Source organism: Anas acuta, chromosome 4, assembly GCF_963932015.1.
Source record: "Anas acuta chromosome 4, bAnaAcu1.1, whole genome shotgun sequence".
In the NCBI taxonomy this organism is placed as follows: domain Eukaryota; kingdom Metazoa; phylum Chordata; class Aves; order Anseriformes; family Anatidae; genus Anas; species Anas acuta.
Window position 1 is genome coordinate 21,417,198 of NC_088982.1, and position 144,179 is coordinate 21,561,376.

A 144,179-nucleotide genomic window follows, 5' to 3' on the forward strand; every position below is an offset into this window, starting at 1 on the left:
TTCTCGCTTAGAAATTATTTGGTTCATAACATTACTAAATTGTGGTCAGATTCACATCAGATCTAATTGCCTTTCATGATGTCTCTGCAGACTCTGTTAACATAGATGCTAAAAGAATGATATAGAAAAATAGGAGAAACATTTTAATGATTTGTAAAGTATACTCTCCCTCCCCCCCCCAAAAAAAAAATCTAACACCAACAAAAAACAACCACCACCACCAAAAAAACAACCAATCAACCAACCAAAAAATAAATAAATAAATAAATAAAAAAACACCAGAAAACCAATATTTATTTTAGTGCATAAGTTCTTATTTAGGAAACATGTCATTCCACATTTTCTATCTTTTCGTGTCTGTGTGTTTGTGTTTTGTTCATATGAATGCTCTGTATAAGATCCAAGTAATTATTAGAAGATAATCAGTGTCAGAAATATATGCCAATGCTTCTTTTAAACACCTGTTTCAAAAGTCTAGAAAAAAGTTTCATTCTTATTTTTATTATTTCTTAACGTGTCCATGTAAATGGTGTAACATAAAAAAAGAATTATGATGATGTTATCCTATTTTGGAATGTCAGCACCAATATTTAAAATTCTGTTTTAAGGAAGTTTAATTTTCGCATATGGTCATATCTAATTGCTTTACAAAACTCCATTAGGGATATTTTAGAATTAATTTTTAAACCATTTTTCTGATTTAATCTCATATATGGTTTCATTATCTTTAAAAATTTCAAAAGGAAACAAACTATATAAGAATCTGAGATTCTTGATCTTCTGTCCTTTTTTTTTCTCTCTTTTTTTTTCTCTCTCTCTCTCTTTTTTTTTTTTTTTTTTTTTTTTTTTTTTTTTTTATAAGTATATGTAATTTGCCATAGACATTGTTGTACCTACATTTCAACTTTTAGGGGCACACTTTACCTAATTTTCTTGTCTGAATCCAGTAAGTTATTTCCCAAACAACCAGAAACTGATATGAATAAATGCAAAAATTATAGATCTATCTCAACTAAAAATCGTCTACTCAGATTACAGTTTACTATACATAGGTACTAATACATCAAAACAATGTTGTTATTTCTTCAGCTGTTAATTAAGAGTCCAATTCACACATGGCAACAAAAAACAAGTGAATGATCCCATTATTTCATCTTTCCTCTTGTCATTTAAAACAGTTGATTTAAAGAGTTACTTTAGAAATCATGAGTAATAATAGTACAATTTAGATTCAGGAGTGCAAACCATTAAAACAAATAGAAGACCTAAGTAATTTCTAAGCAAACACAATCTTCCTCTAATATTGAAACATGGGGAGTTATATATTGCAGGTAACATTAGATGCACAAGTCTGCGTGCATGTGTATATACACAAAATGACCTGTAAAGAGGCTTAGATCTGTAAGTATAGATCTATACTTACACTTATAAGTATGACATAGCTGGCATAAGAAAACTTAAAATCCCATGTTGCAGGAATCACCTAGAATTCTAGGGCACTATAGTATAGCAGGTACTGCTTTAGTCTGATTTGGATTACAAGACAGAGAGAAATGGAATGAAGTATGACCATGGGAAGAGCGCTGTAATCATGGAGGAGTGCTGTAATCATCTGGATAAGTTTGGGAACTTATTATTGCAGAAAGAGATTACTTTTTCTTTCTGATTCTTGAGAACGCAAGCTATCAGATGACTTTTTTCTACTACAGTAGTAGCAGTGAAACTAGACTATAAATCTTGCAGACTGTCTACTAATGATAATCTAAGCAAGCCTTAGATGTCTTAAGGTCATTACATTTCCAACAGCCAAAATAGGGGGGAGGCAGGAGGGAGCTGTAAGCAGATTTCTAACTAAATCTAAATACCAAACTTAACAGGTACTTAACAGGTCAAATGAGAAAAGGAAAATATGATGGAGGTTGAAGCAATTTCTAAAATGGGCTCCATAGTTTGAAATATCAGGTATTCTCTGCATACTGACAAATATTGCCCTGACTCATTCAACTCAGTGACATTAATAAAATTACAGAGTGTCTATGCTAGTATTCTGACACTTTTTTTTTTTTTTTTCCTTTACCAAAAAACCACAATGGGTACATATGGGCATAATAAGATTTCAGTAACACTGAAAGTACATACTTTATACTAAGGTACATTTATGGTACATTTTAGAGAACAGCACTGAGACCTGGGCACTGTTCCAGTGCTGACATTGCAGTGCAATTGAAAGACATTGAAATGTCATTTCTTTTCTGCTAGTGATTGAATCTACATTAAAAGATCTACATCTTAACTGCCAGGGAACCTTTTGTAGTGTTAGGTGTACTAATAATATTCCTTCTCTTAAAGCAGATTGTTGTAGTGTTTCAAGGCATATGTGGGCTATTGCTGAACATTTAATGACTCTATAAAACTATATAAGAAGAAAATTTGTGGATGTGGTCTACCTTGACTTCAGCAAGGCTTTTGACACCGTTTCCCACAGCATTCTCCTCAAGAAACTGGCTGCTCTTGGCTTAGACTGGTATACGCTTCATTGGGTTAGAAACTGGCTGGATAGCCAGGCCCAAAGAGTTGTGGTGAATGGAGTCAAATCCAGTTGGAGGCCGGTCACTAGTGGCGTTCCCCAGGGCTCAGTGCTGGGGCCGGTCCTCTTACATATTTTCATCGATGATCTGGATGAGGGCATTGAGTGCACCCTCAGTAAGTTTGCAGATGACACCAAGTTAGGTGCGTGTGTCGACCTGCTCAAAGGTAAGAAGGCTCTGCAGGAGGATCTGGATAGGCTGGACCGATGGGCTGAGGTCAACTGCATGAAGTTCAACAAGGCCAAGTGCCGGGTCCTGCACCTGGGGCGCAATAACCCCAAGCAGAGCAACAGACTGGGAGAGGAGTGGCTGGAAAGCTGCCTGGCAGAGAAGGACCTGGGAGTATTTGTTGATAGTCAGCTGAATATGAGCCAGCAGTGTGCTCAGGTGGCCAAGAAGGCCAACACCATCCTGGCTTGTATAAGAAGCAGTGTGGCCAGCAGGGCTAGGGAAGTGATTGTCCCCCTGTACTCGGCTCTGGTGAGTACAGAAGAAGGACATCGAGGTGCTCGAGCGAGTCCAGAGAAGGGCGACCAAGCTGGTTAGGGATCTGGAGAACAAGTCCTACAAGGAGCAGCAGAGGGAGCTGGGTTTGTTCAGCCTGGAGAAAAGGAGACTCAGGGGCGACCTTAGACATTGGAACAGGCTGCCCAGGGAAGTGGTGGAGTCACCATCCCTGGAAGTCTTTAAAAGACATTTAGATGTAGAGCTTAGGGATATGGTTTCGTGAGGACTGCATTAGGTCAGAGGTTGGACTCGATGATCTTGAGGTCTCTTCCAACCTAGAAATTCTGTGATTCTGTGACCTTATTGCTCTCTACAGGTACCTTAAAAGAGGCTGTAGTGAGGTGGGGGTTGGTCTATTCTCCCACATGCCTGGAGACAGGATGAGGGGGAATGGGCTAAAGTTGCACCAGGGGAGTTTTAGGTTGGATGTTAGGAGGAACTTCTTTACCGAAAGGGTTGTTAGACATTGTAACGGGCTGCCCAGGGAAGTGGTGGAGTCACCATCCCTGGAGGTCTTTAAAAGACGTTTAGATGTAGAGCTTAGGGATATGGTTTAGTGGAGGACTGTTAGTGTTAGGTCAGAGGTTGGACTCGATGATCTTGAGGTCTCTTCCAACCTAGAAATTCTGTGATTCTGTGAAAAACAAAACGAAAACCAAAATGCAATAGTTTATTTGATGGATCTATGAGAAAAAAATAAAAAAAGAAAAAAAGAATTACAAGTTCTAAAAGCATGTGTATAAACTTTCAGTAAACTATCATAGGTTTCCTTTTCCTTGTAATGTATCTCAGATGTGATAATGTTAACACTGGCTTAACAACTGCTGAAAAAGATATATAAACATAAAAAGCGAGTCACTTATATATGATTTACTGGTTTTGTTCTATTAATATTTAGACGATACTAATATTCATGACAATACTTGAAAATTCCAACTGTCTCAAGTGTGTTTAATACAAGTTTAATGGAAGTGCTAAAAATACTCATGGTCTGCCATCATTTGGAATTTATTTTCCAACATATAGAACTTTGGTTTGTCCTACCTGGCTCAGTGCTATAGATAATGATGAACTGTTACATGAATTGAAGACTTTGCATAATTTGCTCTGAAAATTAGTATGTTAAATCATTCACCAGTCTTTATAAATAATAAACACACAGAAAATCAGAAACACATAGTAAAGGACCGTTAAGACTTTTATTTTGATTTTTTTTTTTTTTGTCAGATAAATATCTACCTGATATACTGACTTGCATATCTGTTCTTCATTGAGGGAAAAGAAAGATGAGAAATATTACAATGCTAAATGTAGCCATATTAACTACAGTATAGAATGTAGACAAGCATAAAAGTTTTGACAGAATGGTTACCCAACTGCTAAATAAAGGAAGATTATAAATTGGACCTGGTCCAGTGACTTGACCAAAAGCAGCTTCCATAAGCAGGGTGTTGGTCCTAGCAAAAGCCTCCCAACAGCATGCTAAGGGTGTCTTCTCCCAGTGGCCACCAGCCTGCCCTCAGCCATTCTGTCACTGGGCTGGCCCCAGCTCTGGTAACCAAAATCCTGTGGGGTATGTGCTTAGAGACCTATTTGGGAGTTTCACCATGCACATTCCTGGAAAAGTATATTAACCTTCAGTATAGTATTCAGTTACATGTATTATATTATCTCATGTATCATCACTTTGATTTCCTCCCCTGAATCATACACACATTTAAGAATTCGGTGATCAAATATATTCGGAATTAGAAATTTTGTAATCAGAATACAATGATTAATTATATCTGAAAAATATTTGCAATCAGAATACAATAATGATATCTGTTAAATTTTAAAATGAAAATATCTATTGGGTGTATGTTTCTCAATGTAAACTTTCTGTAATTTCTATTTATAAAGAAATGGTAATATTCAATTTTTGTTGTTGTTATTTTTCTTCTTATCTCTGCTGTTTATTTTGCATTTAAAAACTTACCCTTTATCAGATATCTTATAGGCATTGTTGATACCATGTACTTTAAAATACCTTATAGCCATTTTAATTTACTTGGTTATGATGTGTAATTTCCTAATACAAAGCTCTATACAGATGCTTGAATTGCATTTTATTTCATGGCCACTACAAAACCGCAGTCTAAAAGCTCCATCATTAACAGTCAGTAGTGTCATTAGAGAGCAAGAACCAAGCTGCAGGAAATATTCTAACAAAATAATATCATATGGTTTCCAGAAAACATTTTCCAAAATATATTGTTTACTCCATCTCCTCTGGACTGGTAGTTATCCAGAGAAAGCTCTATAATCTGTATGGTGTTAGTGATTCACCTTGCACTATCTATGCCTCAATTTATCAGGTATTGTCTTTGGTATATTTTGTTAAGAGATTCTTGTGCTATTTTTATCTGCTTTCAGCTATATAAAAAGGTGGTAATAGGTGGGAAAGATCTTATTTCTAGCTCATGTAGATTTAAGAGTAAGATGCATGACTTACAATGTTTTGTGCAAATCATGACTTAGGTAATGAGAGAGTTGCCTCAAGATTTAAAGTGGTGTTACTTCAATCTCTGACTGCTTGAATAGTAGGAAACAATATCAGAGAAAAGATTTAAAGAGATGAGATGGAGAAAAAGATTAACTGGGAAAAAAGATTAAAATAGCACCAGTTGTAATTATGAAATGAGATAGAGCTTGAATGATTGCAAGAAAGTGCTGGGATCCCAAACTCATTCTGATTTTAAGAGATACCAGATTCTATAAGCCTTACTGCACATCCTTTACTTGGCACATATAAATAGACAGTTAGAAGACAGACCTTCATATAACTGTTACTTTTATTTTGGACATCTTTGTCATTGAGAATGACCATTTTTATCTAAATGATGACTCAGGAATAAAAGTTGCATATTTAAAATCATTAACTTTATGGCAATCAAAATAATAGCTTTCTACTGGAACTGCATCAGAAGTAAATTGCTCTCCTGATTCTCTCTGAACGAAATCCAAGAACAAATTCATTTTCTGTTGTGTTCCAAAAAATCAGGTCCTCTGCAAGGTACAGTACAGTGTGTAAAATTGCAGAGTGAGTCTTGAACATTTTCTTTTTTTTCAGACGGTTATTCAGAAAAATGATTTTTTCTTCATTCTCTCTTCTTATCTCATATGTTGTCTTCTAATTTCTCAAGTTGTTCATTCTTTGCTTTTTTTCATATTACAGACCAAAGGATTTTTTGATCATTGAAAAAAGCAACATATTTCATAGTCTTCTATAATTTTATTGGTTTTATAAGTTATATGAAAGTTTTATAAGTAACATATTTGCCACTGATTCTGAAATTAGTTTAAAGAACAAGACTCAGTGTATGGACACTTGTCTTGGGCTTATTTGGCAAGAACTTCGTAGCAGGGAGGTTGTGAGGGCATACTCTCTGAGAAGAGTCCAGAAGAAGCTGCCCCATGTTAGATAAGGGTCACTTTTAGACTGCTCCAAAAGGGACCCACTACTGGTCAGAGCTGAGCCAATAAGCAACATTGGTTGTGCCTCTGTGAGAGCAGATTTAATAAAGGGAAAAAACCTTCTGTACAACAGCAGCTGAGAGAGCAAGGAGTGAGAAACAGTCCTGCACATGCCAAGGTCAGTTCAGAAGGAGGGCAGGAGGTGCTCCAGGCGCTGGAGCTGAAGTTCCCTGTGGCCTGTGGAGAGGCCCCTGGTGGAGCAGGCTGTCCCCCTGCAGCCCATGGGTTCCACGGCAAAGCAGATCTCCACGCTGCAGCCCATTGAGGAGCCCCCAGTGGAGCAGGCGGATGTGGCCTGGAGGAGGCTGTGGCCCACGGAGAGCCCCCGCAGTACCAGGCCCTGGGCCAGAGCTGCAGACCGTGGAGAGGAACCCATGCAGGAGCATGGGGTCTAGGGGGAGCTGCTGCCCGTGGGGGACCCCTGCTGGAGAAGTTTGCTTCTGACAGATGGACCCCAAGGTATGGACACATATTGGAGCAGTTCTTGAAAACCTTGGGAAAATATATTTAAGAAAGGGTAAAATGCTGCCCAGCAGTGACAACTAAAGAAGACAAGTGTGAGAAACAGCCCTGTGAACACAAAGGTCAGAAGGGGAAGGAAGAGATTTTCCAGCTGCTGGAGCAAAATTTCCCCTTCCTGTGGAAGAGAACATAGTAGAGTGCGTATTTTCCTTCATTCCATGGACAGGACTAAACCAGACTGGGTGGGTGCATGGTAGTTGGGTAGTTGATCAAGTTTGACCCACCACAATCCCAGATTGGAAGTACCACCAAAACTGCCACAAATTTGAAGTTTTGTCAGTTTCAGAAATTCTGTGTTTGTTTCTCTTAATCATAGAATGGCTTGGCTTGGAAGGGACCCTAAAGATTATCTATCTCCAACACCCCTGACATAGGCAGAGATGCCACCCACTATATCAGGTTGGCCAAGGCCCCATCCAACCCTGGATTTAAACACCTCCAGGGATGGAACATCCACAACTTCTCTGGACAGCCTGATCCAGTGCCTCACTACCCGTAAAGTGAAGATTTTCCTCCTAATGTCTAGTTTATATCTATCCTCCTTTACTTTAAGACTATCCCCCTTGTCCTATCATTATCTACCTGATTAAAGACTTCTACATCCTTCTCATAAGATGCCTTTCAGTAAAGGCTACAATGAAGTCTTCCTGAAACCTTCTTTTCTTTAGGCTGACTGTCTCCAGCTCTCTCAGCCTTTCTTCATAGCAGAGGTGCTCCAGCCCTCTGATCATCTTTGCGGCTCTCCTCTGGACCCACTCTAAAATGTCCACATCCTTGTTACATTGGGGGCCCCAAACCTGTAAAGTAGTACTTCACAAGGCCAGAGTACTTCACAAGGACGTAGACATCACAAGGACAGAGTAGAGATGGACAATCACCTCCCTCAACCTGCTGGTCATAGGTCTTTTGATGCAGCCCAGGATGTGGTTCTCCTTCTGGGCTGCAAGAACACACTGATGGCTCATGTTGAGCCCTTTGTCCACTAGAACTCCCAAGTCCTTCTCCACAGGGCTGCTCTCAATGAATTCTTCTCCCAGTCTGTACTCATGTCTGGGACTTGACCTGACCCAGGTACAGCACCTTGTACTTGGACATGTTGAACCTCGTACAGTTCATGTGGGCCCACTTCTCCAGCCTGTCCAGGTCCCTTTGAATGGCATCTCTTCCTTCTTTGATATCAACTCCTCCAGTCATCTCTGTGTCACTCACAAACTTGCTGAGGGTACACTCGCTCCCATCATCTACATGTATGTCATCGATGAAGATATTGAAAAACACTAGTCCAAAGTCAGACGCCTAAGGGACACTGCTCATGACCGGTCTCCATCTGGACATAGAACCATTGACCACTGCACTCTGGATGTGGCCATCAAGCCAATCACTTATCCACTGAATAGTTCACCCTTCAAATCCATATATTTCCAATTTAGAGATTGGGATGGCATGCGGACCGTGTCAAAAACCTTATAGAAGTCCAAGTAGATGACATCACTTGGTCTTCCCTTGTTGACTGATGCAGTCACTCCATCACAGGTCACCAGATTGGTCAGGTGTGATTTGACCTTGGTGAAGCCATGCTGGCTGTCCTGGATCACCTCTTTGTGCCTTAACATTGCCTCCAGGAGGATTCATTCCATCTTGGTAGTCACAGAGGTGAGGCTCACCAGTCAGTAGCTCCCTGGGTCTTCCTTTCTACCCTTTTTAAAAATGGGAGTGATGATTCCCTTTTTCCAGTCACCAAGGACTTCACTTGACTGCCATGATTTTTCAAATATGACAGAGAGTGGTTTGGTGACTACACCAGTGCAAATGCTATCAGAGGTCCATGTTACTTAGATAAACTTACTATATTTGCTCCTAGCTTGTTGCGGTTGCATGAGATCACTGGACATAAATGGGCATTGTTCACACCGGATTGCAATGATAATGTTGAATTGCTTGGTGTTGCAGCTAGAGCGGCATTGGCAGGTTTAGTGCCAGAAGTGGCCACTGTGGCCACACTTAACAACTTAGAAAAACTGGTATGCTGGGCTGAGAAGCAAGCCCATGCCACAACAGAGATACTTGATGAGATGTTACCAGATCAAAATAGTCTGCAACATGTACTCTTACAGGATCAAGCTGCTATTGACTTCTTGCTTTTGGCTCAAAGGCATGGGTGTGAGGACTTTGAAGGAATGTGCTGTTTAAACCTTTCTGATCATAATGAGTTAATTCACAAATCAATTACCTTCCTGAAAGAGCACATGAGAAAGATTCAATATGATATCAATCCTTTCAATCAGCGGCTCACTGATTTGTTTGAAACGATGCATAGATGGTTACTGGGATTAGTCAAAGAGGGATTAAGGATTCTGTTTGTTGTGGTGTTAATCATCGTGTGTTGTATTGTAATAAATGTGGTTAAAGGGTTACTTGCAAAACTGTTACATCGGGCTTGGTTTGCTCAAAAAGAAAAAGGGGTAATTGTTGAGGAATTTTTGAAACAGCAAAAATCCCATGGCTTGCTGCAGCTGAGCAAACCAAGCTACCAGGACAACTATGAGAAGTTCCCATGACAGTGTTCCCACATCACACAACTGAGCAATTTAGAAAAATATTGTTGCTAGTAGTTAGCTTCAAGGACAAGGTCTACGTGACTGCTAATCACAAGTGGGTTTTTTTCTTGCAGGTGGGGTTGTTTTCTTGTAGTTGTTTGTCTGAGTGCTTTTGACCAATAATCTTGTGTGAGACACTATCTGCCCCTGTTAAGTTCACTATAAAAGTAAGGCTATTCGGGTAATAAAATGGAGCATGACCTGACTATACTGTTGTCTGTCATGCTTTCAGCTGTTCTTCCTGCAACAGGGATAGAGTTCATTTTCCTCCTAGTAGATGGTAAGTGTACTGGGTCTGGTAGCTGCCCAGCATGGTAAAACCACCACAGTAAGGTGCTGTGCTTTGGATTAAGATGAGAAGAATGCTGATAACATGCTGATGTTTTAATTGTTGTAGAGCAGTGCTTACACCAAGCCAAGGACTTCTCAGCTTCTCACTCTGTCCTGTCAGCGGGGTGCAGCAGGAGCTGGGAGGGGACAGACCCAGGACAGCTGACCCAAACTGGCCAAAGGGCTATTCCATACCACCTGACATCATGCTAAATAATATATAGGGATGGCTAGCTGGGGTGGGGCCCCGGCTGCTCTGGGATAGGCTGGGCATCAGTCAGTGGGTGGTGAGCAATTGCACTGTGCATCACTTGTTTCATACACATTGTAATAGTAATAATAATTATTACCATTATTATAATAATGTAATAAACATATTGTTATTACTGTTTATTATTATTATTATTATTATTATTATTATTATTATTATTATTATTATTATTATTATTATTATGTCGTAATAAACTGTCTTTATATCAACTCACAGGCTTCACTTTTCTGTTTCTCTCTTCCATTCCAGAGAGGGAGGGGGAGGAGTGAGCGAATGGCTGTGTGGTATTTAGCTGCCGACCAGATTAAACCACATGAACCAGCCAATTCCCTCAGGACCCTGGGATGCCCTGGGATGCATGTCATCAGGCCCAATAGACTTGTAGTTGTTAAGTTGTGTCAGGAGGTCCTGAACTTGCTCTTTGCTTACAGTTGGAGGAACTCTGCTGCCCCAGCCTTTGCCTAGAGGTTTGGGGACTCAAGAGATGTGGGAAGCCCTAGTGAAGACCAAGGCAAAGAAGTTGTTAAGAACCTTAGCCTTGTCCATGTCTGTTGTTACCAGTTCTACATCTTTGTTTGTCAGAGGTGGTATGCTCTCCTTCTTTTGTGGCCAGTATACCTGTAGAACCACTTCTTGTTATTCTTTGCATCCCTCATCAAGTTTAATTCTGTCCGTACCTTGGCTTTCTTGATCCCATCCCTGCACATCTGAAAGCATTTCTGTACTCTTCCCAGGGCACATGGCCCTGTTTTCCACTGTGGAAACAGACTGCTAGAATGACCATTTTTACCTGATGCAAACTGTAGTCTCGTAAGATCTGCTAAATTTATTGCCACTGTGAAAAGGCAATATTTTCATCTATGAGTGAAATATAGCTTATATATCAACTCTTCTTGATGTTCATCAGATATAAAAATGAAATCTTTATCTGTTTTACACCTGCTTTCACTTGTTTTGCTCATATATGTATCATTACATAACATGCAAGAAAGTTCAAAGCACAATCTTTTAATTTTATGAATCTATAAGGTTTAAACAAAGTGAAAATAATATCAAGACCTACTTTGATCAAGATCCTTACTTTGCAAAATTATTAAGGATCCATTAAAAATGGAAATATTAAATGGATCCGTGCAATTCTGAGCAGTTTAAAAAGGAAAATAAATAGAAGAGGAAAGTGGAGATGAGATCATATCTTTATTTTCTTTGATCAGTCTTCCATTCATGGTTACTATGAGAACCCTGAACTGGTAAAGAAGCCACTGGCAGCAAGAGTAATTAATAAATATTTCAGTATAGGGGTAATTATTCTTCCTCTTAAATGTGCAATAGGTTCTTCCTGACATGAATCTTCAAGAATGCATTGCCAATTAAATTTGTTCATCAACTATCTTGCATCCCACAGAGATGGTTAAGCTGAGTGAAAAACTGTGGTAGATCATACTCCTACGTAAAATTCATACTTCTGTAGATTAATAAAAGCATGAACTCTTTTAATAATCCATTAAATGCAATATCAGATAATGCATAGGCAGACAAATAAGCAACACTAAAATGGCAAATAGCTAGGGGTCTTGCCTCTGAAGATGTTTATTGCTCAAAGGAAAAGCTCTCAGGATATGTCAAGAGTTTCTTTCTGGTATTTTTACTGTCTAACATGATTTAATCAGTTTTCATCAGTTGCTCAGTGTTAGTGTAGTGTATTCAGATTTTCTGTTATCACATGCACAGCATTCATACTGAGTCATGGATGCTGAAAACGTCTAATGAAGGTGGCTACAGTTATTCAGTTTTAGACAGAATTTTGTCTTAATATTTAATTAGCTGTTCTACCCTGGAAATTCAGCTGTTTTCCTAGAAAAAAAGGCTTACTTCTTATCTTAGATGTTAAGCATTGCTATTAATTCCTGCTGCTCAAGAAGCTTTGGCTTTTCTTTTACACACTTGCTTTCCTGTTGAATTGTCTACTTGGCATTTCTTAAAGAAGCTTGCAGAAAGTTCATTGCAACCCCTGTAAAAATTATGTAAGATCTGAGAAGCTACATGAAAGACAAGAAAGTGACTGGAAAAAATAAACATGGTAAACCATGCTTGATCTGCTTGATTCCTTCTCTAATCTAACAATTTGTTCAAAGTTTGCTCATTTGTTTCTCAGTTCTCTAGCTTGTTAGTACTAGGTAACGCATTTCTCTGATCTCGCTATGCTGAATCTGTTTTGCCCATGATGATAATTATTGAGTGATCTTCCTGTCCTTATCTCAACCCTTGAGCCCTTTGCATTGTATTTTCTTCCCCTTTCCCTTTAGGGGAGTGAGAGACTCTTTGTGGTGGAGTTCAGCTGCCCAACTGGGTAAAGCCACCACAATGGCCCTGCATAATATGGTCTAGGGCCACGGTTTCAACAGATATTTTGATAAGATTACATCCATAAATCCTTTCCAGCCTAGATGTTTCTATGACTCTCTAATTTCTACTATCACAAAACAAAACAAAATAGTTACTGTTCTTTACTAACAATATTCTTACAGTATGTTAAAATTTAAAAAAATAACTACATTTCAGTTATATTCTTGATCTTTATATAGGCCTGGAGGTCCTAGCAAGAACAGGTCCATCCACTGCTCAGACATAGTAGTAGGCCTATTTCTATTCTCAGTTTCCTTAAATGCAATCTACTTTGTAGTCATAAACACTTTTATTTATTTATTTCTTTATTTTATTTTTTCCCCAGTGTTTAAATACGTGCAGACATCTATCACATTACATTTAATATGGATACATATACTTAAACAAATTAACCTCTCTTCATTTCCTTTCAATCAAATTTCAATCAAATCGATTCTTTTCTGAATGTCTTTCAGTTTCTCCAAGCCATTTGCATATTTGTGCTGCACTTTTTTTTTTTTGCTACTTTTACAATATTACTGTAAACAAACATAAATGTGGCAAAATACCTGTTGAATCAAATAAAAATGTATTTCATTCCAGTGTTTTAGGTAAAATGAGAATTGTATTTGTACTGCTATAAACACATACTTTCAAAAGCAAAGATTATTATGACCACAAATATTAGGATTGTTAGGAATATTAGGACCAGTGTTTCCTGATGGAAACATGTAGGAAGCTATCTTTCACCAACTATTAAAACTTGGGTATTTATTTAACATAAATTAAATTTGTAGTTGATATAAGAATGTAATGTTTTTGCTTCTATTGCCTCTGGAAATGGTGCCAATGTAGTTGTTACTGTTATACCAGTCTTTGTATTTTTGTATATTCTGAACCATTTGCAATCTGCTTCATGACATGTACTTAACCTTCTGAGATTTGAGAAGAGGGAGAGTAACTTGCCTGCAGCATTTTGTTTATGAAAGCATTATTCCAATGTTCTTGGTGTGTTAGAGAGGGAATATGATTATAATCATCCCCTGGAAACACATATCAAGTACTGTTGCCAATATATACTCTTTCCTTTTAAGCACTGCATTATTTCTAAAGTCTGTAGACAACACAAAAAACAGGCCTTCTGCCAAAGTCACTACACCGCTGTGTCTCACTGCTTTCAGATTCCTCTTTGCATTTGTTTAGACCTGATCTTTAATTGACAGCACCTGGCCTAACTTGTACCATCAACATTGCTCGTGAGAGAAATTGAAAGGTGATTAAGGTAGAGCTATCCTAAGTAATTAGTAAAATAGTAGTAGGAGAATTCCTGTCTAAAGCTTACTAACATATTTAGGTGGTGTATCATTGTTTTAAAAACTCCCAGACATCTAGTAACAAGGAAAATAATATTTTTATGTGTATAAAGTCTTCCATCTTCAAATATTTTAAAATATTTAATGGATTAAAATAATTATATACATCTTTACACAAATGTACAAATCTCTGGAAGAGAGATCTTTTCTTCCAGGGCAACAAGGGTTAACAATAAAGGGGGGCAGTGATGGGAACCAAGTCTGGTCAGTCACACTGATTTATGATATCATGCAAGAATGTAGGAATGTTTATTCCAGCAGGGTTATCTGATTGAGAACTTCTAAAGTGGAAGAAAATGACCAAAAAAGACATTAGTTATACCAATTGATAAGGAAAGGGATGGAATGTTGATTCAAGCAAGGTTGAATCAACAACCTTGATCCTTGAGTGAGGATCCCTGCATTGGGATAAGAAGTAAAGAAAGGATAATCAAAATTTCCCAGTCACAGTAGTTGATGAAATATCAAACTATAGGGAAAAATACAGCAGAGAGAGCAGTAGGAACAAAAATGGGGGATAGGTAGAAAAGGGACAGTTGTGAGTAAAATGACTGCTCAGTCTGCTTGTCTGGCTGAGCCTGGTGCCTGATCACTGGCAGAGGAGATAGCTGTGCCATTCACTTCACTTAACACAAAGGACTGAGGTCACTTGCATACTTGAATGATCTTGGTTCAAAGTCACTGCTGAACTGCTTGAATTGAATAAGAAAGATTTTCTCTTAGAAGCCAATAGAATTCTAATTTTATATGTACATAAATTTATTGAAATTTATCTGAATATATAGAATGTATTCTTGCATAAGTAAAATGCAAGAATTAGGTGTAAATTATTATCTTTTTTAACTAATAGTTGCACATAAGTTTAAAATGCCAGAAGTTTTCTTTGCTGCATATGATATGGGACACTGTATCCAGGTTCCTGATATTCATGGTAAATGTATTAACAAACAAGTCTACAAATTACAGCTCTCATATAAGAAAAGTTTAAATCAATATTTTGTTTCTCAGAAATTCATCACCCAGTATACTTTGAACACATGCATAGACATTACTGAAGTATGGCTTGCGTTAGGATACAGTTGAGATTAGGTAATCGTAATAATTTTGAATTTTAAAATTGTGAATGTTTGGGCTTTTGTACAAGGGATATAACATCCCTTTGCAAACATGCAAAGGAAAAATGTCACTCTCCATTGACTTCTAAGTTCCAAAGAATTCAAAGAATTCTAAACTGCTCCTAACATAATCAAAGGAACAATTTGCCACCAAATGTGCTGAGAGTGGGAACATGCACAATCAAACCTCTTCAGGAAAACAAAACCAAAACCAAACTAAACCAAACAACAAACACACACACACACACACACACACACACACAAAATAAATTAGAAAGAAACATCTGTATTACCAGAAAAACATCTCAAACTCTTCCTTTACACTTGGCCTGGATGCCTAGCTTTGATTTGTTTGGGTGGTTGTTAATTATCTGTATGTATTTGCCCGGGGGGTTAATTGCTGTTTTATTTACTAGTTAAACAAAACATTCTTTTAATCAATAAATGATAATTTTATTATCTCCTGTAAATCTCACAGTCCATTTGGAAATATATGGCTCCATTTCAAATTCTGTAGTTGGAAGTCTTGTAATTAGTGATGTTATCCAGGCGAATTTTCTTGTCCTGGGTACTGCTTGTCCAACACAAATGGTATCCAAGTATGGGGAAGAGAACAAATTTCAATATTTTTAAAAACAGTATTTTTAAAATCTAAGAATATTTTATATGCGTGAGAACATCCTTTTTCATGTTGTATTTTTTTTTTTTTTTATGTGAAATTTTCTGAGGCTGTTGAAAGGTTTTAAGGTTTGTAAAGGAAATCTATTTTAAATTTATATCTATGTACATATTGCTGTGTATTTAATTATTTTGATTAGGATGGAAATATCAGCATTGAAAGAAAAGGACAATATTAAAATACCAAACTATTATTAAAAGTCAACTTCATATTTTATTTTATTTTCTATTTTCTTTTCTCTACTGTCTATTGTTCTAAGGGGTGCACATTTAGGTTAAATTTTTCAGCTTTGCTTACATGGCAAAAATGATATTTTAGCAAAAGAAAGGTGTAGAAGTAGGATGTTAAAAAAAAGCTAAAAAAATAAAGAAAGCAGCTTTTCTGAACTTTTAAAGAGTTCTGGCAGTATTCACACATTAATCTAGATTTTAGTGTCTTTTTACAGGTCAGAGGTTAAGAGAAATATTGTTAGAAGGAAAGACATTTGAAGTAATCTGTGCATCAACAATAAATCTGTTTGAATAACTTATTTTTTCTTGAATCAAAAAGAAGAGTGAAAGCTATTTGAAGTTGTTGCTGAACCAAAATCAGAAATCAGCATAATGTAACATACAAACATGTCCAGTTACTGACTCAACTAAAAACTGGCATCTCCTGGCAGGATCTGAATCAGCATGAAGTCTCTGTGTGTACTAAAGCCTGCAGTGCAGCCTCATGTTACACCTGCCTTTTCATCTGAACATCATTCTCTCTGTTTCACTGTTAGATTTGCTGTCATATGCAGTGTGAGCCTGCTCTTTCTTTATCTCAACCTGGTATTTTATTGTATTTTTCCTAAGAAGATTTTTAAGTAAAATATTCCAACTGGGTTGTTACTCTTCTGTAGTGGACAGTGGACAGCTACATATGTTCTTGCCAGAACATCCTACAAGGGCCCTATCCATCGAAAGTGTGTCCTAGCACTCATAGTGGAGAACATCACTCTGTGCATGTATTACCATATTCCTGTATTGTAGAAGGTGCAGAGTGAGAAAAGATGTCTATGCCCTTGACCTCTTTACCTCTTTCTACATTGATTTTGTTGATCTTTACTATGGCACTGAAGACATGTAGCTCTGTGATAAACCAATAAAGCTGCGCTTTTTTTTTTTTTTAAATGGATTTGGCAAACTAGAGAGAGGCTTAAGATATTGTTCTGATAAACAGAGTCTTCCTGTTCTCCAGCACCTTTTGATGGGGCAAGACCCCCCAAGAGGCTTATCAAAGCAATTACAAAAAAAAAACAACAAAAGTTACTGACATGAAATACAACTCAGCCATACCAGCTTCATTAAGAAGGAACCCAAAGCAAAATTGAAATGAAAAAGCTGTAGCAGTTCAACTATTTGAAAGAAATGCCTACAGCTCACAAAAAGTGGAGAGGAAGTCTGTCTGAGAAAAGCACTTTGAATGCAAGTCCATTGTTTACATTGTCAGTAAATTATCTGGGCAACTTCTAGATATCAGAAAGAAAAGATGTCAGACATTTTACAGAATTCTCTAATTTCAAATCCGTTAGATAGATCTCTTAGATTTCTAGTTTCCAAGGTTTTTAGGTATCATATGCATTTGGAGCAGCTTGTTATTCAGACTAAATTTTCATTGCAGTATAGATTTAGACGGACAGCTGCTTAAATTCTATCTTTATATCAGATTTTTTTTTTTTTTAAATATGAGAAAATTAGAAAAAAAAACACATAAATTATATTTATTAATAGTTATTATTTTAAATAACATACATTATAGTTTTAATGAAAGTTTGACCAGGAAGTCAAGCATGCAGGGAGATGTAAATATATAGAAATACATACTCCAGGAAGATTTTTACTTGTCTGTCAGATTTAAGACTAAATTTTCTCCACTACTTTTCTTTTCCAGCATTTTTTATGACTTCTGCAAGTGATCATAGGTGATTTAGAGTGAATTAATCACATGTAGTTCCATTGCTTTCTGTTTGAAACTATTTCTTCTTTTTCCTTGACAGGTATTACTGGCAGATGAAGATGGTAACACGTATTGCCTAAAGAAATCTGAAAGTAATCATTTTAGGATGATTTCCTATCAGAAATGACCATAAGTTAGAATGAATTGTCTTAACTCATTTGTTCTTTTTTATTCCACATGAATAAGAAGTTAGCTATGGCCGATGTGGTATACTGACACGTGAAGAAAGGTTTGAAACATTCAGGAGATCTAAGACACCAGGAACAAAAATACTTCACCCTGAACAATTCAGGACAAAAAATTGTAGCATATTGATTTTTGTATCCACCATATAAACAATAAAATCTATATTGAATATGTCTGTGTCATTAAGGAATTCTGACAATACTGATAAATATATTTGTGAAATACTGTTTTCGTTATTAAACTTTGAAAGAATTTTTTTTTACACGAATCCTTATTTATTTTGATTGTGTTTCACAGATTTATTAATATTTTGATTGTGTTTCACAAAATTTGTCAGTTCACTTAATTTTAAATTTTAATTAAAAGTTTAAAACTTTTTTTAAGTTTTAAGTTTAAGTTTTTTTAAGGACGGTTTGGAAAGCAGTGACTCAAAATGACAAAATTCTGCTGTAAGATTAGTGGCAGAACTTGTGTAAAGTGAATTTTTTTTCCTTATGGTTTTCATTCTCCACCCACTGATATATGAATGTTTTTTGAGGGCAAATAGCCTGAAACAGTAGAAATATTTTGCTAAAAAAAAAAAAAGTTTATTTCTCATTCAGAGAGTTACTGTTCCAGATCCTCCCAACCCAGACCTAGCCTGAAATGACAGCACAGTCAAGTGCAACAAATGTTTCAAGGTTCAGGTAGATTACATGTGTAACAGCTGATGGCCTGTTGAAATATGTAACAAAACTGTATGAACACTACTATATATCTACATAGAAATGTGAAATAATTGTAACAAATATTAATTCTTAAAAAGTACTCAGAAAATAAATGTGTTAATATTAATTCATTAACATTATTATTTAATTTTATATTAATTTTATTTACTTCAATATTTAATCAAGGTATTAATTAATATTTGTATTTGGTGTAAACAAATGCACATGGATTAAAGACGCCTGTCTTTTGCAGTTGAGCCTACATCAGTATTGTACTGATGTAGGTGCTGTACTATTAGCCTGGTGGGTATAAGCTTGGAAAGCTACTTTGAACATTATTATCTTATGCGGGTTGGACCTAGATGATCTTTCCAACCCAAACCATTCTGTGACTCTATGATAAATATTCCCTTTATTCCATTTTCTTTTCATCCTTTAGGTTACCTTCTAAGAGATTTTCTCTTTGCCTGATTATTTTCCTTTGAGATCCTTTTTTTTTTTTTTTTTTTTTTTTTTTTTTTTTAATCTTTGTCAAATAGAACAGAAAGTTGAAAGTTGCCACAGTTTGAAGGAAATTCAAATAGATGCCAATTATAGCTTTCACTGAAACCACTACAGCACAATTCATTAATTTCTTTAGAATACAGTTTTGTTTTGTTTTGTTTTGTTTTTTAAAAAAATCACAAATGTGAACACATGTGGTTGAAATGCGTGGTCTATATTAACTAACAGCAAAAGTTTCAAAGAAGCTGTGATCACTGAACTAAGGAAGTTTGAGTATTCAGAAGATAATCCTTGTGGTGTGAGATCTGTGTGAAGGGAAAGGTAGGGAATAAAAGGGAAGCAGAAAAGACTGTCAGGTAAACATTTCTTAGATTCCCACGTGCCTTTTGCCATCTTCAATCTCCTTTTCACACTGCATGTAATAACAGTGAAGATTTGTATGTACTCTAAGCAAACACATTGACAGATTCTACAGGAAATGTCTTTTGATCAAACTTTACCCTAAGCAGGAAATTGGGTGTTTTACAAGAGCCTCATGATAATCATTACAATATCTTTGTTTCATGGTCCAGATTTAAAACAAACAAACAACAATAAATAAAATCTAAAAGCCTAGGGGTAGGAACAGAATTTCAAAACCACTCAGTACTCAGCAGGTACCTTACTTGTTCAAGAAAGGCCAGTTACACAGTGACATTAGTCTTGATGAAGAAGTTTCAGAACCGTTCCTGGAATTTGAAACCACTAATACCATCAAAAGTCAGTCAATAAAGAACACATCACGATCTTGATCATGAAAAATAAAATTGATCTTGAAGAAATAAAACTCAAAAATGGGATTACAGACCAGAAAAAGAGTGGTACATACTACTAACAATTCCAATTCATGGTGTAGTTTTTAATGACCATGATTGCATTAAGTTATTTTCTTTCTTGGTTTACTCCCTTCTATCTAACTCAACACTCTTATTCCAGAAGTTTGCTGTTGATGGAGTTTGATGTTAAACAGAATCAAAGAATGGTTAAGGTTGGAAAGGAACTCTGTAGGTCTTTTGTTCCAACATCACTGCTCAACAGTGACACCTAGAACAGGTTATCCAGGACCATGTCCAGGTGGCTTTTGAACATCTCCAATGAGGGACACTCCACAATCTCTCTGGGTAACCTGTGCCAGTGCTCTGTCATCCACACAGTAAAGTTCTTCCTGATACTTAGTTGGAACTTCCTGTGCTCCTAGTGCCTATTGCCTCTTGTCCTGGCGCCAGGCATCACTGATAATAGCTTGGGTCCGGCTTTGTTATTCAGTTATTTATAGACCAAGATCTCCCCTGAGCCTCCTCTTCTCCAGGCTGAACAGTCTCAGCTCTCTCAGCCTCTCCTTGTCTCCTTGTAGAAGTGCTCCAATCATTTGATCATTTTGGTGGTCCTCTGCTGGACTTGTACCAGTGTTTCCAAAGATTACACTTTTGTGCTGAAGTGAGAGTGTCAGATTTGGGATTGTACTGGCAAAATTATATTTGTGTGCTTATGGTATACTGGTTTTTGTATATATATATATATATATATATATATGTATATATATATATATATATATATATTTATTCATGTGTGGGCAATGCTTAATTAAATAAATCATATGCTAAGTACTATCAGTCCAAGGTCAAACGGACAGAGTTAACATAATTATGACAAAAGCAAGCAAAATGCAGTGGCTTCTCATTTCTGTTCTAGATAAACGGGGAACAGGTGCTCATCAAGTACATGAATGGTAAATGCAGGATTTAATTAAATGTGAGAGAGAAGTAGTAAGGGTCCATTTCCCACTCTCATCTTTGAGCATTTAACCAGTTCTAACAGTTTTACTAGGTTCTGAACATACAGTACCAGCTCATTTAGTGGGCAATCCTTTTTGGCTTATCTGGTTAATTGGCATGACTGACTCACATAATATAAGCTCTACAGAGAGTTTCTATCTTTAATTCTACAGGATGAATCGGTGAAATATTCAGAAAGACTAATGTTTTCACTTATTTTCTGTTGGGGTTTAGAGTCATTCCTATATAGTCACACACACACACGTTTTGTTTCCTCTTCATTTCATCCTTTTTTAAACTCTACAGAATATTTTTTTTTAAACTCTACCTCATAGCAAATAAACTGTTTTCTGCTAAAACTTTCTGAACTCCCAGATATCACTAGTGATTAGTTTTCTTTCTGACATGGTTTGGAATAAACTCTCAGATGGCTCATTAAACTATATACAATACAAAAATATACCAGATAAACAAAGGGAACGTTTGCTAATGATACTGTATCCGCATTCTTGATAAATTATCATTCTACTAAATCTTGCCTTTTAGAGATGTAAATAAAGAGGACTCTGTGAAATTAGATTTCTATTTCTCTCACAAATTTACAAAAATTAGTCACTTTCACACCATTTCTAATTCTTTCTTAAAATTATCTCCAGATATGATCTTCAAGTATACCAATGAATATCTGGGGATAGGCAAGATAATTCCAGAAGCTGGAATTAGGAAATGTTGTTTCAACTTCACCATTGTACTGAGTTGAAACATCTTAAAAGTTAACACCATCAGATGATCTTTGGTATCAGGCTTTTGGCAGGTTTTTAGAAGTGAGGGGACTTGCGTTAGAGACATTGGTTGTTCATCACCTGGTCAGAGACAGATGAGCTGGTCTTCAAATCATGCCATATATAATTGGTCTACAGAAGTTTTCTTTGCTAAACAATAAACTAGGAATTTTTATTGATTTTTAAGGGATAGCATTATTACTGGTTAAACTGTATCAAAAATTTACTTCATAAATTTGTTTATATGTTTATATGTTTATAAATGTGTTTAAGATTAAAAAATTGGCAAAGCACCTCTAAAGGTTAGCATATGCTCCTGTAACAGTTCAGTGACTATAGAATTATGAAATGAAGAAAAAAAATAAGCCTGAATATATTTTACTACATTATTATTATTATTATTATTATTATTATTATTATTATTATTAGGTATATTCTTAAAATCATCGTGGTTACACTGGTGTTTTTCCTCTGCCTTCAATTCACCTTTACCAAAAGACTTCACAATATGAAAGGAATTTCTTTTGGCCCTTTTTCACCACCCCTCAAAATAACTTCAAAGAAAAACTATGAAACAGAATATGTTAATGAGGTATTTGGTATCTTATTACCTGAAGAATTTTATCAGATTGAATTTGATGTGCATGAGAACAATATCTCTTTTATTTTCTCCTGAAATTTCCTATGTTCACATGTTATCAGGGAAGACTAAATCAGTATATATTCACTAGAATTGCATATAATTTACAGAAAGGTGTAATGGAACTCCAAACAAAACAGACAGATTGAACAAACATTGAAACATGAACACTGAAATATAAGATCTACCAAGAGACTGATATTTTTTCCTCCTATTGTCAGTGCTGAAAAGGAGACACTTAAACTGGTTGACAAGAATTTTGCATCATAAGAAAATCATGTTAATTTAACCTCTTAATATTTTATAAATATTATTTGATTGATATATTTACAAGAAAAACACGTGTCTAATATACCTATTGTGATATATAATTAGTAATAAAAGTATGATTGCTTTAAATTTACTCTGTAGTTTCATTTGGAAGGCAAATAAAGCTGATCTCATTCGAAGTGTTTTTATATATTATTATTATTATTAATAACAATAATCTCTAAATTTTTTATTACTATTAATAATAACAATAATAACAATAATAACAACAACAACAACAACAACAACAACAATAATAATAATAATAATAATAATAATAATAATAATAATAATAATAATAATAATTTGTCTTTCCTAAAACAGAAGAATTCAACAGGATAGAGATTTAAATTATGAATAATTTTTAGATAGCTCCTGCTGAGTACTGTTTCCTGTGTTACCTATGTTTCTGAATATCTGAGTGATACAATTCTGCTACACTAAAAATGTTCTGTCACAAATATTTTGGACTTAATTTCAGCAACTGGCCTCTAATTTTCTTAAAATAACCAATGGAATTTGTAATCCCTTGGCATCTTCTCATATGATACATATGTTTTTGTTTGTTTATTTGTTTGTTTTTCCTGGAATCCACTCTATTTAGGCTTGGTATGTTGCTCAGAGGATTCAGAATAATGATTTTATGTTGGTAGCATTTAATATGTTGTAAATGCTGTCAGAAGGACTCACAGGGAAGGACCAGGAACATTATCTATTAGCATTAGAATTCCTGACAGAATATTAAGAATTAAAATAAAAAATCCTCATACTGCTGTGCTATCTATAAATATTGTATGAGTACCCAAAAAGGAGTACTACCCATTTAAACATAATATACTTTTGGCACAGTGGAAAAATGAAGCTGCTCCTAGGCAAAGTTACAAGAGTTTACTCTGTGGATGAATTAAAAAAAAATCCCCCAATTGTATAACACCCACAACCCTGCATATTTCCTAAGGAATTAATGAGCAGCTTTGCCTCAAGCAACTAACTATCCCAAATGGCAATTAGTTCATTAATCCCAAGGAAATGCCCTGGGCAGCATTGTGTAGTGTATAAATATTTCTAACTGACATCAGGAGCAAAAAATAGTCTCACTTCAGAAAGTTAACATAATTCCTAGCATTGTTAATCTATGATTGCTTAAAATAAGTATGTACATAATCTTATTAAAATATTATTTCAAAATATTTCTATATTATAATAATTCCTACTTTTAATAAAAGCAAATGTCTATATTGCATAAAAAATAGAAAATAATTTAAACAAATAATAATGTTATTAACCCTTGTTTTACATCTTCAAAGTACTTTAGTATGATCTAAAGTCCTGGTGATACTGTTGATAGAAGAGAAGTGATTTAGTCAAAGGCAAATACCAGCTCACTTGAAAAATTAATACCAAAAAAATGAGAGTACCAACATATTTGGTTCTTTCATCAAAGAAATACCATGTGTGTCTCCAGAAATAACATTTATTTTTATTTTTTTTCAGAACACAAGGACAATTTCAAGGAAATACTATACTGTACTTTCACACTCTCTATTCTCATTGTTGCTTATTTGTAATTTAGGTCCAATATAATTATTTTTCTTAGAAAATCCCAGTGAGAAGTTTCCTGGATGGTCTGCCAGTTTCTACAGATCATTCAGAGTTTCTAAGCCCAAAGAGGGACTGGTAAACAGTTAATATATAGTCTCAATATCAACTTTATATAGAGAAATTTAACCTTCAGCACATACATGCACATTGTATATGTCTTCCTCCAGTATTTTTCTATTAGAAACTCAATTGAATTCATCAATAGGTGCAGTTTTAATATTTTATAATATAAAATTCCCTTTCTCTAATAATCTAACAGGGTTTTTGGTTCAAAGACATTCAGCTGAAGAGCTTTTATTTTTTCTTCTTCTTTTTTTTTTTCCCCTCTATTTCCAAGAAGAATGCTTTTACTCCTAGGGATTCCTTGTTCCTTGTTCAAATTCATTTTGTCAACCAAGGGAGAGCTATTATACATGAGTTTCCAGTCTATCTTCCTAACCAGACTAAGATAAGTAAGAGACATCTTAGACAATATTGGTTTTGAGGCATGGCAGTAATCATACTAGTGGGAATTTGGCCATGCAATTGTAAGAAACGAATTGATATGAAATATTCACCAAGTCTCATTTGGGGTTATCCAAAATATGCAGAATTTATTCCAATTCTATTTCTATGCAATTATTACATATGCTTCAAATCAGCAACAGATCTTTTCTTCTACCCCATGCTGATTATCCATTTCTGCATTTGTTTTCTCATTGGACTGTAAAACTTGTTTGATTGTTGGCCTATTAATCCCAGCATTTTTAAAGCCTGAAACTTTTGAACTTCTGCCAAATTGAAGCTCTATTCTCTTGATGACTTTTGCTAGCATAAAATAAATAAATAAATAAATAAAGACCTAATCTCCTTTCTGAAAGCTGGATTGAGAATACAGGCTTTCAAAAAATTAAAGATGACAAGCCAGAGGGGATTTTTCTCTGACCAACGCTGATGATACCCATGTTACAGGACTCAAAAGGTGAACTCATCTTGTTCTCTCGTTTAATAAAACAAGTTTAACAAAACATAATTTTTTTTTTTTTTTTTTTTTTTTTTTTTTTTTTTTGTGATATACAATATAAAATCATCACCCTGTGTTTTGATTTGAATTTAGTGTTAAGTTAAATCTAAACTCACCAATCTGTTCCATAAGGAAACACATGCACATACTTTTTTATACATATATTTTACCTATGCATACATATCTTTCCACTATCAACAGAACTAAGCAAGAATAGAAATAAAACTACTGATGAACTTAATACATCATTCTAAAAGAATTCAAAAACATACCATAGAATACGCACATAAGAGAAGCTGGCTAAAAACTGTCATTTTTAAACATTGTACTTTTTGAACAACTACTATTTAACAGTAAATTGCAATGAATCACAATGCTACTTAATCTCTTATGAGAATTTCAGATACACTTATTTATTTTTTCATAGACATTTAGACATAGACATTTTTTTTCCCAGTTCTTGAGTTAGCTGTTTGCTGTAAACTATTACATGAAATCCTTAGAATCCAAATTTTACAATGTAAAGGGTGAAAAGAACCAATTACACCAGTCAATTATTTTAGAATATATCCAGGGTAATTACAATATAACTTAAGGCAGAACTTCGTCTTGAAATACCATAGTTGTGAGTAGCATTTTCTTATTTTTTTGTGTAGGTGAATAGGTTTTACAAATATCTCTGAATTTTCAGAAATAACTACTTTTTTAAACAGATGCCAAATGACCAAGTCACTACCAACAAAACAGTATGAAATATAATGAATTATGATGTATTACCTAATGATGAATGTTCCCAAAAATGAAACTGTATGCTATAAAGTATTATAATAGAGTAAATAAAATCAGAGTGCTTGTATGTGTTCATTTCATTTCCTTGAGCCATTAACTATGCTATTATCTTCTCTGACAGACACCTGATGATGAAAGGTTTGCTTTTTCTGCTGCTGAGCCACACAGACAAATTTGAATGCCAACAAATTTCTTTTTTAGAGGGATAGAGCATTATTTTACTTTGCTTGTGAGTGCCTCTCAGCTGTGTCTAGAGAGTACAAATCTTCCCCTATGTACTACAGAGTGATCTAGTAAGCACTAGTAACTACTAGTACTAGTAGTAGAGTACTAGTAAGTACTCTAGAGAATACTCATCTTTCCAGTTGGAAGATTCAAAGGCACATACATTTCAAAATCAAACCTCAGTTCAACCAGTAACCTTTCATTCTTAGAAAAGTAGCAGTCACAAGAATAAAGAAAAATGTTAAAAATGGAAAAAACAAATAAAACTTTTTTTTTTCATTATATGCATAAAAAAAGAGATACAAAACTGTGAATGGCATTATTTGTGAATGGCATTTTAAATGCTGCAGGTTCATGACAATAGTACAATAAAAAAAAAAAAAAAGGAAAAAAAAAGGTTGCTATTGGGAACTTTCTATATTCATGTTATTTCTTTCTGGAAACAGAACAGATTTACTATCTGAATTCTTTATTTGTAACTGTTCTCAGAAGAAGCATGCAGCAATAAAAGCTTAGAGAGTATAGTTCACCTTTGTGGGGGAAAATAATCTGTGATTGTAAAAGACATATTATGATCCACTTGAGGAAGGCTCTTACATCTCACATGCTACTGACTGTGCTTTTTATACATATTTTGAGATTTTACAATGAATTACATCAAATTATCTGCATAAGTTTATAATTTATTACATAAAATTAAGGGAGAAAAGTTCATAAAAAAGTAACTGTTAAAAAGTTAATCTTTAATGATGTATGCTCCATATCAATTAGAACTGTTTGAGTATGGAAATACTTCTAACTTCAATTCAATATTTCTAACCCAATTCTTTTTTCATTCACTGAAGTTGTTCTCAATTTGACACCTTCAAAAAGATTATTCTGATTAAGTTAATTATTTGATATAATAATACCCTGAGACAGTATCTCTCCCAGAGCACCAGAGCCTGGCAGCCAGGACCCAGCCAGGGAAAGGTTAGGCTGGGGAGTAAATATGGCAAACCCAGCACAGGCATAAGGTACCTCTCTGAGAACTGTGAGGAGGCAAGGCAGGGCTGGGATATCAGTCCCCATGTTGTATTAGTGCTTAATCACCTGTGAAATCTGTATTATACTTAAGGTTCAAGTTAGCAGATAATTTCTTTAACTCTCCTATAATACATATATTTCATTTGTGTTATAAGTACATGAAATGAAACTGTCTGGTTAATTTTAGGCATTTAAAGTAATTGCATTTAGTGGTTGCTAAAAAAAAAGATACTTTATAGTGATGTTATAAGTAATTTGAGATATTAATATCATCAAAAGATCAGCCTTTTGGTTTCATTATGACCCAAATCCATACCTACAGTAGATTATCCAAAGTCCTGCTGAGTTAACAGAATTCTTTGTCTATCCTGGGACTGTGGGTTTCATGCTCCAGTTTCTATCACTTAGGGTTCTGTGTGATGCCTTGATCCAAAAGCACACATAATTAAAAAGTGTTACCCACCCCTGTCACAGATGCCATGCTAAATTTCATAATTCTGCAGTGCCCTTAGGCACACAGCAGGGATTATTCTTCAGAACCCCATGTCCTCTATGCCATTGCTTATCTAATAAGTAACATCAGTACTGAATTCTGCTCTGGGCTGCTTTACATCTGAGATCTGACATTTCAACACAAAGGCAAAGTGGCATATCTGGAGTTAACAATAATTGTTCATAAGTAAGGTAGCTATTTCCTTCATCCTTTCTCATGCAAGCACTAGGCATGATGTTGTGATGCTGTTATTAGAGATTTTTGTGGCACTGTAAAAATATGTAGATACTGAGGCAAGATTTATTGAAACATAAATAATACCAGAATAGTGCATTAACATTTTTCCATTTATCAGAACTTGAAGCCCTGTATCCCATGCTTCCCTCAACACCATTTTACTTAGTTTGCCAAAATCGTTTAGATAAGATGAGAATAAAAACTACGATTTTATAATTCTAATAGAGCAAAAGGTATTTTGATATTGAACACAAATAGACACAGTGATTGCAAAATTATGTTCTCAAAATTCACTGTGCACATTTTTGCACAGATTGAAATATTGGACTAGATTCTGAAAAATGTCAAAGGGAACAACAAGATAAATTCTTCCCTTGTTTATCACAGCTCTCCTTTAACCATATATTAGGACCATAATTTTTGGAATGCAATGAGTTTTGGAAAATTTTTCTATGATTAGAACTACAAGAGAATCTGTTTCTAGTTCTAAATTCCTTGATAATTTTACTTACTTTAAAAATGTAGATTTTATTAATATTAATCAATTAAGCACAGAGGGTTTTCACTACTGGGAAACCTGAGCTCAACTCTGAGTCACAAATAGAGTTCCAAAGCCTTACATGTGACAAGACACAAATGAAGTCTTTCTTATGAAAACACTATGAGCTTGCTTGGTTTGTAGTCAATTTACATACAAGATGTGCTGAATCTGTCTTAATGTAATTAACAGGATGATTGTTTTTCAAGGGGAAAAAAAAGTACAGAGTACCTCAGCCTTTTCCATTACCTTTATCACTAAGTCCCTTGTTCCACTAAGGACTGGGCCCACACCATCCCTAACCCTCCTTCTGATAAGGTATGCAAAGAATTGGTTCTCACTGTTCTTTACCTCCCTTGCTAGTATCAGCTTTAGCTGAGTTTTGGCTTTACTCACTCCATTCCTACATGAGTAGGCAATGCCATAGTATTCCTCCCATCTAGTCTGTCTACACTTCTATCATCTGTATACTTCCCTTCTGTGGTTGAGTTCATCTCAACAGCTCAGTGCTGACTTTTTTCCACACATCCTTGGGAAGAATGGACCATTCTTGTACCCTAAAGAGGTTTCTCTTGAATATAACCATAATTTACATTTGGAAACAATTCATCTAAAAGCTACATGATCAATTCAGAATCGCAATTTTATCATAATTTATTTATGGCTTTATTTTCTGTGACAATAGTCTGCTTTTTACTGGAAGCTTTATACCCAAATTTAGAAATTTAATTTAATTTTTCAGGTTGCCATTAGGTGTTAAATACTTACAGATCTAAAACCTTATCCTCAGCCTTCTGTTACATGGTACCTTATTCCTGCTTTTCCAGCATGGGAAGGAAAAATTGTAAGATTACTTTTTTTTTTTATTCTCTCTTTATTTATTTTTTTTTCAGTAAAAATGTACCTGTAAGTAATAAGAATGACAGACAGACTATACTGGCATTTAAATGTAGCTTCACACTGCAGACTGTACCACAGCTAACCCACAACTGGAGCACCATTCATTTGCCCCACAAATTCACAACCATAACTTTTCTGAAAATCTAGTAAAATTTGGATTTGACTATACTCCTGGATCCTGGCTTTGTATCTGAATTCCTTTTCTTATTAGAAAATCAGACTTCAAAATTTCATCCTCTTAAGAGAAAAACAAACAAAGATACAAATGAACAAAACAACAACAACAACAAAAAGAATTCCCTAAGATTAAAAGCCAGTTAAAACTTCTTGTCCTTCTAACATTATGAGAAAGTTAAGGACAGTTTTGGAATCACAACAGCAAGCTGTGAATGATATATGAAATTGAAACAGTCCTGCTGAGCACACTGCTGTGCTGTTTGCTATGTCCTATAGTAGGCACACAATATTCATACTGCAGTCAGAAGAAGAGCCATGGTAAATTTCAGAGCAAAATAAACCATATATTCATGGGAGGAAGGCTTAAGATTTCAATGTGTATTTGTGTGTATGTGTGTATTTTCTTTTTATCACTCTTTTCCTCAGATCATCATCCTGCTTCCAAAATACAGAGCAAAGAAAAGGGAATTACCCTTCAAAATACGCTCCTTGACATGTTAAAAATGCTCCTTATGGGTTAAAAATTCTTTCCCCTTCTCATCGCTAGTTGAGACTTAAAATTTTGTCTCATGAATAAAAATGAACTAAAACAGCTTCCAAAAAAGAACAATAAAGAAATGAGTTTACAAGTAGTTTTATTTGCTTAAGTTTAAAGGCTCTTTCCACGAGGATCGTATAGATACTATGAAACACACAACAGAGTTGCCTTGCTTTAGTCATTGTGCTGGGCTTTGGTGTTATGCTATGTGAACTAAGAGTTACTTCCTAGTTATGCTGTATCAATCAAAGAACTAAGGTTATGCAAGAGGTAAGATGCAAGGGTTATCAGTAAACATGTTATCTCTCACTAAAAAATGCCAAATACATGTTAATTCTACTTATGATACATGGTTATTAATAATTTGGAGTGAATTTTTATCTTTGTGCTTAGTGAATAACTTTGTAAATTATTTTAAAACTATATGTCTTCAGGTAAGGCTTTCCAGATGGTGCAAGCATTTAATTTAATAATAATTAAAAGGTAATAAAGGCAAATATTTCCTTAATCTCTGGATTCACAAAATTACTGTACTGTAATAAGCAATATTGCTTTTACTGGAAAGATAATTTTACTTTTGTGAGATATGCCATGATCTCTTAGAGTTCATAAAAAAGATAAAAGCAGGTGTTTCAGCCTGTTAAGACCTTTTATTCTGTTGCCAGGATATGCATGTGTTCTGACAGCAGTGTTGTGGCACAACCACTCCGACAGACAGTGCACAAAGTGCCATGCAGACCACGATGAATTACTGAAACTAAGGCAGTTAAGCAGCCGCCCACAGGGATTGCTGAGATTATTTCCAGTCCAGTGAAAATTTATGGATCTTCAGGAGGGATAAACTTTAAAATTGTAAGTGGGTAAAAAAAAAACAAACAGCTGGATTCAGAAACAAAACAAAACAAGACAAAATCCTACAAGATGTGAGAGGTTTTAAAACTGTGCTTTAATATGACCTTTTTATTGTTGCTATAAGCTAGGCATATGCATAATTCATTTGCTGCTTGGTAATGTCTTCATGGAGCTGTTTATTAAAAGAAAGTTCTCTTATCCCAGACATTTCTGCAAAAGATTATGTAATAATCTTCGAGACAGGTAATACAAGTAGCAAGAGGTACAAGAAGATTAAAGTGATTTTATGAATGGGGAAGCCTCTGGTTGAGTTTACGCTTTCCTTTAGGCATTCCCAAATCCTCTATAATTACAGTGGAGAATTTGGCCTCACTTTTACATAAAATTACAGAACAAGTCTCTATATGTACATTTTCAGCATGAGTAAAAAGAAAAAGGGGTTTCATGTAAGTGCAGAAATCTTTGAGAAGCAATGGCATATCTGTCTCAGTGTAAAGGTGCACTGTGGTCCAGCATGTCACTGGGGCTGGGGTGCTGGAAATACCTGAGCCTTCCACAAGGGCTGCCTTCCTGGCAGCCAGGCCTGTCCCACTGCTCTGAATGGGGAGTGGGGCAGGCTGGGCGGCAGCTGGGACAGTTCTGGGCATCATGCACCTCCCGGGGGACAGAGTTGTGCTGGACCATTAGCCCACAGGTAGGGGTCAAAATCAGGCCCAATGAGGGGAAACAAGATCACACACCTCCCTGAGATGGCCAGACAGGGCCATGGGGATGGGACGGGCTGAGGATGGGACAGGATGGCAGCCTGAAAGTTGTGCCTTGGAATGGATGTGCCTTGCCCAGGTGCAAGCACAGCTGTGATACTGTTGTAACTGCAGATCAGGCAAGGGCCCAGAATGAGAGCTGCAGCTTAAAATCACCTCCCAAGAGAATGAAGGGGCAGCCCTCCCTGAGGCCTTCCATCATAGCTGCCTGGCAGCCTCTCCCTAAGGGTACCAGCTGTACTACCTTGGCCATAAGCCCAGTCCTCCAAACCCCCAGGGTGCAGTGAGGATCTATTCAGGGCCTTGATTGTAATTTTCAAGGAAAATATTTCCTATAATTATTACATTGTTGCATTGCATTTTAGAAGCATATATAAGAAGCATGAAAGAGATATTTTAAATATACTGACCAAGTCTGCTTTTATTTACCATTTTGTTCATTTGCCATTTTTAGTAATGATATGTAATTTTTATTTTTTTTTTAATTTATTTTCTTTTTTTTTTACAGATGTCTAGAAAAAATTGCATTGAAAAGTGTTGTTCATGATCTTGGAATATGTAAATTCTGTTCAAAATTTTCAGATATAGTCAATGGAAACTTTTTTTCTGTGGAAGAAGGTAAGTTGGTTTTGGACGGTTTCTTTTTATCTAGTACTCAGTGGCTACTGTTCCTAATGTAGCAAAAAAAAATGTAATTTTGTTTTCTGTGACTTACAGATGCATAAAAATTATATGTTTCTTAAGTATATGTTTGTTAAGTTTTACATAGTTTTGCATCATTACCATTGTCCTAAACTCAAAATAGTGTTAAGATCTGGTAAAAATCTTATGATGTATCATTAAACCAAAGCTGTGTTTAGTTCTGGCCCAAAGACAGCATCCTTTATTGATGCTCTAGCCTGAGCAAGATACAAATCCACTTCACCAAGAAGAAACATAATACATATATGGTTTCTGTTCAAAGACCATCTATGTTTCTTTGACTTAGGAGCACAATATGTTCTCAGTCAGACTCATCACTAAAGCAGCTGTGAACTTTTGAAAGAGTCTGTGCTTTTACACAAGACTCACTGAAGAGTCTTTTAAGATTTGTCTCTTTGAAGGAACACCGTCTCCTGGGAAAACTCAAAGGTGTCTCTATATTAGATTTAATTTTGTTGAGAAGTGTGCTTTTGAAGTGACTTTTCTGATCATTTTTACATATAGAAATGATCTTACTTTCATTCCATCATGAAGCTGTTTCACCCCTTTAAGTATAAATGAAACTAAACGTGAAGATGCTCTCCAGGAGCACAGTGAATGTGCTCTGACTGCTGGTTAGTATAACTTTCAAGGAACCAAAGTGGAGTTAGTCCAAGTAAAATTTCCTTGTTTCTCAATATGAACTGTTTCTACTTCATGAAAAATCATGCTTCTTTTTTCTATGTACTACTTCTAATGCAGACATAGACTTACACTGTTCTTGGGTCCTGGGAATATGGTTCTCCTCTGATCAGTGTAGAGCACATGCAGCAAACTGAATCAAACTTTTTTTCATGTCACAAGTTTTGCCCTTAGTTTTTAACCGTGGCATTGCTGTTGAAAAACAAACAAAACAACAGCAAAAATAACAAAAGCAGATCAGATCTGGGTGTTTGCATTTTCCTTTAATAATGTGCTTTTGGTAGTTTTAGGATTATTTGTAAATCGTAGCCTGGTTTTGGTACTTTCAGACAAATACATTTTTAGGAGACCAGAGGGAAAGCATCAATTACTGTCAGAGATCTCATCTGCCTAACAATCTAACGTTCTATTTTCCCAGACAGATGTAAATGATCTGAAGTTTACTTCCATCTTTGACCAGGACTCTTTCCATTTATTTCAAGACAGCTTTTCATTGCATAGACTATAGTTTTAACTTTTACCTCTACTTTTCAGAGAAGTGTTTCAGCTACTATGAAACAAATTGTTCATTACAGACACAGATTGTTGCTAGCCAAGTGATGTAGTGCGATGTCGTGTCTGAGATAATAAATCCAGCCTCACTTTGTTGGTATGGCTGTATTGCTTTCTGTTCCACAGTTAGTTCAGGCATAGCTTTCTGTTTTCTTTGTTGGGCTTGTTTGCATTTATACTCATGTGTACTAGAGAACTTGAGGAGAGTAATACCGTGTTGCTGTATGCCATCAGAAGTACTTTCCATTTTCATGTCAAATAGTGTAAAAGTTAGGATTATTGTTTACCTAAACGATAAAATGACCTATGTCATACAGCCATAGAATCACTAAGGTTGGAGAAGACCTCCAAGATCATCTGGTCCAACCATCCCCCTACCACCAATGTCACTCACTAAACCATGTCCCTAAACACGAGGTCCCACCTTTCCTTAAACACCCCCAGGGACAGTGACTCCATCTCTCCCTGGGTAGCCCGTTTGAATGCCTAACTGCTCTTTCTGAGAATAAATTTCTCCTAATTTCCAACCTAAACCTCCCCTGGAACAACTTGAGGCCATTCCTTCTAGTCCTATTACTTGTTATCTGTGAGAAGAGGCCGACCCCCAGCTGCACAGAACTTTCTTTCAGGTAGTTGTAGAGAGCAATAAGGTCTCCCCTGAGCCTACTCTTCTGCAGACTAAACAACCCCTGTTGCCTCAGCCGCTCCTCATAGGACTTGTCTTCCAGATCCTGGCTGGCTACGCTATTCCTGATACAAGCCAGGATGCCATTGGCCTTCTTGGCTGCCTGGGCACACTGCTGGCTCATGTTCAGGCAAATATCAACCAGCATCCCCAGATCCTTTTCCTCTGCACAGATTTCCAGCCACTATTCCCCAAGCCTGTAGCATTGCATAGGCTGTTGCAACCAAAGTGCAGGACCTGGCACTTAGCCATGTTGAACCTCATCCCTTTGGCCTCTGCCCATCATCCCAATCTGTCCAGGTCCCTTTGCAGAGCCTTCCTACACTCTGGCAGATTGAAACCTCCACCCTGCAAACTTACCGAGGGAACACTCAATTCCCTCATCCAAATCATCAATAAAAATATTAAAGAGGATGGGCCCCAATACCGACCCCTGGGAAACACCACTCATGACTGGTCACCAGCTGGGTTTAACTCCATTTACCACCACCCTCTGCGCCCAGCTTTCCTGCCAGTTTTTAACCCCAAAAAAGAGTGTATGTGTCCAAGCCATGGGCTGTCAGACTCTCCAGGAGAATACTGTGGGAGACCATGTCAAAGGCCTTGCTGAAGTCTAGGTAGACTATATCAGCAGGCTTTCTCTCCTCCACTAGGTGGGTCACCCGGTCATAGAAGTAGATGAGGTTGGTTAGGCACGACTTGCCTTTCATGAACCTGTGCTGACTGGGCCTGATCCCCAGGTTGTCCCACTGTGGTGGTTTTACCTTGCTAGGCATCTGTACTCCACCACAACCACTCTCTCACTCCCCCTCCTTCTCAGAAGAGGGGAAGAAGTAAAGGCAAGAAACAACTCATGGGATGAGATAAGGATAATTTAATTAAAGGAAAAAATAATTATTAAGGAAAAAATGTTATTAATTAAACAATTTAACTACAGAGAAAAATGTGAAAGGTGAAAAGGGAGGGAAAAAAAAAAAAACACAAACAAAAGCAAGCAAACAACAAAAACTAAAAGCAAAGTCTTTGTGGAAGTGCAGAGGAAAGAAATTACTCTCTACTTCCCACAAATGAGAGATGCTCGACCACGTCCTTGAAACAGGGCCTCAATGCACGTAGCTGTTTTGAAAAACATAATTTTGCAATGAGAGCCCACCCCTCCCCTCTTCTTTTATTTCTGAGTGTGACATCATATGGTATGGAATATCCTTTTGGTTGGTTTAGGTCAGCTGCTGTGGTGATACTCCCTTATCACTTTTTGCCCACTCCCAGCCTGGTGATTCTGAGAGAGTCCTGATGCCATACCAGCACTGCTCAGCAGCAGACACAACACTGGTGTGATACCAGTGCTGTTCTAGCTACAAGTGCAGAGCACAGCACTGTATGGGCTGCTGCAGGGAAAGTTAACATCCCAGCCAGACCCACATCCACACATGCTGTGTGATTGCATTCAAGATGACATGTTCCATCACCTTTCCTGGCATTGAAATCAGGCTAACAGGCCTGTAGTTCCCCAGGTCATACTTACAACCCTTCTTTTAGACAGGTGTCTCCCGTCATCCAGGACCTCTCCAGATGACCATGATCACAGAAAGATGATAGAAAGCGGCTCAGCAATCACATCTGACAACTCCTTCAGGCCCCATGGACTTGTGACAGTCCAGGTGGAGCAGCAGGTCTTTAACTATTTCCACCTGAACTGTGGGAGGTTTCTTCTGCTCCCCATCCAGGTCTTCTGCTCCCCAGACTTCCAGGTTGGGAGGCTGAGTACCCTGAGGATAAGTGGTCTGACTAGTAAAGACAGATGTAAAGGCACTGTGGCCAGGCTGATCTTGTGCTGGGCTTTAGTATTCCTGTTTTTCTCTCTGCATAAGCTGGCATTTTCCTTGTACTCTCCTTGAGTTGTCTGTCCCTTCTTCCACTGGACATAAACTTTCTTTTTCTCCCAGAGACTTAACAGAAGTTCCCTGTTCAGACACACTGATCTTCTTCCTTGCTGGTTCATCTTACGGCATGTGGGGACAGCTTGTTCCTGCACGTTTAAGACCTCCTTCTGGAGGAGCATCCGTCTCTTCATCCTGGTTTGGTCTATAGCAGACCCCCACCAGGATGTCCACCTTCTTAGCCAATCCCCTGATCCTTATTATTCCCAACCCTAAGCTCAACAACATCAAAACACTCTCTAATACGGAGAGCCACACCACTGACCCATTTTTGTTGCCTGTCCCTTCCAAATAATTTATCGCCATTCATTGCAGTACTCCAGTTGTGGGACCGGTCCCACCATGTTTCAGTGATGGCAACTAGGTCATAGCTTGCCTGCTGCACAATGGCTTCCAGCTCCTCATGTTTGTTGCCCATGCTGCATGCGTTAATGTAGATGCACTTCAGTTGTGCCATTGCCCTCACCCCCAAGCCTTGCATCGCTCCCCCAGGCTCATCTCTGTCAAGCCTCATTTCATCCTCCATTCCCCTTCATACCTTGTTTAAAGCCCTTCCAGCTCCTGGGCTAGAATCCATTTACCTCTTTGAGATAGGTGGAACCCATCTTCAGCCATCAGGCCAGGTGCTGAGTAAACCTCCCCATGGTCAACCTCCCCACCCAATTTTAGGTTTACCTAAATGATAAAATGCCATCACCTATGTCCTCTGCAACTAACAGTAATAATGTCCACAGTGTGCTGACTCCTGTGGTGACATATATTATAGAAATATGCAAAATAAGTACCTGAAATGCTGAATGAATAGATTTCAGTTGACGACGATTACAAGATAAATACAGGAAGAAAAAAAACACTACTTACATGAAAGTACTTTGATCAAACTTTGTTCATACATATGACTGCATGACTATATGACTATATAAAATTAATTTCCAAAGTCCCTAATTAAACCTAGATCTAATTTACTTGTCCAACTTTGAACTTTTTTTTTTTTTAACGTACCATTGATTTGAGAATTCTTGGCTGATAAACCTAAAATGAATATACCAGTGAAGATAGATCACTGCATCTATTTCTGACTAAATATGTGTGAGTTTCATTGACAGAGGTAGAAGATCTTTCTTTTCAATGAATATGACAGATTTGCCTATTGTTTTTTTATTATATTGCTTACAGAATTGTGCATGGAACCTTAATTCTCATAGGAAATGAATGGCATTGCCAGTTATTTAAGCCAGAAAGACTTAGGACCTGGCACAGATGATGCTAATGTGAACAACGCCAGAAAGCATTACTTAAGTAACAAATACAGAGTCTCTAGCAGCTGGCAGACTTATATTTTTTCATTGTCTTACACCAGTGACAGAACCTTTCAAAGAGGCAAGACTTGGATTTTTTTAGTGATATGTGCTGCACATTTTCATGGATAACTTAAAAGATGCTGAAAAAAAGCAAAACCAAAAACAAACAAATAAACCCACATCAAACCTCTATGTAATTAGATATCAATTATATTAGACTGGAATACTGATGTAAAAGGATAAACACAGAAAGTAACAACATTTAATTTTAAGACAGAGTTTTGCGTTATTAGTCTGTGACCAAGACTTGGTTTACTGAATGGAAAAGTACATAAAAGGCTTAATATTAGCTGCTACAGTGTATTCATTCCTATTATCATATTTCTCTATGTAGTTCTTGACTACCATAGTCAGCTTAGAGGTGTGATTGCCCTATTTAAAAAATAATTAGGTTTATTTCATCTTCTACATATTTTTACTGTTCACAACAGTGTAAACAATTACTTTCATAATACAGCACAGAGAAATAGCTATTTTCAGTGATGACCTCTAAACAATTTTTGTGATCTATACAATGCTTTCCAGTTCTTTTTGCTAGTTTCATACAAGTCTTTATTACTAGAGCAACTGGTTATGTTGCTATTAATTATGAATTATATAAAACTGTGTGTAGAGAGGTAGCTTAGGTAAAAAGCTGAAAGGACTGTGAAAGAGTTCTGATTTTATCTTGAATTTTGCTTAACATCAATTGGTCAAGTAGAATTTTTTGGATAGTATTAACTATTGATATTCAACTCATCTTAATGTTTCTTTATATTTTAATTTGTTCTAGACTTGAAAATGCTAAAGCATCCACTTTTTAATGAATATAGTTGACAGCTTATTTTTCTGTAGCTTTTCAGAAAGTTCACCAACACATCCAAAATAACCTTATAGTGTCTTATTTAGGAATTAGAAAATTCCTTATTGGAAATCTTGTTTTGAGATGATAGCCTAAATCAAGTTCTCTACTCTACTCTACTCTACTCTACTCTACTCTACTCTACAAGAAATGATATTTTTAATATGATAAGTTATTTCACATTCAGGAAATAAGGCATCCATCTAAACTAATAATAAATTGTTTCTTCAGTATATTCCTCAATGGCTTATCCTAACTTATTATTAGTATAATAATATATTAGTATAAATAAGTCTAAATAATAATTACTATAATTATTATATATGTAAATATATATATACACACACATATATACTAATATAAATATTAGTATAATTAAATAAATATTAGTATAAATATGTATATAAATACGTATAAATAATATATATATATTATAATATATAAGTATAAAAAATAACCACAGCAGTGCCTGTGGTTATTTTTTTTTTTGTATTTTTTCTCTCTTATGATTATTATTAATTTATTTTGCTAATTACTTGTTTTTGAAGAGGGAAACATTATAGTCATAGAGTGGTGCACTTCACTAATGGTAAGGTTTACGTTTCAGTACCTAAGCAGCATGTTTCAGATTATCCCTTACTCAGACTGAAAGGAAAAAGGAAATATCATTTTATCTGATTTTGGAGAAGTACCAAATAGTAATTTTTTGCTTTTCATTTTAAATTTGTGGGATTTTTGAGGATTTCGGGACTCGGTCTGACACCGGAACTCTTGCTACTCATAGCAGACAAAACTGCATCTGCAAGGTCTTGAACTATTGCTATTTCTGCAGCAGTTCTTTTAAAAATGGTATGCTCTTCTGATTTGTCCTGCAAACGGGTGTAAGGATAGACTCACTTATGATTTGTTTCATTGAGAAGTATGCCTGATTTTCTAAGGTTAATAGCTGATATCCAAGGATGGCCCAATTTTGGAGGTGTTTTTAATGATATTCTGAACTTTCTCAAGATGAAATGGCTTAGCATCGGGCAGAGGCAGATAACACATTTTTAGAAGTGTTGAACTTTTCCCTTTGCTGGCTAAGAAGCTATTTTTTAAATCATTAGCAAAAACTAAGACATCTTGTTTTCCTCTTCCAGAAAAGGCCATAAAAATGTTTGTACATAGAGATAGCTGAACTATTTTAAAATGAGTCCCCATTGGATAATGGGGACAAGTTAACTATGGAGATTTGTGTCTGTTAATTTGTCCTTGCCTGCAAACTAGGAACAAAGGAGAAAAAAAAAAATCTTTCCAGATTTTAGTGGACAAGAAAATATATATTTCAATTTGTCACTTTAGAAATAAATCACAGAATTAAAATCTAAATATAATTTGTGTTTAACTTAGCAAAGGTTATTTTTAGATTTTCATCTTGGATATTGAGCTATAAAAGCAGGATCATGTGAAGAGTTCCATAAAATAGAATAGAATATATCTTTCACAATAAATTAGAAAATAACTTCATAGGAAACTTGAGAAAGTTTAATTGTTGTTGAAAAAATTTTCCAAATGAAAATGAACATTACCTCCACATAATAAGAAAAAGTAAGTGTGAAAATGTTTGTGAAAAAGGTTCAGATGGTTCAAAAGGTTCTCTTCCATACAGATGGAAGAGACCATGAGGTATCATCTACGTCTTGTTTAGACAAACCCTGTCTAAATCTTTTTTCTGACAAATGCTATTTATCCTGTATTTATTTTATTTTTTATTTTATTTTATATACATATATATACTTTTTTTTTTTTTATTACTATTGATTTTTTGACATGGAGATAAGGAAGGAAAGAGGGGAAAAAAGGTGTTTTGTTAAACTCCAATATCAGAGATTCATCAAAGTGATATTCCCTAGTTGTTAAGTAGATATGAAAACAAAAAGGAATTATGACAACTTTATGCTTCCATTTCAGTAAAAGAACCTTCTAAAGAAGCATCTTTCACCTTATAAAACCTGATCATTAAAGAAAACTTCATTTATCAAACAGAAAATTTGAACTATAGAATCGAAACAACAGCAACAGATTCTATTGCAGTTCAAACTCCTGTACTGTGGACTTTCAACTATTGGATAATGATGTAGTTATTTTTTATAGCTCTTCTGTGTATTTTTTAGATCTATGAACACATGGTCATATTTGTTTTAGCTCATACACTTTTTCAGATGTAGTTGTAGAAACCCAAATATCACCACAAAAACATAGAAATACATAATGATATAACTTTTTTTGATCAAAATCTCAAAACTGCCAATTTACAATAGCAAATTTTGTTTCTGTCTTTATGTTTGGTGTGTATGTCTGGACTATAAGAAATCTTAGTGATTTTTTAATTTTTGGTTCTTATTATTTAAAGCCCATAGTTCTCATAGACCCCTAAACAAATTACTTAAGAAATCATAAATAATAAACACATCTTTTAAAGTATCAAAGAAAATATAGTTATTTGGAATTCAAGCATATTCTTGAAATCAAATTAAATGTTAATGTACTTGAGTTTTGTAGCTTGCATTTTTTTCCAATTATTTAAAAATATGGGTATTCTTATGAAACTATACAATAACGAGACTGTAGCAATCCATTTATGCTTTATAAATATTTATAATATTTATAATATTTTAAAATGAGCCTTTAGTCAGGGTTACTTTCCTGTTTATAAAATTTCAGGCTATAGTGATGTATAAGAAAAGGTGTTTTTTTTTTTTTTGTTTGTTTTTCATATTTTTTTGGAAGAAATTATCACATTGGAAAGTGTTTTTTGTACTTTTTTTTTTTTCTTCTTTTTCTTGTCAATATTTATTTAATTTTCTTAATGATTCTGCATAAAAGAATAATTTCTCATTTTGAATTATGATTGAACCTGTTCAGTAATTTATGTCGCTACTTTTTTTTTTTTTTTTTTTTTTTCCAGTGAAAAAGATATTAAAAGTATTTCTAGGGGGGATTAAAATACTATAAAACCCAAAAGAGTGCCATCTTCCCATCTATGCAAGACAAAATGTGCTATAATGTAACTGAAAACCTCAATCCTTAAGTGGAGAGACAGGTATAAACTTTCTTCACAGTAATGAAGTGGAGCACTTGCGTAAATCTGCAAGATCATAGCCAAAAATGTTTGCTTTTGACTTCTGGAAGTAAATTTGGCTATTACAGAGTTAGGAACCCACATAACAGAGAAAAACTTCTATGTTTTTGTCAGAGAGGAAAAATAAATAAGCACTAAATGGAAACTTCTCAGTTTTGACATTGCTAGTGGATATGTCAGAAAAACCGCAGGCCTATGACAACAGATTGATGACATCATTGATAGGAAGGAATCAATTCACTAGAAAGCTGACATTTGTTAAAGGACTGGACGAGACAACAGAACTACAGATGGAGGATACCTTCAGTGTCATTAACTAAATTTTGAGTGGACCAAATGCTGTCATTGACAGTTCTTGTTTTTCTGCTCTTTTATTAAAAAGAATTTCTAAACATCTTTCAGATGTTTGGAAATCAAACGTTTTCCAAATATTCCATATTTGTTTGACCTCAGAAATTGTCAGACCAGGGTGACCCGGACAATACTATTTAGGGAATCTGAATTTATAATCAGGTTTATAAATTGCTGCATATTCAACATATCCAACCATGATACTATGTTTACTTGAAACAATATTTAATTGCAATTGTATTTGGAAAAAATGTAATAACCTCTTGAATAATGTATCTTCCCTTTAAAATGAAGCAGATTAAGCTTCAGTGGACCTTTACAGTTGTGAAGGGAAATACTAAGTAGGAAAGAGTGACTTTATATATTTTTTCTTACTACTAATTATATGTCAGGATTGATAGATCCTGATATATATTCATATATTCACATGCTGTGTCAGTTCTAATGCCACAGAAACTCCCCCTGATTTGACTGTTAGAAAAACCAAGAATCTCTTAGTACAAATAGTGAGGAAAGTGGTGTGAAATGAAGTCAGACAGCAGAAAAAAAAAAAAAAAAGTTAAAATATTTAAGAAAAGCAATTTCACATTCTTCTGTGTTTCTTACCTGCAAATATAGGCAGAAGAAGATGGATCATAGGATAAATTCTACTTCATCTCCTTTGTTTACATTTAAATTCAATAATAATAATAATAATAATGCGTGGAAATAGAGAGAAGTAATCCTTTTCAAATATAATTGTGATTATTCTGAAACAAAAAACGGGGAAGAAGGCACTGAAACAAACAGCAAAAACATAGAAAAGGAATATCGTGTGCAATATCTAACTAAGGAAAGGTTTCTGATTTTATATCAACACAACTGAAAATGTAAGCATAGAAATAACTACAAATTTAATCAACGTCACAGAAATAAAACCTGAGAGATTTCAATCCTAGTCTTACAGATACTACTAAAGAAGCAACTTAGGAAGAGCAAACTTGTTCACATTATTGTGAACAGTTCATTGCAGATAGTTTCATTTGTAAGAGAAAAAAAAAAAAAAAAAAAAGTAACCTATTCTCTTTGAACAAGAAATTCATATTGTCTCACAAAAAAAAAAAAAAAAAAAAAATTAGGAGCTTTTTGCTCCCAAAGAGCTAAATATCAAAAGTACAGATGAAAAATTCCCATCTCCACTTTGCTAAAAACAAATTATTAATGTTACAAAATCAAGTATTTTGGAATTTTTAGATAGTTCATTCAACTTGTGGGTATACAGTATGTTACAGTCTCCAGTTTCATGATTATTTACAATGTTTTCCATGTCGTCTGCCTTACTTATTGCATGGAATTGATGATGATCAACTGATGATAAATAAGCAGTATTTGAATATGTACTTCCTAGTTTGAATATGTCTTCCTAGTTCAATGTGTAGCTCTGGATCTTATTTATTATTTATTTATCAAAGACATTCTAGATAGACATTTCATAGCATTTAACAGCAATGTTGTTTCTGATTGTCTTGAAACATTAATTAATGCATTTTCATAATGGCCATAACATGGAAGACGGTAATGTTATCTTCTTTACGTCAAGATCTGAATCACAGATGGATAAGTATCTATAGCACATCTACTTACCTTGGATACTGAAACTGGAACCATAGAACCGAATTTTCCATTGTATCTTGCCTTATAAAATATTTCATAACTTCAAAGCACAGTGCCTACTGAGCAGCTGTTACTGCTTAGTACAGTTGTAAATGAGGCATTCAGAATCTGAGATCAGATGCCCAGAAAAACAGAAAAACAGAAAAGCAAATAACTGATGACTCAGAAAAAATCTGCTGAGTATCCTAGCAATTATGGACAGAACCAGGGAGATAAACCAGCTCATGAGGACAATTTTTCTTTGTTTTAACCCTGATGGTTTTTGTTTTCTTTTGTTGGGTGTTTTTTGTTGTTGTTGGTGGTTTTTTTTTTGTTTGCTTGTTTTTTAATTCTGTGTAATTTCTTTGAGAAGCCTTCTGCCTGAAGCATATAGTCCGTAGACAAAAAATTTCCTTTCTATAAACAGTGATTTTTCCCCAAAGAACTGCTTTGTACGCATTCAGATATAAAATTTTGATATAAAGTAATAAAATGCAATTAAAAAAATCAATTTAAAGTATTGAATTAATTAAATTAGAAGTTGGTTTGGCAGCTTTAATTTCCATTTTACAGATCTGAAGTGAATGTCTGCTTCTATGTATGCAATATTATATGAACAAAATCTGCTGCTTGTTCAGCTCTAAAACATAGAAAAATAATGGACACTTGGCTAAGGAGCTCTAGTGATATTGGATGTTGGAAGAGAAATGATGAGTTCCAGGAATCTTGTACTCTATTCTGGGCTATGAAAAGCAATAACCACAAATTTGGTGCACTAAATAGATCAATTCTTCCTTATCAAGGAGTCAGTATTCATCCCTTCTCTTTCCGCCTTACAAACACTGCACTCTTGTTTAAGAATGCTTGAACGGCTGTATGGTGCTTAGTCGCCTATTGGGTTAAACCACAACTAGAACCCATAGACCCCTTTTCATGGGGCTCTCCAGCCTCTCATCCTCTCATGCTGTTATCACGTATCTCCCCGGAAGAAAACCTTAACATGTTTGTTTTCTTTTATTTGTGTTACAGAGACTAAAAATGGGACTAGTCCTTACGTAGTCCTTGTAAAGGAACCTGCTCTGGGTGTCCCCACTTGGTCAGGAGGGTTGGAATAGATGGCCTCCAGAGGTCCCTTCCAATCTCAAACATTCTGCAATTCTGCAATTCTGTGCTTTTAGGTTATTATTATTTTTTTAATATTTATTTATTTTTTTTTCCCTAGTAAAACTGGCCAGACCTAAACTACAAGAAATTGTAGAAATTATATCGCTCTCTCAACCTTCACTAAGTAACAGCCTCAACTTCATCAGGATTTCTGAAATTCTTTGTAAAATGAAAACAAAGCAGAGTTGTTTATTTATTGGGGAAAAAAATGTTTGTATAAATGGCACTGAAGGAACAAAGCAATATTAAAATCTACATTTAGATTTTTCCTGAAGGAATAATGATGTAAAAATATAGACAATTTTTAAAAAATATATTATTTTTTTGATCATGAAACATATTTATTTCAAAATCTTCAAAAGTAAGAAATAAGATAAAGATAATCATTAAATAAATAAATAACGAACCCAAAGTAATTCACAGAATCACAAAATTGTCTAGGTTGGAAGAGACTCAAGATCATCGAGTCCAACCTCTGACCTAACACTAACAAGTCCTCCACTGAACCATATCCCTAAGCTGTACATCTAAACATCTCTTAAAGACCTCCAGGGATGGTGACTCAACCACTTCCCTGGGCAGCCCATTCCAATGCCTCACAACCCTCTCAGTAAAGAAGTACTTCCTAATATCCAACCTAAACCTCCCCTGGCGCAACTTAACCCATTCATCCTTGTCCTGTCGCCAGGCATGTGGGAGAATAGACCAAGACCCACCCCACTACAGCCTCCTTTAATGTACTATGTACTTACTTAATGATAAGGTCACCCCTGAACCTCCTTTTCTCCAGGCTGAACAACCTCAGCTCCCTCAGCTGCTCCTCATAGGACTTTTTATCCAGATCCCTCACCAGCTTTGTTGCCCTTCTCTGGACCCGCTCAAGCACCTCGATATCCTTCTTGTAGCAAGGGACCCAAAACTGAACACAGTACTCGAGGTGTGGCCTCACCAGAGCTGTGTACAGGGGGACAATCACTTCCCTAGCCCTGCTGGCCACACTGCTTCTTATACAAGCCAGGATGGTGTTGGCCTTCTTGGCCACCTGAGCACACTGCTGGCTCATATTCAGCTGACTATCAACAAATACTCCCAGGTCCTTCTCTGCCTGGCAGCTCTCCAACCACTCATCTCCCAGTCTGTCGCTCTGCTTGGGGTTATTGCGCCCCAGGTGGAGGACCCAGCACTTGGCCTTGTTGAACTTCATGCAGTTGACCTCAGCCCATCGGTCCAGCCTATCCAGATCCTCCTGCAGAGCCTTCTTACCTTCGAGCAGGTTGACACACACACCTAACTTGGTGTCATCTGCAAACTTACTGAGGGTGCACTCAATCCTCTCATCCAGATAATTGATAAAGATATTAAAGAGGACTGGACCTAGTACCGAGCCCTGGGGAACGCCACTAGTGACAGGCCTCCAACTGGATTTGACTCCATTCACCACAACTCTTTGGGCCTGGCTATCCAGCCAGTTTCTAACCCAATGAAGCGTATACCAGTCTAAGCCAAGAGCAGCCAGTTTCTTGAGGAGAATGCTGTGGGAAACGGTGTCAAAAGCCTTGCTGAAGTCAAGGTAGAAAACATCCACAGCCTTTCCCTCATCCACCAAGCGCGTCACTTTGTCATAGAAGGAGATCAAATTCTTTTGTCCTATACTTTCCATTCAATTGTTGTTGTTGTTGTTGTTGTTGTTCTTCTTCTTCTTCTTCTTCTTCTTCTTCTTCCTCTTCTTCTTCTTCTTCCAGTTAAAACTGCACAAATCACAAATACCCTAAGGTCTGGCTGATACAAAGATGTTGTTCTGGAATACTTAAGTAGCTCTCTATGAAATTGGGTCTTGTGGCTTAATGTCAGCACTTTGAGTGTTCAGTTTCAGAACTGACAGACATTTTGGTTGGAAAAATCTTTAAAGAAGCAATAAGCTAATGAAATCACACACATATCTAAAGTATAGTGGAAAACAATAATAGAAAGAAATACCATGAATTCTGCTTTGTATATGCAATTGGTTACTATTTTAAAAGCATGGCTTTTTTATTTGTCATCCAGTGTATGCTGTTGCCTATCCAGTTCTATCAAAAGGATGATTCTTAGACCTTACCACTTTAGAGACAGGAAAGGAGAGGATTCCAGTGAATAAAGAGGTGATTTAGAGTTGATCTCATCCTAAAGGGTTATTCCAATAGGCTTACTTCAAAGCATGCAGTAATTCCAGACTTGAGCTTTTTCATTCCTGGGAATGATCTCACTAAGAATTTCACAATGCCGTTGCTGTCCTTCAGTGATAAAGAAAATCCATGTTCAGAATTAAATGTCAAGTATAAAGTAATTATACTGAAAAGTGCTGTATGAAAATTGTACAGAGTAATACTTTATCTATCTATCTATCTATCTATCTATCTATCTATCTATCTATCTATCTATCTATCTATCGTTTGTTACGTGGCAAGGTTTTGGTAGCAGGGGGCCATAGGGGTGGTTTCTGTGAGAAGGATCTAGAAGCTGCCCCATGTTTGGGAAGGCCCCCACTGCTGACCAGAGTTGAGCCAATAAGCGATGTTGTTTTGTGCCTCTGTGAGAGCATATTTAAGACAGGGAAAAAAAATGCTGCACCACACAGCAGCTGGGAGAGTGAGAGGAGTGAGGAACAGCCTTGCAAGTGCCAAGGTCAGTGAAGAAGGAGGGGGAGAGGTGCTCCAGGCGCCGGAGCAGAAGTCCCCTGCGGCCTGTGGTGAGGACCATGGTGAAGCAGGCTGTCCCCCTGCAGCCCATGGAGTACCACGGTGGAGCAGGGTTCCACGCTGCAGCCAGTGGAGGAGACCACTGTGGAGCAGGTGGACCTGCACCAATGGAGGCTGCCGCCTGTGGAAGACCCCTGCCGGAGCAGATCCCAGGCCAGACCTGTAGCCCGTGGAGAGGAGACCACGCAGGAGCAGGTGACCTGGCAGGAGCTGCTGCCCGTGGGGGAGCCAGGTTGGAGCAGTTTTCTCCTGAGGGATGGACCCCATGGTACGGACCCATATCTGGAGCAGTTCTGGAAGAGCTGCTGCCTGTGGGAAGCCCAGGCTGGATCAGTTCATCAAGGACTGCATCCTGTGGGAGGGACCCCACAGCACAGGGGACGAGAGTGACCGAGAAGGAGCGGCAGAGAAGTGCTATAGACTGACCATAACCCCCACTCCCCCGTTCCCCTGCGCCGCTTGGAGGGAGGAGGTGGAAGAGGGTGGATGCGGGGGGGGGGGGGGAGGGGGAAGGTGCTTTTGGTTTCTTTCCTTTTTTTCTCACTTCTCTAGCTTGTTAGTAATAAGCAATAAATCTTACTGTCTCCCTATGCCGAATCTGTTTTGCCCGTTACAATAATTACTGCATGATCTCTTTGTCCTTATCTCAACCTTTGAGCCCTTTTCATCGTATTTTCTCCCCGTTCCTCTTTGAGGAGGGGGAGTGAGAGAGCGGCTGTGGTGGAGCTCAGCTGCCCACTTGAGCGGAACCACCACAATCTATCAATCTATCTATCAATCTATCTATCAATCTATCTATCATCTGTCTTAACTACCTGTTGCACATTTCATCTCAGATGATTGATTTTAAATAAAATTTAAGGTATATGTAACATGGGGAAGAAATTAGCAGCAAATTAGATTGCATACATCTCCACAGAGGTTCAAAATGTTCTTGTTTTGGGATGCACATGGATATACGCTTTTCTCTGGGCTAGACTGATTTCAAGACCTGGCTAATTTTGTGCTACTCATGTGTATGCCCTGTATTACTATTTTGTGCTTATTAGCTTCTTTCTAACTCTATTCCTAGAATTAGCAATCTATATTCACTTCTCAAAAGTTCATTAGCATTCTTTAACCACAATCTACTAACAGAAATCTACTGTTACCAATCAATCTTGTAGTTCTTTAAGTCAAAGGCCCATATACAACATATTTCTGCTACAGACATTTACTACTTCATGCTACAGAAACTTCTATACATAGTTCCTTTGTATTCTGCATCACAAATGACAGGAGAGATTAAACACTATTTTTTGTTTTGCTAACACATTTTCAACAAAATTTCATTTTAAAATTACTTTTCATAGAAGTTTCAAGGGGAGGGCATTCAAATATGTCATATTGGTTACTATACCTAAATAGGGAAAATAAAACAGCAAATAGAAGAAGCAAAAGGTGGGTAGCATGTGACTGTAGAACACCTGCAATAGATAGATGAAGCTGTTCTAATTGTCAACACAATGTAATTTTCTTGAATAAAAGTTCATTTGTGTTTATTTGAGAGCTATAGATTTTTTCTTTAACTTCATCTCCCTAGAGAGTTATCAGAGGTTGTTCACTTGCTGAAGTAGTATTACCCTGTCTTGAGCTCTGAATTTCATGATTAGTGTAAAAAGCTGCTTTTTGGCTGCTTCTGCACATTGCTGAAGGAGTTGCTCTCTGCTGATTCACCAGTGTCCACCTCAGCACTTTCAGCCTCCAGGGCAAGCTGTTGGTCTTAATCATAAATTGAATACATGAGGAAGAATAATTAAAGAGCAAACTGTAATTATGATCAAAATCCAAAGGGACCAAAGTAACATTGAATGTAGGCCTTAGGTTTCCTATTAGTGCATTTAGGATTAACAGTAAACAGTCTTGTTAAACACTATTAAATAGTTCATTAGATAGTTTTCTGTCAGAACAGGGTAAGAGGCTTGAATTTTAGAACCATGCTGTTTGTTGAGGCTTTCTTTTTTCTTAGCTATTACTCTGTATGCTTGAATTCATTTCCTTTTCCAGGGGGACATGTTTAAGAAAAGACAGAGAAAAAGAATACTTAGCACATCTTAAAAGGGATGATCACTGATTTTTGATTGGTTGGTTGGTTGATTTTTATCACCATTCCTTCTACACCCTGAAAATAATAAGTGATATGGAAAATACTGTATGGTTATACCAACTTGAGAAGCAGTGATATCCCCTTTTGTGTGGTGTGCCTGGCAATTAGGATTTTATTTTTTTTCTCTCACAATTATCTGTTTTACTAAACCTTGATCATGTTTGCTGACACAATTTATAGTGAATATCAGTCTAGAAATAATTGCCTCTTTGTAATATCTGATGAGGTTGAGATATATTCTAGTGTGTTTCCTCATACTGTGTCCCACCATAATCTTGTTAGTTGTGGCTGTTGTGTAACAACAAAATTAGGAAGAATGAATCAATGTGCATTTACTGCAGCATAAATATTGTCACTTGTTGTGTTGTGTCTGTCTGGGTTGGAGTCACCTTTCCCTGCAGCAGCCCGCACAGTGCTGTGCTCTGCACTCATAGCTGGAACAGCACTGATATCACTCCAGTGTTGTGTCTATTGCTGCATAGTGCTGGCACAGCATCAGGACTCCCTCCAAGCCCCCAGGAGCCAGCAGGCTGGGGTTGCGCAAGTGATGGGGAGGGGACATTGCCGGGGCAGCTGACTTAAACCAACCAAAGGGGTATTCCATAACACCTGATGTCACACTCAGCAATAAAAAGGGGGGCTCTCGTGGGGGAGGTGGCTGTCCTCCTGAACAACCGCTATGTGTTTTGAGGCCCTGCTTCCCAGGACATGGCCAAACATCACTTGTTGATGCGAAGTAGAGAATAGTTTTTTTTTCCTTCTCTCTGTGCTTCCGTGTGGCTTTATTGTTTCTTTTGTTTCTTTTTCTCCCCATTCCCTTTCCCTTTAACTAAACCTTTCTCATCTCAAATCTCCAGTTCTCTGTGTTGTATTTTCTCCCCCTTCCTCTTCGAGGAGAGGGGGAGTGAGAGAGCTGTTGTGGTGGAGCTCGGCTGCCCACCCAAGTAAAACCACCACACTTGTTAATCCTTGGCTTAACTTCATGAAAACATTTTTGAGGAAAGATTCTTAAAAATATTGTAGGGGTCTATGCTGGAAAGTGCAAAGCTCTCTGGTCTTTACTAGTTGTTTAACTACATATTAAAATTTAACTTAAATCCACTTTAATAATTAAAGGTACTTTATTTGTGTTTAGATGAGTGCTACACTGTGGCCTTATTAAAGACTACTAGTAACGGCTACTTCTTGGCATGGTGAAAGGTTATTGGAGATCCTATGATTATGGACAAGTCCACAATGATCAGCTAAAGAAATACAGAGCTAGACAAAACTGTTTTTCAGTTTTAACAAACAGAACAAAACCATAGTATTTTACACATAGCACATAATCTCAGATGTGATTTGCAGACCAATGAAGAAAAAAAAAAAAAGGTGTAAAAGCAAGTATATAAAAATATATTCAAGCACATCCTTGAGTGAAGGGCAAAAATTAATTCGACATCAAATTCCTCCCTGAAATTCATTTCACTGCCTTACCCTTGAACCACTACCAGGCTGATTACATGGACCTTCAGAACTAAAAGTACAGTGGATAGGTGATATAATACCAGCAAGAGGGGGGTAGATCCTAGGAAGTATAAGTGTATAACTATTCCAATAGTATTATTAGGTATATTAAATATACTATAACATATTATATATAATAATACAAATTATCAATATATTAAAATTAATTAATAAATTAATGTTATTTAATATTAATAATATATATTATTATATAATACATATATATATTATTTATATATTGTAATGTGATATATTAAGTATATTGTCTTTTTCTGTAAAAAATAAATATGGATAATTTTTTGTTCTTTATATTTGATGTATTTTCTCTTTTTGTTCATAACGAGATTTGAGATTATTACGGTATAACACTTTTTTTTTTGAGGTTTTAAAGCAATGTTTTAAAAAATAAAAAAGTCAAAATATTGTTTAGATGTCTGATTTTTATTGTTTAGCTATTTAAATAAATAAAAGTTAGTGGTCTTTTAAATCTTGTTCTTAATCAAGCTTGGAATCCAAACTCATAGGGTATTATCACATTAGCTTACCTGACATCATCGTAACTAAGCAACTGAGGTCATCATACAGGAGAGGTAGGCCCATGAATTTCATGAAGTTCAACAGGGACAAATACAAGGTCCTGTATCTGGGTCAGGGCAATCCCAAACACGAATACAGGTTGGGCGATCACAGAGAAGCTCTATAGAGAAGGAACTGAAGGATATTGGCAGGTGAAAAACTGAGTAAAATACAGAAATGTGCACTTGCAGCCCAGAAAGCCAATCCCATCCTGGGCTGCTTCAAAAGAAGAGTTTGATCTTACAGTGATCTTGTGGGAGGGTGTCAAGAAGATGGGGACAGACCCTTTTTAGTGGTTTCCATTGACAGGACAAGAGGTAATGGACACAACTGAAACAGGAAGTTCTGGCTGAATATGCGAAAGCATTTCTTTACTGTAAGGGTGACAGAGCACTGGAACAGGGTGTCCAGAGATGCTGTGGAGTCTCCTTCTTTGGTGATACTCAAAACCCACCTGGATGGGATCCTGAGCAATGTACACTATGTGCACTATGTGACCCTGACTGGCAGAGGGGTTGTACCAGATGGTCTCCAGGGACCCCTTCCAACTTCAACCATTCTGTGATTCTGTGATGCTGTGTGACACGAGGTAAGAGCTTTAAACTATAAGGGGATAAATTTAGATAAAAAAATTCTTCACTCAGGGTGGTGAGGCACTGCAACAGACTGCCCAGAGAAGTTGTCCTGGAAGTGTTTGTATCCAGTTTGGATGGGACTTTGGACAATCTGATCTAGAGGAAGGTATCCCTGTCAACGGCAGAGGGATTGGAACCACAGTCTTTAAGGTCTACTCAAAGTTTTATGATTTAAAGAGTTTTGGAAGTCCTAAGCATTAGAATCATAGATTTTATTCTATGATTCTATCAACTTGGGTAACATTTTAGATTACATTTTAGTCAAGAGATCTGAGCAAACTGTCTAAATAGTCCTTTTTGGTTTTAACCTCTCTGAACCCCATAGCTTGTCTTTGTCTTAAATACATATCCTTCAGCACCTGGCAAATAGGTAATATAATGCTGCTTATATATAATGTTTATAAATAAGCAATAGTTAAGTCTTGAGTCTGTTAGAATTTCACTTAGACATCCTGTTTCACAAAGAATTTAAGAAGTATGCAAATGTGCCTCTGGATGAAACTTTACCCCTTCCTGTTGCTGAAACATAATGGTTATCCTGGTTATGCCAGATGCCATGCATTTTTGTTGTCAGGTTGTTTTAAATGTGTGATTTTACAGGGTAGGTTGTGTTTTTGTTTCTTATTTTTACACCCTTAAAGCAGCTTAGTAGCAGTAATAGTAGTAATAGTAGTTTTAACAGCTTTATCCCATCCAGTGTTCTCTATGCTAGACTTTTTTTTTTTTTTTTTTTATATCACTTGTTAATGAAACAGTGGATGGACAGTGATTAATGCCCTAGGCTAGATGCAGAGACTTAAATACATATGACACGGGGAACTTAATTTCAAAGGTCATGTTCTGTTGTGTGCAATTATTTGTAAAACTTTATTCAATTCCATATACTAAGAAAACTAACTTTCTTATGATCCTCCAGAACAACAACAACAAGTTTATTTTTAGTATATTTTAAAAACTTTAAGTTTGTGTGAATATTTTAGTTATATATTTTGATTAATAAAGACAGAATTATTTTAAATGTCTACTCTTTCCACTATAAATTAAAAAGTAACAATTCCAACTAAAGTTCATTAAATGATTTCATCCATCTATACCTCATTTAAATATAAGTACAAGAAATGCAAATATAATCCAACAATTAAGAAAATATAAGTGATCTTAACCGATATAAACGATATTAAACCATATAGGCTGCTACTAAAACTATATGGTGCCAGTTTCAAACTGCACGTGGCTTGTCAGAAACTGTGCTACATTGCAAAGTACATATTGTCTAGATTCCCATGTGTCTTGTACAAGTGTGTGGATCACTTCATAGTCTTATTATGAGAAAGAAATGATTTAAAGAGCTTCCTCACACAAAAATGGTAAGAATAACTGAAACCCCAGTTTAGCCATTATCATTGTAAAGTGATTTGGCATTCATTCAGTCTAGTTCATTTACTATACTATCACATTATTCTTTGCAAAAATCCACACTCTGTAAAGTGACATCTAATTGTAGGAGAAAATATACTTAAGGCAGGAAGACATTTGTATCCTTCTCAGTCTTCGTTACATCCATAGCACTATGTATCTTACTTTAAACTTTTATATGTGTTAGCTGTAAATTGTAGTATGTGGAATTTCTCCAAGAAGCGTGAAATCAAGTTCCAGTTTTGCAAGTGAACATTTTTCCCCTTGAGCAGAAAATGCAGTGTAGAAGACGCATGGTCAGCACACCAATAAAATCCTACATTTCTTTTTCCAAGCAAGGGAGTTAAAAGACAAAATACATACAAAAAAAAAAAAAAAGACTGTTAGGAACTGAATAAAATTCTGTGTTCTGTCCTTAAAAGTAAAGCTTCTTGTTCATGATTCTGTTAAATTGATATTTTTTAGAATTTGGGAAAAAATGTCATCTTTGTTTGTCCGCAAAGTGTTGAAGAAATGTTAGACAGCTGGCTGCTCTCGTCAAAAAACACAGTTGGAACACAGCCTGAGGTTTGGAGGGCAGTAACTCTGATGAAAGCAGCATAAGCTTTATTGCCTAGTTGTACATATCCATAGACCAAAATACTTGGGGCATATTTTCCTCTAACTAACAGTCTAGACAAAGTGAAGTATTTGTGAGGAAGAATTGGGTTTCTTCACAATTTGCAATATAAATATGAAGAATGATCCACAAAAGCTAAACTTGTATCATACAGTTTGCCTTCTGTAACTTGTCTATAGTTTCAACTGTAGATACAAATTGTATCTTTAGCTGGTCAAGTACTTCTATCCATTTTAACAATTATTTATTTCAATAAAGTTATAATATTGAATTAATCATTGAACAAGCACAATAATAAAGGAGTCTCTGAGTCTTAGAAATTCTATCTAAATGAGAAAGACAAAATGAATGCTGTTATCTCCTATTTACGTGTAGGGAACTGAAGCACAGAACAATTAGTTTTCAAATGCTTTGCAATGGGAACGTCTGCAGTGGTATACAAAGCATGAATACTGTAGCTAGCTCTGAACAAGGTACATGTATATCTAGAACTGGAATTAGCATAGATTTATCATGAATGAAGAAGCGCTAGAATAGAATGTACTAAAGCATTATGATGCTTTTCTCAGATGAGAAATAAAGGGCAAAAATGTAGCATTGCATTTAGACCAGTAGCATTGGTTAGAGTTAACCTAAAATATGAGCTAGTAGCCTTGCATATTGACATGTACACACAGAGGTTGCCTAGCCATGTAAACTACACGTATGCCAGTTAAGCATACTCAGTGGACATCAAGCACCAATAACTGAACCTAAATCTCAGATATCCATTTCAACAACACCATATTCTTTTCATGTTATTTCTGAGTTGCCAGACTGCAATACTTCTATATACTTCTATTCCTCCTGCATTTTGTTAAAAGGAAAAAAAAAAAAAGAAGGCCTAAAATCCTAAAACGACTATCTTTCAAATTCTGATGAGAAAAAAGATTAGTTACCAGTTTCCAACTTCAGAAGATATTCAAGGATACAAATTTAACTGACAGAGAAGCATATATAGTCAAAATTTTGACCAAATAGTCAAAATTTAATACATAGCTTTGGCCTTTTTTTTTTTTTTTTTTTTTAGACAGCTCTCTCTTCTGAGAGATTTTCTTACTTTTTTTTTTTTGAAACAATTCTGTTAACGGAGTTTTGGTCATTGTATGACACATTGGACCACAAATATATGGGGGGAAAAAACCAGACAAATTCCTAAGTATCTTTCCAGTCTGGTCCTGACTGATCATATTTCTCACACAACAAGGTAAAGATAAACATTCTTTCATAAACACAGAGTGAAATATTCCTTCCATTTCAGATTCAGTCTATTCCTACCATTCCTTCTAAGCTGTTGACTGTAGCAAGGCCCATATAAACTAAGCTATAAGTATATGAAACTCAAGTTTGTCCCACAGTTGTAACTGCTGTAGTTGAGCATCACAGCTCTGCCTGTGTATACACCCATGCATGAGTCAATAACTCCATGGGTGGGCCAGGAACTGCTTGTCTACTGTCTGTGATTTGAAACTGTGATTTGAAACAACAGAAGGACACGAAACCTACACAGATGATGATGATGACTATTAGTAATAATTTTTTTCCTCAATGTCTGTTAATCTTATGCTGGGGGGATAATGAGGCTGTTCCAGCAATTTCTGAGATGTTTTTTCCTGCTTTGTCAATCAAATTGTGTACTGAGTCTGGCTGGGATGTTAACTTTTCTTGCAGCAGCCCATACAGTGCTGTGCTCTGCACTTGTAGCTAGAACAGCAGTGTTATCACACCAGTGTTGTGTCTACTGCTGAGCAGTGCTGGCACAGCATCAGGCCTCTCTCTAACCCTCCTAGTAGGTGGGCAAAAAGTGAGAAGAGAAACATCACCAGGGCAGATGACCTAAACCAACCAAAGGGATATTCCATACCATATGATGTCACACTCAGCAATAAAAGGTGGAAACAGGAAGAAAAGGGGAGGGGTGGGCTCTCGTGAAAACGTTGGTCCTTCTCCCAAACACTGGCTAAGTGTGTTGAGGCCCTGCTTCAGGGACATGGTCAAGCATCGCTCATTTGTGGGAAGTAGAAAGTAATCTCTTTCCTGTGCACTTCCACATAGCCTTTATTTGTTTTGTTTGTTTGTTTATTTTTTCATTTTTTTCCCCTTTCCCCCTCCCTTTTCCCCTTTTTTTTCCTTTAGTTAAATTTATTTAATAATAATCTCTCTAGATAATAATCTTTCCTTAATAATAATTATTTCCCTTTAATTAAATTATCCTTATCTCAACCGTGAGTTGTTCTTTAGTTTACTTCTTCCCCTCCTCATCTAAGGAGGGGGAGTGAGAAAGCGGTTGTGCCGTGTAGCACGGTAAAACCACCACAAGTGGTTCATAGTTTGGGTGCTGTAAGTAGTAGAAACTATTCCTGCAAATGCAGAGGTTGTCATGTAGTACAGTGCTTTCAACATAATTTAAATAGTTAGGCGACGACAAAAAATTTATTCTAGTTTATGTTTGTTTATTTTAACATTCATTCTGTTCAAATGCTGTTAACTCCTCTAATGTTGTTGCACAGAATTGATAAGGAAGCATGAACACCTACAACTCATCCTACCTAAAACTCTTATTTCTTCAGTTGCATGCACTTTTTCACAATTAAGTATTAGCTGCATATTCTCTCCAAAGCTGATTCAAATTTACCAGCATCTAATCTATTTCTATTGTTCTAAGTACAAAAGAATAACATAAAAACTCACAGATTTAGGAATTCAAAGGGCACAACCAGAGCATTATGAATTGATTACTTTACAATAATATGAAATACTTATTGTTCACTGTAGCTTTTTAAAACATGCATAGTACCATAAAGGACTTTTCTATTACTTACTACATGTGTAATAGTAACAGGTAGCATTTTTCTCAGGGTATGAAGGAGTAAGGTTTAAGCTTTATTAGTGACTGTTACACAGAAGTCTCCGTTTGCCTATAAACATACAAGAACAAGATCATTCTTTATAAACTGATTTTTAAGGTTTTGAATGTAATAAGATCACACAAGGTCAGATTGTTATCCTCTTACTCACTGTTCTGAAAAGGAATTAATGGCACTGCTTATGGAGTAAATGCTCTCCAATGTGATCATGTACAGGGCTCACAACCTGATCTGTGAATGTTAGCATCATATTAAATAATCAATTCTGTAGCATTTAACATGCTACATGACTTTGAGATTTTCTAAGATTGTCCAAGAAATGAAAGTTAAATCAACCCTAAAAAAAAAAAAATAAATCAGTACAAAACAAAACGAATAAAAGAAGCAAAAGAAAACCCCAGCGAATCTGGAATAATACCAAATCAAAAACAATATTCAATGGCAATAAGGAGGTGACATAAAATGTGCAAAAATTCAGTAATAAAATTAAGAGCAGAGTAAGAAACGAACACATAATACAGTCAAGAACAGAATAACTTTTATTCTGATGGTGACATTTGTTATGAACATAAATGACATTACATTTTGAGGGAGTACATATTACACAATTTGTAGAAATCTTAGTGTATAAATATATGTTCTGCTTATGTACTATTTACTTCTTTGTAATTGAGCTCATCGATGCAATATTATTTGTTTTTACTGGAATGAATAGGCACTCTGTTTCTTGATGCAATAAGTGTTATCAAAAGTTTGATGGCTATTGTTTATAAGCCAAATATCTTTTCAAATACTACTGCTCTCTGTCACTGTGAAGAAAAAAATAAAAAGACAACTTGAAACATAGTGAAGAGGGGAATATTATCTTCTTTAAAAATTCAATATGTAAAAAACATAAAATATTTCAATTTCTTATTAAGAATAGCTGATTTCTATTTATTTATTTGTGCTTTTTTTTTTTTTTTTTTTTTTTCCCTGGTTTGGAGGCTTTTTTATTTATTTATTTATTTTCCCTTACTGTTAAGTGAGGAAGAGGTCAATTCAGAGGGATCAATATCCTATTTGTTTGTGACATGAAAGGAAGAATGAATCAAGACCCTGGGTAAGACAGGGTAGGATTCCTCTGAACCAAGAATCACCATGTAATTTAGGAAAACAGAACTGTTCATTGCACACCACCTTCTACTCATTCATAGTGTGTTTCTAAGAAAGGAATCAATTTAAATCACATGAACATACATTTTTGGATACTTTTCAGATAGTGAGAGAGTCAGAGAAAAGCATAAATACTTGGGCAAAAGTTTATTTTCCACAAAAAAAAAAAAAAAAAAAAAAAAAGTTATTAGTTATTGCTGCGATTTCATGTTAGAAATGTATCATGAATAATTACTGGCTTAAACTGTACAACACGAATGTTTTCTTTAAATTGCCTATTCAAGTTGCTGCTTACTATATTCTACACTCAACTTTCAATGTGTTTCAGTACACACTGAATCGCTGCATGCGATTCTTCTAAGATGTATTAGTGACGTATTCTACCAAAGCTTTTAACCTTCTGTGAGAGTTGAAGTACTTATGATTATTCAAGGTTTCTATGAGTTAGGTTTCCAGTGGCAAATATTATAGTTCTGTATATAAACATCTTTTGAATTAACAATGGAACAGATCAAAACAAATAATCAATCAAACAACAACAAAGAAAAGTCTAGCATGGCTCTCTAACATGTCTACATGCTCTGTGCTACATTCTTCATGATCAAAATCAGTAGAAAATCTTAAGTATCTCCATGAAATAATGAATCAGAACCTTGGACATTATAAGACCTCATTAAAGGGTAAGATTTTAGGAATTTGGTTACAGTCATTTTCAAATGTTAGTACATCATTTATTGAAAATAGTACATTAGATGAAAATATGAGAAATATTACTAGGATTGAAATGGGATTTAAGTAACAGTATATCTTATATGGTGTAAACATTGACAGCAGCTGGCAGCATGAATTAACACTTTCAACATCTTAAAACAAAATCAGTAGTAAAGAGAAGATAATACTGTTAGGATTTATAGGTTTATATAGGTTTAATGATGTCACTGGCAATGATTTTATTTTATTTTATTTTATTTTATTTTATTTTATTTTATTTTATTTTATTTTATTTTATTTTATTTTATTTTATTTTATTTTATTTTACTTTGAGTAGACAATATTTTCTTATAAGCATGAATGATCTGAGTATAGCAATATACGAGTAGGATATCCTTGTCAAGGTCTTCCCACAGTGTTCCCTGATCAGATTACGCTTCTCCAGCATTAACCAGCAGGTGTGCTGTGATTCATTTTCTTGTCTTTTTCTCCGTATGACTTGTACATACTGAAACTTTAACAGTGTCAGTATCAGATCATATTATTCTGTTACTAATTTCTGTAACTACTTGCCTGAAAAGCATGGAATTGTTTCTCTCCACAGTTCCCACCTTTTTTTTTTTTTCCTTTATTTTCCAAGCTCATCAAGTAATTTAAGTAATCCCAGGCTTTCTTAATGGAAAATAAACCAATAAGGCAAACAAAAAACAAATGAACACACTGACCACTTTCCATCTTTCCATTTAAAAGAAAGGATAATTTTTTATCCTTTTTTTTTTCTTTTTTTTTTTTTTTCCCATACTTTGAAGTGTTGAAGTGCAGGAATCACTTTCAGATCAGAATTCTAGCCTCACAGGGGCTTATAATTAAGGTTGCAGATAGCTGTGTCTATGAAGGCAATAAAATTTCAAACAGTTCCTCTCACATCACTTACTGTCTGGTATAAGATTATTTCTGTATTGTATTCTGAGTCCATTTTTAAGGAAGCTTTACTTTCTTTTTTTCAATATTTGGCTAAATCTATGTTAAATCTGTACTGTAAATCCAGCTACTTATTTCAGCTTTATTATCTGCAGATGCTTTATTTCCAGAGAGACAGAATAAATATCAGGTAAGTACTGAGGCATGCTTCTGGATGAAATTATTCCAAAAAAAAAAAAAAAAGAATTAATAATCAAAACAATTTTACTTGGACCTCCCCACCCTCACCACACAAATACACACACACACAAATACACACAAGCATATTTATGTATTTTGAAATAAGTCATAATAAGAATCAGAAATACGTTTAGTTATATGGAGATAATTACAAGTACACACAGATTTGGATAAATATTATGCATTGTAAGCAATTGTTCTTTGTTGACATCATTTCCAAATGAATATAATCATTAATAAGCAGTAAAATCTTCAAGGAATTGATCAATAAGATCAGTAGAATTTATATAAATGATTGCTAGATTTAGATGCTTATGGCCCCATTTGTTAAATGATTGCATGATTTCCATGATTTTGTATGCCAAATTACATTGATTGCATTGATACTTTTAAAAGAAGTATTAAATATCATAACATAATAGCTTTTGATTGTTTTCCACTAATTTGATTATTTGAAGTATTTTTATTTTTATATCTGTGTTTCAAAGTAATGTTTTGGTCAAAATGCATTTCTAAATGGAAAAAGTGAAAGAGAAAATAAATACATATTAAGTTTTTTATTTGTTACTTATTTTGTCTTGAAGATTGTGCTGATATGTTAAATTTGTCATTTGCCTTTTACTGAAATTTGGCAATAGTGGTTAATTGTTTACAGTTTTACCTCGAAAATTATGATTAAGTCCTATAGCTATCTCCACAGGGTTCAACGTACAATTAATTATGCTCGGTGATGGATAAATGCACTTTTTTTTTTTTATCTGAGATCCATCAGACTCAGAAGTCAAGATTAAAAATGAGGTTGAACTATTCTTTGTGACTTAGAGTTATTATTATTATAAATATTAATGTAATAATGATTATTAATTATAGTATTATTAATGTGTGTTATTATTATTGTTGTTATTGTTATTATTATTATTTCTTTTCACAGACTTTTAATGGAAGTGTGATGACAATCATTTTTGAATGAATGTTTACACTAACAAATTTGGACAAATGTTTACACTAAACCTTACAGCTTTCATTTTGGGTAATACCTGATCCCCGTGTAACTGGTAAAGGCTGGTCAATACAGACTGAACACACCAAATTTATATGACCACCAAATCTGGTCAGTTGTGCAGTTTCCTAAACACATGATTAGTGCTGAAGAGCACATATTAAAAGCTTGAAGTCCTACTGCCGACAAAGAAAGTTTAAAATGCTTCAAAGAAACTGCTTGTTAATCATTATCAGTTTACTAAATAGAAACAAACACTGGAAGGCTCACTTTGAAGAAAAGTACTAAACAATATGAATAACAGAATCATTTCCTCTTGACTGTTCACCTTCCAGTAGCTAACTTATTAATATTTGTTAGGATTTTTGGTCTCATTTTAGAAAAAAAAAATCAATAAAGAAAAAAATGAGTTTGTCCCAGAAAGTTTATATTGTGATTCAAAGACTTATAAGAACTTAGGCAAAATATTAGGACCTCATCTTCTTCTATTCTTCTTCCTAAGTCTCAAACCATGCATTTATAGAAAACAAAACAAGAGGCCAGACAAGTTTTCTAGTGTTTTATCATTTATGTTCCAGTGTCATTTATTTTTAACCGATTTTTATAGTTTTTATTTAATTGCTATTATTTATTTTCTAACCTGTTTTTGGCAACCTCCACAGGTACTTTATTCCACAGTTTAATTACAGACTTTTTGCGCTGTTTACTTCACAAAGTAAAGTGAAGTTATTCTTTCCTTCCAGCAGAATAAGAATGTTATTTTATATATTTGAAGAATTTTATCATGTCCATTCTCAGCCTTCATTTGTCTAATTCAGCAAAAACATTTAACATTTGCTTTCTGGTCTTGCTTTCCAAACCTCATTCAGCTTGCTTTGCTCTGTGACCTTTCTGGTGCACACACTTCGTGTTCATGTACTTAAAGTTTGGTGCCCAGAACTGACACAACTCCAAGTTAAAAACCTCAAGTAAAGCATGTGGATTACTTCAAATACTTTACATGCCAAACTCTTGTCTATACATTTAACTATGATGAGCTTGAGAAGAACCGGAAGTTAACTTTTTGAGGCAGGAGACAACATCACTTAACTTCTAATTCAGAAGTCTCAGAGAAGTCTCGGATAAATACTTGTAATGAGATGGGATGAAATAGGGACATAGTGCCAGTTCTTCGCAAGTTATATATATATATATATATGTTTATATATATATATATAATATATATATATATGTTTTTATATATATATATATTCAATTCTCAGCTCTGAAATCCCAGCAAATAATTAAATAATCTATAACTATATATATATATGTTTATATATATATATATATTCATATATATTGACTCAGAACACTGTTTCTAGATTATCTATTTAATATTTCCTTTGTCCTTGCCACAAACTTCTCCTTTAGGATCAGAATCTTTCTTTTAGGATCAGAATTTTTATTTTTATATTTATTTTAATAATTTTATTTTTATTTTTCATTTTATTTCTATTTATTTATTTATTTATTTTTCCCATTATACTTGCGTTGGGTTTACATGGCAGTGGGGGGTGCCTGTGAGAAGAATCCAGAAGCTGCCTCATGGAGCCAGTTCCATCTGGCACCACTAGGGACTCACTGTTGGCCAGAGCCGAGGCAGTGAGAGATACTATTTGCACTTCTGTGAGAACATATTTAAGAAAGAGAAATAATAATAATAATAATAAAAAAAACTGCTGCAAAACAGAAGCTGGGAGAGTGAGGAGTGAGAAACTGCAGACACCAAGGTCAGTGAAGGAAGGGAGGAGGTGTTGCAATTCCCCTGTGACCTGTGGAGCAGGCTGTCCACCTGCAGCCTATGGGTCCCAAATGGAGCAGATCGCCATGCTGTAGCTTGTGGAGGAGACCCTGGTGGAGCAGGTGGATGTGGCCTGGAGGAAGCTGTGGCCCATGGAGAGCCCCTGCAGGAGCAGGCCCCGGGCCGGAGCTGCAGCCTATGGAGAGGAGCCCACACAGGAGCAGGGGGTCTGGGGGGAGCTGTGTCCCGTGGGGGACCCAGGGAGGAGTTTGTTCCTGGAGGATGGACCCCATGGTACGGACCCATGTGGGAGCAGTTATAGCTGCTGTCTGTGGGATGTCCACACAGGATCAATTCAGGAAAGACAGCATCCCATGGGAGGGACCCCGTGCTGGAGGAGGGGAAGAGAGTGGCCCTAAAGGAGCACCAGAGACAAAGTGCTGCAGACTAACTGCAGCCCCCATTCCCCTTTCCGGTGTGCCACTCAGAGGAAGGATGTAAAGAGGGTGGATAGGGGAAAGGTGTTTTTAGTTTCTCACTGTTCTAGACTGTTAGTAATAGGTAATAAATTACATTAATCTTCCTATGCTGAGTTTGTTTTGCCTGGGATGATAATTACTGTGATCTCCCTGTCCTTATCTCAGCCCTAAGCCCTTTCCATCACATTTTCTCCCCTTTTCCCTTTGAAGAAAGAAAGCGAGAGAGTGGTGGTGGTGGAGTTCAGCTGCCCAGCTGACTAAAACCACTGCGATTCTTAAGAAGTTCTGTATGCATTCACAAAACCTCAGCAATTCTCTTAAAAATCCTCCTCTGCTATGGACCTCACAAAAAATGATTAATACACCAGAAAACTGTGACCACAGTTTTGATGCTGGACAGTCCTATTTCATTGCCTGCTTATTTTCTATTTATATATAACACATACACTGCTTTTGTACACCAAGCTTTTGAGTTGCAGGGATTATCTTTTTCCTAAGTATTTGTGAGGAAATCATGTCTTTGACTGTGATCACTTGGCACAGTTGTAGTAGAAATAAAAGATATCGTCATAATAAACATCCTCCTTTTTGGAAATAGAAGACAGATATGTATATGCTCCACATTCTTTTACTTTCACGAATAAATCCTGAGCTAATTCTCTTATAAAACCCCTTTTATTTAGTTTAATTTTGTTAAGGGGGACTTCTGTTTCTAGGATTTAATCAGAATTAAGAATTAATTGTAGGGGTATGAATAATAGTTGTTACTATAGACTACATCTTACATATTTTTTGAAGATATTCATGTGTATTTTTTGGCTTGCTTATTTGGGAGACAACATTACAAATGATATCAAATTCTTTATAGACAAAATATCTAGAAAACTGTTAGATTCCATAGACCATAGCGTTGCAGATAACACTAAAAACACAGTCATGGCAGATTTGTTTGTAGAATTTACTCATTGGGTATTTATCACACAGAATCACAGAATTTCTAGGTTGGAAGAGACCTCAAGATCATCGAGTCCAACCTCTGACCTAACACTAACAGTCCCCACTAAACCATATCCCTAAGCTCTACATCTAAACGTCTTTTGAAGACTTCCAGGGATGGTGACTCCACCACCTCCCTGGGCAGCCCGTTCCAGTGCCTAACAACCCTTTCAGTAAAGAAATTCTTCCTAACATCTAACCTAAAACTCCCCTGGCGTAACTTTAGCCCATTCCCCCTCGTCCTGTCACCAGGCACATGGGAGAACAGGCCAACCCCCACCTCGCTACAGCCTCCTTTAATGTACTTATACAGAGCAATAAGGTCACCCCTGAGCCTCCTCTTCTCTAGGCTGAACAAGCCCAGCTCCTTCAGCCGCTCCTCATAGGACTTGCTCTCCAGGCCCCTCACCAGCTTCGTCGCCCTTCTCTGGACCTGCTCAAGCACCTCGATGTCCTTCTTGTAGCGAGGGGCCCAAAACTGAACACAGTACTCGAGGTGCGGCCTCACCAGAGCCGAGTACAGGGGGACGATCACCTCCCTAGCCCTGCTGGTCACAGTGTTTCTGATACAAGCCAGGATGCCATTGGCCTTCTTGGCCACCTGAGCACACTGCTGGCTCATATTCAGCCGACTGTCCACCATCACTCCCAGGTCCTTCTCTGCCTGGCAGCTCTCCAACCATTCCTCTCCCAGCCTGTAGTTCTGCTTGGGGTTATTGCGTCCCAGGTGCAGGACCCAGCACTTGGCCTTGTTGAACTTCATACAGTTGACCTCAGCCCATCGGTGCAGCCTATCCAGATCCTCCTGCAGAGCCTTCCTACCCTCGAGCAGATCGACACACGCACCTAGCTTGGTGTCATCTGCAAACTTACTGAGGGTGCACTCAATGCCGTCATGCAGATCATTGATGAATATGTTAAAGAGGACCGGCCCCAGCACCGAGCCCTGGGGGACGCCACTAGTGACTGGCCTCCAACTGGACTTGGCTCCATTTACCACAACTCTTTGGGCCCGGCTATCCAGCCAGTTTCTAACCCAACGAAGCGTGCGCCAGTCCAAGCCAAGAGCAGCCAGTTTCTTGAGGAGAATGCTGTGAATTTAGAAGCTACTATAACTCTTCACTGATACAAATGGTTTGCATGGTAGAGCAAAAATGAGCAAGAGAGGAAGAATAGGAGAAACTGTTGAATTCCACTGAAGTCATAAACATCTTTTTCAAAAGTAAGTAATACAAAGTCTGCTTGATAGTCTACTGAAGTTATATGTATGAACTACTACAGGAAGCCAGCTAGGCATTTAGGAAATTCTTTCCCAATGTGTTTGTGACCCCTATGATGGTCTTGTAAATAGGTGTTGAACCCCACATGTTGGCAATAGCAAAAATAAGTGTAATATAAGTTGCTCTGGCAAATAAACAAACCACCAACAGACTTTTATTACAAGAATTGCAGCTGCAAAGTAAAGCTAGCTTTATATAGCTAACATTTCTTCCAGTGCAATTACACCTGAGTAGCTCTTTGTCACTGACATCAGTAAAACATTGCAAGTAGAGTCATTAGTTTGTGGGAGAAAATTGCAAGTGATATGTTACACAGAGAAAGATGAAGTTCCTAAAGTTCTTTTTGCTTTATTTCAAATGTATTTCATAGAATTATAATGTAACTAATATTAACAAGGAATCAGAAGCCAGACTACAATATGAAAATAACTTAAAGAAGATTCAGAGAAATCTGTATGTTTAAGAAATTTGGGCCGGGTAAAATTAATTCTAGAGGACTTAAGTCAGTCACCAAAGAGGAATCTGAAGAACTGGTAATTATTTTCAAGAATTTACAGGGAAGAGAAAATATCCCCAAACACCAGAGAAAAATCAAGTATTTCCTTTGAACGTATTTAAAAGATAAAAAAGTGATAAAATTCAGGAAATTATAGTTCAGCTAAACTTTAAACTCAAAAGAATCTCTTTTAAATTATTAAAAAAAAATGTATATTTAGTAACATGTATACACACATGTACAGCTACATGATAGATAGGAATATACTACATGCATTTATCAGAAGCAGAATAATTATTTTCTTTATAGGATTTAACTGTGATATACAGGAAAATTAAGAGAAACTACAGGTTTAATATAGCAAGACTTTTAGAAGATTTTCTTACTCTCTTGTGGAAGGAAAGGAAAATATGTTTATATATGAGCTCTGTTTACCATGGGTGAAAAAAAAAACAACACCTACTGGAAGGTTTTCTAACAGAAAAGGATTTTTTTTTTTTCCCTAGAAGAGCTTTTCAGAAATCCCACTCACTATGTGTTTGATGCTGCAAGACTATAAATACATATGTAGCCGCTTCATATATCATTATATATATTGAAAATATATTATAAACTTGTAGATGCCACCAAGCTGCAAGGAACTGTGAAAACCTGAGAATAGAGTCACAGAATCACAGAATGGTTAAGGTTGGAAGGGACCCTCTGGAGATCATCTGTCCAACCCCCCTACTCAAACAGGAATATCTAGAGCAGGTTGTCCAGGATGGCTTTTGGACCTCCAAGGAGGGACACTCCACAATCTCTCTGGGCAACATGTTCCAGTGATCTGCACAGAAAAGTAGTGCTTCCTGATACTTAGATGGAACCTCTTGTGTTCCAGTTTGTGCCCATTGTGCCTTGTCCTGGCACTGGACACAATGGAAATGGTCTTTGCACCTTCCCTTCATATATGTATAAAAATATTGATAATTTCCCCCCCTCCCCCCTTTGGACTCTTTCCAGTTTGTCCATGTTTCTCATACTCGGGGCCCCAGAACTGAACAGTACTCCAGGTGCAGCCTCCCTAGTGCTGAGTAGAGGGGAAGGAATATCTCTCTTGACCTGCTGGTGATGCGTTGCCTAATGAAACCTAATACCATTCATCTTCTTAGCAGTAAGGACACATTGCTGACTCGTGTTCAGGTTATCATACTTTTGATAAATTGGATGAATAGTCCAAACACAACCATGGAAAATTCTGTAACAAATTTTAAAATACTGTGTTTATGAAACAGTAAATTAAATACAGTCATATGAAGTGTGGAAATGAGTGGTGTGGTAGTAAAATTGTGTTTATAAAATGGCAGGGGGCTAATGAATGAATAGCTGAATACCAGCTCAGTATAATACTGTTGAAGTACAAAGGAGAGTCTTATGTGTGATTTAGTAAAGGAAGTTCTCTACAGTACGTACTCAATTTCATATTTGTAGGGCCTTAGTGACCACTGAGTCCTGCTTTTAGTATTTGACTTAAAATAATACATAGACAAACAGAAGAAAGGCTAAGCAAGAGTTTGGAAAACATGACCATTGAAAGAAAGAACTATATTTGTTTAGTTTAGAACAGACAATAAGAGGACAGACAAGTCATGCCCTCTGAATTTTCATCATTTGTGCCCCATCTTCACGATGAGTAGGAAAAGAAATATCTGTACATTTTGAACCACAGTTAGATATTATTTTTGAAAAGTGCTTAACTGTTGGCATAGTTACCTAGTTTGGTTTTCAAGTCTCTTTTACTGAAGCTTTCTGCTAATGCATTTGAAAAATATCTTACACAGACTTCCTATTTGTGATCTTCCCCAATACATGAGATCTGTTAAATTACCTGAATGCCTATGACTCTCCAAATTTTATTTTTTTATTAAGCTCATGAAGAACTGTGGATTGGTGATAAAAACACACACACACAAACACAAAAAAACAACCACCCTAGATCTATAATATAATCCATAGACGCAAAAGTGGGAACTTTTGTAGTAAGTAGCACTTCCCTCAAAAATTTAAACCTGTAAGTCTCCATTTTACAGACACATGATTACAGATGGTAAGGAAAATAAGATCCATCTCTGGTGAGTTATTATTTTATACTTCAAACAGAGTATTTCTTTTTTTTGGTGAAAAAAGGGGAAAATGAAGTGTCTGTTACAAAGCTGTATGTATTTTTTGAGCAACGTATTAATATGTTCATTCCTGGAAGACTTAAGAAAGCTTACTACAAAGATAAAATGATGACTGTAACCAAATAAGTGCAGTTCAGTGTGTTACATACTACGCTGAAATATTTCCATAATTAGAATTCTAAGGGGTGATTTCTTAAATTTATAGGACCCATTACTACTTTATGGACATTTTAATTTACTATTTGAATTAGTAGTCTACATTAGTGACATTAAGGAAAAAAAAAAGAAAAAAAAAGTACAAACAATTATATATAGTAAATGGGATTGAGTAAGCATTTTTGTTAGCCCCAAAGCTATCTTGATAGCTTTATTGTCTTAATCAACTTAGTCGACTCATTTTATTGCTCTTTTGAGGTGGATGTTGTGGACACATGCTGGGGTACTAGTTCACTTCTGCCAAATTAAAAATGATAATTCTCATGCGTGAAATAACTGCATGGACTAATGACCATGTCTCTGCATAATTTGAACCAAAACCCCAGCAGGTGGCAAACAATTAAACACATAACATAATTTAATATACCCACTATACCCACCGGTTCATTTGTTCTTTCTTTTCTTTCCTTCTTTCTTTTTCTTTCTTTTCTTTTTCTTTCTCTTCTTTTTCTTTTCTTCCTTCTTTCCTTCCTTCCTTCCTTCCTTCCTTCCTTCCTTCCTTCCTTCCTTCCTTCTTTCCTTCCTTCCTTCCTTCCTTCCTTCCTTCCTTCCTTCCTTCCTTCCTTCCTTCCTTCCTTCCTTCCTTCCTTCCTTCCTTCCTTCCTTCCTTCTCTTCTTCTTCTTTTAATAAAAGAGGAGAGAAGAGAAATAAGGGATGCAAGCTCTTATTCTTTCCCTTCAAAGTCCTAAACTCCTAAAATAAAGTCAGGGGAAAAAATAAAGAGATAAGTGTGATACATATGTGTGTGTGTGTCCCTGGAAAGTCACTTATTAACAGGTCTCCAAAACTCTTCTAATTTTAGATTCTGAATTCTAAATGCTGAGTCCTATTTTCTTGGGAAAGTTCGGATATGATCCTACTCCCACTGGAATAATAACAAGGCCCAAAGATTTCTTATGTGGCACAAAAATAAGCCTCAACAAACACTCTGGCATTTCCTAAAACTTGGAAATAATCCTGAACCATGTTGAGAACTGAAGTTGCAGTAAGTAGGTTAGAACTAAAATGAAAACAAAAACAAAACAAAAATCCATCATTATCTGATTACTCCTTTTATAATGGATCACTTAATTATATGACTTCTAAAGGTGTGACATGTAAATCCTGAGTTTGTGCCTCTCTCAGACTTTTTTTTTTTTATAATGTGTCATGTTTTAGAGGCTTCTTATACCTGCAGAAACATATAAATCCAATAAATGAATCATAACTTCAAGTATAAACCCAGTTAGCTCAGAAATATTCATAATCAGAACTTCATATTACATAATATAAATTTATGTTTCATTGCCTTTTTTTATTGTTATTGTGTGTATGTGTGTCTGTCTTCTGTCAGGATATATTGTGATATATGCTAAAGCAACAATAGATAACAATTTCCATAGAACAGGCACTTTAGGTATATATTTGGATCTGAGAAGCTCAACACAAAGTGGGGTTGCCACTGGCTTCTGGGACAGGCCATCTGTAAAGCAAAAAGGACTGATGACATTTTGATACTTATAATAGTGTAGATATATGTTACTCCTGAATTTTTAAATTAGATAATATTGAAAATTTTGACCATTGGAATAAATAAAATTATTTTTTTTAAATCAACAAATCAGAAGAAAGACTGTCTCAAAATCAATGAAAGATTCAGTTACCGAAGCTATTACAGCACAAATGACTTTATAGTTAAATATAGGTTAAATATATAGTTAAATATAGGTTAAATATATAGTTAAATATAGGTTAAATTTTAAAAGCAGTACTTCCTATTGTTTAAAATATATTGCAATATATTTTAAATTAAATATATATATATATTTGTAAGCATAATTCTAACATTTAGAGTGTAATCAGGTAGACTCAGAAACTTTTCTATTCTATTCTTGAGACCCTCTAAAACTACTCTTTTTTTTTTTTTTTTGACAGTTGTCTTAGAAATTGTGCTTTTGAGGATTAAGCAAAAGAAACTGAAAGTAAGACATAGCAGTTACTATATTTCTTCATAGCTAATGCTAAGGAACAATTTACAGCTATAGCTACCATTTTAAAAAGCCTCTTTTGCAGAATTTCATGCTGAGAAAACAAGTAGAGAGACAAACTGCAAAACAGAATCATAGAATCATTTAGGTTGGAAAAGACCTCCAAGATTATCTCGTCAAACCTTTAACCTAGTACTGGCAAGTCCACTACTAAACCATAAAACTACATCTACATATTTCTTCATACATCTACATACATGTACATCTACATGTTTCTTGAAGGCCTACAGAGATGGTGACTCAACCTCTTCCTTGGGCAGCCTGTTCCAATGCCGCAAAACCCTTTCAATAAAGAAATTTCTCCTAATATCCAACCTCAACCTCCACTGGCACAACTTGAGACAATTTCTCCTCATCTTATCACTTGGTGCTTCGAAGAAGAGTCCAATCCCTACCTTGTTGCAACTTCCTTTAAAGTAATTGTAAAGTACAATAAATTCTTCCCCAAGCCTTCTTTTTTCGAAGCTAAACAACCCCAGCTCCCTCAGCTCTTCATAAGACTTTTTCTACAGACCCTTCACCAGCTTTGCTGCCTTTCTTTGGACAGGCTCCAGCACCTCAATGTCCTTTTTGTAGCAAGCAGCCTAAAACTGAACACAGTATTTGAGGTGCAGCCTCATCAGAGCTGAGTACAGGGGGACAATCCCTTCCCTCATTCTGCTGGCCACACTATTTCTAATACAAGCCAGGATGCTGTTGGCCTTCTTGGACACCTGAGCACACTTCTGGCTCATATTCAGCTGACTATTGACCAATATCCCCAGGTCTGTTTCCTCTAGGCAGCTTTCTAGCCACTCTTCCCCCAGCCTGTAGCATTGCATGAGGTTGCAAAATAAGGAGAACAAAGAAACAGAAAACAAAACAACAAAAAATCATCAAAATTATATTGAACAGGAGAAAAAAATAAAATAAAATTTCATGCTCAAAAAGATGAAATTCTAAGGAAAATCTGTAGACCTGAAGTGACTGAGGACTTATGAAATAAATTGGAAACAAGGTAGTTAACAAAGTTTCTTGAGAGGTAAGAACAGTCCTTTTTCAAATACGGTGATTATAGGATTTATTAAATGAGCCCCACATATATTGGGATTTAATAATATGGAAAAAGACAAAATAGTTGACTGTATACACAGAGAACAAAAAAAGATGCTTCGTTTGAAGCAACCAGAGGGAATAGATGCCAGTGTAATTGCGTTCAACACAGTTGGAAAAGGTGGAGGTCAATGTTAATTCTAACATTTCTAAGTGGTTACAGTTGGAAAGACAAGAGAGCAAACAGCAGTTGAGTAGCTCCAAAAAAAAAAAAAAAAAAAAAAAGCATTTGATGATGAGAAAACTGTTATTTTAAGTAACAGTGTGAGAGGAAAACCAAAACCAAAACAGAAAGTTTAAGACTTTTGTTCATAGCAGAATGGAAAAAGACATGGTTGCATTGCATTAGAATTTGGTTACTTGAAACCTAATGCTTGTATTTTGTGGGGGGTACTTTCTGTGTGTGTGTGTGTGTGTGTGCATGTATGTTTTAAAGTTTCTGTAATAGCTAATTAGTAAATAATACCAATCTTTAAGGTACCCAAATGTTTACAAATAATTTTATGACCTCTCTCCCCACACATTTTATCTGGTCAACTCAGCATGACACAGTTGTGTGGAAAGAAAATAACTATTTCATAGCCAATATCATGTTTTTTCATTTAAAGTCCAGAATTACATTAATATCACTGAAGACTTAATACTGGCAGATCTCCAACTTTACTGAAAATGCATACTGAAAAACACATTTTGAAACATTCCTTTCTTCTTCCAAGATACTTGGTACTGGTGCATCCTTCTTTGTTGCCAGTTGAAAAGCATTGCCCATGAAGAAACACCCACAAGGCAATAAGTTATTTTCTGTACCACCTTCAGCTTCACTTTATCTCCTGTAGTGATTCACTCTTTCAGTTTTCTCAGAACTCAAAGTGATTTCCTTCATGAAGTATGAGCTTTGATATTGGCAAAGAGAAGATAGAGAAATGAAGAAAGTGAAACAAAATATTTATCTCACATTTTACAAAAATATTAGCAAGGCAACATTGAATGCTTTGTCTTTGTGTAAAACTTTTGCATAGAGGAAATATAGCCACTTACTTGCAGTATGCACTTGGGGCTTTACATGGAAGTAATAATCCACCAAAAGAGGTTTAATGAAGGGATCGTGCAATGTGATCTGAAATCTACGCCTATCCTAACTCATTACCATGGATTTTCTTAATTTTTTATTACATTCTGCAATTATTTTTAATAAGATCCTTAACATGAAGCCCACAGGAAAAAAAAAATTAAGCTGCACTCTACAAGACATTTCCTGTTAAGTTAGTGTTGTAGATGTTCAACAGAAGTGTTCAGCAGCTTACATTTTCACATAAATGTAAGAATGAGAGCCTGAGGCAATCTGAATATAGGCTTTTCAGACTTCAAAGGAGCAGTGAATGATTCTTGCCCTGCTTTTGCCATCCAGAATTGGCCTAAGCTTGGGGAGCAATTAAAATTAAATAGCCGCTGAACTGCAGAAAGTGAAGATCGGCAGCTCTGGGCATGAGCAGACTTTTATGAAGTCCCCTGACTAATTCGTATCTTAGAGTTGGTAAAGCAAGGAATGAAGGCAGAATGAGAATCATTTATGTAGAAAGAGAGCAAAAGGCAGCAGTGTTAACCTTGAATATAGTGAGACAGATCTTTGTCTCAAATCAACTGCTTTTTCAGGTTCTTGTTTCCTCACAAGTCCTCGTTTCCTCTTTTCCATCCGTAAAAACCTCCAGCTGCCAGAGATCTGAGCATCTCCTCCTCAGCACTGATCTCTTCTCTTGTAAATAGCCTTCAGGACAGTTAAATGTACCAGAGTTGCATGTGCTGAGAGGAGAAATTTTATTTTTGAAATGTTATGTTTTAAAAGGAGGTTTTATTTTTATTGTTAATGAAAGTCAGAAATTGTTTGAGATGAACATGATTAATAATAATAATAATATTTAAGAATGTAAACAGCATGACTGGATTAAGGTATATAAAAATGTATTTCCTGACAGTTTTGAATTTTCATTAAAAAATTTCATTTTTTCATTTTATGTTATAATGTAAGACTGTAACGGATTATTTTGCTACCACTGCTTCATGCATCTTTGTTCAGAAATCAAACCAACCATCCAAACCCAACAACAAAAACACAGACTTTCAGTGCGGGTACAGAACAAGTAAATCAGCAATCTGATAGGCACAGATGAACTCCAGTGCCTTTAATTTAATTGAAAGAAAGTGCATAGTAATACTATCTATGTTATTGCAACTTTGTATATTTTGCAATTAGCTTGTATAGTTTTCCAAGGCCTATTTTGAGTGTTCAATGTAGGGATTATTTTGTGAGGGGAAATGGGAAATGGAAGAGCCATTGAAAATTGGAGGGAGAATTGCCTGTGAAAAGAGAAAAAAGGAAGTTTTCAAATATATTCTTGTTAAATGTTCAGAAATATGTATTCTGCTCCTTATGGGGCCAGGATAATGTGACATCTGTTGTGTTAATGACAGAGCTCCAGACAGACACAATGACTCCATTGTAGAAAATGTAAATCGCATGATAACCTGTGTTTCCTGGCTACATATTCTCTTCATAATTGCCCAATTAACACATATCACCCCTACAGAGCTGGTGGTCGATAATCACTGAAAGGCCTGTTTTCCTTTTCAATTCATGCTAAACATTCTTATTTAAATTAGCATTTTGCTGAGTGCAGACTCCTAATGTAGAGTAATATATTAATTAAAATCATTGTAATAGTTTTTATTTGTTTAACAAATATTTACAGTATAGTACAGGCATGTATAGATTCCCCTTTGTTTTGCAAAAGCTGCTCTGCATTTCAAATATATTTTGCTTTATTGTTGTTTTTTTCCCTCTTTTTCCTAAGCATATACCTGTACCTGAGTAGCCCTGCAATGCAGTACTGCTATTGCTAGTAGTAGGTCATTAGCTCTGTACTAAGTTTACAAAGCCTCAGGACTGAGGCTCTAAAGCTTGCTTTGTCTAAAATTTCTTGATCTGTCTGAAACTTTGTTTTTGTTGGCTTAGCTGTAGCAGCATTTTTTTTTTTTTTAATCCAAATTGTCCAGTGTATAGGGTGAATTCATTTTAACTTTGCTCATCTTTGTATGGTACAACCATGGCTTTACAGCTCTAACACAATGACACAATAAAGAACGCAGTTCTGGAATGGTAGCAGAGGCCTTGAGAGGACAACATGATGCAGAGTGGTTCAGCCTTGGGATGAGAAGGGATTGGAAGCAGGCCTGGCAATGGAGACCACATAGCTAGCAACAACTCACACATGGTCAGTTAAGGAAATGCAGACCTGGTTTTAAAGGCAGCAAAGAACAACATCTACAACAAAATACTATCTACAAAATGTGAAAGATACCATATATAGTAAAAATAGATTTCATATGGAGTCACAGATAAATGTGGAAATAAAAAGGTGTAAACTTATTTTAGTAAACATAATGACCTCCAGTGGACCCTAGACTGAGGAAAAAGAAACCATGAATATGAACATTATATTCCTCTTACCAAAGGACTTCAGATGCTGATGAATCATTGTACCACAATGAAGCCACCAACCTTAGGACCCAGAAGAGCAGGAGAAGCATGTGAATAGCAAGAGTAGTAGAAAGATGGACGTACACGTAAACAATTCTACCTATTATGCTATAGCTAAAACTTTTTCTACATGCACATTTTCTTTCTGTAATAATTAGATCTGCATTATTAATGATTTTTGTTTTATTAGACTTTTAAGACTTCAATTATACTAATACATTTTTGGTTTTACTTATGAGAGTGTTGCATCTTTGCTTGTAAACAAGGTTTTGAGCATTACAAACTGCACATTGATGCTTCCAAAAATGTAGTCTAAGACTATGTATTTCTTATTATCTAAAAGACATTGGTATCCCTTGAGAGAGGCTGGAGAAGATTATTTTGTTGTTGTTGTCATCTGTCCTTGAGCATTCTTTTTGGAGATAGAAAAATGTTAAATTCTACTTGCTTGTCAGCTATGTCAGATTTTTCATGTTAAGCTGTATATTTCTGTGATTTCTTTTTTCATCATTTTCTCTTGATTATACTGCTTATGGAAACGTTTTCATGTATTGTTGTGTCTGTTTGACAGCAATCTTAATAGGTGTGTTCTTAGACTGGTAATGAGCATCTTTTTAAAGATTTTGATGTATATTTGGTATAGATTATTTATTTATTTATTTTAATTTAGAGAATGATAACGGAGATTCGGTGTCCATACTCAAAGATAATTTAGGCAAAGCTATGTTACAGAGACCCCAAAAGGAATAATATATGTACCATCAAAAGACTTTTCTTCTGGTACTTCCTTATTTCCTCCTAAAATTGCATAAGCTATGCCAACAAAATCATGACAATGTATCTGCATTTACTTCTGGAGTTTTTTTCTGACATAATTATGTCAGCCAGAGACATATCTGAATTCTCTCATTTGTATTGGTGCATGTAGCCAAAGTTTGCATTACAGACCCTGTATACACCTTATTTATGTGTAGTGCAGAAACTTGCATGTATTTCAAAATGCATGCAGTTTGGCACCATGCACAAAGTACCTCCTTCATTCACCTAAGTTACACTTTGATGATATTTGAAAAGAGGAGTGCAAACTGGACTTACTAAAATGAATGCCTAATAACAGATATAGAAACAATATGCCATAATCAAAACATAATGGAAGCTGTTGTGACACCTCCTCTTACTGCAAAATGCTTTTCTTGCTGAGGTATTATGTCAGCTCTTTACAAAACTACTTAGGAAGCACTAACAAGACCTAAACTGTAAAACCTACAATTTAGCTCGTACTTCCAATTTTTACAAGATCTGGAAGATTGATAGATTGATTCTTCTTGATTATCCAGTTTATTTCATCATACAGTTCAAAATCTGATACAACTTTTTAAAGTTCATATGTAATTTTTTAAACTTATTTCTGAAACATTTGACAGTAACAGATTTAAATAGAATTTTCAGGAAGACAAACACACACACACACACACACACGAAAAAAAAAACAACACAAACCAAACCAAAACAAACAAACAAAAAACATGATCTGGAAACCACAGTGTTCTTACAGAGGAAGATGTCATAAATTGGCATGCATTGCTATCACTTATTAATTCACCAATGATGTAAAACTGCAAAAATAAAAATTTTACAATGAACTCTTATATTAGTTCTATATTAAGGAGGACTTTAGTTTGACTGCAGTATAACATAGTCCACTACAAATATTATTCAATTAGTGGAAATATCTATCATAATTTTAACTCCTTGGTTTAAAATTGGATAAAAGATTGCTCAAGGGTGTGCATATTTCTCTGTGCATAAAATAAGCAATTACAACTATTGATAAATATCTAAAAACAAGCAAGTATTATTAACCAAATTCCTTTTATATGGTTAAGTAATTGTTACTGGACTATCAAAGGCTATTGTCTAAATATAAATGCAGAGAGGTAAATATCCATTTGACAAGAAATATGTAAATATACCACAGTAACAAATTTTAGTTTATGAAATGGAAATACAGTGTCCAGAATTGCTAAATCATTATTCACAAAAATAAATGAAGTCATAATATAAAAACTCTATCAAGAATGTGTACAAAAATGTTATTAGACCATTTTCAGATGTAGAATAACTATTGTCTGTAGGTGAAAGGTGTGGAAGGAATATGCAAATAGGTTACTTCTCTGCATAAACTCAAAGATCTTTTGAAATGATAACTTAAATAACAGAAAAGCTAAATTTGAAATGATGTGGCTTTCCAGCAATAAAGTGGAACATACAATTTGGTGCATTAAAACACAATGGTAATTTAAAAATCTTGTCATATTAGATGAAAACAAAACAAAACAAAAAAAAAAAAAAAAACAAAACAAAAAAACCAATGTAATTGACACGTAACTTTCACAATACTGTAGCTACATACTTGCAAATCTTGCCTGGAGTTTAAAAAATTAGCCTTTACTATCCAGAAATACTGAACTGGGCAAATGTTTAGAATCATAGAATCCTTAAGATTGGAAAAGACCTCCAAGATCATCAGGTCCAACCATGTCCCTGCCACCAATATCACCTACTATACCATGTCCCTAAGCACCAGGTCCAGACAACTTAAACACCCCCAGTGACAGTGATTCCACCCCTCCCTGTTTTGGTCTCTTCCATTTGAACATCTAACTGCTCTTTCTGAGAATAAATTTCTCCTAATTTCCAACCTAAACCTCCCCTGGCACAGCTTGAGGCCATTCCCTCTAGTCCTATCACTAGTTATCTGTGAGAAGAGGCAGACCCCCAACTGCCCACAACTTCCTTTCAGGTAGCTGTAGAGAGCAAGGTCTCCCCTGAGCCTACCCTTCTCCAGACTAAGCAAGCCCATTTCCCTCAGCCCCTCCTCATAGGATTTCCAGGACCTTCACCAGCTTTGTAGTGCTTCTCTGGACAAATTCTAGGGCCTCGATACTGAGAGTATTGAGGATGTACTGAGGGGCCCAAAAGTGAACACAGCACTTGAGGTGGAGACTCACCGGGGCAGAATACAAGGGGGCTCTCACCGTTCTGGTCCTGCTGGCTACACTATTCCTGATACAAGCCAGGATGCCGTTGGCCTTGTCCACCTGGGCACACTGCTGGCTCGTTCAGGTGAGCATCAATTAACACCCCCTGAGCCCTTTCCTCTGCACAGATTTCTACCTGCTCTGCCCCAAGCCTGTAGCACTGCATGGGGTTGTTGTGGCCAAAGTGCAGGACCTGGCTTTAAGATTTTTTTTTCATTAGGTTTTTATTGGACTACATGCTCTCAACCTATTAAATTTTGGTTTTGACTAATTTGTGTCTTGCATACATTTTGTATTTTACCAGCACAGACTGTGTAGTCACTTTTAATTAATTTAGTCAGATGAGAACAGGATCTGACAGAAATACTCTTAGCCCAACTTAAATTTGAGGTGCATTAAATTAACTTTATTACATATTACATATCAGATAAACACAATTAATCAACGTAAAGGACAAGTTAAAAAAGACTGACAATGTCTGTCTTTCTTACCTATCTTAGTATTTCATAACTGTAACCTTACTATTTGAGCATATTCTAATGAAACCTCTAACATTCCATATCTATATCTGGTGTGGAATATCCATAGTTTTCTCTTTTGGGTAAGAATATTGCTTAGTAATTTTATAAACACTAGTAGTAAAGATGATGTTACAGATCATCTTTTTACAGTTCCTTGAGTACAAGGAATAGAAGTATTATCTAATCTTTAGAATCAGGTATGCTTTACTGATCAGAAAAAAAATATATATATCCTTCACTAAATGAGTTCAGCCTACACAGTTGCTGTGCTGGCTCACAAATGTTGTATGCAGACAAGCCTTATATTATGTCGCTTCTAATCTTTCCTCTATATTTGCTAATATTTTGTTTTGTTTTGTTTTTGTTTTTAATTTAATTTATTAGGTTTTAATTCATAAGATCTTCCAGGAAATGTGTGAATCAAATTTATCACCTATGGTAGGCAAGGTAGAAAAATGTATGCCACCCTAAACATTTGCCTAAATATACAGGAAAAAAGATACATTGTAAAGTTCAGGTTTTGAGAGCAGATCAGGATTTTCACAGATTAGTTTGTACTTTTGTTTTACTATAGACTTCATATTCACCACATAGATAATTATGTTGCCTGTTTTCATCTAAGTGATTGTTTCTATGTTGTTCTGAAAAAAATAAATCTCCATAGACTCTTCAAACAATGTTTTAAATTTCCTGTAATTTCCTATCTCATTTATTCATTATTTTGTTTTGCCTCTAACTTTGTCTTGATGTGTTATTGTTTTCTATGATAGTACAACAGATGCTTAAAATTTGTTACATCATGTTTTAGGCAAGTGTATATAACTTGTATATATTTATACCTATAGTTGTATATAGTTATACCTATAGTTATACCTAGCTATACCTATATATAAACATTTTATGCTACATATGCAATATAAAAATGGAAATGTACTGAGAATTAGAAGGGGCATCAGCCAGGCAAAATTCAATCTGTTTAATTGTAACAATATGTCATTTTTTTTCTCCCCTGTTCATTAAAATCAGTATTGAATAAAACCTGATATAAGCTAAGAAGTTCTTACTAAATTTTGAGACGAAGTCTGTTCCCATACAGTCTTCTCAGAACAAGGAAAAAAATAAAATTTAAATGTATGTTTTGTTTCCTTTTTTTTTTTTTTTCCAGTTTCTAAATAATATATATATATAGTCTAGTTTGTTACACGATTTTGACGAAGACCTCGAGGAAGAATAAAGCATAACAGAACACAGCTCTGAATTAAAATAAACAGTGAAAAAAGATTTGTTAAAATATTAAATCTGATGTGTTTTTGTTTTGTTTTGTTTTGTTTTTAACACTGACAAATATACCATTGTAATGTTTTCAGTTCAAATATGGAAAATACATAGTAGATAGTAAAATAGTAGATAAAAACATAAGAAGCTATAATGAATAAAATGATTTACCCTAATATTGACCCTTAAATTTCTTATCTTTTGCATAAACTAATAAAAAACATAATTTACATAAAATAAATTGATATTGCTCTTCATATAAGAGAACAATCTTGTGCGAAGTGCTTTGTTAAAACATTATAACAAAATACTGAATGCTGCCAGAACAAGATACAGTATTTCTGTGAATACTGTGTTAGAATGTCAAAGAAAAAAATAGTAGAGTATGTCTATGTTAACTTTTTATCTTTGAATAGTAAATCCTGAAAATGGGAGTTGTGATCTCATTTATATTCCTTACAAGAAAATTGTATAGTTGGTAGAAATTGAAAATATCAAGAAAAAAATGTCAAATACATTTGTCATACAAATACAGAATTTGATAAATAATTGTCTTCCCTAGTGTTCATAAATGTACATATATTCCTCACATATATGTCAGTGGGCAAGTAATAGTTCTAATAAACATTTAGTCTAAAAAACTATAAAAACTGAAATATTTAAAACTATTTTCTTTCTTAAATCATGTATTTAATAACTTGTTGAGTAATGTTGCCTTAATTGTCCTTAGATTTTATATTTCTAAGAATCTCCTACCTATAACTGTCACCTGCCTTTCAACTTCATCTCTGTAACATTACACATAAGCTGATACAACACTGTATTTTCCAGATTCTGTGTGGGTTTTTTCATTTTTCTCATGGCCTTGCACTTTTATACCTAATTAGTATGTATATGTCTACCTGCATATCACTTAGTGCACGTGCCTATCATATGGACTAAAATTGCTGCAAATTTTAATATAGAAAGGAAATACTCTTGTTTAAAAAAATCAAGTCATTTAATGCCTAAAAGCATTGTGTCTTATAAAAATTGATAATATACATGAGGGACTCCATTGTAATCCATTATCTGCAGAACCTGAAGAAATTTTTTCGTTAGAGTATCTTTTGACTGTGCAAGAAGATTCCATGCCCTGAATACATTTCACACTGAAAGAAATCAAGCACAGAGTTCTGCTGGCATGAACATTTTATATTAGATTCCAGACTGTCCAAAACAAGTATAGCTTTCTCAGTAAAACTATGGGCACATACCTAGAATATTAAGATTATAGAGCCAGGAGACACTGAAGTATGAATATACACAGGTCAGTTTTAACTTACAAAAGCATACTTGAATCAAAAATATAACAAGATTCAGTTCTGAGGAAAGCATAAAGGAAAATAAAATGCAACATACTATGGTCTATTGAACCCACTCTCATGAGATGGGGTTCAATTTCTAATTGTATTCTTATTACTATTCTACTTACTAATACTTATTGTATTCTTATTATTCTATAATATGTATTCTTATTACTTACTACTATATCTTATTATGTATTATACTTAATACTTATTACTATTCTTATTACTATTCCTATCAAGCAGGACTGTGCTGTACCACACCTAAAAAAAAAAAAAAGAGAGAGATTTAAGGGTTTATTGAAAATACAATCTCCTGATATAGAAAGGCAAAAGTATTTTGGTGGCAAAATATATGTGAATAAATTTCTTGGCATAAAGGTCAATTTTGAAGATGTAAAGTTTTATCTAATAATGTAAAATTATGTTTGTTTTAAATAAACAGACTTAAAGACTATAATAATATCTTTTGGTATTATTTATTCATGATATTTTAGCTATTGTGCTGAAAGAATTAATGTGTGTTTGGGAGAAAGACCTTCAAGAAAAAAAAATATTTATGTCATTGTATTCCATTGGATCTCTGTGCAAATTTTCAGTTCCACAGGGAAGTACAGCTAACTTGCAGAAGATCAACATAATAAAATTATCAAGTCAAATTGCATGTAACATAGATTCACTGCTGATTTTGTCTTCTTTATCCTTCATATCTACAGTATGTTGCACCTTAAATGTGCACAACATTTAGAGAAACAGAAGAAAGAAACAAAATTACTCCAACAGCAGTAACTACTGGGTCCCAATGGATTATATTCATAACGATATTGGACACAGGTAAAATTATTGAAGTGTTGCAGTTTCATTTCCAGAAATGCAGTGAAACTGCAGATAGCAAAATACAACTTTTTATGAAGGATCAAAATCAAACTTGATGCAAACAGTAATATTCCCACTCAGTGTAAATGGGCAGACCAGAATTCACCCTCAAAGCAAACATTTTACATGGATACAGTCTTCTCTAAGTATCCACCGTAAGTCTCTTAAGTAGTAAGACTTACATTTTTTATCTACTTTTTTCCCTAGTTTGACAGTCCCTGGTTGAACCATATACCTGACCAGTTTGATTGTGGAGATGCAGTGATTTCAGCTGTTTAATTTTTTTTACAAAAGTTACCATAAAAGAAAAAAAGTATATTCAACTGCAAAAAGGTAAGATTTTGAAAGATATATTTTTAATATTGTTAAGAGAAACAGTTTTCAGAACCCACGGCGTTCTGAGTGACATCAGGTTTAGCTGTTATTTATGAACTACAATGAAAACAATTATTTATCCGTATTTTAATTGTTGATTTAATATTAGTCTCTGTATGAAATTCAAATTATATTTTTTTCTCAATCAAATATTTCATATAATAGACAGAATAGAGTACTAAGCAACATATATTCATAATCACCATTTATCAACAGTGCTCAAGAGATTAAATTGCTGTGGTAATCCTTAAATCTAGTCCACTTAAATATGTTGGGTCTTAATACAAGCTTATTATATGTCTTAAATACAAGCTAATTTAAATCTCTCTTTTTCTTGGAGAGTCCACAGTTTCCAAAAAAAGACTTTACTCTCTCAGTGTAACCATGAAATGCCACAAATAGACAATTTAAGACTTTTTTTTTTTTTTTTTTTCTTTCCCTTTAGTGTGATAGCACAGGAACAAGTTATGGCAGCTAGGATAACTGTGCAACATTGATTTGTATTGGCCAAGCTATTCTTCCAATCTGCGTCTGTGTTGATTCAGCTTGTTAACATCAAATTTTTCCTACTCAGTGCTTTGATGTTAAGGTCTTAATTGTTTAAGCAAACTCTTTCAGTTCTCTTGTATATAACATGCAAAGCTTGCCAACAAAATACGTGGAAACAAAGCACCTATAACCTTCAGTTCCTTTCCAGATAATCAATGTCCTGCTGAGCACATTACCTTTCAGCAAGTACTAACTTCTGTAGCTGATATGGAATTTAGACTACAGGTGGAAAGCCTGACTTGTAAGGACTTAAAATGAGAAAAATATCTTCAAACTTGTTATTTTTCAAAAACAGTACAAAGAAAGAAGTATATAAGATATTAAGTTCAACAAAAATTGTGTTTAAACAACTATTGGTTTTGTTTTTAAAATGCACAATATTTTGGTCTCTGTTATGTTGGAAAGGTCCATTTGGGTATTCAATGGTTGTTCACAATGGCTAAATTCATGTTAAAAAAAAAGAAAAAAAGAAAAAAAAAAAGAATTATTCTTTTATACAAATTTTGTTTATTTTTTTTTTTATGTTATTAGGAAGGACTTTTAGTAAATTAAGTGAGAAGAATATGTTTTCTGTCTTTTTGTGATATATGAACATTTCTATTTCACATAATGTAAATGATTTCACTTTTTCGTTGTCTTCCGTTTCAGCTGTAGCTTATCATAATAATGGCACAAAAATTAGGTGCAAGTTTTGCAAGGGGATTTTCTAATTTAAAACATTTAGTATCAGGTACACATTGATCTTAGATGTAATAAAAATAATTCAATAGCAAATCAAGCATTAACAAACTCAGTTTCTTGAGATAGGGCCATATCTGTTTCTTCCAGCTCTGCAGATACTAACTTACTTCAGAATGGTTTAGTGTTGGAACATTCTAGAAGAAAAAAAATAAAAATAAAAAAATCTTGAGAACAATGAAATAAGTACTTCTATGTTTTAAGAAGATGTTTTTAAACAATTGAAAGAAATGCAACAAAATTAGGAAACAGAGAGCATATACCTATGGAGGAGTTCTGAAAGCAGTTCAATAATTTTTGTATTGATTGACCCCAGAAGTGAAAATTAGTTATAGGTTTTTGTAAAACAGGAAATATTGTGTAAATATATATATATATATATGTTCTTCAGGTTTTAATTCTAGGCAAAGATCTACCCTGGAAGAAAACCTCAGTCATACATGATAGTGTTTGCTTTTCACAAAAACAAACAAACAAAAAATCTTCAAAATTTAAGATAATTATAAGCTTAACACAATTCTCCATTTCCTTCAATTTCACAAAAAAAAAAAGCAAAAAAAAAAAAAAAAAAAAAGCATGTAAATCTTGAATAAAACCATACTGCATAGGAAAAAACGAAATTTAAATATTTTTGTCTAAATTTTTCAGATCCCTCTGCCATCTGTGGCCCCTATGGCCTGGCAGCACATGCAACCCTGCAGATTTGTCAGGGACTGGCTGGTTGCTACAGGATGGCTCCAACTTGAAATCAACCTTCTATGTATCCCCATCACCACCCCAGCAACATCACACCCCAGCAACAGCAATATTTGCCATTATCTATATTTGATTGCTAGTGTAACACTTCAGAAATCATGTACTCCTGCAGCACTTTGACTTTCTTCAAATCTAAGGCCAGTTAGAAGATGCCACTATTGTCACCAGGATTTCTATCATGCTTGTTCCCAGCATAAAATGCATCACAAACAGTGCTGCAGTCGTTTATTGCTACTTTGCTTTACAGTTTGTAATGGCTTAATCTGGTCAGAGTTGGGCAGAAGTATTCATGGCCTTATTTGTCTAGGCAGTGCCTTGGGGTAGGTTTTACCTTCTGATTTAAGCCAGAACTTTCTGAAATGTAGATAAGATGACAGAGATGTCATGGGATGTCGTGACAAAGGTGTTGCATAGAAAGAGGTCACATTTATCTATTTATCTTAATGTATAGTGAAAACATCCTTAAACTTTTTAGGCAGTTGCCTTTATTTCAGTTATGAAAGTATGACTAATGCAAGACAAAAAGTTATACAGTGTAGAAATACGGTGAAAAGGCTAAAGTGAAAAGTACATTTTAGAGCAGTATATGCAGACTGCTTAAGGCAATAGTTTTATCTAATGGAGAAAAACATTAAACATAGAAATTTACATTGGAGAAACACACACTAACACACACACAAAACCAGAAGAAATAACTATGGAGACATCAAAACAGAAGTATTGGTCTAATTCCTGAAATAACTAGGATGACTATAGTGTCTTCTGAAATATAGGTTAGGCTGCACAATTTAAGGGTTCTCACTGGTCTTGAGCTTTGATGAACTGAAACCATTTTAAAGTCAGTGATTTAATGATCTTCACATATTTTTTTCATATTTGTTAAAGTAATCAAATGGTGAAATACCTATTGGTTGTGAACCCAAGCCTTTTATTTATCTATTTATTTATTTATTTTTAATTCTGTTCAAATGAAGTACTTGATAGGGAAAAAATGTGAACAAGGGAGTCAGAATCCTGATTTCTCTCTCATGACAGGCCATATCAAAATAACTTTGACTCACTTTCACTGGTCTGCTATTTTCCCTCTGATCCTTCATCATACTATTAAAGTCTCTTTTTATTTTACCAAGCAAGAATACCAAAACCAAACAAAACAACTATAACAATAAATTTTTAAAGTAGATGTAAATTGATGGACTGAAACATAAAAAGAAGTACTTGGAAACGTGAGAAATATTTGCTGTTATAAAACAGGGGTTTACAAAGGTCAAAGACTTCTTTGGATGAAAATCATATGTAGTTAAAATAGTTATGATCTTACAGTAACTCTTTTAAATTTTTAATTTTATCCTGCTTGCCTATTCTAACTATAGTACCTTTGGGAATACAATTAGGAGAAAGCTGTTTACTTTATTCCCCCTTCTTTTGCTGTCTGACAGTTCCTTCAACACATCCCCCACCACAGCAGCTGTTTACCAGCATTTTTAACTTCATTTCTGGCTTTGGTCATTTTGGAAAGAGAAGTTAAAAAAGTTTTAAATCTGACTGACATTTTTCTATCCTTTCTTTTAATGTCCCACCCATACAAGACCTTCTGCCCATGGTATTGCTAAAGAGATAATATTATCTAGCTATGCTAACCAAAATATCAGCTGAGGGATAGCTATTCCCTTTTTGACTTCTGTTGAATTGTTTTATGACCTTGAGTATTTTCCTATCTTTTCTGTTACTCTAATTTATTTAAAATGTGTATTTTTAAGCCACAGCAAAAAACAAGAATATATATGTGTATGTAAATATATGTATGTGTTTGTATACAGATATACATACACACGTACATACACACATATGCAAATATATAATGTTCATTATTAAATTAAAGAAGCTATTATTATGGTTGATATGATTACTCATGCATCTCTCCTTTGCAGACTCTCAGAAGGGCTGCCTGACCCTGTTTGGGTATTCCAAATCAATGTTCTATTCCTCAGTAATTTTGCTACTACATTGCCATTAATTACTCCACAAATAATTTCCCAATCTAAATGCAATGTACTCTTAAAAAATGTAAAAAGAAGAAGAAAAAAGTGTGATTTATAACTATAACGTGGTAAGAGTGCTGTCAGTTTAACGAAGAGAACCATTCTGAGTTGAGATTACTAGTGAGATCAATAATGCAAGAGATTGTTCTTTTGCTCAAATATTAGTCTGGAAAGTTTTTCTTTCAGTGCTAGTAAAAAAAAGCAGCAACAACAACAAGAACTAGAGAATCTAAATTCTCTAACCTGTTCTAAAGTTATCCTATTTTAATGCAAGGAAGAACGAGCATGACCTTTTAAATTGTCTTCTGAGATTACAAATTAGATAGTTCAGGTTGTTTTCAGTTGAATCTAATGTCTAAGAGAGATAAAAGTTTTGCTAACTTAAAGTGTTCTTAACTTCCTCTATAATGAGGTTTGTTTCTTACGAAATGCCTATGTAATGTCTTAATGGTTTATCAGGAGAAAAAAGTTATAAGCATTTGATCTGTCAATTTTAATTTACCTGTAGCTCTCTTTCTGAAAGAGTATCTACAAACATCAGTCCAAAACCACAGCTAACTATTTAAAAATCTTGTTTCCATATTTTCAGTAACAGCTCAAAGTATTGTCATGGTTCCACTCGAGTGGGCAGCTGAGCTCCACCACAGCCACTCTCTCACTCCCCCTCCTCAAAGAGGAATGGGGAGAAAATATGTGAAAAGGGCTGAAAGGTTGAGACAAGGATGAGAAAATCACTCAGTAATTATTGTAACGGGCAAAACAGACTCGGCATAAGGAGATAGTAAGATTTATTGCCTATTACTAACAAGCGAGAGAAGTGAAAAAAAAGGAAAACAAAGGAAAAAAAAAAAAAAAAAAAGCACCTTCCCCCCCATCCACCCTCTTCCACCTCCTCCCCCCAAGCGGCACAGGGGAACGGGGGAATGGGGGTTATGGTCAGTCTACAGCACTTCTCTGCCGCTCCTTCTCGGTCACTCTCGTCCCCTGTGCTGTGGGGTCCCATCCACAGGATGCAGTCCTTGATGAACTGATCCGGCGTGGGCTTCCCACAGGCAGCAGCTCTTCCAGAGCTGCTCCAGATATGGGTCCGTACCATGGGGTCCATCCCTCAGGAGAAAACTGCTCCAACCTGGCTCCCCCACGGGCAGCAGCTCCTGCCAGGTCACCTGCTCCTGCGTGGGCTCCTCTCCACGGGCTACAGATCTGGTCCGGAATCTGCTCCGGCAGGGGTCTTCCACAGGCGTCAGCCTCCATCGGTGCAGGTCCACCTGCTCCACCGTGGTCTCCTCCACGGGCTGCAGCGTGAAACCCTGCTCCACTGTGGTACTCCATGGGCTGCAGGGGGACATCCTGCTTCACCATGGTCTTCACCACAGGCCGCAGGGGACTTCTGCTCCGGCGCCTGGAGCACCTCTCCCCCTCCTTCTACACTGACCTTGGTGCCGTTCCTCACTCCCTTGACTCTCCCAGCTGCTGTGTGGCACAGCGTTTTTTTCCCTGTCTTAAATATGCTCTCACAGAGGCACAAAACAACATCACTTATTGGCTCAGCTCTGGAAAACAATGGGGCCCTTCCCAAACATGTGGCAGCTTCTAGATCTTTCTCACAGAAACCACCCCTATAGCCCCCTGCTACCAAAACCTTGCCACGTAAACCCACTACAAGTATATATCTTTAACATGTAAAATGAATGACAATTACTTTAACTGAAAAAAAAAAAAGATATCTAAAATAGTGTTAATATTTATATTATAGTCAATAAAAATATGATAGACCATACTGATAGACATCACATGGAGCTTCCACCCAGAGCCCAAAAATGTATACAGCTGCCCCAGTACATATCAGTATGCGATGTTGTTGTTTTAATTTTGATTAATTTGAATATTACCAGAATCACAGCAATCACAGCAAATATTATACATGGTAGGAGAACTGTGTAATACCCAAATCCTACAATGTATAAGCTCCTTAGTCTGAAGTCTGTAGTTTTTGTCTCTCACTGCTTCTGCAGACAGAATTAGCATATACTATGTGCAGTCTCTTTACTAAATAACTGTCCCTACTAATATATCCATTTATGAAAATCAGTTAATCCTTTCTACTTTCTTTCCCTTTCCTCTTCCCCTTTTCCTATGTATTATTTGAGAATATTTGATTTAAAGTACACAACAAAGCTTTCATAATGCAGTCAGTTTAGATTTAATACATATTTGGAAGAAGGATATGCTTTTTTCTTTTATTTGTATTAAAGTCTAAGAAAAGTGCCTTTGATAGTTTTTTTTTTGAGCTACCATCTCTCATGGGTGATGCTAGATCTGAATAATTCTTGATAGAAAAGACCAAGACACTCTCTCAGTGTTAAGGCATTCTTCAACAGGAACAAGAATAAAAAATACTCGTGCACAGACCAGCTGAGATTTTATGACTGGCAGAATTTCATACTGCCAGTACCACATGTTCCATAATGAATGAAACATGCCTGTGAGTAACTGTTTGCTATATGTTATATTACAAATGACAGACATCTAGGTTCCCAGATTCTGTATTCAATAATTACATCCTGCCCAGCGTTTTGGAAAATAGAAGCCCCTCCCACCCCCACATATTTAAGTTAGTTTGACTATATATAAAGCATTAATCATGTGATTAAGCCGTAACACTTTTAATCATATGTACATCTGGAATTTCAAAACACTTGAAATGGTAATTGCTGGTCCACTAAGAAACTTCCAGCATAATTACGGAGAGAGTCAACCTGGACTGTGTAACTGGCAAGAAGGTGAGAGTAGGAGAGCATAAGTATTAAGGATATTATTGGGGGATTATGGGACTGTGCAGTCTTCACATATTTATAGAGTCACAAAATCATTCAGGTTGGAAGAGACCTCCAAGATCACCGAGTCCAACCTGTGACCTAACACTAACAAGTCTTCCACTAAACCATATCACTAAGCTCTACATTTAAACGTCTTTTAAATATCTCCAGAGATACTCAACCACTTCCCTAGGCAGACCATTCCAATGCTTAACAACCCTTTAAGTAAAGAAGTTTTTCCTTATTGCAACCTAAGCCTCACCTCCCACAACCTGAGACCATTCCCTATCACATATGTCCAATCTCCAGGCATGTGTGTCACCCCTGAGCCTTCTCTTCCCCAGGCTAAAAATCCCCAGCTCCCTCATCAGCTCCTCATAAGACTTTTTCTCCAGAGCCCTCACCAGCTTCATAGCCATAGCATTAAGTTGCACTCCTTCAAAACAGAATAATGTGGTCTTTTTATGTGATCATTGTTGTCATCTTTAGCAACAAGGCTATACACTTCCCTATTTCTTATATATGTTTTAAAACTTCTAGTCCTTAGCCCAACAGATTTTCCCCTAAGTGTATTACCATTGTTCTTGACTTTATAACTTTCAATTTAGTGTAATATTCTCCTCCAGCTTTTCTTCCTAATTTTGTCTTAATTCTAATTTCTACATGTACATTACTATTTATGAAAAGCAATCTTCAACCATAATTTACTCTTTACTGTTATAATGTGTAGAATAGCCCATCATTTTATCATGTGAATGTATTTATTTTTATTCTTTTCTCCCAATCATTAAAGTATCCATAAAATGTAATAAGCAAGGTCTTATGGATAACCCATTGGAATTAAAAATGATTGTAAACAAAGAGGAATTAGGACAGAATCTTTTACTAATATATGACATTTCTTCACCTGATATCAATTTATCAGAACTTCATATTCTAATAACCATTACTTGAGAATTCCTGACAACAAGGAATATTACCTTTTTTTGTACCCCAGTGCAAACTTCCCTACTCAACTTCCTACCTCCCTACTGTAATATCCTTTTTGACTGCACTCAAGATGCAGATCTTATAATGTGTGTTACAGTCACATCTATAAAGTTGACAATGCAGATTAATTAGTAGTTTGGTCAGTGAAGTAATAATAAAAACATTCTATCCATAATAAATATATGTTAATTATTTGTGTGTATTTAGATAGATTTTCATCAGAGAGAAAACATTTAATTCAGGAATAGTGATTAGGTTTTATATATTGTATGAAAACTTGCTTATATTTTTATTCTTTGTCTTTTGAGCTGATAACTGTTGCTAGTCAGACTGAATGAGCTAATAATTACACACTTATGTTTCTGTTTAAACACATCTGTTCTGACTGGAATTGCAAAAGAAATAGTCTAATGCTGCTATATTGATTAGTGAGCCATTAAGATTCCAGTTCAAGAAACATCTGCTAGTTACTCATCCTCAGGTGTCTTGCTTGATTAGATATTAATTCATAAATTGATGCCAGATTCTCATTAACTCTCACATTAAAAAAGATAGAGACTAAATCTGCTAGTTTTTTAAAACAAATTCTTAAATGTATAATAGCTGGCTGATTTCTTAAAATAGTAGTAGATCATAAGACTCGTGCAGTTATGGAAGAATGAAGGGACTGGGTATGTGAAGGAGTTTTTAAGGAGTAGATCTGAATCAACGCAGTGATAATAAAGATACTATTGAGGTGCAGTTCTTAATTTTCACTTTTGAATCCTTATCTGAGAAGATCTGTAAATAGCATAATAGTTTGTTATTGGGTATGATTGTTGAAGGGATAGAGAAAACATGCACTATCAACAATATCACTACATCTGAAAGTTCCTAAGGACTACAAAGACCATATTTTATGGGAATATAAATAACCTAAACTGTTCTTAGTCCTTAAAAATAAATAAATAAATAAATAAACATCTAGCAACTCTACAACTGGATTACAGTAGTGCATTTAATTTACTGTTTAAGCAATGGTAGTATGTGGTAGTCTAATGATACGAGTAGTTAAAGAAAAACAGTAATGAAAACATGTTTTAATTATTATTAATTATTAAATATTATACTTTTACATTCTATTGTGTTTCTCAATTAGAATAACATGATGCTGTGATGAAGGGTAGCTTGTATTTATTTTAGGTATCAGAGATCAGTCTCCAACTAACTTTAATTAAGTTGTTTATTCTTTTTGGACACCATCTCAGACTAATGCCAAGAGAATGACTTAGTCTTTCTTTAAAAGAACTTTAAACATCCTCTGTCCATACATCCCCAATGCTTTAAAGGAGAGGGGAAAAAGAAAAACAAACACAAACCAAACCAAACCAAAAAAAAAATCAAAACAGCATCTTGATTTTCAGGATACTATGTAAAAAAAAAATATTATATTAGTGGAGAAACAGATTTTATTTTGGACAGGATGATTTTAGTTTGTTTTAATTACTATTTAAATAATAATTAATATCAAAAGATGCAAGTTTACAAAGTAGGATAGGTAATTTTGGCAGAACAGTACAAAGCTGTAATCCAAAAATTCATCTTGCTTTACTTAAACAATAAAAATATACCAATTATTTCAAAACAGGAATGAGGTCCCATATTCAACATCAGATTTCTGACATAACTAGTTTTTGAGATGCTATTAATAAGATAAAAAATACAAGAGCATTATGGCACATTTGTGTGAGTCTGTTTTGCACTTTTAAAGGGCAAGAAAGACTATAAAGTGTTTTTTAGATATGACTATTGTGTTTCAATTACAAGACACTAATATTGTTAAAACTAAATGAATATATATTTTATCTTTTAGTTAATGAGCTGTTAAAAAGCTAAGAAAAAAAAAACCTTACATAAAAGTCTGAAGCCATCTTTGTTTTTATCTATATTGTTATTCTTAGTAATTATGAAAATGTCATTAGGATCAAAATGATTTAAATATCAATATATTTTCAAAGCTTACTCTTAGTTTTAAAGACAGTATAAAAATATTTGCCTATAAAGAAAATGTAGTTTGCCTTATTGAATTAACATAATTTTATTGAATAACAAGTCAGTTTTTAAATGTGTAAGCTTTTTTAATTTAGAGAAGTAAAAATATAAGTGAATTTAATAAAGCACTGTCTCATTTCTACTCTCGTTTGCAGTAAAGGTATGTTTTCCTGAAACTGTAATATTAAAATATAACCCACTGTACAGAAAAATGTGTTTGTATCTTCTCTACTTTGCAGTTAAGGCTCCTCAAGTAGAACATTTTCTCTGTGGATTGTATTCTATTATTGCTGTAGTGCAAATTGGCTGGAGAAGATGATTATATAAATTTTGTCACTTCTTTCCTCTAGGTCCAGTAACAATGACTGCTAAGGTCAAGATAAAGTCCTTGTTTACAAGTCCACTAATAAAATCATATTCACAAGCTGTATTTCACTAGTAGGTTTGCTCCCTGTCCTTTTATCTGGTCAGAGAACCCAGATAATAATGTCTTTTGGTTGTTGGTGTCCCCTTGGTTCATGCCTTCTAAATGCAACTTTGTCTCAGGATTCATACCTAGACGATCTGATTTCCCAGATGATATATATATATATCATGATATGATATATATATATATCATATATATATCATATATATATATATATATGATATATATATATATCATATCATATATATATATCATATATATATCATATATATATGATATATATATATATCATATCATATATATATATCATATATATATCATATATATATGATATATATATATCATATCATATATATATATATATGATATGATATGATATATATATATATATATCATATATATATATATCAGACTGTATATGATAGAAAAATGACTAATAGATATTAGCATTTCCTTTAAATGTTTTTTTTTTTTTTTTTTTTCTCTATCTGTAATGGATTTCTGAAGGACAATAAGTTCTTATCAAGCTACTTTTCATGATGCTAAATGTCTGACTTTGATAGTCATTTCCTCTTCCCCAAGTTATCAACAACTAAAAGGTGTAGGATGGTGAGATGCAAAGACAAAATAAAACAGCTCCCTCCCACCCCTTTTTCACCACCATTCAACTTCACTCCTGTATTCCTCACTCCTCTACCTCTGTCCTTCACTGCAGGGGGAGGTGGTTATTGGGGAATGTGGTCAGTCCATAACTGCTCCTCCCTGCCATTGCTTCCTCCTTATGCTTTTATCCCAAGTGGGTCTTCTGCTTGTGTTCCTTCAGGAAATATTCAGCTGCTCCAGCATGGAGTCCTTCATCTGGATATTGGCTGCAGTGTGTCTTCTTCTGACAAGCTGCAGCCTTTCAGGGAGAATCTTACACCAGTGTTGGCCATTCCTGTCAGGAACTATCCAGCTGCTCCAGCATAGGCTCTTCCATGGGCTGTGTGGAATATTTGCTCCATCATTGTTTCCATAGGCTTCAGGGACATATCTGCCCCATAACACCTGGAATATCTCCTCCCCCTCCTTTTCTGAGCTTGGTGTTCTCAAGATTTTCTCACAAACATTTCCTCAGTGCTCATCTAGCAGTTTTTACCTTTTTAAAAATGTTTTCACAGACATGCTGTCAACTTGATTGATAGGTTTAAGAGTGTCCTGGAATGGGTCCATTGTAGACCCAGCTGTGTCTGGCATAGGGCTGCACTTGGTCTCCTCCCACAGAGGCCATCAACGCAGCCCTTCATTGCCAACTGGATTCCAATGCAGTATTGTATCCAGTACGCTTAGTGCTTCAGAAACTGTTCTTACAGAAAGAGAAGTGTGTTTGGAAAAAATAAGCATCTCTGTGGACTTTCACAAAATCTTTATTAGCACCATTGTTAATAATGTCAATATCTTAATATCTTCTCTGTGTTTGGGATAATCATTAATTATAATATAATGAATATGATAATTTATACCATTATCATATAATTATGATATCATAATCATATAATTTATGATATCATTATCATATAATGATAATGAACAATTGGAGCATAAAGTGAAATGGGAGGTATAATAGTCTCAAAACTAAAGACAACTATATTATGTTTGACTTAAGAGAAAATTGGAAAAAAATATGCAAAAATATTTTTTTCTTTGATAAAGATATTTCTAAATGCTCTGAAATTTCCAATTGTTTCTAATAATTAGAAAACATGTCCTAGCACAACTTTTATTCCACTTAGCTACTGCTGAGTTTCAAGATCCTTTGATTGTCAGGAAACAAGATACCCCAGGTAACAAAACATGTCCAAGCAATCCGCATTACAGAAATTCCTTAGAGAGAACAGCAGTCTTCTGCCTTTCTTCCTGTTAAATATTGTTGAAATCTGAATATCTCAGCTTTATAGTTACATGGAGGAAAATTATAGTATATAGGAATTTTTTGTGGTTTATGTTAGTTGTTCTTTATGCAGTGTTGTTTAGAACATATCAAAAACATATTGATCTAACTTCCTAAATTGTATTATAATATAATTGTACAAAGATATAATTTTAAATGTTAAGGTTTCAAACAAAACTATTCTAAGTGAAGTGTCAGAATCAAGACTGAGAAAACAAAACAAAAATTTGTAGCTAATAGCTTTAAATCTGTATCATACAAAGCAGATAAATACAGCAGTGCAAATAAGTGCAAATACTTTAGTTACTGTGTCCATTTTTATTCTTTTTTTTTTTTTTTATCACCCCCCTTTTTTTTTCTCATTGTCAGTCACTTGGAACTCAATACTCTTTGAAGACCAAAATGGTTCTTTAAAAATCCATTTTGATACACCATGCATCAGAACAAACTTAAGAAAAGAAAGGAATGAGGTGGGAGGTAAGGATTGTATCATTCACTGGAGGAAAAAAAAAAAAAAAGCCTGCATATTTTCTACTTTTCAAAAACAGAAGTCAGGACCACTCAGATCAGTTCTCTCTCTATTAAATTTCTCTAATGATGTTTTCCTTCTCTAATTAACACAAGTGATTATAATATAAGTGTTTGTAAAAACTGAAAGCTTAATAGTATTTTCTTAATGCTGAATGCTGTTTTCTATACTTCACTGTATTTTACAGAATTCAGGATGTACAGCTAATATAAAATGTTGATGAACCTGTGAAATGTGGTTAGTCAGAATGTGCTGACCCAATTATAAAGGGCTGAGGCAAAAAATATTCAGTGGTTTAGGTACCACAGATATGAGCTTTGCAGACTTGTGAGTGTGGAGTGGAATCTAGAACCTTTAAAAACTTTGTATTTAATCCTTACAAAGACCAAGTGACTTGACAGTTAATTAAGAGTTTTGATTTTTCTTTTTCTTGTGTTTCATGCTACTTGGTTGCACACCTACTCTTGTCCAGACAAAGTCCTGTCCATATTTTGTACTCAGAGTCCCTTAGTCTCAGCTATATGGTAATGTTTCTTTTTACAGTGGAGATTCACAGTTAGAAATCTGCATTACTTCTTGCTTTAAAAAACAAACAAACAAGAGCAACAACAAAACATGAAGAAAAAAAAACAAACAATAATAATAATAATAAAAAAGCTGAAATACTTACTGAACGCACATTCTGATAAATGCTGAAACTCCATGCAACATCTCTTTTATCTGAGATGGATTGAACTGAAGACTATTTATCAGTTCTCCAGACAAATTAAAAGACCCTGTTAGTTAAAATAAGCCCCATTTTATGTTTTAACTTTGCTCCATTAGGGATTTTCATGGCTATAACTTCATTATCTGTGTACATCTATTTAATACAAACAATAACTATAAATTAAAATAAGACTGAAGTGAAGTTTCAGGCAAGTATAATTTCCTTTTACTATGCATTTGTAACAAAATTACACAAAAGAAAATGGTTGCATTGGAATGGCTGATCCTTTGAAGTTAAGGGGATCCAAATCTGTGACTCACTTTAGCTGCTTTACAGCAGTTCTAGCATAGTATAATTCTGGAAACAAATGAATTGCACCTTTGAGAGACTGACTACACAGGCACAGTCCCCAAGGATACAGAGCCTCGGCAGCAGTTCCAACAAGTTCTTTTGCTGTCTGTATGCAAAGGGGATGATGTGACCTGGAGTCCCATATACCATAGAAATCTTCAGCTGCTTACATTGTCAACGGATGGGTATTAGCAAAGTGTGAAAAATCTACAAAATTGATCAATTAATTCACTTTAAAATTCACTGAAAGAAGCTGAAGAGAGAAATTTATTTATTTATATATATATTTTTTTTTGGGGGGGGAGGAGGGGAAGGAGAGTCACTAAAACAAATAAAGCAAATAAAACAAAGCCCTCAGACATAGTTGGAAGATCTTACCTTGACCATATCACAATAAAGTGTTTTTGTAGTAGCTCATATTCATTTAGTGTTTCTGTTCCTTTTTACATGTACTTGAATTTATCTAGGTATACCAATACAAACATTGGGTAATAACAACCTATTTTTAATCCACATGGATTTCTACCTAACAATTGCTGCATACTATTCTACAGAAACTATTACGTTAACAAATTATATCTGAGAAATGTGCAAAAAGATCTTTTTTACTGGATTCCTTTATTCATGTGCTCTTTGAATTGGAAGTCTGCTAAACAGAAGATTAATATATATTTTAAAAAAAGTGTTTTGTTTGGGGGGGGGGAGAAGCTTTAAATGTGAAGAATATCAGATATTAGACTACTTATTGCTACTTGTTCACATAATTTCTTCCATCATTTGTAATTTCTTTCATCAGCTATCATTATGTTCAAATTTTGCGAGTTATCTATCTATCTATCTATCTATCTATCTATCTATCTATCTATCTATCTATCTATTTTCCCACCATCTTAAATTTCAAAGGTTTCAGTTTGGCTTTGCTTCTCCTGTACTCATAGTTTTGGAATGTGTGCCTTCCCAGCAACTCTCCCTCTCTGTCCCCAGCCCCATAATTCCAAATTTAACTCTTGTAATGTCTGATGATGTCTTGTTTCTCTGACCCAGAAATTAAAACCTTCAGAGCCAGAAGTGAAGTCAAACGCTGATCATATAATCTGGATCATGAGTATGAAAAGATTTAAAGTGTTAGAATAAATGAAGAACCAAGTGAAAATAAGCCAAGAACTGTATATTTGCTCTCTATAATTGATTCTTCATCAAGTTCAGTTAAAAAATAAAAAATAAATCTTCATTTCAAAGGTGAAAATAGCAATAATGTGGCAAAGGAAAAACTGTGTTAAGAAAGTAAAATGTCTAGTGTGTGTGTCTCCCCAGCTGAAGAACACATATTAACAGTGTTACTTTCAAAAGTGTAAGTTAGAAAAGTTCTGAATTTAATGGGAGTTGTACTCTGAAGTGATTTTGAACTAATAGTGAAGAGTTGTGGGGAAAAAAGTAACTTACATGTATTTAAGGCATAACTCTTCTATGAAGCTGAGGCAAATAGTTATTTTCCATGAGTGAAGAATTAGGATCTTAATTAGCCTTTAAGGTAGAATGACAATGTACTAATTATAGCCACGATTTTCAGTTACCATACAAATATCTGACTTAAATTGAGTACAGTATAGGTTCACTAACATTATACAAATATATGGTACTTTAGGTTCACTAAGCCAAAGACATATTTTAACCCAAATAAACTTTATTACCATTATCATTATATGTACTATTATTACAACTTATTATAATTAGTCTATTATTATTATTATTATTATTATTATTATTATTATTATTAAACTTCCCAGACATTCCTGAAGCAATGAACCCATTTTCTTGTTGTACTTGACATAGGAGTTTCAAACGCTCTTTCACTGATTTGGTAATACAATCCTTTTCATGTTGTCCAGGTGTAAATATATTGAATCCATATTTATACTCAATAATTACTATGGAATATGTTTATCTAGCCGTCCATATTTAATACAAGAAATAAATTGTCCAATATGTTCTGAAATTTCCTTATGGCCTCTGTAACTTAAGCAGTTCTATACAGTGAGTCATCAGTAATTCATCATTAATTTTGTTTTTTATTTACAAATTGTAGAAATGTGAAAATTGTTTCAAGCAGGGTAAGGATCACCCAAGTTTCTATGCCACCTCATCAAATTGTTTTATTTATCTGCTTTAAAAAGCTTACATTCCTTAACACTTGAAACAAAAGTGAAAGTTATTTTTGTCCTTCAGTAGGAATTCTAGGTTAGAAACAACCTAAGGCTTGAGGGAGTACTGTTCCAGGATAAAATGTCTATTTGTGTCTGCAATTCAGTATGTGTTTCTTGTTGGTTCTCTGATGCTGGTTAAAGAAAATGTGATTAACTATGAATTACTGATGATGATTATCTCCAGAGATGGATAAATAAAGCTATGGGGGACATAGGGAGTGCAGGTTAGAAATAAATATGCACATTTCATATTTCTGGTAGGAATTGCATTATAATATTCTTGTACCACATTCCAAGTTAAAAATAACCATCATATGTCAAACTTTGAACATTCTCTCTCTGTGTGTGTTTAAACATGTGAAAGAAGGTACAAGGAGGATGGAGTCAGGCTCTTCTCAGTGTTGCCTGGGGACAGGATGAGAGACAACTGGCACAAACTAAAACACTGAAGGGAACATTCTGTACTGCACAGGTGACAGAGCACTGAAACAGGTTGCCCAGAGAGGCTGTGGGGTCTCTTTCCTTGGACATCTTCAGAAGATGCCTGGACATGATTCTGGGTCACCTGCTCTAAGTGGTGCTCCTTGAGCATGGGCCTTGGACAAGATGACCTCCAGACGTCCCTATCAAATTCAATCATGAATCTTATGTGATTCAATAAGACACACAAATAGAATCAGCAGGTAGCAATACAGCATATAATGTAATATATATGCATACAATATATGCATATAAACAGTCCTACAGTTGAAGGTGAGTTCACCTTTAGAATAGTCTTTAGGTTAGTTTTATGGGAGAAGAGGGAAGGGGGATTTGTGTCTAAATCTTGCTCTGATGGTCTTATGGTCTTATCCTTTGGTCTTTGATCTTATTCTTACATTTACCACTCAATATCTATGCATATCAATTGTCCAGATATACATGTGTAAAGTTCTCAAGGTTGTCTATGTCACATGAACTCAGGTTTCACTTATGTTTGTTTTTGTTTGTTTGTTTGTTTGTTTGTTTGTTTTTCCCTCCTCCATCTTCAAGAATTTAAGTGCACAAATTCTTTTGAGGTTCATCTTCCTCCCAAGCATCTAAATTCTACCCATATCAATTTAAAAAAATATGACTCTAGATCTACTCGGACTTGATCACACATTGCATGCACAGACAATTTGCAAGAAGGAGTTGCAAATTTGAGATAATGCTTGCCTCCAAAAATAGAAGCCTTGAGTGTCCAGAGATCATAGGAGAAAAACTGCCTGTAAGACAGCTTTAATTACCTTTATTTATTTATTTATTTTATTATTTTCTCCTGACATGTAATCTAATCATCTTCCCCTGATGCAACTTGAGGCCACTCCATTGCATCCTATCACTTGCCATCTGAGAGGTGGATTGGAGCATGACCAAAAGCATACTAGAAATTTATGAACATGGAAGATTGTTAAAAGAAGTTTTTTTTTTTGTTTGTTTGTTTTTTTTTTAGTTTAGTTTTCTTTTAGTTTTACTTTTAGTTTTAGTTTTCTTTTAGTTTCAGTTTTCTTTTTTAGTTTAGTATTCTTTTTTAGAAAGTCCTTTCTCTCTGCAACCCCAGTGATGTCAATGGTAATGTCTATGCTAATGTCAAGCAGATAACTAATACAATTTTAAATATTTTAAAATAATTTAATACAATTTAAAAAAATAAAATTTTAATGCATTTGTTTAATTTCTAACCCTTCTCTTCACATGCTATCCCTTCCACTGCTCTTCTACATCTTGAAGTCAGTAACATCAGATTGCTGGAGAGTATAACACCATAAATTGTCAGCCTCCACACTCTTTTGGGACAAATATACTGTTCATGTTTGTGGTTTCTTCTTTGTGCCTCTAGGATTCTCTTGGGATCATTTTATATGGTTGCTAACATGATTTTATACCTTTCTGTTTCTCCATTGTTCTATAGCTGCATGTTAAATCTAAATTTTGCTGCATACGGTGACCTGTTGATATGGTAGGTATTATTTTGTCCTCTCTGTCCCTCTCTCTCTCTGTTGCTCTTCTTTTTTTTTTTTTTTTTTTTTTTCTTAATTTAATTTAATTTAATTTAATTTAATTTAATTTTGTCCATCTCAGGTCTACATATTTTTTTTTTTTAACTGGCCATGATTCAGTTGTTTATAGCCACAAAGTCTCCAGTAACAAGCCTGAGGCATGTCCTTTACCTCATGCCTGTACTCATTTACACCCTATCCTGTATCTTTACTTCTGATGGCCTCTGATAGTGTACCAAGGCTGCATTTTTAATGTTATTCTGTTAATCAGAAATATCTCAATCATCTCAATCATTGAGTACTGTGTTCAGTTTTGGGCCCCTCACTACAAGAAGGACATGGAGGTGTTCGAGAGAGTCCAGAGAAGGGTGACGAAGCTGGTCTGGAGAACAAGTCCTACAAGGAGTGGCTGAGGGATCTGGTCTTGTTCAGCCGGGAGAAAAGGAGGCTCAGGGGTGACCTTATTGCTCTCTATCTTAAAGTAGGTGCCCATCTGTAGCGAGGTGGGGATTGGTCTATTCTCCCATGTGCCTGGTGACAGGACAAGGGAGAATGGGCTAAAGTTGCACCAGGGATGTTTTAGGTTGGATATTAGGAAGAACTTCCTTACTGAGAGGGTTGTGAGGCATTGGAATGGGCTGCCCAGGGAAGTGGTTGAGTCACCATCCCTGGAGGTCTTTAAAAGACATTTAAATTTAGAGCTTAGTGATGTGATTTAGTGGAGGACTTGTTAGTGTTAGGTCAGAGGTTGGACTAGGTGATCTTGGAGGTCTCTTCCAACCTAGACGATTCTGTGATTCTGTAAGCTGAAATAATTGCTTTTTACAGCTGTCTAAAGAATGCTATGGTTGTACCACTTGAGACAAACAAAAGTAAAACAAATTAATTATAGCCAAGTGATTTACTATAGAAATTATTTGTCTGCACTAAAGAACCAGAGAATAACAGGTAGATCAAGTAAAGGTCAGGCAGAAAAGCTTGACAAGACTCAGTCTTAAGGTCTAGAGCTAAACTTATGATGTGTTACTGATAATGGCGTTACCATATTATGAAGCTACATGCTTACAATGTCATTACACATAGTAGATAAAACACATATTGAGTCAAAATAGTTTTTAAAAAGTCTCTTTCAAATTTGTTCCCTTTTGATAAAGGAAATTATTAAACCTAAATAAGATTCTGTCTTTCTTCAAATAGATAATAATAATAATAGAAATTTTGCCTTCTGCATGCACAAGAGCAGGGAAAGGTCCTGAAAACTTTTATTCATTTATTTTATACTTACATTTTTTGTCAGTAGAGTCTGTACACTAGCCTGATGATAGTTGCAGCTATTTAGCTATCTATAGCTCTTATCTGCAGGATGCTGAAATCTTTCGGCCTTACTAAGTGGTTATTAAATATATATTTCAATAGAAAAATAGTAATTGCCATTTCTGTTGGTTCTACATGGTGAAATATGAAGAAGAAGGAAAAAATTGCCTTTTGTCTTGCAATCAGAATATCAACTAAAGTTTTCAATAATATGCCAAGATCAACTTTTTTTTTTTGCTGTTGTTGTTTTGTAATGAAAATTCTCTAATTGATAATTATATGAGAGAACTTCTCTCCATGGTGTAATAAATATTTTGCCATTTTCTTCATAGAATGCCAAAGAATCATGAGATCTTACGAAAAAAGTGAGAGCAGTTCCCTGGTTTCTAATCTGCAAATGTTTCTTCTAACTAATATGTGTTAAGAGAAGAATTCAAATGAGAAAATGGAAAGTGATTAAAATAATTATATTTATTTTCATATACAAATGACTTTTTATATATTCATGTAGAGGTTAAACTTCCCTAAAACTAAACTGAAACAAAATTCAGTGTTGCCTTCCATAAAGAACAAGAGATGAGCCAAGTTAAAAATACTTTTTTTTCTTTTTTCTTTTTTTTTTTTTTAAACAGATATATATCCATATTCTCCTCTACCTCTGAACAAAATAAATGTAATATACTGACATCAAAAGATTTAGTGAGGGGAAAGTTCTATTCATTGAAATGTCAGGATGATACCCACTGTGTTGGAGAACCATGCTGGAAGAAAAAGCATGGCAAAACTCCATATTTTCATCTTTGTAACATCTAGTTACACATCTACTTGTATTAAAACAACATTATTTTACACATGCTACAGCACAACAAAAAGAATACTGTGTAAAGTATTGAAAGCACATGGGAAAAGATTTATACAAATATTTGTGTTGCAGCATAAAATTAGATTTAAAATATTTTCATTTGTTCTGACAAAATTTTCAGTATTTTAAGCATTTAAAAGTTCAAACCTTCAGAAATTTATTTAAATTTGCCCGCATTTTTAACATTGTGTTTGCCCATTTTCAAGTTTCTCTGAACTTAAACTAACATATTAACTAACATAATAACATTATGTTAACATACATAACACATACATATGAACGTTTAGATAGTCAAAGTTGCCAGTATAGCTGTTAATATCATTTCAAACCCAAAGCCACACAATGCAGGTTCTAATATACCTTTGGGATCTCTTGATGAAAATACTTTGCATTACACAGAAACAAATTCTATTACTTTGCTTATTTAATTGATAACTTCTCTGTTTAACTGATTACTGATAGCTTGTTTATTTGCATATTATATAGTTTCTTACTTGAACATAGTTTTTTGCTCCTCCAAGGATTGCCAACAAAATTGTTGTAGATAAGAGAACTCAAGTTATCAAAATCCTTATATAGTATTTTAAGAATTGACTGTTCTCTGAGGAAGCCTAGTCATTGTATATAACCTCCCCATTATGCTATGTTCATCAGATGGTTAGCATCTCCACATTAAAAGTTAATCTGTATTGGGAAGCGCCTATCTTTGTCTTCAAGTATTTCAAAGGTATTGTAGCATGACTTAAAATTTCACTTATGCCAAGGTAAATTAGAGCTTACACTGTTGAATTCACTACATTTATGCAGGTAAAATAAGACCAGTGAATGAAAGTAGACAATTTTAGAGGTAAGGTTATCATTTCCAACTTTCAACCTTTTCTGTTTTATTTTATTTTATTTTATTTTATTTTATTTTATTTTATTTTATTTTATTTTATTTTATTTTATTTTATTTTATTTTTAGGATAATTTTACTTCAAGCATTATGATGTTGAAATTTGTGAGATATCTTACAGAATTTATCTGTCTTATCTGTCACAAAGAACATACCTAGAATTAACTTCTCAAACAGTGGGTTATTTGAAGACTGTTAGAAAATTATTCCGGATGGTAATGAGGTGGGTATGGTAAGTTTGTGAAGAAGTGAAGAGCATGTGGTAAAAGGATCAGGGAAGAATAAAACTGTGCTCTTTATTGTTGGAAGACTGGCCAGATATTTGATTTAATGTTTAGCTGATTTATTAAGACAAGATGCTGTTGATATTAAACTGTCCTTAATCCTTCAAAACAGATGCCTGAATCTATTTCTCATTCCTCACCTTTATTCAAACAGAATCATTATTATTGCAGCATTTAGATACTGTAATTTATTGCAGAGCGCAGTACACTGTATCACCACACTAGCCTTAAGAGAAATATACTTGATGCTAAATTATTGAAATCTGGTTAATTCTCTGTCCCTGTCTTTATTTTTCAAATTATTCCACAAGGCATGATATACACTATGTGTAATAATTGGAAAACACAGAGGATTTCAGAAGTGTTCAAGTATAAATGAAATAAATAAAATAAATAAATAGATAAATAAATAAATAAATAAATAAATAATAATAATAACAATTATAAAACTTTTCAAGCTGCTTCCCGGTTTGGTCAGTTACAACTTACAGCCATGCAGAAACATGTGAAAGATTCTGAAAAACACCCCTTAGAGTAGAAGACCATTAGTGCTGTTATCATTTTTGGAAAGGTCAGTAATGTTCCAGGCTGAGACAAGGCAAGATAGATGTAGTGAGGAAATCAGTATTTCATTTTGTGAAATTTCAAGAATACATTACAGAAAAAGATGAGCTATGACAGTCTTAAGAAAACCTGTAACTGTGATTGGGGATAACTTTTCTTTCTGTGTTCCTGTAATGCAGGAGATCATGAGATACATATGATGAGTTTCTGTGTCAGACAGGTGTCTATTTGTACTATTATAAAATACAATTCCTACTGTGCAAAGAAAGGAACATGTACCAGCTGAAGAGAAATATGTAACATTTAACGACAGTTCCTTTCTCAGTATTTCTTTGCTCTGGTTTTCAAAATGAATTCCATGGTTAATTGTGTAACTGAAGCTCCATTTCATAATTACTTTCCTTAGTGCTGCTTCTCAGTTGTAGGGAAAATAAAATTTAAAAAATCTTAAATGATGAAACAACAATAAATTTAAGGTTTGGGCTTTTCTTGCTTTTATCTCGTTGCTTTCTTATTATTTATTTTTTCATTTTTATTTTCTCCAAATTTGTTTGTCCATTTTTCAAATCACTTATGTAACTAAAAATTTCATACTATCACTCAAAATAATATTTGTTCAGGTATTACTCTTAATCATGTATTGTGTACTGGGTCTAGCTGGAAAGGAATTAATTTTCTTCATAATGATCTGTATGGTGCTGTACTTTGGTTTTGTGACTGAAATAGTGCTAATAATACAAACACCAATGGTTTCATTGTTGATAAAAAGTTCTTACTGCCAAGATTTTCCCTATTTCTTGCACTGCTCTAACAGCAAGTAGGCTGGGGTTGCACAAATTGTGAAGGGACATAGCTGGAATAGCTGTCTCGAGTTGAGTAAAAACAAATAACATTGTGCTTATCAATAACATCTCAGGGAAAGAAGGAAAAAGGGAGGTCTTTGAGGACGGCATTTGTCTTTACAAGTAATCATTACCTGTGCTGAAGTTCTGGTCTTTACTTGAGACTCAGTTTCTCTTGTGAAAAATGTAAGGTGAAAATCTAAGCAATATCAAGTAAGTCCATTGTTTTTCCAGCACAGGAATAAGTACTATATTATTTAAAGCATATATTAAAACTAAGGGACAGATCCTCAAGTAGCATATATCAGCATGGCTCCACTGAAGTCAATGTAATCATGAAATTTTAAACCATCTGTAGCATTCATCCATCTTTTTATTACTGATGCATTATTAAAAAAATATATTTTGCTTTGTTGCACAGTTTAAGAAATATTATTCCGTACATGATACAAAACTGATGACCTTAGCAGATCCATATGATGAAGGTATGAATTTTGAGTGGTATTATAAAAAATGCTATATTAATCATTTATTATCTCTTTGTTTATCAAGCTTATGTGCTCCTGTATTTGCCTGTTTGACTTTGTACTTCAGTTTACAACAGTTTAGTAAAGAAAAGATGCTCTGTTAAAGGGATTAATCATGGAAACATTAACTATACTTATTTAATGATCTTCTGAATATGGACACCCTTGACGACATAAGCATATACAGAATCTGACTGCAAATTATGTTAGGTACATAATTATGTTAGCCCCAAGTTCAAGTTACTCAAATTTCCATATAGATCTGTCTTCTTTAGTTGTTAGTGAAAACACCTCCTTGAAGTAGGCATCCACCAGTCATTTGTTTTAAACTCTCCTAAATTCTTCTCAGGTTAAACAGGCTTTTGGTTTTCATAACAGCTAAGGACATTGCTGTAATTGCTTAAGCATATTCAGGGGAGAACTAGCTACTGTATCCATGACAAGTCTTTAGAAATTAACCTTTGGAACATTACAAGTAAGAGACAAATTGTAACACAAGATGGAAGGCACTCCCAGTGACCATGTAACTAATTAACATAATCACATTATTTGTACAGAAAGAATGTAGGAAAGCATTTAATGTTGCAGAAATTACTGCATGTTGAAAAAGATTCAAACTCCAGTCACAGTACAAATATGAGAGTATGTATGTGTATTTAACAGTTAGACTAAATTAGAAACATTAATGTCATTATTCTGGGTAGATAGGTAGATAGATTCTGGGCAGATAAAGAGAAAATTAAAACCACATAGTTATATGTAACATTTTTAAATTTCGATTCTAATTCTAGAAGATTGATTTTTACAAGCAAGAATTTAACAATGTAGAAAGGATCAATGAACATTTTTTGGAAGTGCCTAGGCATTTGACTCCTCTTTTGGAGTCAAATCTGGCCAACCAGATGTCTACCTATGTTTACATGCCTTTAAAATATGATTCTGAGTTCAGCTGAGTAGGGCAAATGGAATCAAGGTTTTTAGGAGGTATTAATCACCGGGTTTATGAAATTCAGATTTCCTGTAAGTCAACTGTTCTCCCAAAACCAACAAATGACCCAAATTGTTTTCAAAAGTTGCCTTTGAAAGACATTGATCTTTGAATGTACTCTGAGAGATATTAAATACTAAATTGAAATCTGGAACTGAAATTTATGGCAAGGTTTCAACACAAACTATATGTCCTCAGGATCCAATTTCTCTTTGTAGCCTTTCCATGTTGTTCTAATATTCCAGAGATATAGTCAGAAACAATGACATAGTAATAATATTTATTGTCCAGTCGTTCTGTTATGAAAGACATAGTCTATGACTACTATGGTGTATATCCCTTATCATGCAAATTCTTGAAAATTCTGCCCATTTCAACCATTCTTAAAGTTTTGAGTTCTAAATACTGATATCTGCAACATAAGATTATAAATAGAAAATATTGGGTTGTTCTGTACGCGCATTCTTTTTTTCCTCTATGTCATAGAGGCAATATTAACAGCTGCAGTCTCAGACTGCTCTTGCTGAACATCCTGTGTTTTACAGCATCAACGAATGCACAGTAGCATTTTTTTTTCCTAAGATTCATGTGGAGAAAGGTACTTCAATGATAAACAATATCACTATAATTTGATGAAAATTCTTGCAGTTTTTTGCCTGTGATTTTCACCTACAGACTACAGACCTGAATAAGAGAATCAGTACCACTTTTTTCTTTTTTCTTTTTTTTTTTCTCTGCTTTACTACCATCCATTTAAAATGTATCGTTCTCAACAGATCTTCAATTTGTTGTGAAAAATGTATATAGCTCTTGACTATAAATTGTCATATCCATTAGAGCTATAGAAGTAGTAAAACATTTTTTATTTTATTTTTTTTTCATCCCAGAGGTTAAAGAGCTCTTTTCAGTCATCAGAGAGAAAGGGGGGAATTAATTAAATTAATTAAAATAAAAGGGGGGAATTCCAAGGCATTGTTACTGGATTGTCTGGATTGTGCATCATACTATCTAAGAGTTGTCTAACTTCTGGAAAAATAACCAAATAAGACATTATAGGGAGCAGGATATTATTGGGAGCAGGAAATAACAGGTCACTTATGTTTTGCGCTGAAACACTAGTCTTTCCATTCCTACTCAAGAAAACTGTTCTAATTTCCTGTTATAATATTTCGATCTCTGACAGGGATAGGTTGTGAAACTGCATCACTTACAGATAATTCTCCAGTACATCTTCCATAAAAACTCCCTGAAACTTCACAAAGATTTCTTATTTATTTATATACCAGCTCAGTAAGTACCAAGCAATCTTCCTACATTGCTCAAATTATTCTTGCTTGTGTTTTGTATTCACATTTTTAGCACCAAAATTACATGAAGACAAATATTTAATTTTTCAGGCAGTGAGGCAAAATTTATAGGAAACGCTTCAATCCCTAAAATCTTTCACAGAGTGTTTTCTGTTTACACATTGATTCCAGAACAACTCTTACTCATCATCAAAGGATCTTACTCAGTCATCAGAGGATCATGGGAAAGTCTAGATTGCAAAGGGGTTTCTGTATCCAACCCCCTGTTAAAAGCAGAGCTGTAGACAAGATTAGCCAGGGCCCCTATCAAGCTGAGCCTTCAATATCTCCAGTGAGGGAGATTCCATCTCTTTGGTCAACCTGATCCAATTTTTAATTGTTCCATCATGAAGACATTTTTTTCTTTTATTTAGGCAGAATTACCCCTGAAACAATTTGTGCATGTTGACACTTTTTTTTGTCACCTTGTGCGGACACTATTTCCATAAGTTCTCTGCAACTCTCCTTTAGATACTTAAAGACCATTAGTAGTTCCCCTCTGATCCTTCTCTTCTCTAGGCTGAATAAACCCAATTTCTTCAAACTTCTTCATGTGCCAAGGCATTCAACCATCTAATCATATTGGCAGCCCTTCATTGGACCCTCTCCAATCATTCAATGCTGCTCTTGAAGTGAGGGATCAGAACAGTCAATCAAGCATAACAATAACCTCAAAGACAATTCATGCTGAGTACTGCCAATTTACTGTGTCCTCAACAAGTAACAAAAATTGCCCTGGGTGATTACTGTGGAGTATGAAACTGTGACTTTTCCAAAAGTGTTGTAATCCTTCAGTTCCATTGGCATAAGGATTTATTGTTGTTTTTTAATTTTATTTTTTTTTTTAATTTTGAAATAAAAATGGAAACAAAATCCAAGTTTTATTCTGATAAGTTTGCTTTTCAAAATATGGCTCAGGTTGTTAGCAGTCATTGATTAAAGTGATGGTTGAAAAACATATGTTTGAAACAGCTTAAACTTAAAAGAAGTTTAAAAGCTTAACTTAAAATTATTGTCATGTTTAATCATAGAATCATAGAAATGCCATCTTATTAGATTGCATGAAATATATTTCTAAGAGTTTATTATTATTATTTGCATCAGATTGAATCAAACTTGGTCTAATGCTAGCCTCTCTTCTATCATCTCCCCTGAAAGAGATTTTAAAAGTTATCACTCCACCATGTTTATAAGACTGAGCTAATACATCTTCAGAGTTTGGTTTTCTTAGTATGTGCTTAACACCATAGTAATGTCATCATTTTCATGTAAACATGCAATTACTCATTTTTCATTAGCAATGAAAGAGTATTTCTCTAGTTATTGATTTATCACTAATATCACCTTTAGCTAGGAAATAAAAAGTATTACATAGCCTTAATTCAGTTGCTTACTTTAACTGCAGAAACTTTTTTATGTTTCTACCATTTATAGGTTCAAATGACAATTATCACATCTGTCCTGAATTTCTGTATATCAGAAGTCAATGTAATTGAGTAATTTATCTTTTTACTGAAAACATTCACAGAATCACAGAATGGTTGAGGTTGGAAGGTACCTCCAGAGATCACTGAGGCCAACCCCCCCTGCTCATGCAGGGTCACCTAGAAAATGTTGCACAGGATTGCATCCAGGCACGTTTTGAATATTTCCAAAGAAAGACTCCACAGCCTTTCTGGTCATCCTGTCCCAGTGCTCTGTCATCTGAACTGTAAAGAAGTTCTTACTCATATGGTGCTGAAACCTCCTGTGGTTCAATTCATTAACTTTTAGCTACTCTGGGAATTGCATTTAGGTTACCAAGGCAATGAGCTCCACAGCTGGCTCAGCTCACAGTGGAGCAGTTCATCACCGCAGTCCAGGAGGTTTCCTGAGCCAGGGAAATACCAGGCTAGTGGAGGGAGATGCTAAGGAGCCATCAGCTCTTGCAACAGCAGCTGGTGAGACCTGGTCAGGGTCAGAACAACCATGGCCACACCCAGACTTACAAAAGGTATCCCTAGTCAGTGCTGTGAACAGGGTGTGTCAGTCAGGGCATGGTAGTGCAGCTGACATGGCATTTTGTACAGAAGGGCTTGCAAAGGAGGGCACCTCTTCAAAGGAGAATCATTACACTGGCTGAATGAGAGACTCGAAGTACGCATAACCAGGATTTCCAGCCACTCCAGCTAATAAAACAGTCTCATCAGGGGCCCAATTTAAATGTTTCTGTGAAAATGCACATAGCATGGGGAACAGACAAGACAAGTTACACATATGAACATGCCTACAGGTCTATGATTTTATTGGCATCATGGGGACATGGTGGGATGGCTCCCATTAACTAGAGTGTGGCGATGGAAAGAGTCAGGCTCTTTAGGAAGGGCAGGCTGGGGAAATAAAGAGGGCCTATTGTCCTGTACATCAATGACCATCTGGAGTGCATGGTGCTCTGCCCTAGTGTGGGTGAGGATCTGACAGAGTTTATAGGTATGTATTAAAGGCAAGACAAGGTTAGGTGATATGGTGAGTGTCTGCCACAGGTTACCTGACCTGTAAGACCAAGCAGATGAGGCCCTCTATAGAGTGGTAGGAGCATGTTCTACAAGCCCTGGTCCTCCTGGGAGACTTCAACCACCTTGATATCTGTTGGAGGGACAACACAACAGGACATGAGTATTCCAGTAGGTTCCAGGAGTGCAATGATGACAACTTTCTTCTCCAAGTGCTAGAGGAACCAGTGAGGAGAGGTGTTATGCTGGACCACATTCTAACCAAAAAGGAGGGCTTGTATGTAATGTGACGCTCAAAGACAGCCTTGGTTGTAGTAACCACGATACAGTGGAATTCAAGATCATTAGGGCAATGAGGAGGGTGCACAGGAAGCTCACAGCCTTGGACTTTGGGAGAAAAGACTGGACTGTTTAAGAACCTGCTTGATATAGTCCCATGTGACACAGCCATGCACCAAAGAGGAGACCAGGAAAGCTGCTTACCATTCAAAGATCAGCTCCCCCAAGCCCAAGAGTGATGCATCCCAACAAAGAGGAAGTCAGGCAAAAATGCCAGGAGGCATGTCTGCATGGATGAACAAGGAGGTTCTGGATAAACTCAAACAGAAAAAGAAAACCTAGAGAATAAGTAAGCCTACAGAGAGTGGAAGCTAGGATAGGTAACTTGGGAAGAATACAGAGACATTGTCCAAGCAGACAGGGATCAGATTAGGAAAGCCAAAGCCCTGATAGAATTGAATCTGGCCAGGGCAACAAGAAAGGCTTTTGTATGTACGTCTGTGATAAAAGGAAGACTAGAGAAATTGTGGGCCCTCTCTGGAAGAAAACAGGAGACATGGTTACCTGGGATGTGGAGAAAGCTGAGGTACTCAACGACATTTTTACCTCACTCTTCACTGGCAAGTGCTCTAGGCACATAGCCCAAGTCACAAGTGAGCCCATCTACAGAACCTGAATGTGCATGAGTCCACAGGACATGATGAGATGCATCCAAAGATCCTAAGGGAGCTGGCAGATGAAGTTGCTAAACCACCATCCATAATATTTGAGAAGTCATGGAAGTCCAGTGAAGTATCCACTGACTAGAAGAAAAATGTAACCATCATTTTTAAAAAGGGGGTAAAGGAAGACCCAGGGAGCTACAGGCCTATCAGTCTCACCTGTGTGCACAGCAGGATCACGGAGCAGATACTCCTGGAAAATATGCTAAGGCATGTGGAAAATATGGAGGTGATTGGTGACAGCCAACTTGGTTTCACTAAGGACAGATTGTGCCTCTCAAATATGGTGGCCTTCTATGTTGAGATTACAGCATTGGTCAACAAAGAAAGAGCAACTGATGTCATTTGCCAGGACCTTGTGCAAAACATTTGATGCTGTCCTGCCCTCTATACTTGTCTCTAGATTGGAGAGACATGGATCTGATGGATGGACGACTTAGTGGATAAGAAATCTGCTGGATGGTCGCATTTGAAGTGTTGCGGTTTGATGTTCAAATAGAAACTGGTGTTGGGTGTTGTCCCTCAGAGGTCTGTATTGGGACTGATATTGTCTAAAATTTTTGTTGGTGACAATGACAGTGGGTTTGAATTTACCTTCCACAAGTCTGCAGACAACACTAAGCTGTGTGTTGCAGTTGACATGCTGGAGGGAAGTTTTCATCAGCCAAACTTATAGTTGAACTGAAGAATGAAATACCACTTTTTTGATTTTCTCTGCTCCTGTAGACTATGTTTAAAATTATTCTCAACCCTTTAATTAATTTAAATTTGTTTGGGGTTTTCCTATCATTCTGTATGTAAATGATGAAAAGGTAACACTCCTTTCATTTGCATATTCATGAAGTAAAGTTAACACTTCTTCCACGTTCTTTAATGTTCATGACACTTCAGAATTATATAACAGGAAAAAGTGTGTCAGGTTACATCTAATACTTTTAACTGTCTTTGTTTTATTTTCGTTTCCTATGCACATTATTGCAAATTTTAAAACTATCATTACTTCTTTTTCCATATCACAGAGAACTGGAAAGAATTTTATCACATTTATATATGATACAATATCTATAAATGTGACTTTTCTTGTTCTTTCCCTAACAATGTCATCAGCTTTGTCACCTAAAGTGAATGTATTTCTCTTCAAGATATTCTGTTTTTTTCTTTTTGTTTGTTTTCCTAGGAAAAATCCTGCCTAAAAGCTAATGGGATGTAGCTTAACCAGGTCACCTCAGCCTTCTTTCAGGATAACAGCTTCAATTAGAAAATTATTCTGAAAATGTCTTGTTTCCTCAAGTCCTCCTGCTAATTGTAAATAGTAGCTGAAATTGCAAAGTTTTTTAAAAGTGCTACTAGCAAAGTTATAACATCCTGATGAAACAATTTTTGTTTCTGGAGATAAGCAGGATTTTTCTTCATGCAGTAGTTAAATAATCATTTTGTGGAAGTGGGTATTCTCATCAAAGATGTCAGGCTTTGGAGTTTTCTGGTTGTGGTTTTGTTGTTGTTTACTTTTCTACTAAGTGTGCTTAGAGATTAAATTGTCAACCCACAAAACAGAGAATATTAGAAATCTCAGTGAGGAATGCAGCTGAGAAAAAGGAGAGATGTGAAAACCTTGCTATTTACAGTGAAGATAAATTGTTGCTAAAAGGTGAGGTTGTGAATTTAGTCCAATAAGAAAAACAAAACAAAACAAAAAAGCAACAAAAACAAACAAACAAACAAACTCTGTATGTGTTTGTGGCTTCACTTGAGTTTCAAAGTGAAAGATATATAAGTATGTGAACATTTTCATGAGTATGCAGAAACCAATGAAGGTCAAAATATCTATCCAAACTGAACAACCTGATTTCCACAATTGACTTAAATGAATCCTGCTTCAGTTTATTTTCTTGTTTGTTTTCTTTCTATATCTTTCATTTGTTTTGGAGAAGAGAAACATTATTCTCATGTTAAGGAATTCATAATTCTACTTCAACTAAATCTAAATTAATACAAACAGAAACATGTTATTATCCTCCATACATTTCATATACATCTCAGGGAAAACTTTTAAACAGTATCACAGATTGTTTCTGACTTGAAGTCCATCCAAAGTGGAACAATCAACCACTTTTAACAACTATTCCTTTACATTTATCTGGAGTTAAACTTTATCATTCAGTGCTTTTGACGGAAGGAATTCCATTAAGAGGGCAGGCTTGAGAGATGGGCCTGTGTGAACCTCATAATATCAGTGGTAGTGATAAATATTTTCATATTTATGAATAAGCTACAGTATTTATAACTCTGTAGAAGCAGGTGTAACTGTGTCTGCCAACTTCAGTTAGGGCACTTCTGTTTTGTTTCTGTGCTGTGAAAGAAAAAGATCTGCTCAGTAGTCATAAGGTGGGAGTTGGTCTACTCTCCCACGTGCCTGGTGACAGGATAAGGGGGAATGGGCTAAAGTTGCACCAGGAGACGTTTATGTTGGATATTAGGAAGTACTTCTTTACTGAGTGGGTTGTGAGGCATTGGAATGGGCAGCCCAGGGGAGTGGTTGAGTCACCATCCCTGGAGGTCTTTAAAAGACATTTAAATTTAGAGCTTAGTGATGTGGTTTAGTGGAGGACTTGTTAGTGTTAGGTCAGAGGTTGGACTAGGTGATCTTGGAGGTATCTTCCAACCTGGATGATTCTGTGATTCTGTGAAAGTTTTTTGACTAGAACAAACACAGTTTCAAAAGCTGACTATGGCAGTGTGAAAAGTGAACAAAATCAGCAGCTATGTTTCTGACAACAAGGCACGATCAGTATGTTTCTATATTGTGTCTGGAGGGTAATTTGGTTAATCATTTCATAACTTGCACTTTAAGGTAACTTTTATACATAAGACAAATTTTGTCACAACATTCCCTCCTTCTCTTTCAGGAATATACATCTTAATGTATAATCTGTTATTTTATGATATGCCATTCTATATGCAGAAAACTATAGCTTTTAATTCTATAATCAAGCTAAAGGTGGTCTAATATTTTTCTCTGATTCTTCCACTGTAAACTAAAAAAATAAAAATAAAAAATTTCAACATTTACATTTTATTTGTTAATTTTCTTTCAGTCATTTTTAGTGTAAAGCCTGTAACACAGATTCAAGGTATCAGTAGCCTAAGAAACACCTCCAGACATCATCTCTGATCTCTTTTCCTCCACCCCTTTTAACTGACACTCATGTTTTGTTTTCTTTTATTGATGTTGAAATATTACATCTGCCTTGAACTTGGCGTAATGCCTCTTCTGATGTCTTACCAATGATGAATGGAACAGAAAGATTTTTTTATTTGTCTTTAGGCCATATTCTTTTATAAAGAAAGAGCAGCATTTTGTTGACTTATTTCCAACAGATCTTCAATAACATTTAGGTTACTTTGCTACATAGCAAAGTTCTAGATAGAAACCTTTTAGGTATAGGATAGAAAGTTTTTTAATCTGTATGTAGACTGTTAGCTATTTCTTCCTAAAATTCATTTTGATTAATATAGTATACCAGTTTTCAGGATATATCTTCCATTTCTGAAGATAATTCTAAATTTTAATCCTTTCTTTTAACGTGTTTGTATTTTTCCTACACTTCGATCTCTAAATTTAGTGATCGTATTCTTTATTTCATTAGTTGGTTACTGAATGAAAATATATCTTACTTATGGACTCATTCTTCCAGAATAGACCATCACATAACCCATGTAATTAATCCTTTGATTAAGAACTATTTAAAATCTTCAAGTATGGATTTTTGTATAGTTTTCTATGATATTTTTATTTTGGTTATGCTTTTTTTTTTTTCTTTTTTCTTTTCTGGATTCTGATCTAGAATCTATTTCATTATTGCACTAAATGCAGTATTTGATAAAAAATCCAAAACACAGAAAAATACCGGCTGCTATGAAGAAAAATAACTCTGTTCCAGCCAAAATAGTGACACATATCACTGAAAAAGGGATGTGATTATCTATGTTGATTTTGTATATACAGAAAGAATCTACAGAAAACAGGAAGTAGCTAATGAAGATATTGAATATGAAACAGAATATCCAAACAGGTTTCTTGGCAGAAAAAAAAAAAAAAAGGTTTGCAGTTTGGTCTGCCATGTAGAACACCACAGAAGACCTGGAAATGTGATAACCAAGAATTCAAAAGACAAAACCTGAAGGAAGTGAATAGTTCTGTCTGGGGATAAAGTAAATATGAGTTAAGTCAAAGATGATCTAGTGAAGATGATTTTTGTCACTAGAAGTCTCTATAAATGTAAAATGTGTAAAATATATATATTTTTAAATATTACTGCATTTAGTTTTAGAGATTTTTTTATCTTTAGCATTTTTTTCTTTTATTTTCTTTGGACTTAAATGTATTTATTTAATTAAATAGAAGAATAAATATATACATATGGTATTACCCATATATTCATAGATTAAATGTATACGCAGAGCAATTCTGATAATAGGATTAAGTGAAGTGTAAATTTAATGCTTTTTCAGAAAACTTAGCATAAAATTTAATAATCCCACCAAATGACATTTTATTGGCAAAATGTATATCTTCTAAATTGTTTGTGTTTCAAAGTTTTAATGCATCACTTAAAGAGGAAGGAAAAAGAAATCAAGGGGAAAAGAAAAAAAAAAAAAAAAAAAGAGGAGAGGAGAGGAGAGGGGAAGGGAGGGGAGGGGAGGAGAGCAGAAAGGAGAGGATTAGTTTGCAACCTGAGATGATAATTCGTGCCGTAGAAAGATGCCATGGAACAAAATATGCAGTGCTTTCTGACCTAATGCCAGATTTACTAGCAAATTTAACCACAAAGCTCAAGCTACAGAAACTATAAAAGCATTATTTAAGGAAGAAAAATGCTGTTACTCAGCCAGGATGGTTTTAAAAATGATCATAATCTCCATGATCTGAGCAGGAAGTTTCCATTTTTTTTTAACAAATAATTTTAGAAAATGTGACCACAAGGTCACGATGATGTCTGATCCCATAAAATATTTAAAATCAATTTAATTTGTCCACTTCTATTTCTTTAATAATTAACTAGGAATCATTTCCTTGACTTCAGTAGGCCCTTCTTCTGTTAGTAAATCTCTGTAATGATTGTATCACTTCAGCACTCTTGCTCTGCAGGTTTTAAAGAAGGCTCTCTGTTTTATTAAGATACTGTTGGTTTAATAAACTATCAAAAGTGCAAAAGAGCATTTGTGTAACTAAAAATAATAAAAAAAAAATAAAAATACATACCTACCATCAAATATTAAGAAACCAAAGACTGTTAAATAAATACAGAAATCTCAATCTAGGCTTTTCTCATGAGTGAAGTGTTCATTTTATTTGTTTCTGTAAACTTTGTTTTAAATAGAAAACAAATAAACCAAACCAAAACAAAAACTTTGTTCTTAGGAAAAATGCTTATAGAAATAAAGATCTCTATGACTGTCTTTTTTGCCATTCAGGACATGTACAGTTTCATGCAGGACTCTGGTATGATCCCATAACTTGACATATCGGTCTAGATATTAAAACTGAATATTCACAAAATATATTATTTTTCTGGGAAGAGGCTTCTAATATTTAATTTGTATTCTCTTGTCATTTAGAGTAAGGCATTTGTGTTCTAGTTAATAGACAGGTTACAGGCACTATATGTACACTCATAAATGTACTTACAGACATAAATATACTTGCATATATAGTACACTAAGCTGATAATAGTGCTGAACAGCTTCTTACAGATTATTCATTATGGTCATTTTCATACAAATAAAAGAGAATTATCCATTTAATTCCAAGTAGGGATAAGGATATTTTTTTTCTTTTCAGCTGATTGTTCTTTGATATGTCTCCCAGGAGATACAGCATAGAAACTGCTCCCCACTTTCAATTTATTATTCTCATTCCAAGTTCAAATATTTGGTTATTTTTCTATCTATTTTAGTCACTTTTCTCCATAAATAAATAATTATGTACATACATATGTATGCCTGTCACTTTGAGGATAAATCTTTGATTAGTAAAAAGTAGAAGCAATTAAAGAAAATTTTATTTTAAGGCTTGCTCTAAACATGAAAAAGGACAAACATGTTACTATATAGAGACATTACTTCCCATACAGTCTCCTGCTGTGAATGAACAATACAAAGAACTTGTCTATAAGTGACTTGCTTCAGCTAATTTTAAATATTTAAGAGATTCATTGTTGTTACCTTTAAATCATAGAAATATAAGCATCTAAGAGACGATGGAAAAGATTTTTATGCATTTATAAAGGCAGTGCTGCTAGAGTTCTATTAAAACAGAAAAGAATAGCTATTGTTAGGTGACTGCTTGAATCGAGGAGTCAGGGTATAAAAGAGTAATATATAAATAAAATAAATAAATAAATAAATAAATATAGATAGATATATAAATAAAATCTTTTCTTATAGGGCAATATAGCCTCCCCAGGACCACAAATAAAATGTTGCAAATCCTGTATAAAAGCTTGATGAATGAATTACACTGGAATAGAGAGCAAATATACATGTACATTGTACAGAGCACAGATACTCTTTTGGGTTCAGAAGATCTGTTGTTGCTTTAGAAAAGTCATGTTACTAAGCTGATAAAAATTTCACCTACCTCATCAAGGCTCTTTTGCTTAAAGCTCAGTGCTGCATAGTCACAGCCCAGGGTTATCACTTTCCTGTCTGAATCTTTTTCTTATTAGCTCAACAGGTTCTCTTAAACTGATCCACAAACTACCATAAATTGAAAAAACACTAAATAATCTAAGTATGAAGCAAAATTTGTTTTCATATTTTTCAAAAAATTCCACAAAGACAAATGCCAAGCTCTACACATGGGAAGAAAGACCCCTTTGCAGCAACAGAATCTGGGGTCTTACTAGCAGGGGAACTGCTCTTCTGAGAAATACCTGGAGTTGTTGGTAGTCAGCAGACTGGGTATGATTCAGAAGTGCATCTAGGCATCACAGAAAACCAAGAGCCTTCTGAGTTTAGTAATGGGAGAATGTTTTGAAGTCAAAGCAGAGTGATTACGTCCCTCTCCTGCATGCGAGACTGTTTTTAGAGTCCTGTGTCCAGATTTGCCCTCTGTCTCAACACCCCACACTGGAAATTAATCAAAGGCATTAATTAAGTGGAGTGAGTTCAACAGAGTCCCCAGGGTGGCCAGGACTTTGGGCACTTGGCTGGTGAGGACAGGATGAAAGATTTGGGATTATTCAAGATGGAGAAGGATTTGGGATTATCCAGGCTGGATTTTTAATCTCCTAGACAATGAAGAAGTTGTCAAAATGGTAGAGCCAGTCTGGTCACAGTGCTCTGTGATAGGAGGGCAAGGCATAAAATGCAATGAGAGACACTTTTCCTGTGAAAGAATAGTCAAGCAGGGTGCCCAGAGATGTTGTCCTTGACATTTTTAAGACCCAACTGGATTGAGATCTGAGTGACCTGGTCTAACCTCACAGCCCACCTTGCCACATGCAGGAAGCTGGCCTTGAGACCTCCTGAGGTCCCTGTTAAAATGAATTATCTTATGATCCTAAGGGTAGTAATATTATCACACAGAAAACAAGAAAGAAAATCTGTGACCTAAGTGTCAGACAAGGCTTACACGTTCTTTTCATTAAAGATCTTATTTGAAGAATTGGAGTAAAAAGAGTTTTGAAGATAGTGTTCAAAATTCAGATAATCAAAATCTTCACTAAGGTATTGCATAGCTTACAAAGAATATAAATCTTTAGGACATTTTAAAAATTCTACAGATATCAAAATCCCTGCTCTTGTTCACTTGTGTAAGTTGCAGTACAGTAAAAACATCCATATTTTGTTATTATCCTCAAGCTTTACACCATGATGATGCTGAATATTTATGATGCAGAATATATATTCTGCAGAATACATAAACTAGATTGAAAGTGTATTTCCACACACACTGCTCAGAATAATTAAGCTCACAAGAACATTTTTAGCTTATACTAAGGCTAGAAATAAACTTATTTTAGAGTTAAAGGCATTTATGAGGGAACTTGAGGAGCTTTCCCTGAGTCAAGAAGAAGGTTGTATAACCACAAACAATGGTTGAAAAAACACTGAAATAATGATTGTATTTATTTTATTTTATTTTATTTTATTTTATTTTATTTTATTTTATTTTATTTTATTTTATTTTATTTTATTTTATTTTATTTTATTTTATTTTATTTTATTTAAAATCATAAGATTCAGAAAAATTCTCTTCCCTTCCCCTTCTTTTCTCTTTCCATTTTTTCCCTTTCCCAGATAGACTAAATCTAATGAGAAGAATTAAATATTTCTGGTAAAAAATGAAAAGCCATTCTATATGTTTAAAGTGACCTTTCTTTCAGGAACCCATTCTGTTAAATTTATAATATTTTATGAATAAAAAAGGCTTTTCACTGATAGTTGAGTAAACAGAATTAACTGAACTAACATATTATGTAACAGTAAAATCCAAAAGTCTGAAGTAAGAAAGAAAAGTAAGTAAAAATGTTCAGAGCTTAAATAATTAAACATCTGAGAGGCTTATCATGTATTTCTGAATAAATAAATAAATATATTAATTAATTAAAAAAATCAGGGGTAAAATGACAAAACTTCTTTTTCTTAAATTAGATGAAGAAATGTTAAAAGTATTATGATTGTGAACAAATAGATGTAAATTTATTCATTTTGTTTAAACAATGAAATGACTCCTTTAAAACAGATTTGTTTTTCCAGAGGATGCATAGAATACAGATAAAAACAGTATAGTCTTTCTACATTGTCAAGCACTGCATTAGTAATAGTAGGAATATAGGACAGTTTTAATGTCTGTAATTGTTGTATATATTATCAGATAAGAGTCCAATTAAGAAAAAGAAAAAAAAACAAACCACATAATTTTGAAATATTTAGGAAGAAATGACATAGAACTACTAACTTTCACTTTAAGAATACAGACCTTGAAAATGCAACAACACTTTTTTCTCTCTGGCATTTATCCCTTATAAAAGGAGCATGCACAGAAACCTCAATAATATATTCAAATTAAAAGAAGTATTTTTACACAGTAATGTGTAAATTACTGTGTAAAAAAAAAAAAAGTGTAAAAACACAGAGATGTCTTACATGTGTGTTTTATAAAAGTATTGGTAATCAAGATACATTATCAGTAATTTTTGTCAGTGGCTATTTCTTAAATCATGCTTATATTTTTTCTTTACTGTGAAAAGAGGTGCATTCCTTATAAAGACTAGCCAATTCCTTCTATTTCTGTCAAATACAGGGGAGTGAAAAAAAAAAAGGGGGGGGGGGTAGGAAGAGGGGAGAGAGAGCAGGCAGGGGACAGGACAATGACAAAATTTTTCCTCAGCAGTCTTGAATGAAAACATTATAATAAGTGCTTAGACTTTGTATGTTTTGGACATTTATTTTTCCTTACAACATTTCATAGCTTCCCTGAACTCCTAGCAGTCTGTCCAGGGAAAAAAAAGATGTCAGGGATATAGACAAGTCCATTTCTCTTCCAATGTCATTCCATCTTCCTTCACGTTTCCTTTATCTTTGGACATTAATTTGAAAACATGATGAGTCACATGAGTTGTCTTGCTGACTTGTGAATATTCACATAAATTAACATTCACTGAAATCTTTTTTTAGCATTTGCAGCAAGGACACCTATGTCCATCCAAACACTAAACAGATAAATTTTTATTTCATCTTCTCTCTGACTACTTGGGTTTATTGTCTATAAACAGTAGCTTTTATGTAGCTTTCATCCAAAAAATTCCTTCCTCCAAAGTTTCTGTTTAACTTAATTTTCTAATTATAAGCAATTACAAGCTGAATTACAAAGTTAAATTCAGGTCACTAGAAATGAAGAGAATTAGTAATTTATTATGAAATGTTTAGAATAACAATTCTATCAAAATTTGTTGCTAACTAGAATTCATATGAGGGTAAATTTATACCTATCTAACCTAATTTTTCCCCTTTGACAAACAAGAACTATTTTGAATATTTTTTAACCTAGAAGCTAACCCTCAAGTATTAGACTAAAAATAAGTCTTTAGGATTTTTATGTTTTACTTTTCTCCCAGCTAAAGAATGGTGCAGCCTGCTGCATGCACGCAGGCACATAGACTAAACTGATAGATGAACATCCATCATGTCTTATGCCTAGAGCAGTGGTTTCCAACCTTCAGGATATACTGAGCCAAATCAGTTCTTTGGAAAAGCCTGGCAGCAATTATAGAACTCTCCTGTGAATACTTACACTCAGATTTCTTTTTATAATGTATATAAAAACCAGTCTGAAATATATTTTACAATTTCCAAGCCAAAGCCAACTTTTTATTTTAGACATACAACAGTTGAATCTGGGTATAAACTTTTAAGAGTGTTGCCCACTTCTCAAGACTGTCAAGGATGATATTCCCTTCCCTTCCCTTCCCTTCCCTTCCCTTCCCTTCCCTTCCCTTCCCTTCCCTTCCCTTCCCTTCCCTTCCCTTCCCTTCCCTTCCCTTCCCTTCCCTTCCCTTCCCTTCCCTTCCCTTCCCTTCCCTTCCCTTCCCTTCCCTTCCCTTCCCTTCCCTTCCCTTCCCTTCCCTTCCCTTCCCTTCCCTTCCCTTCCCTTCCCTTCCCTTCCCTTCCCTTCCCTTCCCTTCCCTTCCCTTCCCTTCCCTTCCCTTCCCTTCCCTTCCCTTCCCTTCCCTTCCCTTCCCTTCCCTTCCCTTCCCTTCCCTTCCCTTCCCTTCCCTTCCTTTCCCCCTGCCCTGCCCTGCCCTGCCGCACCATGCAGCTTAATGTTGTCTGCAGACTTGTGGAAGGTAAATTCAAACCCACTGTCATTGTCACCAACAAAGATTTTAAACAATATCAGTCCCAATACAGACCTCTGAGGGACACCACCCGACACCCATTTCTATTTGAACATCAAATTGCAACACTTCGAGTGCAACCATCCAGCAGATTTCTTATCCACTAAGTCATCCATCCATCAGATCCATGTCTCTCCAATCTAGAGACAAGTATAGAGGGCAGGACAACATCAAATGTTTTGCACAAAGTCCTGGCAAATGACATCAGTTGCTCTTTCTTTGTTGACCAATGCTGTAACCTCAACATAGAAGGCCACCATATTTGAGAGGCACAATCTGCCCTTAGTAAAGTCATATTGGGTCACACGAGCCCTTCTTGTTGGTTGGAATGAGGTCCAGCATAACACCTCTCCTCACTGGTTCCTCTAGCACTTGGAGAAGAAAGTTGTCATCATTGCACTCCTGGAACCTACTGGAATACTTATGTCCTGTTGTGTTGTCCCTCCAACAGATATCAAGGTGATTGAAGTCTCCCAGGAGGACCAGAGCTTGTAGAACATGCTCCTACCACTCTATAGAGGGCCTCATCTGCTTGGTCTTCCAAGTCAGGTAACCTGTGGCAGACCCCCAATATAATATCACCTAACCTTGTCTTCCCTTTAATCTAGATCCATAAACTGTCAGCTCTTCATCCACACTAGCGCAGAGCACCATGCACTCCAGATGGTCATTGACATTCTCCTTATCTCCCCAGCCTGTTCTGAGGGACATATCCCCTGTCCCTACCAAAAGTGCCTTTCTCTACAGAATCACAGAATTGTATAGGTTGGAAGAGACCTCAAGATCACCTAGTCCAACCTCTGACCTAACAAGTCCTCCACTAAACCACATCACTAAGCTCTAAATTTAAATGTCTTTTAAAGACCTCCAGGGATGGTGACTCAACCACTTCCCTGGGCAGCCCATTCCAATGCCTAACAACCCTCTCAGTTAAGAAGTTCTTCCTAACATCCAACCTAAAACATCCCTGGTGCAACTTTAGTCCATTCCTCCTTGTCCTGTCATCAGGCAGGATGGGAGAATAGACCACCCCCCACCTCACTACAGCCTCCTTTAATGTACTTTTAAGGAGCGATAAGGCTGCCCCTGAGCCTCCTTTTCTCCATGCTGAACAAACCCAGCTCCCTCAGCCGTTCCTTGTAGGACTTGTTCTCCAGACCCCTCACCAGCTTCGTTGCCCTTCTCTGGACTCTTTCGGGCACCTCAATGTCTTTTTATAACAAGGAGCTCAAAACTGAACACAGTACTTGAGGTGTGGCCTCACCAGAGCCGAGTACAGGGGGACATCCACTCTTTAACTTCCCATATCTTGGTACTTATGTCCCCAGATTTATCTGATTGGTGGTTATTAATCTACTTGAAAGTTAAGAGTGAGATTTCCATCCTTACAAGGGCTGTAGGACTATTATGTATGTATCTCAAACGTAATAGTAGCTACATAACTATTAGACAAGAGCCTTGGGTAGAACTTCTTGGGTAGAACTTCTGCTTTTTTTTTTTTTTGTTGTTTGTGACCTACAAGTCAGTTTCTTCAGCTTAAACTTTTCCGCACAATAAGGGGATTTTGAAGACAGGAAGACTGCAGTTTCATTTGCAGGCCAAATTACACATTTAATACATTTTTTTCTAGTTGGACTAATGAATTTCGGTTCTTCAGGCAAATGTACTCCTCTGTCTTTAGGTACGACCAGAATGACACTTCAGAGTTTTATGCATGTTCAAAGAAATGTATGCAAAGATCCAGCTTAAGATATATTCTATATTTATAAATATTAGGTAGACACATACATCACCTTATATTTCTATCTTAATACAAAGAAAATATTTTTTTTATATTTCCCTCAAAATTCTAGCTTTCAGCCTGTGAGCCTGTGAGCTTTTTTTTTTTTTTTTTCCTATAACTTGTGTTGTACTTTAAGATATAATCTTCCTCTCTCATTCATACAGTTTCTGTTTCTCTGTAATCCCTCATGGATTTGTTTTCCTTTATAACTTTGTCTTTTATTTTTTACACAACTTTGACAAGTACAGTATTAGAAGTTTCTTTTTAAGACATCTTCTGCTCCAGCAACCAATCAAGACAAAAAATCTGTATTTTTCTGATCTTTGACTGTACCTGTACTATCTGCACACAGAAAAAATATAGAAGAAAACATTGTGACTGAACAAATGGTTAACAGTATAGCACAATGAATCTTATATGAAGTACTGACATTTATTAAGGTATTACCCTTCCTGCTGTATTGAACTGCTTACCAAGTTTGATTTAATAAGAATCTGTGGAACCTGAACACCTAAATTTTGAATAACAGGCATTTAGACTAAAATGAGAATTCTGAATTTCATGGTGACTTTCTGAAATTTGAGACCTTTTATTGCAGCTATATATGACAATCATAAAAGAGTGGAGTGTTTCCAGAAAGAAGCTTCATTTGGAATCAGATATAAAGAGAAATTCAGGGAGCAAGGAATGAGTATCAGGTATAAATGGTGGCTTCAGTAGACTGGAAAGCCTCACTACAAAAATAATAAATAAATCAATTAGCAATTTAACAGCTAAAATATGGAAAGAAAAATGCATGAAAGGAAGGCCACATTATGTCTTTTCCCTTAAAAATTAATTCATAGAATCATAGAATATTCCGATTTGGAAGGGACCCATAAGGATCATTAAGTCCAACTCCTGGTATCACATGGGTCTGTCCAAAAGTTTAGACCTTGTGACTAAGTGCACAATCCAATCACTTTTCAAATTCAGACAGGCTTGGTTCAGTGACTACGTCCCTAGGGAGCCTGTTCCAGTGTGCAATCACCCTGTCCATGAAGAACCTCTTCCTTATGTTCAGCCTAAACTTCCCCTGCCTCAGCTTAACACTATTCCCGTGGGTTCTATCACTGGTGTTTACAGAGAATAGGTCACCCGCCTCTCCACTCCCTCTTGCGAGGAAGTTGTAGACAGTGATGAGGTCTACAGCCTCCCTCAGTCTCCTCTTCTCCAGGCTGAACAGGCCCAGTGCCTTCAGCCACTCCTCATGCATCTTCCCCTCTAGGCCCTTCGCTATCTTTGTCGCCTTCCTCTGTATACTCTCCAACAGTTTAATGTCCTTCTTGTACTGTGGTGCCCAGAACTGCACACAGTACTTGAGGTGAGGCTGGACCAGCGCAGAGTAGAGCAGGACAATCACCTCCCTCGATTGCTTTAAAAAAAACAGAGTGAATCGAAGAGCAATGATTTATCAGTCAACCATGCTTCATTTTGTCATATAAAGAAAATAACTAATGCATATGTTCTTTCAAAGCACATGTTTTATGATATTAGTTTAATAAAAAGATAACTCATCTATTTTTGTTCACACTTGTTTCATCATGATCTCTGATACACTCCCTTTAATAGTCTTCTCCTGAAGAGAGCCTAGCAAGATTATTATTTTTTTTTTCCTTCCATTTACACCATTTAGTTCCATTTACATAATTTACTCCTTATAGACATTTAGTGTCTATATGTGTCTATATATATGGACTTCCTGAATTCTTCAGGCTCCTGGGAAGTTCTACCAAAAATGAATACTGAAAAAGGAATACTGCAGAAACAGTGCTAAGCACTCATCTTAAGGAGAAGACCATTCTGGGTGATTATGGAGCCACTGAGATGATTGATGAACTCCAGAAGGCAATTCATGTTACCTTCTTTGACCTAAGGGACTGTGACAGTGATACGGTACCTTTAGTGTAAACAATTACAAAACAATTCAGACCTCTGAGTAAGGGTTTTGTGAGGTGATAAAGAAAGGACAGAAGCAGAGACATTTCTTTAAAATGCATTTCTAATCTATTTCCTTTCCATTGTATAGACCAAAGTAAATTAGCTTCCTGTTCTTTTCCAATATTTTTAAGCTCTTCACTTTTCTTAGAGAAATAGCACATCCATTTGGAACACAATTCTCTTTCCTCTCCATGCCCCGTTAATTTAGCTGCAATTACAATTAAAATTTGATTCAGTCAGAATCTCTTGGAATATGGCCTAAAGGAAAATAAAAATAAAAATAAAATAAAATAAAATAAAATAAAATAAAATAAAATAAAATAAAATAAAATAAAATAAAATAAAATAAATAAAATAAAAGTCAAATTTGGGAAGGTAAGGAAAAAAAGGACAAACATATAACAAAACTGTGATCTTAATAGTATACTTTAAAGAGCTTTTATTCTGTACAGTTCAAAATGTTCCTTTAATATCACAGTGCTTAAATAAGTTCTTATCCCTGTTAAATTATTTATTCAGTCCTTGTATAACACTCAATAAAGGGCATTATATATAAAGGCTACAATCAAAAGTTATGGCTAACCATGTCTGTTTGCTTGAGCATACTAAAAACTGTACAGAAAATATACAGGGGTTGGGTTTTGTTTGTTTATTTGTTTTGATGATCATTGGTGGGGTAAAACAATTTCAACCAGATTAATAAAAGAGAAAGTAAAAAATAATAATAATGGTGCTGAGAAACAAACATCTCTCCAATCTTTCTAATTTTTAAACAAAAATAAAACAAATTAAAAAAAGGAAGACTGAAATACTGTCTTATAAAAATAATGATGAAATTTGAATGCAGTAAAACTGCTGTTAAGAAATTGATTGCAAGAGACCCTGTTTAAATACTCAAAAAAAAAACTAAAATAAAATCTACAAGAGCAAGAGGCAGACAGAAGAAAGAAATATGAAAGTGTGAATACAATATACAGTTTTTGTTTGTTTTTTTGGTTGGTTGGTTTTGCTTTCAAATATATATAGTAAACATAGATATCACTTACATGGATTTCACATCTAAAATAATGTTTTTAAGGCATAAAAGCACAAAGAGTGGTGATTAAAATTAATTTAACATTTACATCTTAAAACCATCCTATAAGGACTAAATTGTTCATCTGGTCCTTTAAAGATAAATGTATTAATTGCATGAATTTACTTCAAGATGGTATGTAATCTAATTTATGTGAGAAAGTGCCATGCAAATTTGGGACAAGGAAGACTTGTCTATGTTTCTTTATTTTTAAGTGTGAAGAATGTCAGGGTAAGGAGGTTGGAATTTTTTTCTAGTATTTTAAGCATACCTAATGTTTTCTGTGAGAAGATCAATTGTGAAGCTTACTAGCTTTCTTCTATTTATTTCACTGGAAATACATTTTCTTATGTTGTGTTCTCTTTACCTGTAATGTCTCTGTCTCTGTTTAGTTGAACATTTGAACAGTTTATTTTTAGATCTTCTATGTTTAGATGTTATCTTCCTTCAAATATTTCCCTGTGATGGAACATAAATATATATGTATATATATATATATAAGTATATATATATATATATATAATTTTTTAAAATTATATTTATATATTTTTTTTGTAAAAAAAAAAAAATTTGTAATTGTAAATTTTTGTAAAAGAAAAAAAATGTAAAAAAAAAAAAAAGACCAGAAATACCTTGTACTTAAACTTTTTGAGACATATAGTGCAAACATAATTCAATAATATATTTTAATGAAAGATAAACCTCTCTTGGAAAGCCTACAACAATAAATATTTTACAGGAGCTTGCTTTCCAACTAGACAAACAGAGATTTGTCAATGTCAGTGTAGTATATCAGAAAATTAATAAAGAAATAAAAAAAAAAATCACAAACCACAGAGAGCTAAGGGTTGGAAGAGACCTCTGGAGATCATTGTGTCCAACCCCCCTGCTAAAAGTAGGTTGAGCAGGAAAGATTCTAGACAGGTCTTGAATATTTCCAGAGAATGAAGTTGCACAGTCAGATAAAAGTCCCTAAGGAATGCATGAGGATCACACTATAAACACAAGAGAATATCTTGAATTGGACAACTACTGTTTTTTAAAATTCATAATTTTCATTTTACATCCCAAATGTGAAATTCTACTAAACTTTTACTTGGCAGCCTAGAATGTTATCTTTAGCATTTTAATAAAACTCTAAATAAATATATTAATGACATGATAAGATCCAAATTAACTAATTAAAATTTATAACAGCAATGCACATTGATCTTATAGAATAATACCTCTGCAGTAGTTCTCACAGTTTCTCACCGCGAAAGAGAGAATGTTTACAGGGATTGCTTTTCTAAAAACTTTACTTCTACAATTCTAACACATTGGTATGGAATGAAGTGGAAAAGAAAACTGCTCAAAGACAGCAGTATGATCAGAAGGGAAAGTGAAAAGTTTGACAGAATACAGTTGTGAGGATTACTAGACCTGGGAAGAAATATTACTAAGTGTATTAAGAATCTTTAATTTATATCCATCAATGAATTTATTTTGTATTTTCTGCATTCTTTCTGAACTCTCACAAACCACAGTTTACAAAGGAAAGCAGAATGATCCAAATTAAAAACAAAAATTGCTGTTTCAGTCAAATATTTTGGAAGACTTGTGAAGTATTTTGGGGAAAAAAAATCGAGATATATTCTCAATATTATGATACTGGTATAAATTAATCCTGAAAACTTATTAAATATGCTATCACTCTTTTGTTTTAGGATTTTCAAGTGGAATTAAAAATTATGTTAATAACTACAAAAGCAGCAATTTCTAACTCGTGTTCTCATATTCACAATTTTTTAAAGCTTTTTTTTTTTTTTTTATATCTATCACAAAATTTACCACTGGGGAAGTTAAAAGAATGCCTGCAATGACCTGGCCAAAATAAGCATCTTATCTAACACACCTGCTCAAACAGGGTCACCTAGAGCCAGTTGTCCAGGACCAGAGAGCTTTTGAAAATCTCCAGGAGGGGGGCTGACCAATGTCTCTGGGCAATCTGTGCCAGCAACCTCTTGTGTTTCAGTTTGTGCCCATTGCCTCTTGTCCTGGTTCAATCTTCTTTCCACTTTCCATTCAGGTATTTATACACATTGGTGAGAACCCCTCTGAGCCTCCTCATTTGCAGCCTTAGCAGTCCCAGATCCTTCTGCCTTTCCTCATAGGAGAGATACTATAGTCCTGTCATCATCTTTATGGCCCTTCGTTGGACTCTCTCCAGTAAGTTTATGGCCTTCTTGTACTGAGGAATGAAAGAAGTGGAAGAGAGACAAGCGCAGCTATGCTGTCCTTCTGAGTTTACTTCTTTTGGTTCCACTGTTTGCAGTATATTCAACTTAAATCCAACTTAAATCCTAAAAAAGTAGGTAAGAGAAATATAAGATTTGTATCAAAATGAAATTTTGTGTACTCAGTACACTCCACTAAAGCTATATATATGACTTATGTAAATAGCATAAGGACATTACATTCCAATATATACATATTTTACTAATTTTATTAGGATTTTATTTAAATTAATATTTAAATGTAAATCTTTAATTCAGTCAATTTAGAAGCATTAATTGATTGTCTCCCCCTATTCTGCCCTTGTGACACCCCATTTGGAGTACTGAGTCCAGGTCTGGGGCCCCCAGCACAAGGAGGATGTGGATCTGTTAGAATACATCCAGAGGAGGGCCATGAAGCAGATCAAACACATACATCTGCTGATGCAGGTATTCTTTAGAATCAGAGTCCTAATGTCAGTGTAGTCATGAATTTGAGGTGTCAAACTTTAGGTACCATCAAATTATGCCTAGAAAATGCTGATTAATGCTTAGAAATTATGAACTTCAGTAAAATCTAAATACCTCTAACATTTTTTCCTAACTATGTAGATATATTTCTGCTTCCATAAGAATCTCTTCTGTATATTAATAACACATAACTCTCATAAATCTTTATCAAGAAATTACAGTAGTAGCATACCTGAAAATAATGTAAATACTGATATATTGGTCTTCTGGACCTTACAACACAGCAGGTTTGCTTTCTATATAGGAAAACCAAGAAAACACAAATTGAATTTTAATAACCTTACAATTACTCTTACTCTCATCACTCTAATAACCATGGTATTGATTTATTCATTATTTTTTTGAAGTGGATACTTTTTCCCCTTTGTGGTACTTACTCTGCACAACGAAACTAGAAGTCTAATTAGATACTGATTTAAATTGAGATTTACATAGAAATGGGTCAGGCTAAAATATTTGCATTTCAAATGAAGTTTACAAGGTACAACACAAAACTTTTGTGAATAGCTTTTAATCTAAGCATGAGGACAAAAAGCAAAGAAATATAAAATATCTAACAGACACTTCTACATAAAAGCAGCAGAACTTTCAGTAAGTATGCCCTGCCACTAACACAGTAGTACTAAGCTGAAATCAAAAAATAGATAATGGAGAACTAAATTAGGTGTTTGTTACATTCTTTGTCTACAGTGTAATAATAAAAGTGTACTGTTCTGTAATAGATAAGAAAATGTTCTGGAGCCCTTAGAGCCAAACTTGTAGGGATTTCACCTCAAAACAAACTTACATTAATTTTTCACTATCATAAAAGGATAAACAATATTTTATCTTTTCCTGTTTGGAAGTCTAACTGCTGTGTAACATGAATCATAGTTATTGCGATGGTTTTATCTTGGCATGCTCCTAACAGGAAGGGAAGAGAAAATAATATGGAAAAGCTCATTGGTGAGGGCAAAAATAGGGCAATCATTTGCCAATTACCATCACAGACACAATTTGGGGAAAACTAATGTAATTTATTGTCAATTAAATTGAGTTGCTTGGTGAAAAACAACAACGACAATAACAATCTTCCCTACACCTTATCTTTTCTTCCCAAGCTCAACTTTATTCCTGCATTCCCAGCTCCTCCTCTTTTCCCCACCAAGTGGCTCACATGGGATGGCTGGCCAGTCCATAATAGCTTCTCTCTTCTACTTTCTCCTCACACTTTTCCCCATTGTGGGTCTTCTAAATGGGTTCCTTCAAGTTGCTCCAGTATGGGGTCCTCCATGGGCTGCGGTCTAGATATTTGGTCCAGTGTGGTCCTCTATGTGGGCGACAGAGGAATCTCTGCTGCAGTGCCTGGAGCACCTTCTCCACCTCCTTCTTCCCTGACCTTTGTGTTCCCATGAATGTTTTTTCTCTCTCTCTCTCTCTCTCTCTCTTTCATTTTTTTTTTTTTTTCTCACTCCCTATCATTCTCTGACATTTTTGGCATTTCTTAAATGTTTTCCCAGCTGCACCACCATCTTAGCAGTCATTCTCTGCTGTATCCTGTTGTTGGTCTGTTGAGGACTTGGCTGGAACCAACTGAGTCTGGCACAGGGCAACCCCCATGGTTTCTTCTCACAGAGGCCATCCCTGCAGCCCCCTCTGCCAGCACATTTGACAATGATACTATTGTATACATCAAGGTGCACATTACAAAATAAAATTTTGGGGAATCATAGGCTATTTTTCACCTCCAGATTGTGTAAATCTCTACTGAATGGGAATTACTTATAATTGCATGTGTTGCCAATTAATATAAGACAATTTTATTCATCTCCTGATAATTAAGCTGCTCTTTTTTTTTTTTTTTTTTTTTTTTTTAAGAGGATGAGGAAGTGAATTTATATGGTATTTACAATTTATACGGTATATTTCAATATTAAATAAGTAAATAAATAAGATGATGGAGCAGGCAAAAATTTAGAATGTTTTCCCATTAGAACATCTACTTTACCAACATGATGAAGGCTCAACCTTTCTTTCTTAATATATGTTTGATAATGTTTGAGTAAAAAAGATCCTGTAGTCAAGACAAAGCATATACTACTTATTTACCATCAGCTCAACATGTTTTTGTATGACAATGTACTTGATTTTGAAAAAGAGTTGTATTTGCACTGTCTAGAATATAATAAAATCACATTTTATACAGATAAGCAGCTGTCAATCTGAAGTATTTTGTAAATTTACTTCAAAATTAAGTAAAAACTGAAAATTAAATAAAACAGAATATGTTTCCTATAAATTATTTTACGATACTTTACAGTATAACTACTTCACTATGTAAAAAACAGGCATGGGTTATATATATATTTGCAGTAATACATATATTTTCAGTTTTACGTTGGTGATTCCTAATATGTGATCCTGAAGCACTGTGAGAAAATCTGTTAATAGCATCATAACATTTTCTCTCTGTCTCTATTTTTTTTTTAGGAGGGGGGTGGGGAGGTGGCAATGACACATATTATGACATCCCAGCTAACCCAAGTAGAGAATGATCCAGAGCTTTCAGTGAGCTATGCAAAAGATGCATATTTCTAGCCTGACATTTGGCTTGTGATTTGAGTAATCTGTTCTTAAGTTACAATTATAATTATACTAGATAATCATAATGTCAATCCATGGATGGACAGATGGGTTTTAGCTGGCCTGCTTCTAGGGAATAAAATAGGATAATTGCTAATGTTAGCAAACACTGCAAATACTGACCTGGTTGATATATATATATATGAGAAACTGCATTATCCTCTATTGGTAGTTTCATGTGTAAAAACTACATATTATACATCCATAATGCTGAAGAATGTTTACAGAAAATTCTATAAGATTTCTCTAGATATAGGAGTTTATAAAATTTTAGAAACAGTGATGGACCATGTAGGTTTACTATCTTTGAATTTTATTTTTGCTTCCCTGCTGTTAACACTAATGATCTTCTGTGAAGAGTATTTTTCTTAATAATCAGGCATTTTGTGCAGCTGAAATACAAATTAATTCATTTTTTTATTGTAGAGGGAGAGTCTTCATAGAACCTTATCACCAGTTTGTATCAAAAAGAGGTCAGTTAATGTGTAGAAGAGTAAAAAAGCCAAAGCAAATAGCTAAATAACTAATAACTTTTAATAATAAATAACTTTTAATAAATAAATAACTTTTATACAAAAAAAGAAGAAAAAAAAAAGAAGAGGGGGAAGGGGAAGGGGAAGGGGAAGGGGAAAAGGAAAACGGGAATCTATGCCTTCTGATTATTTTGAGTACTGATATAATGGAAATATATTAAAAATTCTAGCCTCAAAGAGCAAGAAAATACTAAATTTAGGTTATCTCTATATTCACTGTACGGTGATGTAAATGTTATATGATTCTATCCTTTCTTGTTCATGTATCATAAAAAATAGTTATTTTAGGTTCATCAGCATGAAACTATTACTTACCGGTTTAAAATATCTATTATATTTTTCAAGCAAGAATTGTTACTTAAATCATCTTTGTCTTTAATTGATTACCTATAAGGACATAATGGGGTAGCTTAAGTAAATCAGCAATTGCATACTAACAGGACTAATCTGGGTCCTATGAATTCCCTGGTCAACTTTTTCTGTTACTTAAAGTTTTTTTGGATGATGCTAAACCCCAAGGAGAACAGTGAATTTGTATGTTAGTGACTGAGAAAATTGTTAATATTTTTACTTCACATCAGTTGTAATCATGTTATGGTCAGATATTCACTTCTGAGTAGCTACACTGCTGTGTTGACAGGTGCTGGATGAACATCATACACAGAATCACACAGACTGGCTGTGTGAAGGGACCTCTAAAGATCATCTGGTCCAACCCCCCTGCCAGGCAGGATCACCTAGAGCACACTGGATAGGATGGCAAGTTTTGAACATCTCCAGAGAAGAAGACTGCACAACCTCTCTGGGCAACAAGACCACACCAATTTCACCACACCAAGGCCAACCTCACCCTACCTGGGGCAGCACCAGCCCAGGGAAGGTGTGGGCCTTCCTGGAGCAGTGGCTCAACAGGGTGATGTGAGGCGCCTTGTGCTTCTGCTGGCAGGGGTGGTGGAGAAAAACTGCAGGGAGTGCCCAGTCCTGCCACTCCTTCACCTTAGGTCGGACCCCCAAGAAACCCAATCATGTCAAGCCATGGTCAACAAGAGACATTACAATACTAATTTTCTTTGGGATAGGACACAATCACCCTACTTATCTCTGTTTTAACTGTGTCTCTGGCATGAAGTTAGAGAAAATATTTCAGAGTTCTCACATGAGTCTCATTATTCTGAAGATGGGGGCTTCGTAATTTGTTAATCACAGAGCGTATATAGCTTCTAGTGTACATACTAGCATAGATCCTTATAACCTTTTGCTCTATAGATTCACTTCTACTTTACTTGCTAAAATGGTCACTGCCAGAATATAGTTATAATGTACTTCCAGCATAGAAAGTATTATTTTTTCTCATCAAAAATAATGCCGGATTTGAATTGTTTACATGTAGTGAAAATATGTTTTAAAATCCTGTTTCTTAGATATACTATCACTGTTTTAGATTTAGAAAGACAAAAGGAAATACAGTGGCAATGACTATAAAACAATAAAGCAGAAAAAAAGTTGTTTCAGTGTCTCCATTATACCAGGTTACATGTGAAGATTTATAACCAAGCAGATAATTCTCTATGGATTTCTATATGTCTGGCTGTACATATCTTTGTGTGAGTAAGCTAAACCACAAAGACTTTCACTGTCCTTATAAACTAGATTAAGAAACAATACTGACAATCTGTGAACAGGCTGGGGAAAGGAAATAAATCAATGAATCTCTCCAGAGGCTAAGCAGGTTATAATACAAAGCACTATGAGCAGGACAAGTTCATTCTGATAGACAGAATAGACAGAATACCACTGGAGAATCATGATGTGATAGTTTCACGTACCAAATTAATACCTAAAAGCGACACAGTGCTATGGGCTAGGAAGGAAATTTTTCAGTATCTAACACTTAGAATTCATACACTCAGACACATTCAAAACATGGTAAGAATTGTGTTGTAGATAATGCTTTTTGAAGATGCAGCTTTTTTTTTTTTTTTTTTTTTTTTTTTTTTTTTTTGTGAAATTGTCTAAAATAAAGCTAAAAGTAAGAAACTGAATCATTTCAACTGAATGAAGTCATTAATCTGCTTACATAAATTATTAAGGTATAGAAGATGAGAGTGAAATAGTAATAAAGCCGTTTGTTACCGGTGTTACAGTGGTACCTACAAAAGTTGTAGAAAGCTGAAGGTATTATCTCTCTAAAAACAATATATTAGCATTATCAGATTTATCCATCAAAATAAATCTATGTAAATAGTCACAGAATAATAGAAATTAGGACCTCAAGAGGTCCTTTAGAGTCAGCCAGACCAACTTCATACTTAAACTACAACACATACCAAGACTAAATTAGATAAGCCATGAATTTAAATATCTGAATCTTGAAAACAAAACAGAATGAAACAAAACAAACAGAAGGAAAGCAGATTACATCACCACTAGTTTAGTTGTCTCAGTCCTAAAATACCTGTTCAAGAGTTTTTTTTTTCCAAATGTCTTATCTGAACTTCTCATGCCAATGGGAATAGATTGTTGCCATTGCATCTTTTTGAACTGTTTACCACTATTGAGAACTTGGTTACTTTGTTCTTCTTACACTTCTTCAAGTATCAGTGGGTTTCTATCTGATTTTCAGTCTTCTCTTTGCAGATCTATGACAACCATTTCTCTCATCCTCTTTTTGTAAATCTTGCTGAAGGTCCTACACTATGTTGGTAGCTCTCTGCTGCCACACCTCTCTCTCCAAATCCCCCCACATTGCACTTGAATTGAGAGGGTCCAAAACTGGACTGAGGTGTGGCCTCACCAGTTCCCAGCAAGAAATAACTTTCCAAATTTTCTTAGAACATTCCAGAACTTTCTAGATCTGTTTGTCAAGCTTCTTTTAAAGTAGCTTAAAAGACAGATTCCCTTATTTGTAATGAGAATAATGTTGGTTCCTCTTCAAGCTTGTGTTCCCTATAATCTGTAGGTCCTTGTCAACCAGTTGGTTTCTAGCCTGAAATGATACAGATGAGTTATTTCAGTTTGGTAACAGAACTTCGTCTCTCCTGCTGATGAGTTTCCAGAGTTTGGCGTTGGCAGTAAACTGTTGGCAGTTGCAGTATTGACACCTGGGGTGTGCCACAAGTTCCTGGCCCCTAACTAGATTTATATTGCTGACCACAATCCTCTGAGCTCGCCTGTTCAGCCAGTTTTCAGCCAACCACACTGTCTGTTCATTGAGCCTATACTTCACCAGCTTCTCTATGAGGATCTTACGGGAGACAATGTTGAAAGCTTCACTGAAGTCCAGGTAGACAATATCCATTGCTCCAATATCTACCAGGCCAGTCATTTCATCATAGAAGCTAATTGGGTTGTTCAAGCATGACTTCCCCTTATTCCGAGTACTTGGAATCCTTGCTGTGTACCCTTGATCACCTTCTTGTCCTTCATGTGTCTGGAAATGGCTTCTATGATTAGGTGATTAGGTGTCTCATCAACTTCCCAGGTGAGGCTATATGGCCTGTAGTTCCTGGGGTCCTCCAGGTCCTTGCCCTTCCTGAAGATAGGAGAGACATTTTCCTTGGGCACATCTCCCAGTCACCACGTTAAATCAAAGATTACAATGAGTGGCCTTGAATGAATAAATCTTAACCGATTCATTAATTGATAATGCTAACTTTCTTGATCGCATTACATCAAAACAGCATCACATTAATGATGGAATTCTCTGATAGATAACTATAGTGATACTAACATGATGATGCTAACATGATGATGTATTGTGTTATACAAACAAATAGCCATCATTTATTAGTGCAATATGTCAGCCAAATAATGTGACTTTGGTGATGTAGTACTGGCATAAAGCCACATTACTCTTTTTTTTTTTTAATTTTTATTATTATTTTTTATTTTTTTAGTTTACTGGTTTCTGTTTATAAGATAGCATTTTGGAAACTAATTGGAAACATACAGGACTTAAGCAATAGGGAGATAAAACACCTCACTGAATTGGGCATATCAGTGTATAGTATTGTACATCTGCATAAATTCATATAGCCACTGCTGTCACAAATTCGTGGTTGATGAATCATCAAATGACATGTAAAGTCACATACAGCACTGACATGTTTTATTGTTTTATTTTTAAAATCAGCTTGTAGAATTCATTGATGTACCTTACAGATTCTTAATTTACCAAATTCCATCATAGAACCATCTATTTTATGTCTGTTGTGGTTTAACCCGGTCGGCAGCTAAACACCACACAGCCATTCACTCACCCTCCCCCCTCCCTCTCTGGGATGGGGGAGAGAAACGGGAAAGTGAAGCCTGTGAGTTGAGATAAAGACAGTTTATTAAGACAGGAAAATAATAATAACAATAATAATAATAACAATGATGATAATAGTACTACTACTAATAATGTGTACAAAACAAGTGATGCACAATGCAATTGCTCACCACCCGCTGACCGATGCCCAGCCTAACCCTAAGCAGTCCGGCCCTCCTCCCCCCAGCTAGCCACCCCTATATATTGTTTAGCATGATATCAGATGGTATAGAATATCCCTTAGGCTAGTTGGGGTCAGCTGTTCTGGGTCTGTCCCCTCCCAGCTCTTGCTGCACCCCCAGCCTGCCTGTTGGCAGGACAGAGTGATAAGCTGAAAAGTCCTTGGCTTGGTGTAAGCACTGCTCTGCAAGAATTAAAACATCAGCGTGTTATCAGCACTATTATACTCAGCCAAAACATAGCATTCTACCAGCTACTAGGAAGAAAATTAACTCTGTCCTAACTGAAACCAGGACAATGTCACCCTACTTCAGAAAATAAAGGAACTGTATTCATCCTCCAGTAGCTGGCAAGATATAATTATAATACACCTTTTTTTTTTTTTTTTTTTTTTTTTTTTTTTTCTGAGCTGACAGGCCTGTGTATTAGAAGCCTCTTGTTTTCTTCCTTCATTACATAAGTTGAAAAGAATACATATATAAATAAGTTTTATTTTCTTCACGAATAGGAATTATTTTATATCATGTTGAGTAAAATAAAATCTTTAATCCATCTTTAAATCAATTCTTTAGAAACTATTAGGACACATCTAAATAATATTATTTGAAATATTTTTTTGCTTGCTTGTTTCTTTATCATGATAAATGTAAATGCAATTCTACTGATAATAAAACTAGAGGTTCTTTAGGAGGACACAGTAATTATAAAGCAAACATTATAGAAAATCCTTTCCCCTTTTCATTGTCTTTCTTCTGTCTTTTTCATATGTCTGCTCTGAAGTAGTAAAAATGAGAAATGTTGAGAAAAGGAATCATGTTTGCCATTAACACTCCTGTAAACTCTGCAGAGAACATTCCAGGGTCCGTAATGCAAACTACAAAGAAGAGTATTACCTGGGCCAAGGCAAGATTATAGCACGTGGCTGATTTGTCATTTCTGTTAGGACAACAACAAGCACAAAGCAGAACGCTTGTATTTCAGCTGCAATGGTAGTCTCACTGCCAAGGTCAAATAACAGTGCTGGAGAAGGTATTCAGAGTCAAATTCTATATATTCTTTACAATTTTACAGAACTCATGGTATATGCTGATTGTACCTCAGAAGTTGTAGTCACTCTTAAAAGAGCTGCTTGAAATGCTTTCTCTGATGAAATTCTATTATCTCTAAAGCAGTGGTCAGAGCCCCCACTGTGCTCATAGTCTGGGGGCATTTTTGTCTGTCTGTTCACCACTGAACAACTGTATTTCAAATAATTTTCAAGTAATTGAGATCAATACATAATTTTCAAAACTATGGCTGCAATCTATATGAGAATAAATTGTATTTAAAATGCAGATCTAGATCCCTTTCTGTCCTTCCAATCTCCTGCTACATTCTGCTCAAAATAATGCTTGGCTGGTATTTTAGGTAAGACCAAACACAATTACTAAAGATATACCTTGTGTATAGGTTCAAGTTCTGACAATGAAGCAAATAATTGTTACTAGATTACACTTTATTTTTTTACTGAAGCAAAAATTTCTGTTGCTGTTACCAAGATAGTATACCTGCTTGAATCCTCCACTATATAACATGAAAATGAATTTATTCTGCTGTCTCTCTAATATCCTTAATGTGGTTGGATTGACTACCTTATATAAGAAGAATATTACTAGTAATAGGAAAGAAAAATCATATGACCTTTTTATAATGTTAGGCAGTGATTTTTTTTTTGTTATTTTTCTCCCACGTTATAAAAAGGAAATTCACACTTCTTTCAAAATAAGGCTTGGTCATGTAATTCTTTCTTTCTTTTTCTCTAGTATGTGTGACCAATCTTCAAAATATCTTGACATTCCATTTTGCTTATCTTCACAACATTTCTGTTCTACTGCCTCTTTTATACAAAAAGATGAAGGATGAGCTGTGTAGAAGATCTGAATCCTAAGTTCTTAGCAAATATCCAAATATCCTTAAATATCTTTTTTTTTTTTTTGATAGCACCAATGTAGCAAATCAAATTTATATTATTTTTCCCATCAGTTTAGTATGTGAGTATGTGAGTATGTCTGGAATTCCTGTATCTCTCTTAAAATTACGCAGATCAATATGTTGATAGCAAATGCTTTGTTTGTTTACTTGTTTGTTTGTTGTAAAATTTTCACTTTTCACTAGAACATTTGAACTCTGACAGAAAATCACGTTTTCAGGAATGAGGAGGCTAAAGTGGGGTGGGTGTTAATCTGTTTGATTGTTTGATTATGTTGGTCTTTGTTGTTTATATTTATGTACCTAGCTATATGTAAAAAGACAGAAGATTCTTTAAGACCTGCTACTGGCAAAGTATTGCTGGAAAACTGTTAGGTAATTCATGTCAAGGAATCACAGAGTCTTGTCTGTGTATGGTTGAGCCTGAATTAATAAATCCTGTAGGACTTGTTGTTTATTTGCTTGTTTTATGTACCGTTTTATCATATTTTCTAAAGCTTCCACATGTCTGAGCAAATTGATGAATGAAACAGCAAAGACGAGATCTCTACAACAATAATCTTAGCTGAATATCTCTGCAGATAGATACTAATATTCTTCAAAATAAAACTAGAAAAGAACACAACTTTGTATTTTTAATTCAATCACAGTCTGCTACCATTACTTCAGTTCTGTGAAAGGTTCTGCTGAGAAGCGTATGCACCTTTAATTAAGCATATAAGTGAACATTTTAAATCTTTGTGTCTGTAGTTAGGGTATATATGCATGCATGAAAATTGTAGTGATTCAGTTTTTCAGCATATCCAGATTCACGGAACTTAAATAAACTTTGAGGAATTTAGAAATACTGTAAATCAATATGTCTCTATTCTGCACTTATGCATGGATTTAGGATAATGTGTGTTGTTATAAAGAATTGTGATGTGTTCTGGATATTGTTGTAAACTCTTTTATTGCTTTTAGGGGAATAATATTTACATTCACAAGTTTATAAGGATCTTAAGAGTTAAATTTTTGCTTTTAGAATGTATCAATGTTTAAAAGTGCTGGAGAAGAATGTATTTCCTAATAAACTATCTCTGTGATCACTTTAACTATTCAATAATATCAAGTATTTATTGCTTATTTATTGCTTAATATTTCAGTGCAGTCAAATGATAGCTGTTGGAGCTTTATCACAGAAAGTGCATGTTGTGGTTTTACTCAGGTGGGCAGCTGAGCTCCACCATGGCCACTATCTCACCCTGCTCAAAGGGAAGGAGGAGAAAATGCCACACAAGGGGCTCAAGGGTTGAGATAAGAACAGGGAGATGGCTCAAAAATTATTGTGACAGGCAAAACAGACTCAGCATAAGGAGATGGTAAGATTTTTTGCCTAGCTAGAGAAGTGAGAAACAAAGGAAAGAAACCAAAAATGCCATCCACCCTTTTCCACCTCCTCCCCCCAGGTGGTGCAGGGGAACGGGGCAATGGGAGATGTGATGCAGGTGACAGTTACCTTCCTGTTCTATCTTCGAATGATGTAATTGTATTAGAATTCTTAGATACAAAACTTACCTTTTTAAATTGAAACAGTAAAGATATGTTACTTTAGCACACTTGGTTCTGGCACAACCTCTGAAATTACTTCAGATAACAAGGTAGATGCATGTTCATGTAACATGAGCATCCTTAGACATTTAAAAATCTACCTTTATATTTCAGCCTTTATATATAAGAATCCATGAATGCTTAATACGAAGAAACAGAATGCAGACAATAATTTGCTGAAATAGGGTAGTTTAAGAAAAATTAAATCCATACAGCAGTCAGAAACAATTTAACCTATTATTGACTTTCACATTAACAAGTAAAGGGAAATAATTACAAGCATATATCTGAGAATAATTATTTAACCAGACAGAAGTTAGGATATCCAGAAGGAATTAGAATCCAGTGATATTAATAATTGTGTCTGTCCTTTCAAGTTTCTGACATAGAAACAAATAAACAAACAAACAAACAAACAAACCAAAAAAAAAACAAACAGAGAGAGAGAGAAAAGAAGAAGAAAAGAGAATTGTATGCTTCTGGGTCACTTATAATCGATGTAAAATTAAAATAATATTTCAAAATACTTCAATATTTTTTGTGTTCTTTCTACTCAGACCCTGATTATTGTTTGTTTGTTTTGTTAATCAAAGTCCTGGATAGATAATGGAAATTTTACAAACCAAAGTACTTACTGGGGCTAGAAGTTATCTAGAAAGATAAGTAGTTTGATTTAACTTTATGAAATAAATAGTTCAGCAAATTTTGAAAAAAATACAAAATATTTTATGAAACTTATTATGTTTTCAAAATAATTTATGAAATAAATTTGTCCTCATGAATATTTGTTTTGTATTTGACTCTATTTGAACTTGTTCTTTGGTTTTGTTATGGATAAATAAGGTTTCAAAAGCAAAGCTCAAAGTTAACCAATGTTATTTATTCACATAACACTTTATTTTTTTTTTTTCCTTCATTATCTCTGCTGTGTTTCTGAGCACACATTTACAAAGTACTTTACTTTCTGATGTGATAGTCATGTGGTCATATTCACTGATGCACTGATGTGGTCATATTCCTAATGCATGTTTTGAGACAACGTATGAATCTCTTCCCTTCACTGTCTCTGAGGATAATAATAAAATGAGGATAATAACAATAATGTTTCCACATAGACATGAATTTTTGAAGGCTACATTCACTTTTGTTGGTGAAGTGCCTTAAAATACTTGAGAAAACTATTTTTGTATTCCAGAAAACATGAAAAATAGTGTATATATAATAGTATTCAATTTCAGCAGTGGAATTATAGAAAAGTTATTCAAAATATATAAAATTAGTTGCATCCACTTCATCTTTAGGGAAGGAAAGGGAATAACATCTATAGTATCACTTATTTAGACTTTGATGTGCAATAATTAACCTCACAGCCTAATGACACCAATGTGCTTGACTTGTGATCATTAAATTTAAACCTTTCAAAAGGTTTAGCTTCCAGAACAATATGATAACCTTGACTCTGTGGTAGTTTTACCCAACTGGGCAGCTGAACTCCACCACAACCACTCTCTCACTTGCCCTCCTCAAAGGGAACGGGGAAGAAAATTCAATGAAAAAATCTCAAGGGTTGAGATAAGCACAGGGAGATCACTCAAAGATTATCATCACGGGCAAAACAGACTCAGCATAGGGAGATTAATATAATTTACTACCTATTGCTAACAGTGAGAAATGAAAAGCAAATTAAAAATACTTTCCTCTCCCAGCTGCCCTCTTCTACGTCCTCCCCATAAGTGGCACACAGGAAGGGGGAATGGGGGCTGTAGTAACTCCATGATACTTTGTCTCCACCTCTCCTTCATGGTCATTCTCTTCCCCTGCTCCAATGTGCAGTCCCTGCCACAGGATGCTGTCCTTCCCAAACTGATTCTGTATAGGCTTCCCACAAGTAGCAGCTCTTCAAGAACTCTAATATGTGTATGTACCATGGAGTCCATCTATCAGGAGCAAACTGCTCAAACATGAGTTCCCACAGCTTCCCCCAGATTCATTGCTCCTGCGTGGGCTCCTCTCCACGGGCTGCAGCTCCAGCCTGGGGCCTGCTCCTGTGGGGGCTCTCCATGGGCCGCAACCCAGGCCACAGCCACCTGCCACAACCACCAGGGGCTCCTCCACAGGCTGCAGTATGGAGATCTGCTCCATGTGGGACCCATGGGTTGCAAGGGTTGGGACCCATGTGGGACCCA